Source organism: Mytilus californianus, unplaced genomic scaffold (assembly GCF_021869535.1).
Source record: "Mytilus californianus isolate M0D057914Y unplaced genomic scaffold, xbMytCali1.0.p SCAF_10, whole genome shotgun sequence".
Lineage (NCBI taxonomy): Eukaryota > Metazoa > Mollusca > Bivalvia > Mytilida > Mytilidae > Mytilus > Mytilus californianus.
This window is the reverse complement of record NW_026262582.1, coordinates 58,180,765-58,324,943: the sequence shown is the minus strand read 5'-3', so window position 1 is coordinate 58,324,943 and position 144,179 is coordinate 58,180,765. Positions and strand designations below refer to the sequence as shown.

Genomic DNA, 144,179 nt, shown 5'->3' with positions numbered 1-144,179 from the left:
ATCTGTTTAATCTGTTTTTCAAGAAATGATTTATGTGTTTTGAACTCGCTGTTATAATTGTTTGAGCTGCTAGCTTCTACATATGTTTTAGCAAAATAGTTTGCTTTGTCTATAGTACTTGTTAAAAATAACCCGCAAGCTCTGAGAGCTGGGATTTTGCTGCTAATTTTACCAATAAAATTGAGAATGGAAATGGGGAATATGTCAAAGAGACAACAACCCGACCAAAGAGCAGACAACAACCGAAGGCCACCAATTGGTCTTCAATGCAGCGAGAAAATCCCGCATCCGGAGGTGGTCCTCAGCTGGCCCCTAAATAAAATTGTGTACTAGTTCAGTGAAAATGGACGTCACACTAAACTCCAAAACATATAAATGAACTAATATTAAAAAATATACAAGACTAACAAAGGCCAGAGGCTCCTGACTTGGGACAGGCGCAAACATGCGGCTGGGTTAAACATGTTTTGAGATATCTCAACCCTCCCCCTATACCTCTAGTCAATGTAGAAAAAAGAAACACATAGCAATACGCACAGTAAAACTCAGTTTAAAAGAGGTCCGAGTCCGATGTCAAAATAGGTAACAAAAGAAACTAAGAAAAATGACAATAATACATAAAAAAAAAACAAAGGACTACTAGCAGTTACTGACATGCCAGCTCCAAACCTCAATTAAACTGATTGAAAGATTATGTCTTCATCATATGAAAATCAAGTACAATCCCTCCCGTTAGGGGTTTAGTATCATACCATCATAAAAAATATGAGAAGAACATAACCCGTATCATGCCAACAAATGGTTTTAGAATAAATGTGTTTATTTCCGATGCAAAGACCCTATGAGTGAATCAATACTTATACCAAAATATGCAATCCTTAAAGACTTGACAACAGTATCGTAACTATATCCTTTCCGAATAAGTCTGTTTAAAGGTTTGGTTAGCTTTTGAGGTGAATGCCGACATTTTTGTGCTTTGTAAAGAATATTACCATAAAAGATTGGATGTGAAATACCTGAACGTATAAGATGTCTGCATGTTGATTTATATTTACGAATGATGTCCTTGTACCGATGATAAAATTTAGTAAATGTTTTGACTAGTATGTGATATCGAAAACCCTGGTGTAACAATTTTTCAGTAATACAGAGATTTCTTTCGTTGAAATCAAATACGTTGTTACATACACGAGCGAATCGAACAAGTTGAGATATATAAACACCATAAGATGGCGACAAGGGAACGTCACCATCTGAAAATGGATAATTAACAATATGAAATGAAAAATCATCTCTTTTATCATAAATTTTGGTATTAAGTTTCCCGTTAAAGATAAAGATATCAAGATCCAAGAAAGGCCAGTGTTCATTGTTAGTATTAGCTTTATTTAAAGTCAGTTCGGCAGGATAAATCTCTATAGTGTACATACTGAATTCGTCATTATTGAGAGCCAATATATCATCTAAATATCTAAAAGTGTTATTGAATGTTTGTTACCAACCTTTTTTTTTTATATTGTACCATAAATCTGAAATTCTAGAATTGTCGTTCAAAGTATCACAATAACTTTGCCAATATTTATCTTGTGTTTCCTATAAAGCTTTTGACAAATTTTGTCTTTTCTTTATAAACAATAAAGTCATTTCCCTTACCCGAATGCCTAGCTTTGTTTCTTGCCTTATTTCTTTCATTTTTTGCTTCGATACATTGGCCAGACCACCATGGTGACACAAGGTATAGTTTTATTTCTTAATTCCTTAATTGCAAAAAACTGAGTTCCTTTATCAATGAGCTCAGTAGTAAACAAGTGACCTAAATATCGTCCACCGTCAATTATTAATTGGAATGAGTGTCGTAATATCGTCAACGACTCACTTCGTGCTTACTGTTTGAAATGGATAAAACGGGAAAAAGCTGACAAAAAATCTTTGGACTCTTTTTTTAATTCAGTAATGAAGATAGTTGATATACGTAAACAACATTTTTAAGAACATTTTACTCTTAACAACAACCATAAAAATCCTATTTCTCGTATCAAACATAAACTAAAAGAACTAGCCAAGGAATTTGTTTTTGTCCCGGCTGATAAAGCTGCTAATAATATCATTATAGTTTGACGTAAATTTTACATTGAGGTTCTGCAAAACGAAATCAAGAATTCGCCAACATTCAGGGCTCGACAATAACGCTTGTCCGATTGTCCGGTACCAGAGGAAACAAAGGTCGGACAAGTAAAAGCTATATCAAGCTTGTCCGACGGGACAAGTAAAATTATTCTGCAGAAAATAAATGTAATCCAACTTTGATGAACAAAGTAATTATAAACAAAAAACAAGAAAAGAACATAAAAACAAGTATTAATTTGACATGTTTACTTGCAATCGATAATTTAAAACTGATTCTTTGTCAGGTACTTTTTAACAGGTTCTCGGAAACCAGTCTTACTGATCCAATATGCTGCGCTTTGTAGATAAGGTAACTTTACAAGACAGTTCATCACCAGCTCGGAAGCGATTCGGCTCCAAGTTTAATAGACAGTTTGGCACCGTAGGAGACATATTCAATAAACATAATTAATAGACAGTTTGGTAACGCAGGAGACATTTCAGGACCAAGACAAATCAGTACCTCGTTTTCCTACCTTATTCTGTTGTTTTATAACAAATACCATACTGGTAATTTTTTTAGCAAAATATTTTTAAAATAAAAATGACCATAACATTCACAAAATCATATTTGATCATATGTCATGTATGTAGAAAAAAACAATACTTGCAATACGGTGACCTATAGTTGTTAATTTCTGTGTCATTTGATCACTTGCAGAGAGTTGTCTCATTGGCAATCATACCTCATCTCCTCTTTTTATTGATTGCATTAAATAAACTTTTTCAAATTAAAAAACCAGGATACAAATCCAATGAGTGTACATTGGCAATCCTATCAGACGGTGCCTCATGTGCAGAGTCTGATGAGACTTTGGCATTGATGCAAACTAGAACCTAAGTCCTGTGACATGACTAGATTCAGTTGTTCTCGACTCATATTTTTGTAAAGTATTGCAAAAGATACATGTATGTTAAAATCAAATTATGTTCTATTGTTTTAATTCAATCAACTTAAAATGCAAAAAAGGTTATTATTAAGATTTTTTTTGGACAAGTTACAATTTCATTCGGACAAGTAAGTTTTGGTATGTACTTGTCCTACTGGACAAGTTGAAAAAAAAGTTATTGTAGAGGCCTGGTTCAAAGTTATGATTTTTGTACCCTATATACCACTTTGCCTCATATTCTTATTAAGAAAAAATTCACACACCTAATTAAATGGGCATTTAAAAAGTCTAAATGCGAATACATATGTACAAACTCTTTTAGGTAATTTTTTAGTAACAACAAACAAAAGAACTATGTCAATTGGACATGCTTTGATACTATATCTGCCCTTGAATTTTTACTTGATAACATTTTTGTTCGCTTTGGAGATTCCGTATATCGTCAAGTTATCGGAAATCCAATGGGGACTAACTGTGCACCACTTATTACGGACCTGTTTTTTTATTGCTATGAGTTACAATTTATGACTAAAATCAGCAAAGACCCTTCGAAACAACATCTGATACAAAAATTTAACGATACTTTTAGATATTTGGATGATATATTGGCCCTCAATAATGACGACTTCAGTATGTATACTTTATCCTGTTGAACTTACTTTAAATAAAGCTAATACTAACAATGACCACTGTCCTTTCCTCTATCTTGATATCTATATCATTAACGGGAAGCTTAATACAAAAATTTATGATATAAGAGATGATTTTTCATTTCCTATCGTTAATTATCCATTTTTAGATGTCACCATCTTATGGTGTTTATATATCTCAACTTGTACGATTCGCTCGTGTATGTAACAACGTATTAGATTTTAGCGACAGAAATTTATGTATTACTGAAAAATTGTTACACCAGGGTTTTCGATGTCATAAACTAGTCAAAACACTTACTAAATTTTATCATCGGTACAAGGACATCATTCGTAAATATAACTCAACATGCAGAAATCTTATACGTTCGGGTATTTCACATCCAATCTTTTATGGTAATATTCTTTACAAAGCACAAAAATGTCAGTATTCACCTCAAAAGCTAACAAAACCTTTAAACATACTTATTAGGAAGGGATATAGTTACGATACTGTTGTCAGGTCATTAAAGATTGCATTTTTTGGCTTTAATATTGATTCACTTATAGGGTCTTTGCAACGGAATTAAACACCAGTTGTTGGCATGACACGGGTTATGGTCTTCTCATATTTTTTATGATGGTATAATACTAAACCCCTAATAGGAGGGATTGTGCCTGATATTCATATGATGAAGACATAATCTTTCAATCAGTTTAATTGAGGTCTGGAGCTGGCATGTCAGTAACTGCTAGTAGTCTGTTGTTATTTATGTATTATTGTCATTTTGTTTATTTTCTTTTGTTTCCTATTCTGACATCGGATTCGGACTTCTCTTGAACTGAGTTTTACTGTGCGTACTGCTGTGCGTTTGTTTTTTCTACATTGGCTAGAGGTACAGGGGGAGGGTTGAGATCTCAAAAATCATGTTTAACCCCGCCGCATTTTTGCGCCTGTCCCAAGTCAGGAGCCTCTGGCCTTTGTTAGTCATTTTTAATTTTAGTTTCTTGTGTATAATTTGGAGTTTAGTATGACGTCCATTATCACTGAACTAGTATACATATTTGCTTAGGGGCCAGCTGAAGGACGCCTCCGGGTGTGGGAGTTTCTCACTGCATTGAAGACCCATTGGTGGCCTTCGGCTGTTGTCTGCTCTATGGTCGGGTTGTTGTCTCTTTGACACATTCCCCATTTCCATTCTCAATTTTATTATAGTTTAAGGTTAGTAAGATTCAGGTGAGTTCCTTATTCTTCATTAAGTAAACATTTATTCTTATCGATAATTGAATTTGCCAATTCTCTGCCTTTGAAATCTATTCTTTTACTTCCCCATAAATTGTGTTGAGCATTAAAATCTCCACACCAAATAAAATCTGTATCAAATTGATATATTAGAGTATCGTAATCTTCTGAATTTTATCAAGTTGAGGATTGTATACATTGACGATCACGAACCGTTTTTTTTCATAAAAATACTAAAGGTAGAAATTTCAATTTGGTTAGCTTAACCTGAGTAAAATTGATACAATTATTAAAATAAATAGCCGTCCCCGCTCTTTTTGTACCTCTACTTGAGAAAGCAGATAATGCATATCAGTTTATATGAATAAAATCTAATTCATTTGCACAAAAGGTTTCCTGTAAACAAATCATACCAGGTGTATGATCAATAGTTCTTAAGTCCCATAAAAATTCAGATGCATTGGCTTTAAGTCCCTGAAAATTTCAGTGGACTACTGTTAAATGTGGCGCCATGACTATAAATAGGTTTAAATACAGATAGAAGATAAATAGTCTTTGTTTTTTCTATTATAAGAAATACATGATTGAAAGCATTATGCTGTACATTTTACTCTGTAGAACAATTATAAACTTATGCTAGTTCACTAAACCTCTGTATGAGATTTTGTGGTTGTATGTCAAAACCAAACATTTCCTGACTAAGCCTGTTATATAAGTAAATTGGGCTTTCTCTTTGGTACTCTTTTGAAATGCTAGTGAGGGGAAAATTTGGTTGCTGTACCTTCTCCTAATTCTTTTTTTTAATATTGACCTTCGGTCGTGGCTGTTTAAAACTGCATTTTTCTTCCCAACCTTTGTAATAACTTTTATATTTTCAATTATCTTGGGGCAGTCTATTGTTGAGGCGGGTTGTTCCCCATTACAGTTTATACATTCGTTTATCTTTATAAGTTTTAAAACATAAGTTTACTCTTTCCGGTAGCTGCAAAGTATTAAATAATTATTTTAGAGTAGGGAAACGTACCTTCTTTTTCTTTACTTTATCGTAGAAGAACATTTCCTTCACTCTGAAAACATTATCTGTCTGTAAAGCTTCCTGAACCTGTTCAATAGTTAATTCTGTTGGAGTTCTATGAATACAACTGACAACGAAGGTCGGTTAAAAACAAAACTTTACGACAAAAGAAATGATTTCAGCTTCCCAATTGTGAACTTTCCATTTCTATGTAGCAACATTCCAGCAGCGCCTGCATACGGAGTATATATCTCCCAGTTGATACGATAGTCCTGGGTTTTGTATTTCCTATCATGATTTCCTTGATAGAGGGTTGCTGCTCACAAGGAAGCTATTAAACCAAGAGTTCAAGGTGGTAAAGTTGAAATCATTTCTTCGTAAATTTTACGGACGCCATCACGAGTTGGTTGACCGTTATGGAATGTCCGTTTCACAGATGATAGCGGATATGTTCCTATTGTCGTAACTACAATCCCGTCCCCTTTTCCCCGAATGTGACCAACCGAATTAGACTTATTACCGGGTTTGTACTAACATGAGCAACACGACGGGTGCCACATGTGGAGCAGGATCTGCTTACCCTTCCGGAGCACCTGAGATCATTCCCAGTTTTTGGTGGGGTTCGTGTTGCTCAGTGTTTAGTTTTCTATGTTGTGTTTTGTGTACTATTGTTTGTCTGTTGGTCTTTTTTTCTTTTTTAGACATGTCGTTGTCAGTTTATTTTCGACTTAAAATGTCCCTTTGGTATCTTTCGCCTTTCTTTTACAGATGTTGAAATAGCTTTTGACATGTTGACTCTGATTTCCTACTCACGTAATTTGGTTGTATGTGAAAGTTGAATGCTTAACCCTAGGCAAAAGGAAAATTTGAAGATAATTTCACGTTAAAGTTCGTTGGGTTTGTTGAAATGTTGTTTGTGTAACGTCCAGTGACGAATTTTTCATCCATATCTTAGGCAGAAAGTTGCGGTGCGGTTAGCTGTAGTAAGATTGAAATTGTGGGGTTAATTCTGCTGTTATGTAAAATTAGTGCAGGAGGACATATCATATGATATAAAGTCTTAACAAATTCAAGTATTCATTAACAATTACAATGCTTTTTTTTCACGGGGCAGAAAATGAATTCTTCCTAATGTAAGAAAACCTCTATTTTTATGTATATAAAAAGTGAAACAAAATACAACAGTTATGTATTTTACAATATTTATTTGTTGGTACACATCAATCTTTAATAAGTTTTATTCTGGGACAGAAAATAAATTCTTCCTAGCATGGGTTTTTGTCAATATAATGGACTTCTGTACGACTGTCAAACAAGTGAGAGGTTTAGCTAGCTATAAAACCAGGTTTAATCCACCATTTTATACATATGTCAGGAATATGACAGTTGTTTTCAATTCGATTGAATTGCTTCAGCTATTGATTTTGTCATTTGATAAGGGACTTTCCGTTTTGAATTTTCCTTGGAGTTCGGTACTTTGTTATTTTATTTTCTACCCCTTTTGATATAATAAAAGTAAAAAGTAAAAATGCACAGCACTTAGTATTTTTTACAGTACTGTTACGTATTGTTGGCATTAATTAGACTCTTAGTACTCAGTATACATTAAAAAAAAGGAACAAAATTATATCCTTTTAGTAAATTTTTAAGTGTAAAACGGTAACGTTAAAATTTCTTAGTTTTTCGAATAAAATTTTCCTTTCTGAATTGAACAATTTACACTTTAACATGTAGTGTTCTACATTTCCAATCTGATTGCAGTTTGTGCAAATATTAGTAGTATGTACTCTTATTTTATTAAGATGGCTATTAAGTCCAATTTATTCTATCCTCAGTTTAAAAAAGTGATCTTTCTTTGTCCCTTGATAATTTGGGAACAGTAATTTGAAAATTAATTTTATCATTGATTTTGAATAGTGCTCTATCTATATTAGCTTTCCAATCTTTTTGCCATGATTTTTTTAGAATGTTTTTGCAGACAGTTTCAGTACCCTCTTTAAATAGAGGTATAAAATCTATACAGCTATCAATATATATAGTGACATTTGAGCTTGTAAAGCTGCACTTTCGTTGCCCATTACTCGAACATGACTCGGTATTCACTCATTGAAAAATATAATTTCTGAGTCGCTTTTTTAAGAGAGATCACAATTAACTGAATATCGTATTAGATTCTTCATTTTAAAAATAGATGTTCTGATGGCTTAAACAGTCGACAAAGAATCTTCAAAAATGACCGTTTTGATAGGTGTAAAATCTTCAAGCCATAATAGACTTAAATAAATTGCCATTAGTTCTAACCTAATTATTGAAATATAATTTAGTAATTTAAAACCTTTTTTAATCTTTAATCATGGAACAACATATGGACAGCTTGTGTTACCATGTGGATCTTTAGATATTTGCAAATGTTCTGTTTGTTCTGTATCAATTATTATATCAGCTTCACTTTTAATCAAATGTCTCAAATCCTTTTTACTTATCTTCTCATGAGTTTGTGTTTCAACTTATGATTTTTCGACATGCCATGGAGGACATGGACATTCTGTATATATATAAACTAAATCTGAAGAAACTTTTTGAGCTTTGAAATCTTTTGCTGTTATTGAAAAAGGTCTTTGTTAAACATCTTTTTAATAATAATAAAAAATAAAAGTATTGTTAACCGCAATTTTAGCAGGATGCGCGTTATCAAAATTAGCTATATTAAAAAAAAACTTTTGCTATCAAGCTTTGTCTTCTTATTTTAAATGGTGAATCACCCATTTCAACTTGAAGAGCTTTCAACGAAGCAGATCGCATTGAGCCAGTTCATATACGAAATGCCTGAGTTTGAATGTAACAGGTGTTATCTAGACATTGTGTAGTAGTAAAAGAGGCTGAATTATATATTTCACAACCATAATCAATTTTTGATCTAATCAAAGATGAATAAATAGTTCTTAGTGTATGGCTGGTTTCGCCCATCTTGTACTTGTAAGTAATTTCATACAATTAATAACTTTCATACACTCAGTTTGTAAATTTTAAATATTCTTATACCAAGTTAAGTTCCTGTCAAAATTTAATCCTAAAATCTAATTTGTTAAACAATTTCCAATGCATGATTACCAAATTTTAAAGATATATTTACATTTTTCCTTCTAGTATATATCATTGCTATGGTTTTACTTGGGGAAATTTTAGAGCCTCCATGTGGAGCACCATTTACATATATTATCTAAGTCTAGCTGTAGTTGTTTTCTGTAAAAGCGTAATACATGAACGGGACTTCCATATAGCACCGTCATCTGCAAATTGTAAAATTTCACAATCTTTTAAAAAAGTTGATAAACCATTTACCATAATCATGATCATATTAAATAAAGTGGGACTAATACAACTCCCTTGAGGGATACCATTTTCAACTAAATAAGTTTCTGAAAAAGTATTATTTGTTTTTACTTTGAAGTGTTCTTGCTGTTAGATAGTTATCAACATATACTAATAAGTTTCCTTGCAACCCAATATTAATCATTTCTTTAGTAACCCGTGTTTCCATAGCACTTCAAAAGCATTCTGAAAATCTATAAAAACACCAACAGTAATATGTGACCCGCAAGGACGTTTCCAGACTTATGGAGGTAGTACGTCATTGTTAGAAAAACGCCGTTACCTATATATAAACTTTATGTAAAAGTTCGTATGGGGACATACGCGTTTGTTTCTATACTGAATTGATGTTTTGGGTGCTTTTTGCATTGCATAGGAAACTTATATAATTTAAAGCTTTAAATAAACTCATCATAGATACCAGGATTGAAATTTTATATTTACGCCAGACGCGCGTTTCGTCTACAAAAGACTCATCAGTGACGCTCGAATCAAAAAATGTTAAAAAGGCCAAATAAAGTACGAAGTTGAAGAGCATTGAGGACCAAAAATTCCTAAAAGTTTTGCCAAATACAGCTAAGGTAATCTATTCCTGAGGTAGAAAAGCCTTAGTATTTCAAAAATTCAAAGTTTTGTTAAGAGTTAATTTATAATTAAGCCAAATCGAGCGAACTAATTATAAACGTCAAAGAGAAGATGTGACATTGGGTTTATTCTACCATTCGTAATCTCTGTTCCAAACACGTGATTTAAAAAAAAAAAGAACTTTTTTCTTCCGTATGCTTTGGTGCATTGTACATCACATTTTCCAATAAAATTGAGAATGGAAATGAATATTTTGTATACGCAAACATTCTTATAAGCAATACAACCTCACCATGTATTCAATATAACATGTATGTGTAACATAGGCACAACCAATAATAATAATAATAAAGTTATACACATTCTATACAATAGGTCATATAGTCTTACGGTATTTAAGGGTTGTATTTGAATATAGGATTAATGTACTATTGTTTATCTGTTGGTCTTTTTCTTTATTAGCCATGGCGTTGTCAGTTATTTTCGACTTATGAGTTTGAATGTCCCTTTGATATCTTTCGCCTATCTTTTTTAAACCTTTTTTCGAGTAGTTTATTTCATTATAATGCTTTTTAGCCATCTTTTATACGATATAGTTTTTCATTTGTTTTAATATCTGACTTTTTAATCTGAAGGGTTAAGCCTTTTTTAACTGATTTTTATAGTATGTTCTTATGTTGTAATGTTACACCGCTGTCACATGTTTGGAGAGGGTTTGACACAAGTAAACATGTTTCGCCATGGGCTGTGTTATGCTTTTTGGTCAGGTTGTTATCTCTTTAACACATTCCCCAATTCCATTTTCTATTCTAAGTTTAACCTCGATACATTCTGTGTGTGCCTGTCCCAAGTCAGGAGCCTGTAATTCAGTGATTGTCGTTTGTTGCTGTATATTATATTCGTTTTTCGTTTATTGTTTTGTACATAAATGAGGCCGCTAGTTTTCTCGTTTGAATTGTTTTACATTTGTCATTTCGGGGCCTTTTTTATCTAACTATTTGGTATAGATTTAGCTCATTGTTGAAGGCCGTACGGTGAACTATAGCTGTTACATACCACATCTTCTTATTTTTATAAAATCATAGCTTTATACCCTTTCCATCCTATAGTATTTTCAGTGCGTTTGTCTGCATAAATGTGTCACGAACTGTAAAACATTGTAGGTTCAATAAGAATACAAGCGCCTTAAAAGGATTTAAAGAAAAAATATGCATTTATCTGTACTATAGTCGGTTGGTTTAAAACGATTGACGTGAGTTTATGCGATGTACATGTACAATACTCCATAAAAAAATAAGTAAACAGAAATGACCAGACACAGTTTGCATGGTAGATTAAAGTATATTAAGGTAATTTACTTCCAGTTGCGGATCAAGGATTTTGAAAAGGGTGGGTACCATGTCAACGTTAGGAGTGGCATTTGAAAAAAAATAATGCATTTACCTTTTATGTAGGTGCGGCCCAGCACCCAAAATTAAATAGAAACAAAAATAAATATAAAAATCCGCCTCTGACTTTATATAAGTTGAAGACCGGTAAGAATGGTGTATAAATTGAAAATAAGCCAATCATTTAAAAATTTATAACTATTTTCAGATGGTTCCTTCAATTTCCAAAATTATTATATTTTATATAATACTTCAATTGAATAGTATTTAATTGTCATTTCGAAGTATTTGTGAAGAACATGATTAACACTTTACCTTGGCTTCTTATTTTGCTGGCAACTACGTTATCGTCCGAAGCGAAAAATATTTGAATCTACATATCAAATGGATAAAAAAATCAAAATGTTCTGCTCTATAGATTTTCATGAATGGAATCTAAAATATAACGTGATAAAATCTACTGAATCATAACGAGATTTTATTTTATTAACTACTGCTTATAAACTGTTACGCTTCGCATGCTATGTAGTGTAGAGATATGCATCATAAATCTAAGTTTAAAAACAAATTAAAAAAAAAAAGAATTAAAAGCTTTTTTTTGTGACAAATTTTAAACTAATTTTATTACAACAAGTTTAAACTACATTTTCTGAAAGAGAGCAAAGAACTGTTTGTATTGCAGTTAATTTAATTCATTTTGAAATTTGTATTCCAATACGGTGTTGAAGATTGTGTATTTTATAAATAAGTGCCTTTGATAACGAAAAGTCGTCATCGAATGCAACTTATCATTATGCCGATATTCAAAAAGACTCATTTCATTGTTATTACAACAAATAGGTCATAATAACATGACAGAGTGTTTTGTTTCAGTATGGACTGGATAAATATGCAAAAAGCCGATTTAAGACAATGTCCTCCACCCCCTCCCCCACCCATATGTCTGGAAATCTCGTTGCTAGTCATATATGTTTATGTAAACAACCCATAAATGACAAATATATAACTTTTCAAAATACCATTTAAAACTCATCAACTGATTAGAAATTAGTATAATCCGGTGTAACTCTTGGCTACTCGTTAATACCAGTATTATACGATTCAGTGCTAAGTCATATTGTAGCTCCATTGTTTATTTTAAGTTCAGTTCTCAGATACTCAATGATCTACAATCATATAGCTTGGTGAAAGAATGCATCTAAGAATATAGAAACATTTACAAAACTAAGTTTATCCTGACCTAATTTTTATTCTTGGCACATTTATACAAAATTTAATGAACAAGTTCAGATCTCAGATACTGACTTACAATCATCATATTTTTATGTAGGTTAGCATCTAGGAGGGAATATCAGCAGCCAAGGAAAAGAAGGTTACTCTGACCTACAATTTACGACTGACTGTTATATTTAGTTGTATATCCGATCTCAGATACGAAAGACCTATACAATCATTGAGAATGTGGCGAAAAATCAACATTAAGACTGTTTATTAGTTAAGGTCTATATTAAAATGTAATATTTGCACATTTTAAAATTTCCTACATCATTTTTTACATGTTTTTTTTTTTAATTTTGAAGGTATTTTCGTTGAGCATTTGGCAGGCCTAGCAAAAACATATTGACAAAAATGCCGAACTCCTATAGGTAAATTAAAAAATGGGCAAGTCCATTAAACCTGACAAATTCAAACGTTAGACTATATCAACAACGGAACGAATGGAAAACAACTGACATATTCCTAACTTGGTATAGGCATTTTACGAAGAAAATAATGGTTTCAACCTGGTTTTGTAGCTAGCTAAACCTCCCACTTGTATGACGGTTTTTATAGTTCCGTATAACGTTGTTTGTAAGGACACTGGTGTACTTTTAGGATCCAGTATAGTGAAGAAAAATCCAGTTCTTCATCTTTGGTTGTCATTTCAAAGGAACATAAAACAAACCTGTGATTGTTAAGTATTCTCACTTTATAACGTGTCGAAGGAGTATGTGTTGGGTTTCTAAGCAATTGGGAATGAATACCTACTTGTTTTTATTAAGCAGTGTGTATAAGTGATATACCAACAAAGACGATATTGTTTGGAATTTTGTCTGCGGGGATAACAACCTACATGTCGTAGAGGAAGAACAGGTATTAGCAACATCTGGTTTTTGAAGATAGACGTTACTAGACCCATTAATTTTTTAAGATTTGATTTGTTCCAACGACCTTACATATTTTACCTACTCGGAAAGAGTATTTACGTCTTTTATTTACACGTTTTGTCCATTGAGTGGCATGACCCTCGACTGAATTCATTAGAATTTTAAGGTGACCTACCAAAATAGACTCATCACTGGGATTGTAATAACATGAGCAACACAACGGGTGTCACATGTGAAGGAGGATATGTTTAACCATTTGGATCACCTGAGATCACCCCCGGCTTTTGGTAAGTTCGTGTTGATCAGTCTTTAGTTTTCTATGTTGTGTTTTGTATACTAATCTTTGTCTTTGTTTGCCTTGGCAACCCAGTTCGTTTTCGAATTACTTATGTGATTATCCCTTTGGTATCTTTCGCCTCTCTTTTAAAGTAGTGTTTCCCATTCAGGAATTTTGGCTCACGATTTTTCGGCCTTTGGCTTAGATATTTTGTAACAAAGTTTGATTGACAATTTTATTGTAGACAATTATAATGCTGGGTCATAATTGAATTGGAAACTTGAATACGCGCAATCAGGAGGTTAACACTTAAGGTCGTCAGTGTTAAGATTCTACAAGCCAGGTATGAAGTCGAAATTTTAAATAGGTATAAGAGATAAGATGAAAAGACTGGCCTTAAAATTAGAGAGGATAATTTTTTTTTAATTGACGGTTTTTTATGATGAAGAATATTTAAGACTTTTGTTTGCAATGTTTGGAAAGCAAAAAATATTTAGATACACAGTGATAGATGTCTACGAAACGCATACATACAAGCCAGTACATGTGTGTATAAACAAATGGTGTGGGTTACGTCGATGAGACCAACCCATCGAGAAAAAAACTCAATTGATATCTAGAGGTGAACCTTTGGTCCTCAACAATAAAAAAGTGCCTCTACTATTTGTTAATCTTAGTAGTCCACAAGCATGCAGTAACAAGTTGTGAACAATTTTAATAAGGACTACCGGAGCTATACCATTAATGCTTAATTGTAAACGACAAACAGACCCAAGCTATGAGCCTTATCAGTTGTTGCAGCATGATATACATTGTATTTTAATGTGTTTCGTTAGTTGCATAATTGGGTGTTTATGACATATCTTTGATTGTTTCTGTTAAATTTTATTCTCAATGTTTATAGTCTTGAGACAATCGATAGCTTGAAGTACTGTTTGGACACTTATCTGTTGTTGAAGACTGTAGTTGCCCTTTAGATGTCTTTTGGTTATTTTTATCATTAGGTCGCTGATGTAAATAGCTAATCGGCTGTATGCAGACTTACAACCGATTGCAACAGTCTAAGAAAATTGTAACCTTTCTATTTTCGCTCAAGAAATTCATTTAATTAGAATTTCTAATCGCTTAAAATGCCTAATATATTTATGATGAATATGATACATTGTATAATTCAGAATTGTTCTGTTTAATTCAAAATCGTTCAAAATACAATATTGGGTGATATTTTTACTACTCTAATAATCAATAAACAAATATGTTAACATGTTTTCAAGCAACAGAAAGTATGACAAAAGCTGCAATCAATCTCTGCTGGTGCAAATTAGTTTAGTATGATATCTTATAGAATTGAATGGTTTTTTTTTAAATGAAACCGCATCTTGCTAACAATGTGATGGTCACTTGCTTTCATCTCGTATAAATTTAAAAAAAAAACAGCATTCAATTCTTATATTTACAGATTTTCAAAATTGAAAAAAATATATGCTGTTATCATTCGGAATCTGAAAGTAAAACTTTAGACACAAAACTTCTGCTGAACATTCAATGTGAAATCAGCGTAGCTGAAACTGGCATAATGGAGATGTCGATTTCAAAGTAGATAGCTCGTTAAATATTTATAAAATTTCATTCATTATTATACATTTATATCATACGATAATAATTTATTGTTATATATTGATACCAAGTTTCCATATTTTCAAGATATATTGTTAACTACTTTTTTCAAAAGCACGAATTATACGAAAAATGGGGGAAATAGTGTTGATTAATTAGGTGGGAGGAGGTAATAATTTTATAAGTTTTGGTTTTGCTCATACAATTCTCATGATTTTAAAACGCGATTCTATACGGGATTTTTTTAACTAAATTATTAATTTTACGTAAAAACTCTAATTGCTTTGTATATCGTAATATAAAATTCAAATTTCCTAATGAAGAAATGAAACTTTATTTTACAGCATGATATAGTTGGACATTCAATAACAGGTGCCCCGATTACGTTACGTGACTTTACGTCGACGTTTTCTCATTATGACGTTTATCGCTATTAGCCTGGAAATGTCATGGCGGGTCACATATAACCGTTACAAAACGAATAATTCGTTTCTATAAATATCTAAAGTATAAAAAGAAAGAGAAGTGGTATGATTGCCAGTGAGACAATTATGCACCAGAGTCCAAATGACGTGGATTTAAGCAACCTGTGTATCTAAAACTATACGTTTTCAGTTATGTGTGTATTTGACAGTATCTTGTAAAGAGATGCAACTTTTCAATTGTTTTTCGTGTACAAACGGGTATTTTGAAAGAAAAGATTATCGAATTTCAATGACTAGAAGTTATAAAAAGGGGCATACAAAGGAGACAATCAAAGAACGTAAGTTCAGTGGTTGTCGTTGGTTCATGTCTGTCATAAAATTGAGAATGGAAACGGGGAGTGCGTCAAACAGACAACAACCCGACCAAAGAGCAGACAACAGCCCAAGGCCACCAATGGGTTTGCAACACAGCGAGAAAATCCCGCGACCGGAAGCGGGCTTCAGCTAGTCCCTAATAATATTGACTAGTTCAGCAAAAATGGACGTCACACTAAACTCCGAAATATATAAATGAACCAAAATTAAAAAAAAAACATACAAGACTAACAAAGGCCAGAGGTTCCTGACTTGGGACAGGCGCAAAAATGCGGCGGGGTTAAACACGTTTTATGAGATTTCAACCCTCCCCCTATACATCTAGCCAATGTGGAATAAACAAACATACAGCAATACGCACAGTAAAATTCAGTTTGAAGGAAGTCCGATTCCGATGTTAGAAAAAGGTAACAGAAGAGACTAAGCAAAATGACAATAATCAACATAAATTAACAAAGGAGTACTATCAGTTACTGACATGCCAGCTCCAGACCTCAATTGAACTGATTGAAAGATTACTTCTTCATCAAATGAAAATCAAGCACAGTCTCTCCTGTTAGTATCATACCATCATAAAATATACGATATAACAACATAACCGGTATCATGCCAACAACTGATTTTAGAATAAATGTGTTTATTTCCGAAGACCCTATGAATAAATAAACTCGTTAAAGAGTGAATCATATTTTTTTTTCGTAAATTGTTTTGTTATAAATTAGGGCGTTAGTTTTCTCGCATGAATTGTTTCATATTTTTCATGTCGGGGCCTTTTATAGCCGACTATACGGTATGGGTTTTTCTTATTGAAGGCCGTACGTTTGCCTATAATTGCTTACATCCACTTCATTTGAACTTTGGTGGATAGTTGTCTCATTGGCAATATACCAAATCTCCTTATTTTTATATATATATTTTTGTTCCAAATTATACGGCTCACATGGGGGGTTTCAACTAATATGAATCACAAAGGATATGCAATTATACTTTGCCAAAACCATTCAACTTTCTTCGTTAACATAATTCATTACTTTCCATATCAATATTGACAAGGCAGAAATATACGATGATAATCCAAATTATGTTCCCGAGATTTCATCAGTGACTTTTACTCTTACCAAAAAGTTAAATAAAAAAAATACCGAACTCCAAGGAAAATTCAAAACGTAAAGTCAAATGGCAAAATTAAAAGATCAAACACATCAAAGGAATGGAAAACAACTGCCATATTCCTGACTTGGTACAGGCATTTTTTATGTAGGAAATGGTGGCTTAAACATGGTTGTATAGAAAACTTTGCTAGAAAACCATACCAATGCAAGTCGTTCCAGACCTCTTGACAGATCGTTAGACGTTCCCACAAAAAGATCAAATGTAACAAGCGTTGTTCTAATTAATGTCTTTTTATTGTAGATCCTACTTGACAAAAAAACACATTATGATTATTTACAAAGGAGATGTAACTTTTGTAGACAAAGATCGGAGTCAGATATGACTAAAAATGGAAGAACTATTTTTGTGTATCAATGCACGTTTTATTAGTTTATACATTTATCAGAATCATCTTTAAAGATTGTTTTCATATATATATCCAATTAGAACGTTACATTTTTTTCATCATTCCACCAGTAATTACTTATTGTATATATGCTGTTGCAAAAATTAGCACAGTTTTCATCTGGATATGCGGCATTTGCTTCCCCAGGCAACCAATTATTAAAAGATATTCCTGAATTTTCGGAAACCTGGGGCAACTTCAGTCTGTCGATCATTCGAACCTATCCATGCATCAGTTAGTTTTAGTGATGTAAGGACTTTCTTATAATTTTGGAAATTATAATAGATTGTGTTTTAGACATTAGATGACACAACAGTACAATGAAATGGTAAGAAATGTTTCCTGATTGTGAGTATGAATGTAAATCATATAATATTTTAGCGAGGAATTATCTTTTTGTTTATTTCCAGTTCAAATCAATAAATTCAAAATTTGAGCTACAACTAAATCTTATTTTACAGCCAATATTTTAGTCCAGTCCTTTACATCAAATACTACTTCATTGTGTCAGGTAAATTTTCAGATACAATGCCTTTAAAAGTTTAAATTTATTCAAATGATAAACTAAATTCCCTTTTATTTAGAATTTTATCAGAATATTGGAAATTGTTATTCTCACCAACCGCGGATCCAGTAATCTGAGTTTTTGAAAGAGTATAATACCCCCATTACACAAGGACTACGATCCCTCTACGACCTCAGAAATTATGAAAAATTTGGGAAGTCGTAGTAAGATCGTTGTGGTCGTGGTAAGGACGTGCCACGGTCTTCATGATCATGGAGGTCCACGACCTACTTTGAACATGCTCAAAACATTCGTAGTGAAGTCATGGCCAAAACTAGTCGTAGTAGAAGCGTAGGAAGGTCGTAGTAAGGACGTAGCAAGATCGGGATGGGCGTAGGAGCATCGTATTGGAAACTGTGGTGCAATCGGGAAGCCAATGGAAAAGATTTCGCTGTGATCTAACTACGATTTCACTGCAATTATCCCGATTTCACTACGTCTTTCTTACGCTTCTACTACGACATTGCTACGATTATACTACGATGAGAAAGACAATAGTACACTGCTACTACGCGCTTTCCGTCCTTAGTACGACATTACTACGATACTACTACGTCCTAACCACGAGAATTGCACGACCTTATTCTGTTGATATAGAAAACGGATGCAATAACTTCTACCTGTAGTTCAACCATGGACACACATGAGCAAAACCTACTTCTGCAATCTAATTCAGCTGTACTGTATCGATCGGGCTGATCATACTACACTTTTAGTTGTAAGAAGAAGGAGAAGACATACTAGACAGCATAGGTCATGTTGGGTGCGACCTTGGCTTTCTGTTGAAAGAAGACTCCATTTTGGGCATTACGACCTACCATGAATGAATTAAGGGTGGAGGATCGACAGTTATTCTTTATTTTTTTAAGGATGCCTCCAGAAGTATTTGATGAATTTTTGAACAGAGTAAGTCCTCGAATTCAGAAGATAGAAACCTGGTTAAGAAAGGCACTAGATCTCGGTCTGAAAGTTGCTATTACCTTAAGGCACTTAGCTTCTGGCGATATAGGTATGAAACCCTTCAGTACGATTTCAGAGTCACGCGCAATACTATAAATACTTTTATTCCTGAGGTTTACCAAGTAGTTGTACAGGAATATAAAGATGAAGTCATATCCTGTCCAACAGAACCAAATAAATGACGAGGCTCTATTGCCGAAGAATTTCAGAGAAAATGGAACTTACACGCTTGTGGCGCACTCGGTGGAAAGTATGTTTCTATTAGAAGCCCGCCTAAAAGCGGATCCTTGTTTCATAACTTTAAAGGTTTTTTTTCATTAGTGCTCCTTCCCTTGGTGGTTGCAGACTTCAATTTTTTATGGATAGATGTCGGATGATATGGTTCCATGTCGGACGCCCAGATTTACAACGCGTCAGAATTAAAGGAGTGTTTGAAAGATAAGACTATTAGATTTCCAGAGTCAGATCCCTTACCTAATTACGACCTGTACATGTCATACTTCATCTTGGGTGACGACGCATTTGGGTTGAGAACTTATTTGATGAAGACATATTCTAGAGCGCAGTGACAACGTAATGGAGTCGTGGTTCGATCGTAGTAGACTCGTATTGAGATCGTAATGCGATCGGGAAAGTCTTGGTAGTAGCGTACAGAGATTGTGTAAGTCGTGGTAAGGTCTTATTGGACGTAAGAAGAGTGTGACAAGATCGTAACTAGAACGTGTTACTATCGTAGCGGAATCGTAGCAGTATCTTATCAGGATCATAGCAAGGTCGTGGTATGAACGTGAAAACTATGAAATATTGAATATTCAAGCCGACCATACCACGATTTCACCGCGATCTTATTTTTTTTATAGATCGTTATAGATCTTTAAAGATCAATGTAGCATGTGTATTATAGACCCATTCATTTTTTTCTAATTTTAATTCGTATCAACGACCTCACAGCCTAAACCCATTCGGAAAGAGTATATACGTCCTCTTTTTTCGCGTTTAGCCCATTGCCTGGCATAATCCTTGACTGAATCATCAGTATTTTGAAGTTGTGTTTCCAATTGATGGATCTAGGCACACGATAAGTCGGGCCTTTTGAATACACGTTCTGCAGAAAATGTTATTGACAATGTTCAATTCGCCAGTAATAACGTGGCCAGTCGGATTATATATGAATGGGGAGCTAGCACAGGTGCAGTCAGGAGGTAAAGTTTTATAAAGTTTCTCTGATACTATATGCAATAAATAAGTTGCTCAATACATGGTACATGTCTGTCTGACGGCTTAATCTGACTTTGATCTTGTTAACATTGATTATTTATAAGTTTACATTTCAAAGTTCCTGTGCACCCTATGTGATTTCACTAACCTTACACAGAAATCTAGTTGAGTACTCTCCAATTCAAGGAGAAATTGATGCAAGAGCATAGCGGAAGCGCTTCATATTAAAAATGTGAGCACGATCAACGATTTTACAACCCTATAAAATCATAAAAAGAGGTATTGAGTTCATATAATTACATTTTTATGCTGCAGCCATGAAATTAAGAGTTATAATCAAGCTTTTCGTTTGTTTTTCTATGCATTGTATTAAAATTGTCACGGATAGCACGTGCAGTCATATATATAGCTGTTGTCTTTTATACGGAAAAATAAAAAATTCTACTTGACAGTTCCTCGTGATTGTTGTCAGCCAATCAAAATTGCGGATTTTTATGAAACATACATGTATTTTAATTATTGTGAATTAGAAGAATACACTAGAAAGGTGGTCAAAAAATTACATAAATGTTTAATTTGATATCTGATAATTTATATAAAAATAGTTAGGCAAAATATATTAAATTCGTTTCAGTTGACATCATTTGACTTTTACGATTGTGAAGCACGATCTGTCAATGCTATAAATTGTCATAGAATGTAAAGTTTCGATCCATACGGTGTCATTATGTTGCAGTTCAATGGTAGCAATTCCGGTTGCCGAATTCCAATAGTTATTAGTACCACTAATATATGTGCGGGTGATCAATCTACCATTATGGTATATCCCAAATTCTGCATCAGTTGTTGCTGACATTATCCAAGCTGACACAATGTACAGCCCCTCCATCTCGGCGATAAACTTTCCCTCGGATTTGAATATGTTTAGGTTGTTTATGCCATATTGCAGTTGAATGGTATCAAATTTGACGACTTGGTTACTAGACCAATTAATCGTCCCTTGTGACTTCACACAGGCTGTCATGGAAACTGAAAATAACCAAAATTCAGCAAACAGATACAAAAGCTAACATTTAAATGTATTATTTAAAAAATAGCATAGGAAGAAACGGTATTATGAAATAAACCACGGAATCTAATTCTAAATATAGAAAGTAGGGTCCGTAAAACAATTAGTACAGGACTTAAATATTGATGTTTGGAAAGTAGTTAGTAACAGATATGTAAAATCATAATTATTTAATTCATAGCCTATTGAAACCAATTTCCCCACCTAGATATGTTTTGCTAAAATTCTCATCATGGGAAAAAGCGTCCATGGCAAATAAAAAAATGAAAGCAACACTTGATAAATTTTAAGAGTCTGAAGCGCTGTATTTGCCTTCATCAGGAACGCTCAAAGCCGACTATTTGAATGCCAAGGATTATAAGAACAGTTGACGAGCTATATGATCTAAAAGGACCTAAACATAATAGCCAAATAAGTGACGTCTTGATATATTTTTGCAAATAATTGTAAAAAGAAGTTTTGTTATTCGGAACGTTAAGAGATACCCGCATTTTAAAAAAATGTAAAGACTTCCAGTGGATATAGCGCAGATTCTATATACTTCAGTACAGGCCTAATCGGAGAAAACGAAAGTCTGGAATAAGGGTTACAAATCTAAGTCTGCCAAGACAAGAGCTTTTTTAACGATGAGACGAAATTTTATTTGTTTCTGAGTATCTTGCTCGATGAGAAGAAATAGACATTCGATAGCGAGGCATCGATAGGGCTTTCAATATCTTTTTGTGCGATTTTGTAGTACTCGGGTCTCACTGAAGTGTTGTAGTGAACCACTACATAGATTCATCTTTTATATCATTGGAAAGCTTTACAGTAATAACTATATACTGTACTACTGATAATAATAATAATAATATCAATAATTCTTCAAATGATTAAAAATGCATTTAATCATATTTTATATATTTATTTTTTTTGTCAAGATTTAGACTCGGGGTTTTATGTTTCTTGGGTTAATGAATGAGTATGGATGTTTTTATCTATTGTGCAGTCGGAAAAATATTCGACATTGAGATTATGAATTTATTTACATTTCTACTGAGACAATGGCTATTAAACTTTCAAAGAAGTACGATATATATTAAAACAAGTGCATGTGAACATTCTGGTAGCAACGATAGTCGATGTTTTTTGGGAATTTTCTATCGCTGTTGTGGGACAGTTTTGATCGATTGACTCGGAGTTCTACCATTCCAAGGAAAACGTTTGGGTGCATATGTCGTTTTTATTATTTGTTCGGTTTATAAACACATGTAGAATGTTTTCGTTACCAAATCTTAAAACACAAATTCATATAGTAATATGTGCTTATTAAGAACAGCAATAAAAGTGCTGTTCCTTTGTTTTTGTGTGTTTTTTGCTGTGCATGTACAGATTTTGTGCCATGGATGGACTCCCCATATCCTTTGTTTTTCTATCGTATATCAAACCTTCCATTGAGCAAAATTTTTTTTTCGAATGGTGTAACCCCGTTTGACTGTCTCCCCAATGATAAAAAGATTATAAATCGTACAGTTCCGATCCCACACTGTGTAATTTAATTTCCCTATTGAACAAAAATTAAAAGAACCTTTTCTCCTTCATGGACGGTTTTTTACTGATAGCACCACAGTTGAACTCAAACAGTTTTTATAAAGTTTCTATTTCAAACATCGCATTTCATTTATTCATATTTACAAATGCTGATCTTTTCGAGGCTGAAAGATGAATCATTTGATTCTTTCATATGTATTCAATTTGTATAAAAACAATCCAAGATAATAGCATTAATAGCTCCCACCTAATAAATCAACACTATTATTACAAATTGTTCGAGTATAAACAATTATGTTGAAAAGAATCGCAAATTTTATTAAATTGATATCATATATATTGTAAATATGAATATTTGATAGAAATATGTAACAATAAATTGTTATTCCATGATACACATGCATTATTATTTTTGAAAATTAATATGTATTTTACTAGCTATATGTCTACTTTGAAATAGAAATCTTCATTGCGTAAATTTCAGCTATATGACTTATAATTGATTCTAACTTGAACTGATACTGTTTTCACTTCAGCAGACAGTTTCTACCGAACTTTTGTATTTAAAGTTTTTCTTTCAGAGTAAAAAAGTTAAATACATTTTATTGCGAAGATTCGTAATTGAATGAATGAATCCTGTGTTTTAGAAATTGCAAACGAAATTAAAGCAAGCGAAGAAAGCATTTTTAGTAAAATGGTAAATGGCTTTATGCAAAATGTAATCGATTCTATAATGATATATGTTTTATACATCTAACTTACTATGTCCAAGATCCATCGGACCGATTAGAAAGAAGAAACTCATGCATATGTTTACGAAAATCTGATCAATTGAAAATCTCCCATTTTCTATTATTCTAATGTCCATTTAGATCATCAGTACAAATAATTTTGATAGATTCATTGCTTGGTATTGAAGAATAAATTAATTTTAGTGTAGTCTTCTTTTTGTCAAGAAAGAAATACATATGGTGCATAATTTAAAAGAGCATTTTATATGGATAGATTTAAATTTTTTACTGATTTTGTGGCCATCGTACAAACAAACATTAAAACCCCCTTGTTTTATTAATTTTATATTTACATTGTGTCATAGATCAAATTTATTCGTTCACTGTATGTTCACTTGTTTTTGTTAATATATCTTTTGATTGAGTTATGCAATTTCAATTGATATTGTATAGTGTGTCTTTCTATGTTATGTTACACTATTGTTTCAGGTAGGATGAAGGTTGGCGCCTATTAAAACGTTTAAACCCGCTGCATTTGTTTGCACCTGTCCTAAGTCAGGAACCTGATGTTCAGTGGTTGGCGTTTGTTGATGTGGTTCATAAGTGTTTCTCGTTTCTCGTTTTTTATATAGATTAGACCTTTGGTTTTCCTGTTTGAATGGTTTCATACTAGTCATTTTTGGGGCCCTTTATAGCTTGCTGTTCGGTGTGAGCCATGGCTCCGTGTTGAAGGCCGTACTTTGACCTATAGTGGTTTACTTTTGCAAATTGTGACTTGGATGGAGAGTTGTCTCATTGGCACTCATACCACATCTTCTTATATCTTATTAAGAAATCTTGAAACCCGAAATTTTTCACTGTTACCTTACTTCAGTGGTAGCTACTCCTATCTTATAAAGAAAACTCTCTCATACAAAGTGTATAATGGACAAACGCGTGCACAGTAGATCTCAGATTGTGGGTTTCCAAACATTTAACCCATGAATATCACTACTATCTTTTTCCAAAGCCATCTTCTTAAAAAAATAATGAAAACAGAAATAAATAAAAGTGTGGTATTTTTTTCAGTTAAGAAACGTGGAGAAGAACATGTTAATTGCATTCAATTTGCGAATTTTCACGTCAATTTTTAATGGCTTCTTAAAAAAAATGCAAATAAAAACAAAATTAATAAAATCAGTAAAACCAAAGTCAAGGCTTCCTATCGAACCCCCTTTCATGTATGTATATGTTCATTCTGTCATCAACAAAGGGCTCCTCTTTTTTGCTACAGCAGGAATAAGATTAAACCAAAGACTCTGTAATTTGTCGTATGTTTGGAAGTGAATTTTTCAACTTCCTTACCAAATCACTAACTTGTTAAATCATAAAACTTTATAAACAAACCTCTTTTATTACTACTGGTTATCTGTTGTTGCATGCTAGCCATCGATGAATTTAATATAGACAAAAGTGCGTCGATCCTGTAACTCGTGTTGAGCTCTAATGCATTTATATTGTTTCTCGCGTTGAATGCCATTGCGTTTACGCTGTTATTCGTTTCCGATTCCAGTGCTTTAATACTTGTATCTGTCATATGTTTTAGATTAACAGTAAGATTATACAGCGCACGAAAACGCTGCGACCTAAACGGCAACTTTCACGATAAGTTCCGTGTATTTTCTCTTCAATACATCGAATTCGCGTTGGAGAACGGTATGATTTTGTAAAAGGTCATGGTATTTATTTTCTAAGTCATCACTTCTGCTGTTGTTGTCGGCTATCTCTTGTTTAAAAGAGATAAACATTTGTTGCAATTGTGTTGACAACAACACTAGTTTTTTGTCCGTGTCATGACGCAAATTAACCAATCCGTCCTGCAGATCTGTTTTTGCGTGGAAAAATTCCGAAACCGTAAGATACTGTTGGTTGCCAACGGTTTGACCTCCTGCATTCTGATTATCTAACAGAAATCCATAAGCGAAAGTTGTAAAAGCAAAAAACAGAAAAGCTTTTCGAATCATGATAGTTTCATTCAAAATCTTCTCTTTTCTATGGTATTTTCAATGCAGATCATATGATGTGTTTGATAACTTTTATTATGTAAACCATGTGATGTTTATGATATCTTTTATTTAGATCATATCACGTCACCTACCTATCTTATATTTGTTAATTAAAATAAATTTATACTTTATCCTCTGTATACTTCTTATGCATACAGTTTTGATTCTTTATGTTAAACAAAGTTTGAAAATACCACTGAATATTCATTATCTATTTAGAAATCAGCAGAGTCCGGTGTAACTCTTGGCTACTCGTTTTGACCAGTATTTTACGATTCAGTGCTTGGTCATATTTTAGCTTCATTTTTTACATAAAGTTCAGTTTTCAGATTCTTAATGATCTACAATCATATAACTTAGTGAAACCATGCATTTAAGAGACTATAGAAGCATTTTACAAAAATTAGTTTATCTTGACCCAACTTTAATTTTATTCTTTATATATTTATACAAAGGTTAATGGCCGAGTTCAGATGTTTTGTGCTATGTGACTTACAGTCGTATAACTATGTGTAAAGAAGCATTTAGATTGGTACAGCAGCCTTTTGTTAAAAAAAGGTCACTCTGACAATTTATTTACCTGTCATTGAATAATGTTAATTTTACGTCCAAGTTAAGATCTCAATATACTAAGATACCATCATCATATGTTTTACGCAAGTTAAATTTTTAAAGAGAATAGATGCGTTCCAGGAAAAGTAGGTTACTCTTACCTATAATTTACGACTTATTGTTATATTTAGTTGTATATTCTAGTATATCAGATAAGAAAAAGCTACACAATCATATAACTGAGTTTGAATGTGGCGAAAAAATAAACATTGATGCTGTTTGTTAGTTAAGGTCCGATATTAGAATGTAATATTTGCACGTTTTAAAATTTCCTACTGGAATATCTTTTGAAAGGAGAAGTCTTAAAACATAGTTTTATTATAATAAACAAAAGAAGGAAATCCAATAATAAGCAGAAAGTTCTGATTTCCCTTTCAAAAATTATGTGTACGTTTCTCTATTGGTATTATATCATACAATCTTCCAGCATCTGCTTGGAAGCACAAAATCCTTAATAAAAGGAGAGAAAGAGAAAGAGAATATCAAGGGTACAATAAAAAAAAACAATCAAGTCTAAGAAAAACGGACAACATTATGTAAAAAGAAGAAAAAAAAATTAAATATCTATATATAATTATATATACATATTTTTAAAAATCTCGTCTTGTACCAGTGTAAACAGGTATAAGAGATAAGATGAAAAGACTGACCTTAAAATTAGAGAGATATTCTTTTTATTTGACGGATATATGATGAACAGTTTTTGCTCAATCAATGGCTTTAAGACTTTAGTTTGGAAAGCCAAAAATATTTAGATGCACAGTGATAGATGCCTATGAAACGCACACAGACAAATCAAAATACGTTTAAGTACATGTGTGTATAAACGGTTGATGTGGGTTACGTCAATGAGACCAACCCATCGAAAAAAAAACTCAATTGATATCTAGAGGTGAACATTTGGTATTCAACAATGAAAAAGTGTCTTTACTATTTGTAAACCTCTTACCTCCCACAAGTAGTAACTAATTTTAAGAAGGACTTCCGGAGTTTTACCATTAACGCTTAACTGAAAGGGACAAACAGACCCAAGCTAGGAGCCTTGCCAGTTGTTGTTGCATGACATATTTTAATGTGTTTCGTTAGTTGGACAATTGGGTGGTTATGACATATCTTTGATTATTCTGTTCAATTTATTCTCAATGTTTATAGTCTTGAGACAATCGATAGTTTGAAGTACTGTTTGGACACTTATCTGTTGTTGAAGACTGTAGTTGCCCTTTAGGTGTCTTTTTGTTATTTTTATCATTGTGTCGCTGACGTAAACAGCCTTTAGGTTGAATGCAGACTTACAACCGATTGCAACAGTCTAAAAAATTGTAACCTTTCTATTTTCACGTAAGAAAATTCATTTAATAAGTTTTTTTCTAATCGCTTAAAACGCATAATATTTTTATGATTAATGTGATTCATTGTATAATCCAGCATTGTCCTGTTTAGTTCAAAATATAAGATTGGGTGATATTTTTACTACTGACAAATAACCAATAAACAAATATGTTAATATGTTAACAAGCAACAAAAAAGCATGACGAAAGCTGCAAATAATCTCTGCTGGTGCAAATTAGGTTGGTAGGATATCCTTATAGAATTGAATGATTTTTTTTAAATGAAAGTGCGTCTTGCTAAAAATGTGATCATGGTCACTTGCTTTCATCTCGTTTTTCAAAAAAGACAGTATTCAATTCTTATATTTACAGTTTTTAGAAGTAAAAAAATATCATCTGTTAACATTTGGAATCTGAAAGTAAAACTGAAGACACAAAACTTCTGCAGAACATTCAACGTGAAATCATTTATACGTCATATAGCTGAAATCGGCATAATGAAGATTTCGATTTCAAAGTAGATAGCCCGCTAAATATTTATCAAATTTCATCCTTTATCATTTATATCATAAGATAATAATGTATTGTTAAATATTTGTATTAAGTATCCATATTTACAAGATATATAGTCAACTCCTTTTTTCAAAAGGATAACCGTATACACGAAGTACACGAACAATGGTAAAAAATAGTGTTGATTATTTAGGTGGGCGGAGTTAGTTATTTTATAATTTTGGGTTTTGCTCTTACGGCATTGGTTGTTTTCATACAAAATGAAACACATAACAATAAAATCTAACCAATAAAAGATCAGTATTTGCATGATTTGAACACCTACTGTAAATATAATGATTTGAGATTACATTGTCATTGTAAAGTATATGTTAAATATATAGCTCGAAACATATTATAAAAGGATTATTGCACAAATAATACCGAATAATGTTCCTTTGCAAGTATATCATCCTGCACTCGCAAACTTGTTTCTAAAAGAACGAAAAACTCTTCTCGAGAGAATATTCTTTAGTTTAAGGGCATATCGGTAGTATATCAAATATCAATAACCCTGTTTGAAATAGATATAGCAGACATTATCATAAAGAGATAACAAAGATCACTGCAATTTGTTTTATAAATCTACTTAAGCGTCCAAATGTAGAGAAACGGACGGACATACGCACACACGCACGGAACGACATATGAAAGGTAGATAGTTGTTCAAAATAACCAATTTCAATATTGTCGTGATTAATCATAAAGATCTTCTTTATTCAACATAAAATTGTCCTTGTTTTCTCTTGGTACATTATACCACCTACCACTTACTAGTTGTGAAAAGGGCCTTTACGTCATTGATCAAAGATCTATGAAAGTCGGGATAATCCAGGAAAAATAACAATGTTTTCCGAATTACAGGCACCTTCAATTCTTCATAAAAAGCGAAAGAAAACATCTCAAGTTTTTAGTTGATAATGTAGTTTTTCAAATTTTCATTAATCTTTTGCAAAAAGTCTCGGTAGTCTCGAAGGTATCACAGTCGCATGAAGTCTGTAGGTCGTGACTTCGAATGCAGCATGGTCAAACCATAAACTATAAAATTGGCATTTCATGCATTTCGCCAAGAATGAGGAATTTAAGAATTAGAGCAAAACCCGATTGGCTCCAAGTGAGACCTGATAAGCGGCATCCACATGGATTGTTACCTTGAGATCTAGCACAAACAAACCCCGACTCACATAATTCTAAATACGCATGTGATATAGGCTACTGAAAGTCCAAAAGCTATCAATTACTTGTAATCAATATTTTGAAAACAGAACACAAAAGGAAAAACGACAAAAAGACAAACAAAAGTCCTTTAATTTACTACACAGAAAACAATAGTTTGAGCAACACACACAAATACCTGGGGTGCGTGCTCCAGACATAATTCATTACTTTCCATATCAATATTGACAATGCAAAAATATATGATGATAATCCAAGTTATGTTCCCTGGATTTTGTCAGTGACTTTTTTCTTACAAATGCATATTTAATTCAAACTGATAACAGTTACAGTCGATTGATTTTAGTCAGATTGAGGGCTAAACCAAATTTAAAGAAGTTTTTGTTTTGGTCAAAGCATTAAAATAAAACTACGTGCATCCGTAACACATTTCTGACACATTTTTATCAGCAGCTTCAAGTCATTGCTTCTTGAAATATTGCATCAAGCAATTCTGTGTGACACGTTTTTAGATGTTATACTTCTTGTTAGGTAAAAACTTATATCTTTAACTTGAAAAAAGTATACAGCGTTGAGCGGGGGTATAATTTGCCGTTTCAGATTCTAATATCTTCCGCGTATTTTTTTCAAAAGCGTACATCAAAACATCGGAATTGGTTAAAAACTACCTAAACAATGGGAATTCAACCAATGACGCTACGTTATTATCAATTTGGGGTAGAAAAACTGAACGATTCTAAATACGGCGAATTGCTGAGCACTAAGCTCATACGTTTTTGGTTTTTATTTGTACCAAAAACATCACCAATTTTGACTGGTTGCTTTATATTTCGTCGTGTGAATCTTATATGTCCCCTTTTGATAAAAATGGAGTTAGCTATATATTTGAGATTCACGTGCAACGGTCTATCTCCCTGTAGAACTATAATACGAGATTTATACACTCTACAAGTTTTATTCAGAACTACAATGTTCTATCTCCACACTCTTATTATATTATAATGGTTTATTCATCTAGCTAGTTCAGAGAAAAAAGTAAAATAGTAAAAATTCCGAACGCCAAGGAAAATTCAAAACGGAAAGTCCTTTATCAAATGGCAAAATCAAAAGCTCAAACACATCAAACGAATGGAAAACAACTCTCATATTCCTGACTTGGTACAGACATTTCCTTATGTAGAAAATGGTGGATTGATCCCGGTTTTATAGCTAGCTAAGCCTCTCACTTGACAGTCGCATAGAATTCCATTATATTGATAACAATGTGTGAGCAAACAAACAGACATAATAGATAAAATTGTCCAATAATGAGGTACAGCAGTCAACATTGTGTTATAATCTTAATCACTATAAAAACAAACAAATATGCCAACAAAGATTTACAAAAAGAAATTTATTTTATAGTGTTGTATATATTATATATTTTATAGTATTTTTGCTGTTATAAAATTGTTATCAAAATTATCTTAGTAGAACTATGATTAAATGGTTTGCATGGTTTGAACTCAATCTATGAGCAATTCTTAGAAAATCCAGCAGTACAGAATTGGGGATATTACAAAGTTTTAAAAAAACCATGGTCTATCTCCAAAGTAAATATAAGGATAAATTTCTGAAACTACACTGTTTGTAGTGAAATGTTTCTATCTCCAAAAAAGGGGATGCTATATTTATCTAAGTTTGTTGTCTATTAAAAAAGACTCGAACAAAGAGTTACTCTTCATGTGCGTAAATTTGATTCCTATATAACTTTTTATGTCTCAGTCAAATATTTATGATATTGAGCTTTTAAAGTTTATTTTGAATTTTTACCACTACATGTACTAGTATTACTAAATGGGAAATACATCATTATTTATAGATTCACACAACGATTTATCTCGTTCGGATCTATAGTCCTCAATAGTTTAGCTTTTTTCCCACTTGCAGCGTAGTTGATTCGAAATCTTCTGTATACAGATCGCATTAAGAATACCGCTGTACCGTCCAGTATTACCAGCGTGATGATCAATTGTCTCCGTGAACTCGTGCATGATTTTTCGATCAGCTCGTTACCCGCTCTGATACCCGTTTGAGTGAAATAAACGATTTTCAAATTTTGGTATTTTCTTTTTCGTCGCCAAGCATGCTTCAATGGTAAAGACCAAATGTCAGAATAATGTGTTCGTATAGGATGACATGCCTTACTTCAGACAATATTGATATGATCTAGCATGTTAAAGTATAAAAAAATGACATAGTGTGTCGATGTTATGTTATGCACGTGTAATCGCCATTAAATAACCATGTGTTCTTACGTTTAATCATTCCAGTCTCTGTAAACGATGCTACAAAAAAGAGGGATTTTGAGGACAACCAGAATGGCCAAAAAGACAAACGACAGAAAAACAAAAAGACAAACAAGTCTATAAAACACAACACAGAAAATTAAAGATTAAGAAATACGAACCAAATAAAACAGGGATGAACGTAGGTGAAGTGTAAACCGAATTTCTGCTTCAATAAGGACAGCCGTCGTGTCGCCCATGTAAAATTCCGGTGATAAGTCACATTCGGTGATGCAACAATCGAGGAAAGGAGGACGGGATTGTTGCTACGACAAGTGGAACATATTCTTGGTCATCTGTGATACAGAGATTCCATAACAGTCAACCAAATCACGGTGGTGTCTGTAAAAAATCATACAATAGACCTAACACTTCCCAAGTTCATTACTATTTTACTTCATTCAGAAATAAGGATGCAAATGAAAACTATAAGAAATTTTATCTGCTTCCTTAATCTGAATTTTAAAGAGAGAAAAAAGATTAAACATGCCAAAAAATAAAAGCAGACACCAAGGGGAGAATAAAAAACAATAAGTCAAAGAAAAACAGACAAAACCATGGCCAAAACGAAAAGTGACGAAAAGACAAGCAACAGTCCGAAATAAAACACAATGCAAAAAATTATGATTGGGCAACACGAACCAGATGCCCCTGAAGGGTAAGAAGTATCTGATCCACTAATGACGTCACTAATGACAACCACCGCGTTTTTATAGAAAGTCACAGTTCCATTAGTTATGAGGGTCTGGATGGGGGTCCTTCAATTCTCTATTCTTTATTATTTTAGTTAATTTTTCTCTATTCTTTATATTTTTTGCCCATTATTCTCTATTCTTTATATTTAAGCACCCCATTATTCTCTTTTTTTTTTCTCCTGTTTTTCACTGTTCTTTATATTTTTTACCCTTTATTCTGCACTTTTTACCCATTATTCTCAGTCTATTCTGTAAACCCTAGCCAGACCCTCAGTTCTAGAGTACCTGTAGACACGGGAACATTGAATTAAAGGACTTGAACATCAGCAAACGACTAATGCCTCTACATTATGTAACACTGTCTGAAGATGTCAAATTATCTATCAAGTATCATAGCATAAACAAATTAAATTCATTAACATGTTGACGAAAAGCTTGTCATCTTCCCTTTTAGATTGGCATAATAATTGTGTTTTGAGACTATTGTTTGTCTTTATATCGTTTTTTCGTGTCAGGTATTTTCGACTTGTGGGTTTGAATGTCCCTTTGGTATCTTTCGCCTCTCTTTTACACTAACTAATTGTCTTAAATCTTGTTCCATCAGTACTATAGAGTACCGGTAGAAACGTGAAAAATTTAATATCAGCAAACGACTAATGCCTCTATTTTATGGCACACTGTAGACAATGTCAAATATCTATCTATCAAGTATCATAGCATAAATAAATTTATTTCTTTAACATGTTAACGAAAAGCTTGTCACCTTCCCCTTTTAGATTGTAATAATAATTGTGATAATTACACGAAAAATCATTCATAAAGTATAAATGGCAAGCAACTGGTCGCTATCATTATGTTTGCTTCATGTTCATTGACAATTAATATTCATTTATTTCAATGAACAGATAAGAATCTACAATTATACAATTATATTCCAGTTAAATTCGCCTGTTCTGTGCGGGCCGTTTTGCTTTGATGGATTTTATCCCTGATGAAATCTATTTTAACAATGTGTTATGCAAGGGGAAATCATATCATAAATTTACAAATTGTTCTATTTTTGTCTTGTGTTATCAGTATTTCTTTCTTGAGTACAAAAGCCAAAAACAATGATTTTGATGATTCATATAAAGATAAAATGATACCTGGAGATATCCAAATAACAAAGAAACAGTATCATCATTGCTGTTTATAATTTCGACTGTTCGTTTTAGTTTTGAGAACCTTAAATGCAATTTTATAAAAATAAATAAACAGCGTAAACCCTCATGCATTTTTAATCGCACTTTATTTTCAATACCCATTCCTATGATACCCATTGGTGGCCTTGGGCTGTTTTCTGCTCTTTAGTCGGGTTGTTGTCTCTTTGACACATACCCCATTTCCATTCTCAATTTTATTTTATTTTACTTTAATATTAGAAAAATATGTGCATCTAAAAAGAATGCATCGTTTCTCTGTATCTGTTGTGTATACTGATCGAAATAGAAATGAGAGTTGAGATGTAGTTAAATAATTTGACCCCCCTCACATATTAAAGTGCCTGTTTCAATTGAAGAACATAGTGAATGTCTAGTGTAGTATGTTATAAGCCTTGTATCTTTGTAGTGAATGTCTAGTGTAGTATGTTATAAGCCTTGTATCTTTGTAGTCAATGTCTAGTGTAGTATGTTATAAGCCTTGTATCTTTGTAGTGAATGTCTAGTGTAGTATGTTATAAGCCTTGTATCTTTGTAGTCAATGTCTAGTGTAGTATGTTATAAGCCTTGTATCTTTGTAGTCAATGTCTAGTGTAGTATGTTATAAGCCTTGTATCTTTGTAGTCAATGTCTAGTGTAGTATGTTATAAGCCTTGTATCTTTGTAGTGAATGTCTAGTGTAGTATGTTGTAAGCCTTGTATCTTTGTAGTGAATGTCTAGTGTAGTATGTTATAAGCCTTGTATCTTTGTAGTCAATGTCTAGTGTAGTATGTTATAAGCCTTGTATCTTTGTAGTCAATGTCTAGTGTAGTATGTTATAAGCCTTGTATCTTTGTAGTCAATGTCTAGTGTAGTATGTTATAAGCCTTGTATCTTTGATGAGTTGGTCGATAACATCACAGATGAACGTCTCGGAAGGTATCACGAGACAATTAGTCAACACTTCTGTGCTGAAATGAAGTTTTTTCGGTACATATAGACATAGAAGGCCATAACAGAGAGTCTGGATTTGGGGGGGAGGGGGTCTTCATTTCTGTATTCTTTAATTTTGTATGCCATTTTTCTCTATTCTTTATATTCTTTGTCTATTATTGCCCATTCTTTTTATTTCAGCACCCCATTAATCTCTATTTTTCATCTTTTTGACCGTTTCTCGCTATTTTTTATTTTTTCCCATATTATTCTCTTTTCTCTAAATCCCCATCCAGACCCTCATAACAAGTTGACACAACTTTTTGGAACTTCAGTTTTTCAGTACTCTTCCACTTTGTAATTGATTTGTTCCAACTTCCGGTGTACGTTATCATAGGCGTTGTATCTTTGACGAGGTTTTTTTTTAAGTTTTTTTTTCTCCAGGTATATTCAATACATCTTCCTTTAATACGAAGACTAAGCGATAACGTTGGCAGTCTATTTATTTTATAAGAATAATTGAACAAAAGAAGATGTAGTATGATTGGTAAATGAGACAACTCTCCACCTAATATAAGATCAAATGACGAAAAAGTTAGCAAACATATGTCTTCAACAATGAGCAAAACCCACACCACATAGCAAGCTAGCTTTGAAAGCCCCAAACATGACAAATGTAAAACAATTCAAATGCATATTTTACTCTGTATAATTGACCGTAAGATGACTTCTTTATGACATTAATATGTTTATACTGTTTCGGGATTTCTTCTTTTATGGCTTATATCTTAGCATTTTCACAGCTTCGGTAGTCTCGTGGTAGCGTGCTCGTCTTGAGTATGGGGGGGGGGGGGGGGGGGGGGGTTGAATGGTCGATCCCCGTCCGAGTAAAACCATAAATAGTTAAAAAAAAAAATGTTTTACTCCTTTTCTGTTAAGCGTGTGGCATATTTGGGTAAGAGAAAAGACTGCATGGTCGTCTTGGAGTAAAATTTTGTGTCCTCGTAGGTTGGCATGTCTTTCTGTAGACTGCTACCTAGCATGGTAAATATCTGACTTAAAGTCTCTCTCTGATACAATCATACAAATTAAACATCAAAAACATAGAAGGGAAAATGGTGAGACAATGCAGTATATGAGTTTAAAAGTCAATAATAAAATAAACTAACACAAAACTGAACCCAAAGGTAAATTCAAAATGGGAAAGTTCATAAGCACTGACAAAACTAAACGCTCGGCTATATCACCCAACGGAACGACCGAAAAGAAATGTCATATTCCTGACTTGGAACAGGCATTTTCTGATCATAAATAAGATGTATAAAAGACAAACTCCTTTTAAAAGTTCACTGGCACATAAATATTTTAATGACTTATTTCATTTAAAAAGTAATGTGGAGCAGGAATTGTTTACAATTCCAGACCAGATCAGACCACCTGAGATCTCCTCCAAGCAATTCAAATACCCCAAAAATATGACAAAAACTTCCCGATTCAACGAATAAAAACCGCAAGAATTCTGGAAATTACAATAAACATTAGAAAGCAAAAATGTTTGGAATGATGTAAGCGAATAGTTAAAAATCAGTAACAGCATAATAACACTTTCTTCAAAATCAAGAAAAGTTAAAAAAAAAATGTTGTTGTTAATTAAAATTATTTTCAAACCAAAATTGGTCAAATTTTAAAATATGAAAGATACTAGTTTCTTATAAATCACACATTTTAGCAGGCAAAAACGTGCTGTGAAATTAAAAGTAAAAAAAAAGATAATTTAAAAATGGGAGAGCAAGCGGACCAGATATGATCATTTTGAATTAGGTATTCAAAATGTGTAGCCCAGTAAGTAGCAAATCATTTGCCAATTATTTATTTAATCTTATGTTAAAAACGGAATAATATCCACGTTAATGGACCTCCTCGAATATAACTTTAGTCAGGGAACAAATATACTAGTAATCAAATCAATCTGACTTTAATAAAAAAAAATAAACTTTAAAAGCAAATGAAATAACTCGGATCCCTGTTAAGATTAATAAAAGAACTGCAGATAGCGTATTTCAACTATCCAGCACAGACCAAATGACATAGATGTTCAATATGTCACCGTACCGCCTTCAACAACCAGCAAAAACCATACCACACAGCAGCTAAAAAGATCCCGAATGTTATACAATTCAAGCCAGAAAATCAACGGCCTGATGTATGTACAAAGCAATATTAACAAAACAAAATATGATTTACAGTAAGGGAGCAACCATTTAACTTCAAGGGGGTTATGGTTTTTTGTCTGAGTCAGAACATTTTTTTTTTAGTTTTTCGACGCTATCAATCAAATTATTTTTTTCAAAATTTAACACAATAATTTATGGGGAAAATCTGGATTCAGAATGATTTTTTTATTGTCATCTGCTTGACCACAATATTTGTTTTCTTCATCAAATTGGGGATCAGAATATTTTTTAGGAAAAAAACATACCCCCCCCCCTTTTTTTTGAAGTTAAATTGTCGTTCCCTAACCTATACGACAACAATTGAATGGTTATTTGCTCTGTTTTCTGTATAAAGGTATCCCTAGAAAAGACATAGCATGGAGAGACTGAGATGAAATTGTATTCATTCGCAATTACTTCCCTGTTGCAAGACAGGCAATTTTTTCTGTTTTCTTTAAACATTAGCATAATCGCCCCTTTCAATTGCGAAGGAATGGACACTGACTCGAAATTTACTGAGAACTGGTCTGTAAGATTTTAATTTACAAATATCAATTTAATCAGAGGCATATAATACAATATTGTATTATATGTTTCTAATTTCATATACGGAGGCCTCAGTGTTTCCAAGGATTTGTATAGTAAGTCTTGCTATACAAATCCTTGGTATTTCCAATTTTATCAATATTACGAAAGAAAATTTTGCTTTTTATAAATAGGATTGAACTGTTCGGATTTTTTTAAACTAATTAATGATCCTTGATGTAAAATTTGATATTACTGGGATCCAAATTTAGATGACCCTATATTGTATCCACTCAACTTTTACAATTGTGACCCATTTACTGGTTTCTCTGCATTTTTATATGTTTATAGGCCTATGGCTTGTTCAGTGGTTGTCGTTTGTTGGTGTGGTTCATAAGTGTTTTTCGTTTCTCGTTTTTTATATAGATTAGACCGTTGGTTTTCCTGTTTTCAAGAATGTTTTTACACTAGTCATTTTTGGGGCCCTTTATAGCTGTTCTGTGTGAGCCAATGCTCCGTGTTGAAGGACGTACTTTGACTTATAATGGTTTACTTTTACAAATTGTGACTTGCATTTTTGAATGGAGAGTTGTCTCATTGGCACTCACACCACATCATCTTATATCTATGAATCCAGGGGCGGATCCAGGTTTTTAGGTTAGGGGCGCAAACCTAAATTTTTTGGAGGTAAAATTATCTAAATATTCTTCAGTCTAGAGTGGGTGCAATGTAGATATCTCGCCAAGCGAAAATATTTTGTGGTAAAATTAGCGAGAAATTAAAGTTTCAAGCTAAAACCGCCTAAATCCACCCCTGACAACAATCTACAATCACCATGAATTAATTAACAAGAAATCTGTGAGCTTCTATTCATTGAGACTAACCCCATATACTTACCAGAAAACGGGACGTAAGACAAGTAGAATAGAGACAGACCTCAATCCGGAGTACTGAGCTGACCCTCCATATAAAAAAAAATCCTGGAATGTTATGTCAATGGTTGATGAGAAAACTGGTGTAACATTCATATAAGCCAATTGAATATATTCGGGGGAAATGAAGTAATGATGTAATAGATTTGTATGCGTGCAAATGCAATACCGGACTCCTAGCGGTCCTCCGGACCAAATATCAAGTGACTGACTGACGGATGAACGGACAGAGGTAAAACTATGACGGTCCTTGTTTCCGCGAAGAGCCTCTGAGGTAAGATGGCAAGGTATCCTACAAACTTGGAAAAATCAACAACGATCTCCTAACATCCCTAACTTACGCCCTAAGGGATTCATAATGAGTTTTTACATTTTTTTATTTTCGGAGGTCGTGCCAGACTTTATATATACTGTTTTCGCCGCAAACCACTAAAATCAGAATAAGATGCTTTAATTTACGAAGTTATGTTTATTTTCTTGCGATCCCATGTAATACGGTAGTACGGGTCGGGGGCCTTGATCGTTTATATGCATACTTCGGCAAAATTTTAGGTTGCAAGTGAGAAATATATATAGACACAGAGATATTAAATAATGATACAAATCAATAAACTAACCTTTCCGGCGCTTGAAACAGTATTTCTATCTTTCATTAAGAATGGATCTAACCTGGACTGTTTTCTTGGCTGTGCCATGATGAAATAACCAACCCAACCGCGGGTAGGGCACATTCACCTACTTCGTGGGAAAGTGAGTTAGGGATGTTTTGAAACTTCGATTATCAAAGAAATTGTTTATAAAAACCGTAAATACAATGTAGCAATTGTTTTTACTTTAACTGCTAAAAGCCTCTAATACTTGTTATCAAACGCATCACCGCGTTTGACACATTCCTTTGAAGTATATAATATTTATAGAACTTAAATGGGGGGGTCTTAAATAAACCGTAGTTCAGTTGATGAGTAATCAATTCACGTTGGTTCTGTTAAACTTACTGTTTATAATATAAGTTTATAATATAATTTGAATGTTAAAAAATCTTTGAGAAATTACAACTTTTTCAAACATCTCTCTGATTTATTTTATATCGGTCTAATTTACTTCTAAATCGTGATCTCTGATACTTTGTTTTAACTTTGTTGCATAAAGAAAGCATTGATAACGGAAGATTTAAAATTCCCGCTAAACAATGCATTTCCCATCTGGTGCCCCATATATAAAAATCACGCTCCTGCGATTTAACTATCAATTCATTGAATAATTAGAAAAGGATATCGCTATGTTTTCTTTTTCAAAATAAATATGAAAAATTGTTTTAAGACTATAAAATATTGGACAATAAAAAAATTTTTAAATCCATATTACCTAGCAACGTGAAAGCATAACCGCCATCTTGTCACGCACTGCTCAATTGGTTAAAATCAAAACATTTCTTATTTTCTCTTGATCCAGTGCAATAACTGTTGAGATATACCCATGAAATAGAAATTTGGAATGGCAGATATTCAGGAGGTAATTTTATTAGTAATTTACATGGAAAGCAAGTTTAATAAAGGGGAGTCAGATTGCATTTATATAAGTTTCTGGTCACTGCAGGGTTTATTTTGACAACGTTCCAACTTCAAAAGGTAAACGCAGTTTTGTGTAAGATTTGTTTAAGAATCCTGTACAGGACATGAAGATACCAACTGATGTAAAATTAACATAAAACAATATATCAGGACACTTCTAGATAGATTCATGCAACTTATGAGTAACAATAACAGTTACAGGGACCAGCCTGCCCAGTATGAGGGTAGAAATGCCCTTTACCTTCAGGCGTCAAACAGTCATTTTTTGCTACCGTGAGCGTCAAATTGTGTAAAATTTTATCTTGATTCGTCAAAATATCTATATGGTTATTTGTCAGAGCTGACATGAGTGACATGCAGAGGTCTCGAATAATTATTTGGTACTCTTTTCATTAGATTATCATTAGAAAAAATTTAACTTGATTCATCAAAATTAGTTGATTTTTTTATCGTCTTGAAGAAAATGTACATTTTGTCATGCATAAAAAATTACCGTTAACGTCATTTGGCAAAATCTTTTACCCTTATTCGTAATGAAAGTTACCTCAATTACATGTACTTCTATCCAGTATATATAGTTTAACCCTTTGACCGTGCTTGGGAAATCAAGAGTCTGCATAAGGGATAATTGTCACTTTTGAGACAACTACAAAAGAGTTTTTCATAATTACTTTAGCATAAGAATAATACATACATTTTAGGATCTTTAAATTCAAACAAACAACATTATAACGTTGTAATGACAAATATGACTTCAGAAAATGCAGTGTCAGAACATTTTCTGAAGTTCTTTTGACCCAGTGAAAGAAAAATCATTACCTTGTAAGACATGACTTTCATTCTAAAAATGTCACATCAAAGGGTTATATAATCTATACCTATAGTTTATAACTATCTCGTTGGGCTTAATTTGGACATCGTTGTATATATCCTCAATTTTAGCAGCTTAAAGCTTACATTGTTGCTGTATTTCACAAATTTTTCTGTTTATAGTTGACTCCTGGTCGTAATGGCCGAGGGAGTAAAGGTAAAGGGACAGATGATCCCATCAGATTCCTACCAGTATTGCCATCAAAAAGATCAAAACCAGCATGGCAACAAAACCCACCCACTTTTGAACTTTCTGGTAAAATTGTTGAAGAAGAAACAAATGGAATTGATTTAGTTGGAGAGCTTACAGCAAGTAAGTACTTTAAAGCATGTGGCAGGATACATTTCGACTCCAATCATAATGGACTAGGAATGTCAGGTTTTCCTGCCTAAGGTCAATGGTTCTCTCTGCTTCCTCCACCAATAAACTTGACTACCATGATATAGTGCTGAAAGTGGTGTTGAAACACCTAAAATCAATCAATCATTGAAGCATTGCAAGTCTTCAATATAAAACAAAAGCCTATTAATAGCGAACATTGTAGATCAGAAAACTCTTGTTGTCAGTACATTTTGCAACTTACAGAACCATACATTTATTTTTTTTTATCATACACAATTTCTAAGTGGGTTAAAAGCCATAGGCAAACTTAAAAAAAAATGTTCATGACAAGTTATCATCAAATTTTAGGCTTTATAACATATACATTTCTGTATTGGAACTTGATGAAATTGTAAAATATTGCGAATAACCTTGTAGTTGAATAGTTATAGCTATTATTGATAAAGATGTGAAAAAGTCGTGTGATTTTATTACCAATGGTACTCATTGGGAATAAAATCACCCATCATCCAAAGTTTAGAGATACATTTATAATTTAACCTTTTAAGGTCACTGCTCTTGCAAGTCATAATATTAAATATAAAAGTTCACCAGCTTCCAATTCGGCCATTTAATTTATACATGTATCCATGATAACATTGCAGAACATGCTAGGAATTAACTTGTGACATCTTTAAGTAATATTTCTGATAATTTTGCTTGCTTTCACTTGATATTTTGTCATGTTGCAATGTAGTCAATCAATTTATGAACACATGGTAACGAATCTACAAGCATCTGTATTGTAGCAATCTGCTAAATACGACTTCTGACAATACAAGTCAGAAAACATTGTATAAAGTGTATTAAAAAAGTCACTTGGCAAAACAGATTTTCACTCGTACTTGTAGAGGGACAGTCGACCAGCACTAAACAGTCACACATTGCTGTCAGTAGTGTAGTAGAACATAACTTTGATTCATTTTAGTTACAATTATAATAATTTTTTCTTTTTTGCAAAGGAGATGCTAAGAGACGGAAACCAACCAAATTGAAACCTATTGAAAAACAAAATGGTGCTACAAATGGGGATGTTACACAATTTCAACAGCCCAAAAAAGACAGAGAAAATTTCAGAAAGGCTTTGGTTGATATTATCATGTAAGTTATTAAAATTAATTTAAAACTACAGCCAATTTCAATGAGTGTGTAGCTAAAGGTAATATCTTTGGTTAGCTTGCTTGCTAGCTGAACCGTGAAGTCATTGTTAGGTAAGGTATACTACCCTCCTTTCGAAGTAGTCTAGTCCTACAGACAGATAGGTTGGTTTTCTGTCAGACTAGTCTACTCTTAAAGGAGGGTAGTTTATCTAACCTAACAATGACTTCATGGTTCAGCTAGCAAGCAAGCTAACCAAAGATATTACCTTTGCCTACACACTCATTGAAATCAGCTGTCATACATGTGTATGATACTGCAAACATGTATTAAGTTTATCTGTGAAGTTCTTTATAAATAATATCGTTAAATATTCAACGATACTGTAGTTGATTACTGTATTTCTTAACATTTAGTTTGAATTGCAAAGGGATACTTTATTTTAATTTATTAAGCTATAACTAAACATCACAAACCTTAATTAGTTTCTTTTAGAATGATTTTCATCTAAAGTTTCAAGGACATGCTCCTTTGAAATTGTATTAAAATTTTCTATGATGCAGTATTGTTGCTTACTAGGTACCTGCAAGAAAAAAATGTTTAAGCAAATTCGATTTTATTATGCCCCACCTAGGGGCATTATGTTTTTTCGGTCTGTGGATCCCTTCATCCGTCCGTCTATCCCGCTTCAGGTTAAAGTTTTTGGTCAAGGTAGTTTTTGATGAAGTTGAAGTCCAATCAACTTTAAACTTAGTAGACATGTTCCCTATGATACAATCTTTCTAATTTTAATGCCAAATTTCACGGTCTACTGAACATAGAAAATGATAGTCAAGTGGGGCATCCGTGTTCTATGGACACATTCTTGTTACATTGATTTTTCATGTAAAGATATATGTGATACATATTTTTCATTTCTCCTTTAAAATTTGTTATGAGACTTTTAATGTCAACCTTATGTACTTTTTTAGGCAAGAGGAAGGTGGAGTTCCTCACAGCAGTACAGTGTCTATAAACGGTGGTGAGTTACCTCCACTGTCAAGGACAGGGTCCCCAACATCAGCAGAAAAAGATATTCTGGTAGGTATCAAGTCTTCCTAAACTTTTAACTTGTAGAAGTAAAAATCAGTTTAAATATTTTACTAAATGAAGGGTGTTATAGTGCATGTATATATTATATATACTATCGGAGTCAGTAATGAATAGACTTAAAAGATCACCAGCTGTTTCAGATTGAAAAATTAAACTTTTGAAATTATTTCCATGATATCTGATGACTTTTTCTTTTAATACAATGCTGTCAGAAAAAAACTAACTTCAAAACCTTGGTAAAGAGTATATTTTTTGGGGCCTAGAAAACAAAGAGCAAAAGACACCAGGGAGTACGACTATGAATAAATTATGAAAATTCTGTTTCGTTTTATTTAAGCAATATAACTACTAGATTATATAATATAAATTTTGTAAATTCACAGAACTTGTAAACAATTGTGTTTTCTTTGAGCAATTATTACTGAATTCAACAAAATGGATGTGACACAGAACTTATGATCAATTTTTTTGCTCTTTTACTTTAGAGATATTATTACTATATTCACAATGGAATTGACACAGAACATGTGGCTCCAATGGAAGATTCATGGCTTGAGAATGTCCTTGACCTTGTGTCATATGATCTAAAGGTATGCTTCATTATCCTCAATTATGAATTCATAATTTAACAAAAATGTCTTGATTAATATTATTTTGATATAATTATCAATAAAATAAGATGAGAGCAAGTATAGAAAGTAGTTTCCTCAAAACAAGTAACTTTAAAACTGAAAATAATTTGCAAATATTTGAGTTAATATTTTTTAGATAGAAACACAAATTTATCAAATTGATGTTGTTTCTTTTTGTAGAAAGATCACTTTGAAACCATAGAGAATTTGTCAGATGAAATGAGAGAGGACTATTTGTTAAGTGTCAAAAAAGCAATTGGTAAGTAACTTCTTCAAAGGAAATAAGTTTTAAGTTTTTTTTTGGTATCTTGAGAAATATCAAACTTTTATGCAAACTGAATATTCTTTCAAAAAGTTTTCTAGAAACGAATACATTGACATTTGTGAAGGAAGAATGTAGGAGCCAGTATGATAAAAGTCATCATTTGGTGATACTGCAAATAATTCAAATTCTTCAACCTATACAAAAAGCTGACAGGGAAGTAAAAGTTGACTGCTGTTTGATATCAATGTGTGATATGTTGTAATATGTAACAAATAGAATAGTCCTAGCTATCACCTTCACCAGTAATATGGTGTGGATACCTGTAGTCTGTCCTTTTGTCAATGATGCATCTTTTATTTTTTAGTTGATTTTGTATTGAAAGACCCAAGAGAAAAAGATGATGACAAAAAAGAAAGACTTCCACCTCACAGAGAGGAGATGGATGTTGTACCAAAACCATGGCACAAGTCATTTGTATCAGGCTTAGATCTGATGTCACAGAAACTCCACATCACTACTCCATGCATGTTACAGGTTCTTGACTTCTGGCATGTTTCCTTTGGGTTAGTATGTCGCAGATATTTCTAGACCAAAAGTACACATCTGTTTCTCCTGAGAAACACTTTCAATTGTCAAACATGAGATACATTATGGAGGGATTCTCAAAGTCTAGTTTGTCCTTTAAATGTCATTTTGGTAAGTTTTTAACTTCGTTTGGGAATAATGGGCCTCAATGGCAGAGTGGTCTAAGTAGTCCAACGACTGTATCACTTGTCAGTCAACACTGAGATTGTGAGTTCGAATCCTGAACTTGGCTAAAAGACCCTTAATAATTTCCATCCTCGTAAAACATTCCATAAGTACCATTATTTAATCTACAAAAATTAGATAAATCAAAATTATATCTTGTTCTGGTATATTTTTTGTTGTTGATTTGCTATTTCATTGACATAATATCCTATGCCTCCTTTAATCATAAATTTATAGCAAAACTGAAATCTCAAAGTTATAAAATAAGTGCATAAAATATATGATATTTGTATGAAAAGATCAAGCTTGAACTAATTTCCACCCACAGAAAACTGAGGTTCATCAATACAGAGGAGTTTAATGATAAAGTAGAATCAATGGACTTGACAACTTTCCAGAAGATGTGTATGGCACATGTTGATGCCGCAAAGGAAAAACTTCTCAAAAAGTAAGTTATGTAACAATGTTCTCAGTTTAAGTGTAATAACAAGTTTTATAGATTGTAGGAAGAGATCACTTGTTATGTATATGAAAATGTTGATATCTCATGCATATATGTATGTAAGGGGTATCCATAATTGCCAACCAATTTTAGAATTGTGCGAAGCGCAGGCTATATGAGAGGAGGTAAAATCATCAACCATTTTTGTGCATACTAGTTTAGCATCAGGTTTTTGTTCTTCACTAAGTACAATTTTATTCAATTTATTTGGATGGTGTGGGGTCCTAAAAATGAGACTTCAGTGGCCCTTAGATAACTGTTTTTTAATAGTCCTCAGTCATTGAATTTCACCATACAAGATGATGAAATAAGTTTCTTCATTTTTTAGCTCACTGGGGCCCAAAGGGCCCCATGTGAGCTTATGCCATCACTTGGCGTCCGTCGTCGTCTGTCGTCGTAAACTATTTCAAAAATCTCCTCCTCTGAAACTACTGGGCCAAATACCTTCAAACTTTAACTAAATGTTCCTTAGGGTATCTCGTTTATAAATTGTATCCGAAGTTTTGATCCATCGACAAACATGGCCGCCATGGCTAAAAATAGAACATAGGGGTCAAATGCAGTTTTTGGTTTATATCTCAAAAACTAAAGCTTTTAGAGCAAATCTGACGTGGGGTAAAATTGTTCAATTGGTCAAGATCTATCAGCTCTAAAATTTTCAGACGAATCGAACAACCCATTGTTGGGTTGCTGCCACTGAATTGGTAGTTTTAACAAAATTTTGCAGTTTTTTGTTATTATTTTGAATATTATTATAGATATATATAAACTGTAAGCAGCAATAATGTTCAGCAAAGTAAGATCTACAAAAAAGTTTATAAGACCATAATTGTCAATTGACCCCTTAAGGAGTTATTGCCCTTTAAAGACAATTTTACACAATTTGTTCATCAAGTTTGCTAACATTTAAAAATCTTCTCTGAAATACAGGTGAGCGATTCAGGCTCTTGAGAGCCTCTTGTTTCAGTGGGTTTTGTTGGGATTTGTTGTAATTTTCAGTTGAACATAAATGCAAGGAGTTAAATGTAAATATATACCATCTATCAGGAAATGAAAATAGTATTCTTTGTGCTTTAAGTTGATTTGAATTTTGTGTTAAGAATTAGGACATGTGCATTTTGTTATGAAATATGCTGTGTAAACCAAACAAATAAGTTGGCATGTGTGCAAATCAGCTGGCAACATACAGTTTTTTAAATCCTGATGAATTAAATATTGGCACATTATCAATAAGTCTGAAGATTTAATAAGATTAACTGAAGAATTTTAAAGGAGTTTAAAAACTTTGTTGATGTTATAAAATTAAAATTTTTTACATAATTTAATGTCTTTAATTGTACAATACAGGGAAATTCCCTTTAATTTTGCTAATAAAAATATTCAAGAATTATTGTTTAATGACAATACATTATATTGATAGTTGAAAAAGAAAGTCTTTTTGTATATAACTTATATTTGCTTTTGCAAAAAAAGAAACTTATTAATAAACTATGGTTAAAATAATAAAGTCATAAACTTTTACAATGAATGAATTGTATGAGTTTGTACAAATAATGGGGAAACCCCCCTCCATTTTTATAAGGAGTTTTTAGGTAGAATTATTAATAATAATTTAAATGGTTAAAATAGAAAGATATATTTTTATAGTACATGTACTAATAATTAACTGCAGAAGCAAAGATGAAATAAGTTGATTAATGTATTTATTTGTTGTGCACTGTTTCACTTGACCTTGTATAAAAGCCTAAATCCTTGCATATGATATTAGAAAAAGTAGCTTAGTTGTCTAATCATATAGGATATTTTAATTAGGTATGACAACACATACTTGTACATGGTGATTTAAGCTCTATTTTATCAATATTTTGCAAACACAAAAAAAAAAAACTACAATCTAAAACCTAAACCCCTTGTTAGGATTTATTGAAACTTTGTCAGAATTTTAACCATATATAATGCCATTGTGCACCTACTATTTATTTTTTGTCTGAATTGTTTTGAGGGTTTCCTTAAGCAAATTATAGACTGCCATTTTTTTTATGTACAGACACGGTATCAATTTTGTGATTTTAGCTCCCAGAACCTCTTGTTTTTCTTATAAGTTAATAATCTTATATCAGGCCTTAAGTTTCCTCTGTTGTATTGTATTACATGTTTGTATCCAGGGCCATCTATATGGTAGGGATTTTGCTTATTGTTGAAGGTTGTACTGTTGTTGTTTTACATCCTTTTACTTTGTTTTTTTGTTCTTTAATTGTCTCCATAGCAATCGTACAACATCTTATTTTTATATTGTTCATTTTTTTGGACTGTCAAACCATTTTCCTTAACCCAGATTGAAGGTTTGCTATTTTTAGCACACTTTGCATTTGACACTTCCTATTTAGATTTTGCATTTGACACTTCCTATTTAGATTTTATTTTACTAAAACCACAAAACAATTTTTCTTTAATGTCCTTAAAGATTTATTCATAGAAAGTGTCATTTGTTTCAAACTCATGTCATACCTTTTTTTGGTGTTTTGTAGATGGTGCCCAGAAGTTCAGAGAATGTTTTATGAGGGTAACAAGCGTAAACAGGTTCCAAGTAATGCTGACCCAGAAAAACTGGAATCCTTCTTTAACAGTGCGGCTACATTGATGACAGAAAATCTTCAGCAGTTGTCACTGAACTCACTCGATGATTTTACAGATCTTATCGACCAACCTATTGTGAGTGTTAAGATATGAATCTTTAGATGACGTCAATCAGAAATTAATTTTTTTAAATTTGATTGATTGAAGACATGTGTTTGTTTTTAAGAATAGAAAAATAAAAAAAAAAAAAAATCTTTCTGTGTTTTTGAAAAAAGATGTGATTTACAGAGTTATGGGAATATGATAAAAGTGGTAGAATAAGACAAAACTTGAAAGAAAAACTTCTGGTTACAATTACTATTATATTTTCACAGAAATATTGGAAACCTCAAAACAAAAGTAATGTTGTAGATAAAGGGAAGGCTCTTCACTTTTTGACAAAACTGAGTTATATATGGAAGATTGTCAAACATGATTGGTACTTTTCATGAATAACTTTTAATAAATAAATTTGGTGTATTTACTGTCTTCTGATTGGTTAAAAGTATTACCTTTATTTTCAATGTTGTCAATTTTTATGGCGACACGCTCACTCTGACGTTGTGTATTCATTCGCCAACATGTGTGTACGTTGTTATTGTTAATATAAATAATATAAAAAGCTCTTTGATAGAAATTTATTTATAATGAATGACAATAATTTATTTTGAATTTATTGAACTATAAAATTAATTTTTGACTCTTCACATTTTACATAATCCGCTTCGCTTCGTGGATTATTCAATGTGAAGAGTCAAAAATTAATTTTATGGTTCAATAAATTCAAAATAAATAATAGTCATTCATTAAATGTCATCATTAACAAATTACCTGCAAAATAATATCAATTGCAACTTTGAGAAAAAGGTACATGATTGGCCTGATGAGAAAACTGAATTTTGTTTTTTAGTTTTGTCTCGTCTCCAAGAAGAATGATATTATATATATAATAAAGGAACAACCAAACTAAAATACTTAAATATCATATGAATTTGGACTAACTATTAATACTGTGATATTCTTTTGTTTTAGCATTCCACAAGGGCATATGAACATTCAGGATTCCAACTTAACCTGATTCTTGAGGAAACTAACATTGTTTTTGAGCCAACATTTAAAGACTTTGAAGTTGTTATACTAAATGTTTATGATGTAATGATCAAAGCATCTCAACAAGTACCAAGGGTTGAAACAAAACTGTACTTGGACTGGGTAGGTTGCTCTTTCAGATTTCTCTCTGATTTAAGTTAATACTAATGAAAAATTTTGATTTGAAAACTTTTTACTTTTACTTTTTGGTTTTCTATCTTCATAATTTTAATATCAGTATATCATATTTTGTAAGGATGTTCCATGGGTTATATATTTTTAATTGAAATTTCTAAAGAAAAAATAAATGTGAAATTCATTATAAATTATCAAATTGTGAATAATTGTTTATTTATATTTGAATATTTGTTTTTATATACTATGTATATTGTTTATTTTAACAGAGTTCAAAAACAAAGACCAATTTACAACCAGTTGTTCTACCAGAAATCCTAGAGTCCCACAAACAGAAAGTCAGGGATGTCATCAAGAAAGAAAGTGTTGGCCCTATTGAACACTGCAAAATTTATGATAAATACAATTTCCTTATTTCAAAGCAGGTATGAAGCCTTTTATATTTTAAGTGTGATATATTTTATGGTAGCAAAGATTGTACAGCTTCATATTTCTTATTTTCTCAAATTGAATTATTTTAAGCTTGTGTTATAGGTAAGGTTGGTATTAAAAAAAATCATTTTGTGGCAACATAGGAAATTTGTCCTAAAAATGTATAAACAAAATGTGGATTAATTGTTTGGAAAAACTGTCCTTTTAGTTCTAGGTTCAGCTGGAACCCAATTTTTCAGGTCAGTTTTTGTATTTTTGGGTAAAAAAGATTTGTAACAAACCAATTAGATTTCAGAAGTTTTTTATTTTCTCGACATTAAATGATGTTGCCTCAATAACTGCTGTCTCAAAGTCATTGCAGTCACAATTACATGCTGCATGAACTTGTTATCATAAATTTAAACTGTGTGTTTAGAGTATATATGAAATGTTCTTCTTGTTAGTCACAGCCATACACAGGCAAGATAAAGGTAGACCATGTTTTTTTTTTAGACTGTTATAATTTGTTCTCAGTTTTTTTTTCATTTGGTTGACATGTTAGTCAACTCTTCTTTAAAATTATAGTTCTTTTGCAATTGTTTTTGCAGCCTATTAATTTCAATTTTGTTGATTCGTCTTGATAAAGGCGTTTTGTGATGACACTTTGTTTACAAATAATTAGTCAATTGTTTTGTTGATTTACTATATTTATAAGTCTGAGAGATTCAAAAGATTATTATTTTGTGTCTTAATATATCAGAAGTAAGAGAGGCTGTTGATAAATTAAGACATTTTAGTCATTGAATAATCCCTGTGATCGTGGTCAATAACTGTTTTTTTTTAGATCAAAGACTGATCATTTGGCAATGTAAATAAATATATAAAAAATATTGTAATTATTTTGTAGGCTGAACAAGATGTTGAACAGTTTATGAAAGAAGAACACTCGTTTGAGGACTACTCCAAGGAAGTTATGAAATATACAAACCTGTCACAAGAAATAGCCTATAACTCACAAAAGGTAAGTAGCATAATCTGTGTCATTGGATCTTTAAGAAAAGATTCTTTTTATTTCTTTTAGAATACATTTCACTTAACATTTTTATACGACCGCAAAAATTAAATTTTTTGGTCGTATATTGGTATGACGTTGGCGTCGTCGTCTGGCGTCGTCCGAAGACACATTGGTTTTCGCACTCTAACTTTAGTTTAAGTGAATGGATCTCCATGACATTTTACCATAAGGTTTAATACCACGAAAGGAAGGTTGGGATTGATTTTGGGGGTTATGGTACCAACAGTTAAGGAATTAGGGGCCAAAAAGGGGCCAAAAATAAGCATTTTTGTAACTTCCAGACAATAACTTGTGTGTAAGTGTATGGATCTCTCTGACATTGTACCAAAAGGTTCCATATCACAAAGGGAAGGCTGTAATTGATTTTGGGGGTAATTGCCTCAAAATTTTAGGAATTAGGGGCCAAAAAAGGGGCAAAAAACAAGCATTTTTCTAGTTTCATGACAATAACTTGTGTGTAAGTGTTTGGATATTTCTGAAATAGTACTACAAGGTTCCATATCACAAAGGGAAAGCTGGAATTGAGTTTGGGGGTAATTGCCCGAAACGTTTAGGAATTGGGGGCCAAAAAGGGGCCAAAAATAAGCATTTTTCTAGTTTCCAGACAATAACTTGTGTTCAAGTGTATGGATCTCTCTGAAATTGTACTGCAAGGTACCATTCCACAAAGGGAAGGCTGGGATTGAGTTTGGGGGTGATGAATCATAAGGGGGTTCAAAAAATTTGGGGGGAGGATTTTTTTTTTTCTTTTTTTTTCTTTTTTTCCTTTTTTTTTCTTTTAAAATTTTCCATTTTAAGTTGGTTATTTCTGATTAATATTTAAAAGCAAATAATAATGATATGGTAGGAGATACACACCAAACAGGATGTGTAAATTATTATATAATAAGTATTGTGCAATAGCAAGAAATTTTCAATTGCACAGTATTGCACAATAGCAAGAAATCTTCAATTGCACAGTATTGCGCAATAGCAAGAAATCTTCAATTGCACAGTATTGCGCAATAGCAAGAAATATCCAATAGCACAATATTGCGCAATAGCAAGAAATTGTCAATTGTACAGTATTGCACAATAGCAAGAAATATTCAATTGCACAGTATTGTGCAAAAGAAGATACTTCGTATAAATTGCTTATTTCTTGATCAATTTCAATGGGGTTTTATTCTTGAATTCTTGGGGTTCTTTAATATGCTGAATCTAACCGTGTATTAAGTTTTTGGATTTTGGGCCCCGTTTTTAAATTGGTCCACATTGAGGTCCAAAGGGTCCAAAATTTAACTTTGTTTGATTTCATCAAAAATTGAATTATTGGGGTTCTTTGATATGCCAAATCTAACCGTGTATTTAGATTCTTAATTTTTGGTTCCGTTTCCAAATTGGTCTACATTAAGGTCCAAAGGGTCCAAAATTAAACTTAGTTTGATTTTAACAAAAATTGAATTTTTAGGGTTCTTTGATATGCTGAATCTAAACATGTATTTAGATTTTTGATTATGGGCCCAGTTTTCAAGTTGGTCCAAATCGGGGTCCAAAATTAAACTTTGTTTGATTTCAACAAAAATTGAATATATGGGGTTCTTTGATATGCTGAATCTAACCATGTATTTAGATTTTTGATTTTTGGGCCCCGTTATCAACTTTGTCCACATTGAGGTCAAAAGGGTCCAAAATTAAACTTTGTTTGATTTCATCAAAAATTGAATTCTTGGGGTTCTTTGATATGCTGAATCTAACCATGTATTTAGATTTTGGATATTGGACCATAATAGGTGAATGTCCAATTTAAAATTTTTAAGTTCTTAGACCACATTCATTCTGTGTCAGAAACCTATGCTGTGTCAAATATTTAATCACAATCCAAATTCAGAGCTGTATCAAGCTTGAATGTTGTGTCCATACTTGCCCCAACTGTTCAGGGTTCGACCTCTGCGGTCGTATCAAGCTGCGCCCTGCGGAGCATTTTATTACTCTTTAGAAAAGTCAAAGTAAAACATTAACATGGATTGTTCAGATTAAGTCAAAAAGACAATTAAAAAAATCATGTTTTGTGCACGCATATGACGGTTTTTGATTAGATTTATTCTCAATATATTCAGAAAGATTTTTCTAGAAAATTTATGTGATGTTAATGCCAAAGGCGACACCCAATGAATGAGTCTTGTAGGAATTCAAGGGGGAGTAATCTTTTATTAATTAACTATATATAATTGACATTTTGATTTTGTTAATCTGCTAGATAGAGGATTTGGTATAAATCACTATAGGTGTTTTGTGAAAAGGCTTTGTCTCACCTTTATTGTGCAGTTGTGAATGTACTATAGTCATTGTGGAAGATGATCAACACTACTTTGTTGCATGCCAATTAGATTAAAAATTTTAAGGTTAAACAGAAAAATAGTAATGGTACTTCAGAAGTAATGTCAACTCTAAAAAATGCCAAAGAGAAAGATAATTGATCATGTTAATGTTATTACAAATAATGGAAACCTGTCTAAAAACCGCTTTTGAAAATAAAGGTTTCATTAAAATATGAAAGGTGTTTAGTTTATGCAGGTTAGATAGGTGAAGAATTTTAATTATAAGTCATGACATCAAAGGAATCACTTTGACCTGTTAATGAGGGTTCCTTCTAGACAGTTTACTGAGGGTTCACTTTAGACAGGTTACTGAGATTTCAGTTTTAATAGGTTACTGAGGGTTCAGTAAAGACTGGTCTTACATATTTTTTAGAACAAATTTATTCTGCTTTCTACATTCGATTCTAAGCAGATAATCTGATTAATAAAAAGTATTGTTTATGTAATATTTTTGCATGTTTTTTACTTACTATTAGCTTGCTCACAATAACTAGAAGGACGCATATATATATATATTGTAGTTTAGAATGAGAATATAATTGTATAACATACTTATCAGTGAGGATGTGTTATTAAAATTTTACACTGAAAATATCCTTCTCTTTTTATCAGGTTTTTCTGTTATTTAAATTTTGCTTTAATAGACACAGTAGGAAAATAACGTGTTGATTTGAATTTTAAGAAACTCTATCTTGATATTCAATTGCTAAGGATCTTGTTTTTGTCTCTTATGAAAGTATGTTGAAGCAAAATGTAGATTTTTGAATGTTTGAATGGTCAGCATATATATATTTCACTTATTTTAATGTTAACCTTCACATTCTTTTATCATTACGACACAGACAGGGATGCGAAAGGTATAAAATCTGTGATGACTTTCACAATGAGTTTGACAATAGAAGTCTTTGTAGATATATTTTCTTTTCTCTTCAATTGCAGAAGATCTGTCTCAGATTAGTATTTTCAGGATTTACTTCAGGATTTTATCGTATTTACTTATTACAATTCTTGTATTGAAATTCTTCAGTTTGAAATAAAAAGAAAAGTGAAAATCTGAGACAGTGCTTAGCATATTTTCTCATACTTTGTCACAAATCTTTGTGATTTCTTCAGTTATTAGTAATTATAGGAAAATGTGTTTTCCAATATCGTTTTTAATGCAAAGGATTACCAAACTTTTATATTTAGATGTGCATTTATTGTTTTGTTTTTTCTTATACAAAATTTTGCAGATTTTTAATTTTGTTTGCTGAAAGCTACCATGGAATGCAAAAGGAAAATAATTAGTCAACAAGCTTTAAAAAAAGGATGCATTATAACGATAAAATGTCTGAATTTTATATTCGTATAAAGTTATTCATAGCATATATATATGTGATCATAATTGCTATCATTATTATCATAAATTTGATTGAAACTTTTAATCATAGTAATCACTTGTTCATCACTGCTATGATGGAAACTCTTGATCAGAGCTGTGATTAACACATTGTATGTTTGTTTCAACTTATTCTATGTATTAAATAAAATTTGACAAGAATTAAATGCCAACCTGTAGAATCATTTTGGATGATTTCTCTATATGTTGTAGTATGTATCGGAAATGTGGTGTTGGTTAATTTTCCCTGTTTTGTTTCTGTACTTTATTCTCATCACATTTAACATTGTTACATAAAATATTACTTAATTAACCCTCTAAAAAGTCCTCTAAGCTATTGTTCATTTACTACTCAAAACTTCAAAAAAATGATAACATGCAATTTGTATTCAGAGTCCAGTCATTTTAATGCTTACAACAGGAATATGAACAAGAAACATTTTAGTTTTTAGTGCCCTTTCTCAGCCATTTATATTAAAGATTGGTGCTAGCTATAGTCCTTCCATTTAAAAGAAAATTTTAAAATTATTTCATTGACACTTGATATCTGGTTATGAAATTTAAAGAAAGTAAAATCCAAAAGGAAAGGTCAAGGACAAATTTAAAATTAGAAGACCAACAAATATTTTAACATACATGTAGATGTAAATTACAGAAATGAGCCTTTTCGTTATGAATGTCTTTAAAACTGCCTGTAGTATTTGTTCTTCAACAAAAATAAAAAAAGTTAACTGCTAAGAAATATTATTATTTCATTTTTAATGTTAACCTTCAGTGTTGACCTTGTGATCCTATTGTACAATATATTTACCCTTTTACTTTCTGTTTTTATAAAATTTTTATTTTTGATAAGCATTATATTTAATGTGATATTTTGTTAAACAGATTGTTCGTCTGGGTATGTTTGAAGTTAACTGTGAAGAACTGATTAGAACCTTGACAAAGAGAGCAGAAGCATTGTGTCAGAAACTTCTGTCTAAAATGCTTACAGACCACAAAGAAGCAAATGAAAGGTAAGGATAAAAATTCAGTCATGTTTAAGCATTGAGTAAATACATACCTGTCAACAATTTAAATCAGCTATTTTATAGAACCAAAGAATTATTTTTACATGTTCTAACAATATTGAAATTCCATATTAAAAGCATTAGTTTTTATGCCCCATTTATGGGCATTATGTTTTTTGTTCTGTGCGTCCGTTCGTTCGTTCGTCCGTCCATCTGTTCATCAGTTCGTCTGTCCCGCTTCAGGTTAAAGTTTTTTTTCAAGAGGATTTTTTGATGAAGTTGAAGTCCAATCAACTTGAAACTTAGTACACATGTTCCCTATGATATGATCTTTCTAATTTTAATGCCAAATTAGAGTTTTGACCCCAATTTCACGGTCCACTGAACATAGAAAATTATAGTGCGAGTGGGACATCTGTGTACTATGGACACATTCTTGTATTTTATATTTCTCTTAAATTATTATTTTGATTAATTCCTATTTTTCAGACTGAAGAAAGAATATGAGGAGATTGCTCAGAAAGCCTTAACAACACCAGCTAACACTGAACAGCTGATGGAACTCAAAGTATACATAGAAAAAGTCGAATCAGACATTATCTTCCAATTAGAGAAGAAATTAGTGGAGTCAAAAGACCGTCTAACATTCTTGTTTGATCATACCACATTCCAGTCTGCTGATCTGAAATTGAACGCTGGTGTGTTTATCTGGCACCAGAGAATGCCTGCTGTGTTTAATGAACATAAAGTGATAGTTGCTGAGAAGAGAAATCAATATGAAGATTCCCTGAAGGTGTGTAACTTATCCTTAATGTTCTCCTTAGTAAAGTACAGTGCTGTAACATCAAAATTAAATTTGGTAATTTTATTAATGCAAAAAAACTTGACTGGGTTCAGATCCCATTTTATAAAACATACATTTTTAAGATCATTTTATGCTAACAGAATGCATTATAACATTTGACTTCATTCAACTTTGATGATATGCTTTAACAAATGCAGTATACCTTGATTTCTGAATTTATAGGCAATGATTGCATCATTTATTAGTTTGAGATAATTCACACAAGACATATTTAAATGAAAGAAGATTAGGCCCTGTTTTCATTTAAAGTTTGGTTTACAAAGTATAAGAATGGTACAATACTTCATTGGCATTTTTTTGCGGGGTATTTTTAACATCACTGGAATAGTATACTAATTTGGATTTCCAAGACTTTTTACTTTGTTCCTAAATAGTTAACTTCTTTTTTGCTTCAATATTTTAACTTTTCATGTTCAACCGTCAGTTTGCTTTAGCTATGAAAAACTTCAAAACTTTTAAGTGCATTTTTCATTTATCTTTATCAGGTGAGAAGAGAGAGATTCCAGGAAGAACTGGACAGTTACCTGAAACAGGTGGAAGAATTCTCTACATATGGTGATCTGAATGAGATCAATAAATACTTGAAGAAATCACAGAACTTGGATGCCAAACTTCAAGCTGCTGCAGAAAAGGTAAAAAAAATATCAATTCAAGCTTATTATTGAAACAGGCATTAGCTTGGAAAAAAAAAATACACCTAGACAAAACTTGTTTTACTGGAAGAATGTGCTCCTCTACTAATATATAGAATATAGTTTGCGTTCACAATATTTACCAAAAATACCTCAAAGATATGTTTTACTATTAAATGTTGGACTTGACATGTTTTATAAGTAAAATTTCATCATTTAATTATGACTTTTGGATGTCTGATGATTTTTTTGTTATCTTCAAATAAAACAAAAGATACAAATATTTGTTCCCTTTTATCATAAGGCTTATTGCACATTTTGAGTCATAATTTTGTAGATAATATATATTTTTCAAATTTGATTTTATACAATATTTAGATTGAAGCCTTTAACAATGAAGAAGAAGCTTTTGGTTGGAATACTACACAGTATCCCCAGAGACAGACCATCTTAAATACACTAAAACCATACCTTAATCTGTATGAAATGACTGTAGAGTTCCAGAATAAACACAAGTAAGTAAAAGAATCTTCTGCAGTACCTCAAAACAAAATATCTATATTGAAATAAGGCGATATCGTATGAATGCTGATGAGACAACTATCTTACAGAAACCATTAAAGGTCACGGTACAGCCTTCAACAATTTCCAAAAAGCCAAACCATATAGTAAGCTATAAAAGGCAACTGAATGACAAAATTTGAAACAATGTAAAAGAATGACAGACAATAACTGACTTAGGACAGGCACATTAAGAATTTGACTTGTTTAAATTTTTATCATTTTAAAATCGAGTTCAAATGATCAGTTAGAAAATAAAAAAGATGTATACATATACAGTACACTCCGGCAAATCGGATACCCAAAATGTCAGCTAAAAATATCCGATTACCCGATATATTCAATTAGACGATGAATGTATATTCATTGAATATTCTGCAATAATGAGTAGATATAATCCTGAGATGTTACTAACCCTGACAATTGCTAAATATGTGAAAGGGCTGGAGGATTGATGGAGTGATTTTTATCAGTTACATCACCACAATGTTTGTGTAAAAAATTATCAGCTGATTATGTAATGATTAAATTTGTTTGCAGTTTTTAAATCCTTTATTTATTAAAATAAATCAAATGTCCTGAAATATTTATGTGAATTATTATCTACCATCCATAGTTTGTCTTTATTTGTTTTGTAAGCAAATTAATATCCATTATTTACATTATCACACAGATAAACTAATTTGGCTATAAATAGATCTAAGCATGTCTGTGTAGAATCTCCAAACTAAAATCGTATTTGTTATAATTTTATTTCTTTAAATAATCAAATTTAAATTTATGAAAATAATCATGATTGATAAATTATTATTGCATAAAGTTTACGTTTTCTGAAGACTATTTGAATTTAGGTCATAGTTCTAGAGGCTTCCTCACAAATTTGTAAACATCCAAAATGGCGTCCATGACATGTGGTTACTTTTGCACATGTGAAAAAAATACATCTGACAAAAGTCAGATTTCTCTTGTCAAAAGGGATTTATATTTATATTGCAATAAATTATTCAGAAGGAGGTACATTCAGTTTAGATTATATCTCTGATTCTGTGAACATTTAGAGTTTAATCAAAATTCTCCAAACAGCAACGTCAACTTGTCAACTGAGTCTTGCATATTTTATAAATAAATTCAAACCATTTGAAGTAAAAGGGCATCTAATTCACACAAAGGAAGACAATGATTAAAGACAACAATTTATTAAGAAATAGTTCCTTTTATTTAGTAAAAACAAAATCTTCTTGTCTGCAAGATTGTAAATTCGTAACTTCCGGGTCCATTTCCTGTCAGAAAAACATTGAAAATATCCGATTGTGCATGGTTTTGAACAAAATGACCTGAATATTCTTATCCGATTTGCCGATATATTCTTATATCCGATATTCGATTACACGATAAAATTAACATTAAACATATAGGGAAGGGTTTTGTGTTTTGAAATAATATTACAATAGCCAATATATTCGTTTAGCCGATATCCGATTAGGTGGAGTCTACTGTACTGTATATGTGTTTTTACTTGCTCTTTCATCGAAGTTGACAAAGAAATGCAATTATTTATTCATTTTTTTTGTAATTTTTTTCATTTTATGATACAAATAATAATTTCTTATTTTGATTTTGTTTAGTGACTGGATGAATGGTCCAATGGTCGGAGTTGATCCCGATGATGTTGAGAATGAGGTTGGCAATTACTGGAGATCTCTGTATAAACTAGAAAAACAGTTTGATTCTATCCCACAAGCCAAGAAAATGGCAGGAAAGGTAAGTTTATTATGGACACTTCCCTTTATGCAATTTGTAATGCTGAGTTAAATTCATATATTCACAAATTCCCCAATGATGAAAGATATTCAATATACTATCAGGGAATTTTTTGTAAATGAAATGTTTTGCTCCAGCATATTGAAGAATCCCTCATATCTATTTTACCCATGCAATTCATATTAACTTGTGTAACTTAATTGATAATATGAAACTTTTAACACTTGAAATAAGCAGAAAAATACAATTCCTCTTCAGTTTTTAATAATTTTCACTAAAAGTTCATTATTTGTTGTTGAAATATGATTCAATTTTAATGTACAAAAAACATTTAAAAGTTTGTATTCTCATTAGCATGAATTTTAAGGAATTCAAACCAGTTTCTAATTTTAATATCTCTTCTTTTATAGGTGAAATCTACAGTTGAAGACTTCAGAGAAAACATGCCACTTATCCAGACCTTATTCAACCCTGGTATACGAGATCGTCATTGGGACCAGATCTCTGAGATCTGTAACATAGACCCACCATTACGTCCTGATGAGACCTATAACCTCAAGAAGTTTGTCGAGATGGGTCTGGACCAGTTTATTCCAAAGTTTGAGTCCATTAGTGAGGCAGCAAGTAAGGAATTCTCATTGGAGAAGGCCATGAAAAAGATGAAAGAAGAATGGGCACCTGTAAGTAGTTTTAAGATTGATAACCTTCCTTTTCAATACAAATAACCTCCCCTTTCAACATCAATGATCTCCCTTTACAACATTTTCTTCTCATTTCATAACATTTATGACAATTGACATATCATTAATTCTATGTATGCCCTTCAAAGATGACCATTGTTCAAATCTAGCATTTTGGTATTTTCACTGCATTTTAGTATGTCTAAAGGACAAAAGAACAAAGCATGTTTATTTCACTACTATTTTGAATTTTGATAGGACTATATACTAGTTCATTAATTTTTTTATAATATGGTATCTATTTTCCAAATACGAATAGTTGCATGCAGGAATAAAAATATTGTGTATCCTCTTTTATTATGATTAATCAAATTTGCTTTTATCAATGTTTATTTTATTTTTAATAATTCTTAAGAACCCCTATTTTTGTAGATGGAGCTTATTACTATTCCATACCGTGACACAGGAACCAACATCCTGTCATCTGTAGATGATATTCAGTTGTTGCTTGATGATCACATTGTCAAAACACAGACCATGAGAGGTTCTCCATTTATCAAACCATTTGAAGAGGAAATTAAGTAAGTATTATGTAGATTTTGCCCTGTACTATGCATGAAGGTTTAGATGTGGTTTACAGAATAGAAAATAATGGACCAAAAAAAAAGAAAAAATAGAGAATAATGGGGGAAAAAATGGAGAATAACGGGCAAAAAATATAAGGAACAGAAAAAAATGACCTTAAAATTTAAAGAATACAGAAATGAAGGACTCTACATCCAGACCCTCTTGCATATATGACAGAAATGAAGGACTACATCCAGACCCTCTTGCATATATGACAGAAATAAAAACTTGCTTAACCTGCCCTTTAAGTGTACATGACAAATGTTCCTATAATAAGAATTAGTTAAACTTGAGAACATCATGCATATTTTCTTCTTCTTCAGAGAATGGGAATCCAAGCTGATCCTGTTACAAGATGTTTTGGATGAATGGTTGAAGGTACAAGCTACCTGGTTGTACCTGGAACCTATCTTCAGCTCTCCTGACATCATGGCACAGATGCCAGAGGAAGGAAGGAGATTCACAACTGTCGACAAAAACTGGAGAGAAATAATGAAGAAAGTCAATCTTGATAAACATGTACTAGCAGTCATTGAAATTGATAAATTACTGGATGGGTTGAAGAAATCCAATGAGTTGCTTGAGCTTATTCAAAAGGTAACTGACATATATAATGAACTTACTGCTATGCAATGTGGTGCATTTGTGTCGATTTTGAGAGTTGTTTCCCTTTGATGTTGGATAAATTAATGAGCAGGTGGACAATATTTGAACAGAAGCCATTTAAATGTAAACTAATTTCTTCCAAGTTGTCATTTTATTTAGATTGTTACAAGAGCATTATGAAAAATTGTAAACTGTCCAATTCAAAATTATTCAAATAGGAAAAAAGTTTGATGTAGTGGTCAAATTGGAAAGTTTGATGGGGTAACTTGATCTTAGACTTTATGGATGTCTCATTTAATTTTTAATTCAGCAGCTGAAAGATTTTGAAAAAGTAAATAAAATTGAGAATGGAAGCATATTCAGATTAGAGTGTTTGAATTAAAAGGTAAAAAGATTTTAAAAAATATGAAGAAAGCAGTGTTGGATGTTGGTTGTTATACATGACAATTTTACATAAAGATTTTTCCTTTCATAATTTGTTTTTGTAAGGAAAACTTGAGAAAGAGTCAAGATCTGTAATGTTGACTATATTTCAGGGTTTGAATGACTATTTGGAGAAGAAACGACTGTACTTCCCAAGATTTTTCTTCTTGTCTAATGATGAATTACTGGAAATTCTGTCAGAAACCAAAGATCCCAAGAGGTAAGAATAAAGCTATCAAATAAAGAACATCAAGATTGACGAATCATTTGACAAAACCCCGAAATCAAATATCCATGGAAATAAAATTTTTCCTCAATTCACAAAAATAAATGAACCACAGTATGCACAAAATAATCATCTATTATTACAGTATGCATTCTGGATATAAGTTTTATATATATATGATAAGTATAGGGAAATTTGCAGATATTTGTGACCTTGATCAATATCTCTTAGAAATTTTTGAGCTGTGTAAGATAAAAATGATTGATTTTGTTTCATTAATTTCTTGATCAGCCTTCATCTGGAAAGATGTTGTCTTGTCTTTGCTCACTGTGATTCTGATCATCCTGAAAGATCAAATGTACACAAGAAGCTATTTTTAGCAATTTATCTTATAAATCACAAAATTAGTGAAAAATTAAACCATTGCAAAAGTTTGGCACATTATAGTAAATTGTTTTGCTTTGTTCAATATGCATTTGTTACTCTAGTCAGTCATGTTTGAATTTGACCCCATCTGGCAAAAGGTTGTCTATTCTTTGCCTTTTAAAGGTTTTTGATTTTAAGAGATGCAAAAGGAAATAATGTTTTCTCCTTTAATTTTTAGAGTACAGCCTCATTTGAAGAAATGCTTTGAAGGTATTAATAGCCTGGAGTTTACAGACACTTTAGATATAACCCACATGAAGAGTAGTGAAGGTGAAGTTGTCCTTTTGAGCGATACCATCTCAACATCAAAGGCTAGAGGTCAAGTCGAAAAATGGTTGCTAGAACTGGAGTCGGACATGATCAAATCACTGCAAAAGGTAATATGTTAATGTGTACTTAAATGTTACAGTCAGTTAAAATTGAACATGTAAAATGACGAAAAGCTAATTCCTTCTAACAAAAGATTTTTTTTGTTCGAAGGTTAAAACCATAAATTCTATCTTCAGGAATGTTAAATAATAAAGAAAATTGGCACCAATAAATAAAATTTTTTTTTATATTTGTTTTAAAAATGTTATTTTAGGTAACGGAAGAAGCAGTAGATGCCTATATCAAGGAGGAAAGAGAACAATGGGTCAAGACCTGGCCAGGACAAGCTGTACTCTGTGTGACTGCCAAATACTGGACAGACTACATTCATGCTGCCATGCAAAAGGGTGGTGATGCACTAGCTGGTTATCTGAAAATCAGTAATGAGCAGATCAATAATATTGTAGCAATGGTAAGAGGTCAGTTGTCAAAACAGAACCGTGTCACATTGCAAGCTTTGATTGTATTGGATGTCCATGCCAGAGATGTGTTGGCAATATTGGTTGAACAAAAAATCAGCAGTGATATGGACTTTGCATGGTTAAGTCAGCTGAGATATTATTGGGAAGAAAAGAAAATGGTAACTAGGATGATCAACTCCCAGCTTAACTATGGCTATGAATACCTAGGAAATACTGGACGTCTTGTTATCACTCCATTAACAGATAGATGTTACAGGTATACTATTATACTATTTTAAGTAAAATATCAACCCCAAGTCCTATAATTTTAGGAAAAGTGCAAGGTTACAATAGAATTCTTCTTTTGGTTGCTTTTTTTATTGTGACAAAGCATCAATATTTATGCAATTGATTATGTCATACAGTGGCGATAACCTTATTTAGAAAATTATTTACCTAGAGGCGGCTAAAGAAGTTTTCAACTTAAAGATCGCTGCAGTAATCCAGGTAGATCCAGGTAGTTTGATCATTTTTTCAGTGATGTAGATGATTATTATATATTTTACTTACATAGTATAGTTTTTTTATCATGTATATTTAATTTATCTCTTTAACCTTTTTTCCCCCTTTTAGAACCCTATTTGGAGCTTTACATCTACATTTAGGAGGTGCCCCAGAGGGACCTGCTGGTACTGGTAAAACAGAAACAACAAAAGATCTGGCCAAAGCTGTAGCTAAACAGTGTGTTGTGTTTAACTGTTCTGATGGTCTCGATTTCATTGCTTTGGGAAAATTCTTCAAGGTAGGCTGTGAATGAGATTTTCCCTCATTGTTATTTGTTGCTGAATACTACACTGTAAAAGTTGTGAGACTTCATTTTACTGTTTTTACATTCAGTGAATCTTAGTGGAGGTAAAATTCTAGATAGGAAGTCATCAACTTTTGTAAAAAATATACGCTTTTTGATTAACAGAATGATTTAAAGTGATCATTGGTAAAAAACCTTTGTATTTAAAGTGATAAACATAGAACACCAATTAGAAGTCTGGGATTTAATTGGAATGACCTTGATTTTGCACTGGTTGACCTGATGACATTTGCAAAACAATGACTTTAGATGTCAAATCTTTTCTGGGGTGAGGCTACGAAATTAGGAAAAAAAAAATTATTTCCTTCAATTGCTGACAAAGCTCAAAGCTGGTTTATTTATCTGAAAATTAGTAAATTTTATGTAATCATTGCAGATGTATAGGCACAGAGAAAAATAGTTTCAGAATTATTAAAATCTTACCATTGATTACATGCTTTACAAAAGCTGAGTTATCCTTGCACAGGATACAGGATTCATGTTCAAAATTTATTCTACTAAATACTTTATTGTTTTGTTCTTTAGGGTTTGGCATCCTGTGGTGCTTGGTCATGCTTTGATGAGTTCAACAGAATTGATTTGGAAGTGTTGTCTGTGGTTGCCCAACAGATTTTGACCATCCAGAGAGGTATCGTAGCTGGACAGACCACTCTCCTATTTGAAGGTACAGAAATTAAACTTGATCCAACATGCTCTGTCTTCATTACAATGAACCCAGGTTATGCTGGACGATCTGAACTTCCAGACAATTTGAAAGCTTTATTCAGAACTGTTGCTATGATGGTACCAGATTATGCTCTGATTGCCGAGATTTCCCTGTATTCTTGTGGTTTTGTACAAGCCAGACCTTTGTCTGTAAAGATCGTAGCTGTCTACAGACTTTGTTCAGAACAGTTATCATCCCAGCATCACTACGATTACGGAATGAGAGCTGTCAAATCTGTGCTTACTGCTGCTGCTAATCTGAAGGTGAGTCACTTATTACGATATCTCAAGCTGTCTACCTAATCTTAATATTAAATAATAATAATTGTCTGTCATTTATATTGCAGGTTTTGATTCTTGCAGGTTGTGTGGAATACTTAATTCATGTTTCCCACTAGAAATAAAATAGTTACATGGGTTTTGACCAATTGCCATAAAAAAATTCAAATATATGATTGTTTTATTATAATATTCATAATTGTTTTGCTATAATAATATTCATAATAAACTACAAAATATCATTTACAAATTTGCATACTTTTTTTTATTTCAGCTGAAATATCCTGATGAAGATGAGAACATACTGTTGTTGAGATCCATCATTGATGTCAACTTACCCAAATTCTTGAATCATGACTTACCCCTTTTCCATGGTATTACATCTGACTTGTTCCCTGGTGTCAAACTACCAGAACCAGATTACAAGATATTGAACGAGCATATCAGGAACAACTGTGATAAGAAAAATCTACAATGTGTACCATTCTTCTTGGAGAAGATCCAACAGGTTGGTTAATTGACAATATTCAAAGCACATATGAAATCAAAATTTTTGCTTTTATATTTAATTTATTTCAATTGCACATTGTAATATTTCCACAGAATGTGACAGAAAGTTAGTGCGCAATGTTCAATGATATTGAACTAGTGCAAATATTGCTTCAAATTATCAGTGATAAAGATGTGCTTGACACATTTTTTTTCAAGCTTTGCTATACAATAAAGGGTTATTGCATGAATATTGATGAAAATTTTTCTCGTCAAATATATATTGCACTGATCATGACCAACTCATGCAATATAAAAATCTTCTCAAGACAATATTCACCAATATTCATGCAATAACTGTATAATTCTGTTAGTAATATTACTCAATTTTCTTTTGAATATACTTATGTAGTAAGCATAACTAACATTTGGGTTTTAAGTGTTCTCAATTTTCTTGGATATTAAACATTTTGCTTTCAAGAATTCATATTTTTGATTTTATAGAGATATATTTAATGAATTTTTTACCAGCTAGTTGAGAAAGATATAATTAAACTAGTGAAGGAAAGGAAAATCTATTTGCCTATCTCTTAATTTTTTTTAATTATATTTTGATTGTACTTATTGTATTTATAGGTTTACGAGATGATGATTGTCCGTCACGGTTTCATGATTGTTGGTGAACCCTTTGGTGGCAAAAGTGCAGCATACAAAACTTTGGCACTAGCTTTAGGAGACATCCATGAAGCAGTAAGTAGCCTTGAAACCTTATCAAACTTTTCTTTAAAAAAAAATATATTCCAATTGTAATTAAAGCTTTTTAAAAAAATGGATTGTTTGTTGAAAGCAAAGATGCTCATACAAAAAACTGAGTCTCAGGTTGCTTCTAGCAATTGTGATTTCAGTAACTCTCAAATCTTTTAAGTTGCTCTCACTTAAATCAAAAAGATTTGACCATTTGCAGAAAATATGTATATTGTTGTAAATATGGAGGGAACTTTTATCTTTTACCCAGATAACATTAGAACATCCATTTGAATCGCGACATTCATAACTTATGGAAATTTAAAATAAAAAAAAAATACTGGAAAATAATTCCAGTATATAGAAAGAATCTAACATAAGTAGAAAAAGACAAAAGAAAAGCCAAAAATAAAAACAAATATTCCACTTAAGCTACTATGTTGCTATCCAAATTTGCAACTCATGATATTCAATAACATCCTTAGTAATTATTTTAGCAGCTTTCATTATTTTAATTCTACAGCAATATTCTGAATAGGTTGCAGGAAAATACGGTAAAGTTTTTTAGTTATTGCTCTAATATTTAAATTCATGTTATCATTTTACTGAATGTTTCAGGGTTTGATGGAAGAAAACAAAGTGCAGATCACAGTCATTAATCCCAAGGCTATCTCCATGGGTCAGTTATATGGTGCCTTTGATCCAGTTTCCCATGAGTGGTCAGATGGTGTCCTGGCTGTATCCTACAGAGCTTTTGCTTCATCAACAGTAAGTTGGTCATATTATTTTTAGTAGAATCTTTGAATTTCACCTAATGCAGAAATTATCAAATTTTATTACATACCTGTACTTGCAAAAGTTCAACCTCCATTTTGATCTTTCAAAAACACACCTACACAGATGTTTACAAGATAAGGACTATAAAAGTACTAACATTTTGCAAAAACATTAAAAAAATTATTTCTGAATTTTGAGTAACATTTAGAAAATTACATCAAAATACACAAATTTAATCTTGAGTTAGCATACATTATGTAACATTGCTCATTACTAATTGTATATTGGAAAATTTATCTTTATCTAGTAAAAACAGATTGATAGAATTTATGTTGTAATAACCCTAATATATTTTTATAATATTTATAACAGACACCAGATCGTAAATGGTTGATCTTTGATGGCCCAGTTGATGCTATCTGGATTGAAAACATGAACACTGTGTTAGATGATAATAAAAAACTGTGTTTGATGAGCGGTGAAATTATCCAGCTCGCACCAACAACTAATTTGATGTTTGAACCAATGGACTTAGAGGTGGCCTCACCAGCCACTGTGTCTAGGTGTGGTATGATTTACATGGAACCTCAGACTTTGGGGTGGCGTCCAATTGTAAAATCATGGCTCAATGATTTGCCAAAATCCTTGTCAGAAATGCACAGATCAACTGTCAATGACATGTTTGAAAGATTTGTTGATGCTGGACTCCAACTTGTCAGAAAAGGTGGTATTAAGGTAAGCTGGATTCTTAACTAGTATACGCTGTATTTTAAATAAGCCTGAATTTTTTACTTTGAATAACTAGGTCACATTGCTCTGGATGAATGATCACCTAAAATTTCCCTGAGCATTTAATAGGTAAAATGAAATTTGTTGACATGCAATTAGGAAGGGAATAGAATGTTCATACTAAAACAAATGTGTTTAACAATAATAAGGAATCATGATGCATTTTTAAAGGGAAATTGGGAATCTTCTAGAAATTTCTCTCATTTTACCTGGGGTATTGATTCATAATGCTTATCCTAACATATAATCAACAGTTGGTAGCTTCTTTGTGTTTAACAAAGTCAACATTAAGGGAATGAAAATTAAATTGAATTTTAATGTAAATACTTTTAAATCTCTTTGTTGAAAATTTAAAAAAAAATATATATATATATATATCATGTCTTTTTCAAATAGTCAAAACAAATCTATTTCAGGTATATTTTATATTGTATCAATTGACCTTAAGCAAATACAATATTTCAATAAAATACCATACGTCTCTTGAGTTTGGTCTTTTTTTCAACTCCATCCTATAATGATAGTATATTGGTATTCTATTATCTAGTTGAAACAAATACAAAATTACATGTTTAGAATTGTATGATTTCTTGCAGGAATTATCACCAACGACAGACACATCTATGGTAAAAGGGTTGATGAATCTGATGGATTGTTTAATGGATGAATTCCAAGATGAGACAAAGATTGCTCAGATGGAGGAGAGAGAGATTATGTCATGGCTAGAGGTTTGTAAAATAGTTTGAGCTTAAATAAGTAATGTCAATTCAGTCAGTCGAGGATAAAGCTGAAGGTTAAATTACCTGTCAATTTGTTAAGAAGCAGTTCTAAAAATAGCCTTAGATACATTTTGGTGACCTAAATTTGGGAACATAGAATATAAAAACACTAAATGGCAAAAAAGGTCTAGCGTTAATTCAGATTATGAACCTCTTGTGTATTTTTCAAAGAATAGGAAAGAAATATTTTAGAGTAAAGCTGGATTTTTTTATTTGTTTAATATATATTGAATTTTTTTCTTTGCATGAAACTTACCTTATTGTTGTTTTTTTTTATTTCAGAGCATTTTCTTCTTTGGTTTCACATGGTCAATTGGTGCCAGTTGTTCTGATGATGGAAGAGTCAGGTTTGACAAACTCCTCAGAGAATTGATCTCTGTAAGTATAGTAGAAAATGACTTATAAAGCCATACATAATATTTTTCTGCAAATTATAGTATATTTCAATATTTTTGTTTTCACCAATAACTGAAAGTTATTCTTGTAAAAGAAAACATTATTTTTATACTAGAAAAAGTAAAAACAAAATGATAAATTTATTTGCCTTCCACCATTTAAATAATAGTAGATAGATTCTTTATCTTGGTTTAAAGACCAGCATCATGTATTTAAATAGGATTTTTATTCTTGAGAAATTTTATAGAAAAAGGTAATATTGATTTAAAGCTAGCTCAATAATCAGTATCTGCTATTGTCACAATTGAATTAAATGTTTAATAACAAAGATATTTAATTGCTTTTAAATCTTATTTTTAAAGCATTTTGATTTAATTTAATTTTCAGGGAGGTATGTCAGAAGACACCAGATTAAAACTGAGTTTAGCTGAACTAGTAGAACCTCCGATGAAACCATATTTGAATCCATTCCCACCTAAAGGCAAAATATATGATTACAGATTTGTAAAAGATGTAAGTATTATTATATAGTTGTAAAGTGGGGCTATACCAGGCTTCCAAGATAAATAAAGAGACATTTTTATTTTCTTGTCTTTGACGAAAATTGTAGCAGGGAGGCATAGCAATCCTACATTCCATTGTCCGCTTCGTCAACATTTATTTTCTGATAAATGGAATTAGGTTTTTTGCATTAAGATATTATAATCAGGTTGAAGATTTTTTAGACATCAGTTACAGTTATTTTGTCAAATTTTCACCGAATTTTATGAAACTTGGAATAAAAGCTTTTTTACGATTAAGGGATAATATTGGAATCAAAATTTTGAAAACACATTTTTGTCATTATTCTGTATCTTGCTGATAGATTGATTAAAGTAATGTCCTAAAAGGAAGATCTTGAAACAGTCCCTGTTAGGAATTTTAGCCTTGCATGCGGCAGATGACAGTTTCACTATTGTAGTGTAAATATAAAGAAAATTTAAAGCACAACTTTAGTTTTATTGAAAACATTAAAAGTTGTGACAAATTGCATACACTTGCAAAATGAAAACTATAGTCTTGAAAATTGTTTGAATTAACAAATACATGAAAATTATGTTTTACATTTTACAGGGAGCTGGAAAATGGGTGGCATGGAGTGAAACAATTAAGGACAGTCCACCAATTCCCAAGGACATCACCTTCAATGAGATTATTGTACCAACAGTTGACACAGTACGATATGAAGTACTTATGAGTATGTTGGTGCACCATCAGAAACCATGTCTGTTTGTTGGTCCAACTGGTACTGGCAAGAGTGTTTACATCACTGTAAGTAATGCAGATTATTTTACACAAGACTGGTTCCCTGGTTTGTCCCCATTTATTTAGGTTAGGTTTGGAGTTATGTTAAGGACCAAGCTTATGGTAAAGTTGGGACAGGGATGTTAACTCTTTATATCTATTAGGCTAGCAGGGTCCTCTATCGTAAAAGAAGGGGGAAATTTAACATATATTGTTTTTTAATTATTTTGAATTTATTGTTTTTAAACAAATGAGAATTAACTATTAGCTTAATTTATAAGATATGTTGAAATTAGTATTTGGTAAAGTTTTTCATTATATTTCTAATTGACATTGTAGGATTTCTTGCTGAATAAACTTGACAAAGAAAGATACAAGCCCAATGTTGTCAACTTCTCAGCTCAGACATCAGCCAACCAGACACAGAATATTATCATGTCCAAACTAGACAAGAGAAGAAAAGGTGTCTATGGACCTCCTATGGGAAAGAAATCTGTAAGTACAACATGTAAATGATGATTACAGCAGATGTACTGGAGTGTGTAAAATGAACAATGAACTGCTGGGTGAACCAGAAAGTCAAAATTATCTTTGTTTACAACTTAATAGTCATTAGTATCCAATCAAATTATTTTACTGGTAACATTAGAAGATGACATTAAAACCTGATTGATCAGTATGTATATTTTTCAATATATGAACACTATATTAATTATTACCAGGGCTATTCCATTAAAATGTATATGGGAGGTGCAAATAGCTCTCAAAGAATTCATGGATTCAGTTAACAAACAAACGAAGATTACTCCTATGCTCGAAGTACACATGCACAATTATACATCTGGCATGACCTATATATATGTAAACTTGCAGAATATTGAGAAAGAACATATGTTATTTAACTAAATAAATCAAACTAAAACTATTATGAATTTTGTTGCAGATTGTGTTTGTTGATGATCTTAACATGCCAATGAGAGAAACCTATGGAGCACAGCCTCCAGTTGAATTACTGAGACAGTGGTTGGATCATTGGACCTGGTATGACCTAAAAGAGGTCACACCCATTAAACTGATTGACATCCAACTTATGGCTGCTATGGGACCACCTGGTGGTGGGAGAAATCCAGTAACACCTCGCTTCCTTGGACATTTCAATACTATAACTATTAATGAATTTGATGATGACAGTATGATAACAATTTTCAGAAAGATTTTGGATTGGCATATTTCTGCAAGGTTTGTAAAGCCAATTGTACTGTAAGAATGGATGTGCAGTAATGTCTTTAACTCAGTCTGAATGTCAATAGTTCCCCACTGGCATGTGATAAGACACTCATGGAAAACTTTATATTCTATGTTTATGTTATAATCAGGGGAGACTTCTCAATAGAATTTTTCCTTTACGTCATAGTAAACTCAAGTATTAGTAGCCTACAATTACACATTTGGACTTTTCCATAAAAGTAAATGTTAGAGGAGAGGAACGGACTTCTAAAATCCACTTTCTTTAGTAATTTGGCCACATCAAATATACAAACAACAATGAATAACTGATGACTCTTGTCAAAAAAAAAACTTCCTTTCTGCACTCCAACATTCATGTCGATGGAATAGCCTTAAGAAAAATAAAAAGAAAAAAAAATTGTTTTCAATAATATATTTATACATGGAATTGAATGTTTTTAGATTTATTACTAATCCTGGAGGGTATGAAATTGTTCCTAGATTGATTACAGTTATACAATAAAACACTTGTTTCTCATGCACAAACAATCAATAGTGGTCCTTGTAGCCACATCAAATATTGTTATGGACATTTTGTCTTTTACATTTTATTCCTTTAAAAAACATTAGATTTAAGTGTTTCATTTAATAAGCAAATCATTTACAACTTGACCAAAATTAGTATTAAAAGATACAACAATTTATATCAGTATATCAGTGTTTGTTTTGGCTGCGGGACTGGTGTCCTTTGTGAACTCTCGTATATATTCATTGAATGATTATCTTATCAAAGATTGTATTTACCTACTTTGGATTTATTACTATTTATGGAATACCAATTTTTGTGGATAAATGTTAAAAAAGAACACATTCTATATGCTTGATCGGGAACTTTGGAAAAAGCACGAAATCAAATATCCAAGAAAATCCTAATTTTCCTTAATCCACAAAAATTGGTACCCCATCCTCAGTATTTAGGGGAATGAGAAATATGATGTTTATTTTTGATGTTCTTGTTATTTGATTGAACTGTTTTAGTTGATATTGAATAATTTACAATATTAATGCTACTCAGATTCAGGATATGTTATTATGAGAAAAATTATTCATGCATTACACAAGCTATTAAGTAAATGAAGCAAATGTACCTCATTCAACATAGAAATTTGAATAAAATGACCAACTGGCAATTCTTCTTGCTGTGAAGTAAATCATTTCTCCAAGGTTTATATGGGATTTACATCATTTAAAAGTTATATTAATGTGAATAATACATGAAAGAAGAAATATACGTTTCAAGGTGTGTGTGCATTAAACTTGGTATGGGTTTAACATGATAATTGTTATCTGACATTATTTTTATATATTTTTACAGAGGATTCAGTAATGAATTCAAACCATGTGTTGACCAGCTAGTACAGGGTACATTAACTATTTATAAAGAAGCTATGAAGAATTTACTACCAACACCAGCTAAATCACATTATCTATTTAACTTGAGAGACTTTAGCAGAGTTATACAGGGTGTCTTACTATCTACACCAGAAACTATGGAAGAACCAGCCTCAATGAAACGTCTCTGGGTTCATGAGGTCAGTTTTAGTTTTTTCCCTTTTTGATGTCTTATTATATCCTCATGATTAAAGTATATTCTTCTATAAAGCTCCAAATCTATGTTTTAAAAAAATGAAAATTAACCTTCTTTTAAGTGGTTATTTTTAAGTCTTATTAATTGTTAATACTGTAAATTCAGAAATTATTGCGTGCATTTATTATTGCAATTTTTTAAGAAAGGACAATAGTGTGAGTTTAATTATTGCGATTTCCAGAAAATCTACATACAGATATGAGTATCAGGTATCAGAATGCGAGTTCTTATTATTGCGATGCTCATCCAGTAGCATTATTCGCAATAATTTCTGAATTTACAGTATTTGAATTTTTGTAAAATTGTATTCTTTGAATGTTTATAAAAGTGTATTCTTTGAATGTTTATAAAAGTGTACTCTCTCTAACTTAGGTATTCAGAGTGTACTATGATCGTCTCGTTGATGATTCTGATCGTAACTGGCTATTCAATTATGCAAGAGACGTATGCAAAAATCAATTGCGTGAAGACTTTGATCAGTTATTTATTCATTTGGATTTTGATAACGACGGCAAAGTTACAGAGGATGATCTCCGTAGTTTGGTGTACTGTGATTTCGCAGATCCTAAGTCAGATTCTAAACATTATGTTGAAGTAAGAGACTTGGAACAGTTACGTCATGTTGTAGAGGGGTATCTGGAGGAGTTCAATAATATGAGCAAAAAACCAATGAACCTTGTATTATTCAGGTAATTTTATATTCTTTGCAAGTCTTTTTTAGCTGAATTAATGTAACTTAATCTATAGTATTAAAAGCACAAATTTATTGTTTATGCAAAAATAAAGATTTTACCTGCAATACTATGGATCAAATAACATTTAAATTGAAAAAAATGAATCACAAAGAAAAGTTTCATCCAAGAAGTATACTTCTTTATATGAAAAAAATAAGAATATGAATAAAGATTATTGATATGATGTTTGAAGAAAGAAAATAGTTACATAATTGGGTCAGTGGAACTTTTTATACTTTTATACTAGTAGTTGTTAAGCAATAATTTTGCTCTTCTATTTTATACATGTAGGAGAGTTTTTAAAAAGATGTATAATGACATGTGGTTTATATTTTCCATTATAGATTTGCTATTGAACATGTATCTAGAATTTCTCGTATTATCAAACAACCAAGAAGTCATGCCTTGTTAGTAGGAGTTGGAGGTTCAGGTCGTCAGTCATTGACACGCTTAGCTGCACACATGTCAGATTATGACCTTTTCCAGGTAAAATATAGATTATATTACCCTTTTGAAGCTGGTCAGTGAAATAGATATGAGACAATATAAAATATATAAGAATTAAGGAAACTGATTAGAGAAAAACCATATGATTAAGCAAGTTCAAGATGCCTCCTATCATAAACCAATACAACAATTGAAGAAAACATAACTGATGGCAACATATTTGTACACACACAAAATGAATCATACTGCTAAAACGTTCTCAGACATTTCAAATTAAACATTGTTTGCATTACCTTTAGTTATTCAAAATGTTACATTTTATTGTCATCTACAGTTTTATTTTCACTTTTTGACAGGTTGAGATTTCTAAGAGTTACACTAGTGTTGAATGGAGAGAAGATATTAAAAGAATATTACGTAAATCAACAGAAACCGATAATCATGCTGTTTTCCTATTCTCTGATACACAGGTAGGTTATAACTACTTCGTATTCTCTGATACACAGGTGGTTAAAATAAATTTCATTTCTTTTATACACAGATGGGACAAAATAACTTCCTACTCATTAATGCACGCCAAAAAATCCTTAAAATAAACTCTTTGATACTTTTGAACAGTGTATTTCATTTATTTACATATCAAAATGTATACCTAGAAAGAAGTATTCAGGTCCAATAGCTATAGATCATACAACTGAATCTTCATAAATCTTGCTGAAACACTCAGTGAAGATTTTTCATAGATTTTTTAAGGTATATTTGTTTCTATAACCACTATTTTCAAATTAACTTTATAGATCAAACAAGAATCCTTCTTGGAAGATATCAATAATTTGTTAAATGCTGGTGAAGTTCCTAATTTGTTCCCATTGGATGAAAAACAAGAAATCTGTGAAAAAATGAGACAGCTAGACAGGTGAGTCAATAAGTTACAAACACACAACCATCTTAATTCTAAAACTGGTACCAATTGTATCACAAGTAGCATTGTTCACTGTTACCATAAACAATTTAGTCAAATTAGGAGCATAAGCAGTATATTTGAACTTTTGTTTCTTTCATTGGCTTAGTTGGTCTATAGTTTTGATATCAAATATTACTTTGAAAAATTGTGAAAAAAAGACATACTTCTAAATTATTTTAAAGGAGAATTTCTTGCATGTAAAAAGAAAAAAAATTAAAATGCAAAAATGCTGACCTCGAGTGTGGGAGTTCATGGGTTCCATCTAAGTTTGGTTTGACAAAAACTTAAAGATTGGTATTTGTTGCTTCTCTTCCCAACATACATCATTTTGGAGTAAGACTAGTTTGCTCAGAATCTGGGTAGGGTAACAAATCTTCCTGCAGACAGTTATATGTGACCTAGTACATAAAAAAATCAGATTTGTTGTGTTGGTATTGTACATAGCAAGATATTTACTTATGACATCAACATGTTATTGCCTTGAATATTCACATTTTATTTTATGTTAAACAGTATCAATCTATATATTTATTGTAAAGCAAATTATCTTACTGACAATTAGAATAAATGCATACATTGATCTTTACAGGCAAAGAGACAAAGCCAAACAAACAGATGGTACCCCAGTATCCCTGTTTAATTTCTTCATTCAACGTTGTCGTGATCAGCTCCATATTGTATTAGCTATGAGTCCAATTGGTGATGCTTTCCGTGACAGACTAAGAAAGTTCCCCTCACTTGTCAACTGCTGTACAATCGATTGGTTCCAGGTAAGTACAGATAGAATCAGTAACAAATGCTTCTTTATATTGATTTTTGATAAGCTCATATCTTACAATTGGTAAAGTAAAGTTTCGTTATACAAGTAAATTCTTTTATTATCATACACTGCACATTGTTGTAGTTATAATAAGTCCTCTTAAAGCTTTGTCTCTAGTATTCCATCATCAATCCCCTTATTGAAATGCAACATTAAATTGACCAATGGTTGTGTGTTGACTTTCAAACAGTTTATATGAATTTGACTGTTAATTGACCTATTTACCCAAATGAACCAATCAGTATCAACCTAATCATAGTGCTGAGAAAACACAATTCTTCTAATGCACGTAAAATCTTATGACAATATATTTTTTCTAATATTTCAGACATGGCCAGAAGATGCTTTGGAAGCTGTAGCAACCAGATTCTTAGAGGAAGTAGAATTAGAGGAGGATGAAAGAAAAGGTTGCATTGACGTTTGTAAGACATTCCATACATCAACAAGAGATCTGTCACAACGCTTCTTCTTAGAACTGGAGAGACATAATTATGTAACACCAACATCCTACCTAGAATTGATTAACACCTTTAAATCACTACTGGATAAAAAGAGAGAGTAAGTTTTTTTCTACAGCAAATTCAATACACCTTTTTCAACCATTGAACTGTAAATTTTTGTGTCAGAATATAAAACATTTGATGGCACATACCAAAATGGTTGTTTGCAAGCATCCTAAGGTCACCCTTCACAAAACTGAGGTCATTCTTTGGAAAAATAATTGTATTTCTTTGTCTGTAATGATTTATGATCAATTCATGAAACTTGGTACATGAGTCCATTGTGATGTGAACTCACAAAGATAAATGCCAAATTAGGGTTTTGACCCCAAGATTCATAGTTCACTTAACAAAAAAATGTTAGTGTGAAATCAATACTCTTTCAAGTTAAAGTTTTGGTTTAAGGTAGTTACTCATGAAGTCAAAGTGAAATTTCTAAAATATGTATTGACCCAGAGCAGGTGATCAACACATATTCTTGTCGACTCACACCTTTAAAAAATTTAGAATATTTCATTGATTGACTATGATTCTTATTTATCAAGTAATTCCTAATTACAGGGAAGTAATGAAACAGAAAAAGAGATATGAAGTAGGTTTAGAGAAACTAAGATCAGCTGCCTCACAGGTTGGAGACATGCAGAAGGAGTTGACTGACCTAAAACCTCAGTTGGTTGTTGCCAGCAAAGAGGTTGATGAGATAATGGTTATCATAGAGAAAGATTCCATTGAAGTAGCCAAAGTTGAGAAGGTAATAAATAGACACTTAATACTAAATTTGATGTACAAATATAATCAGTTGATATAAATATCACAGACAGAATCCCTGACAGTTATGCTGATTTTTTCTGTACCTGAAATTTTCATGTTCAGAAGCTTGGATATTTATTAAGAAATTCTTCAAAAACTCACTATGGAATTTTCTTTTTATAAAAGGAATATATATAGAGGATAGATATAAACTGGACAATATCATAGATTTATATTAGTAAAAAACAAATTAACCCTTCAGTGAAGACTATAATCGTATCATACAGAGAAGGCATAACAAAGTTGTGTGCAAAACATTATTAGGTATACTGTTTTACCTCTGTCTGTCCATCTGTCCCATGAATATTTTTCGTCGCATTTTTCTCATGAACTACATCATAAGGATTTCTGAAATTTGGTTTCAGGGTTTATATAAGTCAGCTATACCGTGTGATGCGTTTTCAGATTCATCATTCAACAACTTCCTGTTTACCATCAAGTATTTGGGCCGGGGTATCATCAGTGAGCAGTAGCTCGCAGTATCACTTGTATATTAATGATAATAATGAACTATTTAACAACAGGTTGTTAAAGCTGATGAGGCAGTTGCCAATGAACAAGCCAAAGCTGCCAAGGCTATTAAAGATGAATGTGATGCTGACCTGGCTGAGGCTATTCCTGCACTGAATGCCTCTCTAGCTGCTTTGGATACTCTGACCCAACAGGATATCACCTTTGTCAAGACAATGAAACAACCACCTGCACCTGTCAAACTGGTAATGGAAGCTGTTTGTGTAATCAGAGGAATCAAACCAGATCGTGTCCCTGATCCATCAGGTAGTGGCAAGAAAATAGAGGATTTCTGGGGCCCTGCCAAGAAAATGTTAGGAGATATGAAGTTCCTTGATCAACTGAGAACTTTTGATAAGGTATGTTTACACATGACAGTAAATATAAGTATGAGCCTCCTTATGGAGTTTTTGATAATGTCTGAATAAAAGGAGATGTGGGGTAAACATCAATGAGACATCAAGCCTATTACACAAACAATTTAAAGATATTTTCATGTCAGCATTCAGTCTTTAACATAAAACAGGTGCATATGCCTAATTGATAACCAGGGGCTCTTTTCACAAAAAATCTTACAATCAAAATTCATAAGTTATACTAAATTGTTCACAGTGTGGAATTTATGTATGTACCGGCATAATTGCTGCTAAATAACTCAGGAAAAAAATTCTTATTCATGTTAAGAAATATCCCGACATGAGCTTTGTGTAATTAAATGAATATTTTCTTTTATTTAGGACAACATTCCAGGGCCAAACATTGCACAGATTCGTAAGAAATATATGTCCAATCCAGAATTTGATCCAGACAAGATTCGTAATGCCTCAGGTGCTTGTGAGGGTCTGTGTAAATGGGTCAGAGCCATGGATGTCTATGACAGGTAATGTTCTATATATACAGTATCACCTCATGTATTAAAAGAGAGGTGTAAATATTTGTTTGCAGTTACTAATTACTCATTTAGGTGTTATCCAGTTTTCCTGCAAGTAAATTCTATTTTCATTTTATGAAGAGCTTTTTTTAATATCTGGTTTTGAAACACATAGAACTGTTATTCCTTAATAATCCTTCATCAGAAATGCTTCATCTCAACTTTAAAAAGCAATTATATGTTTAAATACATTTTGGGTAATGTATTCCAAAGGGCTCAAAAGGAGTTCTTTGTGAAATGGTCTAAATACTATTTTGTTTAATGATTTATATATTATGATCTGTTAGTTCAGAGATTTTATTGTTGAATCAAAACAGTTGGAAGGCCAAATCAGTTTTTGAAGAGCATTAGAAACAAAAATTCTTAAAGAAAAGCCAAATCAAGCTTAGGCCATCTATGCAAGTAAATCAGTGATAATTTCTTTCTTGACCAATTCAAATGTCATGAATATAAAGGAAGTAATTTGCATACAATTTGTTTCCTTTCAGAATTAACATACCAAGCTATGCCATTTAAATTTCAAAATTTGTCTGTTTCTAGGGTGGCGAAAGTTGTAGCTCCTAAGAAGGAGTTATTGAAGAAGGCAGAGGGAGAATTATCAGTTGCCATGGGATTCTTAGAGAAGAAACGTGCCTCACTCAGAGAGGTTCAAGAGAAATTATCTAAGTTGCAAGATACTTTGGCACATAACAAGAAAAAGAAAGCTGACCTTGAGAATCAAGTTGACCTTTGTACAAAGAAATTAGAAAGAGCTGAGCAACTGATCAGTGGTCTAGGTGGTGAAAAAGACAGGTGAATATATAGTTTCTTACCTTTTCTTTTTATTTCCTTTCACAATTTATACTTGTGATTGTCCAGATTCAAATACTAGACTCTATATATGTTAACAATGCAAACAGGGGGGGAGCAAAAATACCTTTTTATTTAGAATTTTAAAAATTCTGCACTTTTAATGAAGGTCAGATAAAGATTTATCATTGAAACGAATAAAAAATGTAATAGATTTAGATGAGTTTTTTTCTACTTTTGTAAGGATTTGAGTGATATATTGATGTTTTTATTGGATTGATATTTTGATTATTTTTGTAAGAATTTGAGTGATTATTTTGATATATTTTAGATGGGGAGCTGCTGCTAGCATGTTGGCTACGAAGTATACTAACTTAACTGGAGATATCTTAGTATCTAGTGGAACTGTTGCCTACCTTGGAGCTTTCACATCTGCTTACAGACAGGTAAAACACTCAGCTGACTTCAATATTATTACAGAAAGCTCATCTGCAAAAATATGTTATTTTTAAATACACAAATCAAGCTAATTTCCTACATCTCCTTTTTATCATAAATAAATTGTACACTAATTTGAAAAATGCAAAAAGTTACTTAACAATTAGATTATCAAAACATCATGATTTAAATGTTTTGTAAAGTTGCAGCTATATTGAACCTAAGTGTTGAAGTATCAGAAATGACAATCTCACACTATGTTTTTGAATTATGATACAGTGTATGGTTCTTTCCTTCAGGGGACAGGCTTTATGTATTGATTGTTCTGTTATAAATGAAAAAATATTTTTTATGGGGGACAACATTAAATTTTATGGTATAATATAATACTGTGGATTCATTATGGATACGAATATTTGTGGATTTCCTTGGTAGAGGAACACCACAAATTTAGATGTTCAACGAAGTACGAATTTTTTATATGCTTGTATGGAAACTTTGGAAAATCCATGATATCAAGGAAAATAAGACTTTTCTTTAATCCACGAAAATAAGTAAATTTGCAGTGGTAACTAAAGATAAATTAAGCGGAGATTAATAAAGGTTCAGTGAAATAATAAATTTCCAATATTTAGATACATATGAAATATAAGTGTTAGATTATTTATTCTACTAAACATTGTGTGTTTTTACAGGATCAAGTACAGACTTGGTTGAATGATGTGAGGAAACAAGGAATTCCATGTTCTGATGAATTCTCACTAGTGTCCAGTTTAGGAGAACCTGTTAAAATTAGAGCTTGGAATATTTGTGGCTTACCAACTGACAACTTCTCTGTAGAAAATGGAATCATTCTCTCGTAAGCAAAATAAATTCATTTTAGAATAAATACCATTGTGTGAAATGGAAAATGTCAAGTAAAAACTATCGCCAAAACTTCAAATATTTTTCTGAATTATATGAATGTGTCATGACCGGAAAATACAACTTTTTGTACTAAAGCCATGACTTTGACGTTTTTTTACCACAATGGAAATTCTTAGAAATAGGTTTACGAAAAACGATTTAAATTCAATTGAATTGGATGGTATATAGTATGAAAGCCTGGACAGATATTAACTCTCATACATGTTTTTTATAACAGGAATGCTAGGAGATGGCCTTTGATGATAGATCCCCAGGGTCAGGCCAATAAATGGATAAAGAACATGGAAAAAGCTAACAATCTGCATGTTGTCAAATTGTCTGATTCTGATTTTGTTAGAACGTTAGAGAATTGTATACAGTTTGGAACTCCAGTAAGTAATTTCTTGTTTTACACATTTAATTCTTAGAGAAGATTAAGGAAAGACTATTTTTTATAGATGAACTGTTGATATAAAAAAGACAACACAAAAATATTAGAAGCTATCTTATTAAAGAAGCAAACATTTTGTTTACTGTAATAATTTCATTTGTCATTCACACGTTTGCAATTGAAGAGTTAAAATTATTTATATATTCTATCGTAGGTTTTAATGGAGAATTTAGGTGAAGAATTGGATCCATTGTTGGAACCTTTGTTGCTGAAACAGACATTTAAACAGGGTGGAAGTATGTGTATTAGGCTTGGTGACAGCACCATTGAGTACTCACAAGACTTCAAGTTCTACATGACAACTAAACTCAGGAATCCACACTACTTACCAGAAACTTCAGTTAAGGTAAGAAGAATTTGATGGAAGAATGCGGTTATTTCAAGTTTGTCTGCCATTTAAGGAAATAAATGTTTTCTCTTAATTTTTTTAGCATCACAACATTATTATTGATGTGTTAGACCAAAATACCAAGTCATCTGATGTAAAATTGAAATCAGTTGAAGTGTCTTTAAACTCAAAATTGGTGTTCAGGAAGTAACAAATGAACTGAACTCTTGAGTTTGTATCAAGAAAGGAAAGTAAAAAAAAAAATTAGTGTCTAAAACTGAAATATTCCATACTTAGCAATTTTTGTCTATCCTCGACAAAGTCAAAAAAGCGAGACATAGGCATGCTGTTTCTAGCGGCGGTGTCGCCATCAACAATGTATAAGTTTGTGATATGGGGAACCACTAGGGTAGGTCAATGATATTTGGTATGCAGATGAATAAGCATTGGCACATCTCATTTCCATGGAGATCATTTGGGTCTGCCCCCTCAGTCATGGTGTATGGACTTTGAATGTTTCGCAAAGTCTGCATGTTTAAATATTGCTATTTTAATTTCAACATTTAAATTATACGCTCAAAATTACAAAAAGGTGAGACATATCTCTGTGTCAACAGTTTATAATTGTATTAAACATCATGATGTAACCCATTCTAAATGTCAGAATAAATCTTGATGAAATGCAATGATATATATATATATATATAAACAAGTCTAAATTGAAAACAACGTTCAAACCTATGATTGCGTTGGATAAAAACCGCAATTTTTATACGTGTGCATGCAAAACAAATTTCTTGTTAGAGGGGTCTAAATACAGCACAAACAACATTTTTCCAAAAGACCAAAAAAGTGAAAAAGTATATTTTAACAAAACGCATTTGACTAGCAGGTCGAACAACTGATGTTCTTAAACCCTGCTGACTGCCATTGGCGATTGACAAATAAACGGATCACCAGATGTAAAAAATGGATCTTATTATTAATTTATTACCAAACAGAAAACAATAAACTTGCGGAAAAGATGGTATATCGCAAACATGAGGTGCAAAAATTTGTACACCATATCCGGATTTCGACAACTAATGTCTCTTCAGTGATGTTAGAAATCGAAACGGTATTTGGAAGGCCATATAATTTACCTCAATTTAGGATAGACTCTTGAATTTTGAAAGAGTCGAAATAGGATGAACGGATCATATAAACCCGAAGGCAAATATAATACAAGCCCAAACGAAAAAATATAAACAAGTCTAAATTGAAAACAACGTTCAAACCTATGATTGCGTTGGATAAAAACCGCAATTTTTATACGTGTGCATGCAAAACAAATTTCTTGTTAGAGGGGTCTAAATACAGCACAAACAACATTTTTCCAAAAGACCAAAAAAGTGAAAAAGTATATTTTAACAAAACGCATTTGATATATATATATAGACTTACTGCTAACAGTTGAGGATTTCATCATTGATTATTATTTCAGGTGACACTGCTGAACTTCATGATTACACCTGAAGGATTACAGGATCAGTTACTGGGTATCGTTGTAGCCAGAGAACGCCCAGAACTGGAGGAAGAGAAAAATGCACTCATTCTGCAGGGTGCTGAAAATAAACGGTAAGAGTCAAAAAGAGGTTCTCTATAATTAAATGGTTTCAAAATGTAAATCAAACGTGGTAACCAAAGTTGATATGGTACAATGATAATTGTGTCAACTCCAAATTTGGCCACTGAATTTTAATGGGAATTGGAGAATCTTAAATGATTTTTTGGGTTCACATAGCAAAACATGGCCATTGCCATATCTGTGCGATTGTAGGGGAGCAGGAGTTTGAATTTATAAACTCTGCTCACAGTTTTTGTCTCCCCTACAATGAAAGCCACAGAAAGCAAGACATAGGCATGCTGTGTATGGCATCGGCATTGACATTGACAGCGTCAGCAATTGTTAAAATTTGTGATTAGTGCACACAGACATATTCTGGTTATTTGAACTACTATAAGAAAAACCTAGATGATCTTTCAGTCTTTTGATCCGTGGCATGCCAGTGTCACCATTGTGATTATTAATAATGTAATCATTCAACTTAACTGTATTATTCCTCATTACAGACAACTGAAGGAGATAGAAGATAAAATTCTTGAAGTATTATCATCGTCAGAAGGAAACATTTTAGAAGATGAGACAGCCATTAAAGTACTGTCCTCCTCCAAGGTTCTGTCCAATGAAATTTCAGAGAAACAGGTATTTACCTAACAGTTGACTCGTTATTTCAAAATTCCAAAAAGCACATCTGGATCCTGCTAAACTTTAAAAATTTTTAAAACCATTGTTTTCATTCTTCCAAAACATTGAAATTGAAATGAAAAAAAAATTTATTTAAAGACAAGTTGAATGTGTTTTAAGTTAATGAACCAGAAGTTTCAAAATCAAATGCTTATTCCTGAAGTGGACAAAGTAATTCTACCTGAGCTGTATTGCACATAAAGCATTAGCTTTTGACATTCATTAGGAACCAATAGGGTTCACAATTACATTAAATATGAGAGAATTGTAATATATACATATGCTGTAGGCTGCTTTTAGAACTTGTTTGATACTGTCAATTCTCCAATTGACTCTGGGAACTTTTCACATCTAAAGCATATTACCATGAAATCTTGATGAGGAAGAAAGGCAGAAAATTTCAGCTAAAGGTTTCAATAATCAGAAAAATTGTTGTTATTTTATGTATCTTTTATTTTGTAGGCGATTGCAGAAGACACTGAACAGAAAATTGACCAGGCCCGTATGGGTTACACACCGATTGCAGTGCACTCTACGATTCTGTTCTTCTCCATCGCAGACTTGGCCAATATAGAACCTATGTACCAATATTCTTTAACATGGTTTATAAATCTCTTTGTGCTGTCAATTGACAATGCTGAAAAGTCAGACAATTTGGAAGTTCGTCTGAAACATCTTTACGACCATTTTACATATTCGTTGTACTGTAACATCTGTAGATCTCTGTTTGAGAAAGATAAGGTTTGTAAATTTTGTGATTTTGAATGCTGTTGTATTGTCTGAAAGTTTAGAAATGCATAAAAAAAAATATCCGACTTTGAGATCCCTTAATATATTTTTTAATGTGAAAAGATTAGGTTTGTAAATTTATGATTTCATTTGCTATTCCGTTGTGTGATAGTTAATCAAAAGAAAAACAGACATATTTTGAGATCACTGAACATATTTTTGAATGTGGCCAAACAACTTTTGTCTTATTTTTTAGTTACTGTTTTCCTTCATCCTCTGTGTAAACATCCTGAAACATCAGAAGGAGGTAAATGAAGAGGAATGGAGATTTTTGTTGACTGGAGGTATCGGTTTAGACAACCCACATCCAAGTCCTGCAACATGGCTTCCATCAAAATCCTGGGATGAAATCTGCCGTCTTGATGATTTGACAGTCTATAAAGGATTGCGTCAGAAATTCCTGACACAAAAGAATGAATGGCGTGAATTATATGATGACCCTGTAAGTATAAGTTTAATCTAGGCGCATTTTTATTTCTGATACCTTTAACACTGTGTAGAAGAAGACTTTTTAGTGACTTGCTGATTTACTTAATAATCAGGAGTACCAAAACAATGACTAAGTCAAGTCACTTTCTGTGTAAACACAATATGTGGTTTTTACATATTATTATATGAAATATTCTGAATTGTCAAATAAGATATTTTTAAGAAATGCTTATAATGTAAATTTGAATACATTACTGAATATATTGTATATTTTTGCATTACAGGAACCTCATCATAGTAAATATGCAGGTGAATGGCATGAAAAATTATCAATGTTCCAGAAAATGTTAGTTTTACGTTGTCTTCGTCCCGACAAAGTGGTTCCTGCAGTATTTGACTTTGTGACAGAGAAACTTGGCAAGAAGTTTGTTGAACCACCACCATTTGATCTTCCCAAAGCCTTTGCCGATAGTAATTGTACTTCACCGTTATTATTTGTGTTGTCACCAGGTTCTGACCCTATGTCAGCTTTACTCAGATTTGCTGAAGATATGGTATGTATTTTTACTTAATAAATTTTACCTAATCCATTATTTTATGGTCAAATATCTACATTTTTAAGACAAGATTTAAAATAGAAGATTTGACAAGTGTAAAAATGATCTTATTACTAAATAAATTGAACCTGGTTGGGATTGGCTGAAATATTTACATAATCAAGACAATTTACAAAAAAGTAGTTTTTATATGGAAAAAAAACGATTGCTAATATACTATGAAAGTTTACTTGTGGGGTAAATTGATTTTGTTAACATCCTAAAAAATGAAGGCGATGTGGGGTGTACCTGAATTAGACAGCAACCTAATGTCACAAAAAACCAAAAGATATCTAGATTTAAATCATTGTAAAATAGTGCCACCCAACCACCCCCACACATATAACTCTGGAACAGCTCTTAAATAACTTGAAAAACTTTTGACAAAATTTCAATCTTAGAAACTTAAGATTGGGGCTACAGTTTTAAAAGAATGATTATTGTAGTATCTTATAAGGTTTTGTATAAATGATTTTATTGGATGAATGATTGTAGGGATTTGGTGGTGCCAAGTTCGATTCATTGTCTTTGGGTCAAGGTCAAGGTCCGATTGCCATGAAGATGATTGAGAAAGGTTTAAAGGAAGGAACATGGGTGATGTTACAGAATTGTCATTTAGCTCCTTCATGGATGCCTACGCTGGAGAAGGTTTGTGAGGTAAGTTTTCAATGCCTACGCTTGAGAAGGTTTGTGAGGTAAGTTTTCAATAATGCACTTGAGAATGTTTCTGAGGCAAGTTTTCAATGCCCACACTTGAGAATGTTTGCGAGGTAAGTTTTCAATGCCTTTGCTTTAGAAGGTTTGTGAGATAATTTTTCAATGCCTGTGCTTGAGAAGGTTTGTGAAGTAAGTTTTATAATGCCTATGCTTGAGAAGGTTCATGAAGTTAGTTTTTAAAACCTATGCCTGACAAGGTTTGTGAAGTAAGTTTTCAATGCCTACGCTTGAGAAGGTTTGTGAGGTAAGTTTTCAATGCCTTTGCTTTAGAAGGTTTGTGAGGCAAGTTTCCAATATTGCTTATTTCAGATTAAAATGTAGGTTTTTATCAAGAAAAGTTATAGAAGTTGGAATACACAAGATAATTATAATGTATGGGTGGTTTGGGTTACTAATTTTTTAATTTACAGGGGTAGTAGTCAGTTGAAAAAAGTGATTTCAAGCTTGTTTTATCTGAAGGATTGTGAAAATGAAATTCTGAAATAAGTAGAAATGGCTAAACAGATTCACACATGAAATATTCAATTAGTTAGTTGAATTGTAAACAAAGCAGATAACTTACTTCTGTTTTGCTTCTTGTAACTGTAATTACACAAAAACTCATTTTGAAAGGTAACAGTATAATCCTTTCCTGTCATATATCATGATGCTCCAGTAGGCCTTCGACTATCTCATAAACCTTGTTTATATTCTACTTTCAGGAATTTAACCCAGAACAGACACATCCAGACTTCCGTATGTGGTTAACAAGTTACCCAACCAGCTTTTTCCCTGTATCTATCCTGCAGAATGGTGTCAAGATGACAAATGAGGCACCAAAAGGATTACGCTTCAATTTGCTTAAGTCTTACATGACTGATCCAATATCTGATATAGAACTGTTTAATTCAGTCAAAAATGCAGTAAGTGGTCAGTTTTAAGTTCTTGTTTCATGAAATTTCAACAAATTTCAAAATTGGAGTGATCTTTTTATGTTTTTTTATTTTATTTTTATTTTGAGCTTTTAAACGATTGATTCTATATGTGTGTTTTAACTTGTCTTCATTTGTTTTGATTTCCTAATTATTTTACACCTGGTCCTAATTATAAACTTAAAGTAGCAAGTTGTGAAAAATTGATCGTAAGGGTTAGGCAGGAAAAGGGTTATTAGGTGAATACAAAGAAAACTAAATGACAAAAATTTTAAAATAAAATAACAGATAGCACTCATAAAATGATTTTAGAAAATCAAAAGAAAAAATACAATCACCATACTTTTTTTCTTGATGTAATACTGAATAGAAATATTTATGGTTAATTCCTTTATAAAATTTAATTATCTTAGTTATCACCCCTTATAAGGCTTAGTTTTAAAAAAATATTCAAATCAATCTTAAACAAATTTCTATATTTGCATATTTAACATAGTTTTCTTCCTTTGAATAAAGATTCTTACAAATGAATTACATTCCTGCCTCAAAATTTGCATATTTCATTAAAGTTCTAGACTGTTTTCTGCTAATTTACAATCCAAGATGGATTAAGATCCTGGGCCTATACTTCCTTTACAGGCATCATTACTTCATTTATGCTTTTTTTTTTTTTAACTTTTCAATATTCTTTGATATTTAACTTTGTATGGTTAGATGTTTAGAAATTTTAGTAATGATTTTGCTCTGTTCAACAGAAAACAGGAAGCCAGGTAATTTGCATGTATATCATGCTGTGTGGTGAAAGATTACTTCACTGCAGATAATATATAGCTCTGTAGACAATGATATATGCATGGCTAATTTTTTTTAGTGTATAATGCACATACTTTGTTTCAGAATTTTTTTCAGAAGCAGATGAATATTTTATGTTACTTCGGATAGGACAAGGTTGCAATACATGAGCGATTTACAACCATTTTTCCACTTTACTTCACACAAGAGAATATTAAGGTCTTCAATCCACTCATTTCATTTCTATTGTCCAGCCAATCAATCAAGATGGCTACCAGAGCCTTCAATTTGATTTAATATTTTTGAAATCTAATTTGTAGTCTGTAAAAATTTAAACATGGAAAGGTCTTTTTGCTGAATGATCCAAATTGTGTTTGGTAGTTTCATTCATCTTCTAAAATGGCTGCTTGAGGTTAAATGTTCATCTAATTAATCCACGTTGAGGCTTAGTAAAGAAAATCAATTGTGACACATAATACTAAATCTTTCAATTGAAAACAGATTATATGCAAATTTTTTAAACCTCATGCCAAATTTATTTATCCCATCATGCATCCTTATCCTTATCCTAAAGAGTTTTTGTTGAGCCTTCGACATTCCGTCGGCGTCGTCGGCAGCGTCCACAAATATTCACTCTGTGGTTAAAGTTTTTGAAATTTTAATAACTTTCTTAAACTATCCTGGATTTCTACCAAACTTGGACAGAAGCTTGTTTATGATCATAAGATAATATTCAAAAGTAAATTTTGTAAAAAAAAAATTCCATTTTTTCTGTATTTTACTTATAAATGGACTTAGTTTTTCTGCCAAGAAACATTACATTCACTCTGTGGTTAAAGTTTTTGAAATTTTAATAACTTTCTTAAACTATCCTGGATTTCTACCAAACTTGGAAAGAAGCTTGTTTATGATTAAAAGATAGTATCCAAAAGTAAATTTTGTAAAAAAAAAATTCCATTTTTTCCGTATTTTACTTATAAATGGACTTAGTTTTTCTGCCAGTTAACATTACATTCACTCTGTGGTTAAAGTTTTTAAAATTTTAGCAACTTTCTTAAACTATCCTGGATTTGTACCAAACTTGGACAGACAGAAGCTTGTTTATGATTAAAAGCTAGTATCTAGAAGGAAATTTTGTTAAAATTTTGTTCAATTTTTTCTGTATTTTACTTATAAATGGACTTAGTTTTTCTTCCAGTTAACATTACATACAGTCTGCAGTTTAAGTTTTTAAAACATTTATTAGATTCATAAACTATCATGGATTTGTACCAAACTTGGACAGAAGCTACTTACAATCAAAAGATGGTATAGAAAGGAATATTTTTATTAATTTTTTTCCTCATTTTTGTTGAGCCTGCGATTAACAGCAAAAGTAGGCGAGACACTGGGTTCCGCGGAACCCTTACAAATTTTTTACAAAGACACTTTTAGATACGAAGAAATATATATTTTTTTTCAATCTCACTATGAAATGGAGGCTTCTGTCAAATGACTACATAGTGACACATGATATTCACAATAAATTAAAACATTTATTTACTTCAATTCTTCTATGCTGTTCTTTACTTTAATATCATAATATTGTATTAGCACATGGTGATGGGATTAGTATCACATTCACTTTATTCTAGTTTACATTAAAGATTAAGTTATGTTCCTAACCGAAAAAAAGGTTGTTATCTGCTTTGATTTTAAAACAAAATCGCACAAAGTGTCATTCAAACCATATCATTTTTCTGGAGTAAAAAAATTGGTTACCATGAAATGATATAGATTTGACTTTCTAATAACATACATGATACTGTAAATTTAGGAATTAATGTGATGCTTTTACTAATAAAAAAAATGTGACAGAATGACAATAATTAAAACTCCCATTTACTTTTCCTGGTAATGTTCTCCTCCAAAATGTGACAGAATGACAATAATTAAAACTCCCATTTACTTTTCCTGGTAATGTTCTCCTCCAAAATGTGACAGAATGACAATCAGTGATATTGCTTTATTGTAGGTTCTCATCAATTCTCACTTAAATTACGAGTTTACAGTAATTTATAAGAATTATAATCTTTACTCATGTATATGCTTAATAATATCAAAATTCACGTTGGTTGCAAGGTAATGGTTCTATTGTATAATACTCAAATATGTAGAGAATATATTATGCTAGTATAAACTATAAGTACTTTTTCCCTTATAAATATAGTATCTAATGACATTGTGCACCTCTGATTTATTTTTTTATCTGGACAATTTTGGTTTCCAATAGAAAAACATGTACTTTGCCATAAGTTTACAAGTGGGGGATCTGAAGCAAAAATAGGTCAACTCTGCTCACATGTTTTCCTTTAGCAAAACATGGACTTAACCATACCTGCAAACATGCTATATAGGAGGAGACATTTTGTATTCACATATGCTGTAATAGTAAATTGATTTTTCAGGCATGAGGAGTAGGGGTAGGAATCACAGTGTTTGTGTATGGCCTGCATTGTTATATTTAAATTCTGAATAATTGATTCAATCAGTTACAACAAATTGTAAAAAAAAATCAATTCATAACTTTCAACTACATGTGACAGAGGGTTACTTTGTCATTTTCATTTTCTGTATACCATTGTATTCACAAAAAAGGTTATTGGAATAAACTTACTTACTTAAGCTAAAAAGAACTGCTTTGCGAGGTAGCAATTAGACATCAACACAAGTATATAATAAAAAGAGAAAATACATCCAGACATAAGAGTCTGTACCATTTGTAAAGCTAAAGGACATTTTAGGGTATTTGTCAATGAGGCAGTAACCAAACAACCAAATAAAAGACATCTAGAGATCAACAGACTTTCTTCAAAATAAGTTTATAGGGGTTATTCGAATGAGCATTGATTACAAATGTTGTCATTATGTGCAGAGACTGCAATGAAAAGCAGAAATCAAATAGTTTCAGTAACTTGTTATCTGAATGTGAATTTGAAATTGATTGAATAGTAAAGAAGAATGTTCAGTGTAGTCTGAATATGAAAATGAATGCATCCTAAAGAAGACTTTCAGTGTATGTGTTTTTTCAACATTTTTTTTTGTCTAATTGTAGCATTGTTGGAAGAAGATGTTGTTTGGTTTGTGTTTCTTCCATGCCATTGTTCAGGAGAGAAGGAAATTTGGAGCTCTTGGATGGAATATCCCATATGAGTTTAATGAGACAGATTTACGTATTTCTGTCAGACAGTTGGCCATGTTCATGAATGAATATGATGTAAGTCCTCCCTTATCTGGTTTAAACATATACTATGATGCAAGTCAAATGCTCCCTTATCTGGTTTAAACATATAATATGATGCAAGTCCTCCCTTATCTGGTTTAAACATATACTATGATGCAAGTCAAATGCTCCCTTATCTGGTTTAAACATATAATATGATGTAAGTCAAATGCTCCCTTATCAGGTTTAAACATATAATATGATGCAAGTCAATTGCTCCATTATCTGGTTTAAACATATAATATGATGCAAGTCAAATGCTCCCTTATCTGCTTTAAACATATATTTAGTACTAAAATTTGTTGTGTTTAATTTGTTATTACTATAACTTATTACTTATAGAATAAGAGTTTATTTCCATTTATGAAAAGAGAGTATGATGCTTTAGGTGTAATACCACCAAATCATAGTATGTCACATCTGGTTGCATATGAAAATAGGTTGAAAAAAAATATTCCCTTGAATTTCACAGTTGTAGGTAATTGATCCTACATTTCATCGCAGTAAAACATTTCTGGGTCATAAACATATATCTTGGGTATTTCAAAGCACCATTATTTTTTATTTGGGGTTTCTATAGAATATTTTGGAAACTTGAGGTTACATGGTTACTAAAGCTTGTACACAGGTTAAAAAAGGGAGAAAATTTGATTGGTTAACTTCCAGTGATGGTTATTTTCTTATATGCAATGAAATGTGATGTAAAATTTTTTCTATAGTACTGGACAGGATAAAACTTTACTCATGCCAAGTATTTCTTTATTTGAAACAAAGATAAATTCTGCAAATTTAACAAAGACTAATAGGGGAAAATCAATGGTGGTATTACACCTTTAAATTGTGATTTTATCTTAATTATAAAATAATTTTTGAAAAAAAAGAGCATAGGTTTGCCAATAACTGTAAAGGTTAAGCCGGTTTTCTGCTTTCAAGGAAGTAAGAAAAATATGAAATAACAGCTTACAATTCAGTTGTCATAATCCACATTTACTAGCACTAAATATTAAAGTAAATATTTTTGTAGACTGTACAATATGATGCATTGAGATACCTGACAGGAGAGTGTAACTATGGTGGTCGTGTAACAGATGATTGGGATAGACGTACTCTACACAGTATCCTGGACAAGTTTTATAGTCCAAAAATTAATGAGGATGAAAATTATTACTTTGACGACACCCATCTCTACTATGCACCAAAGGAAGGAGAGGTAATGCTCATTACTATTAACAGACAGACACACCAACATATACTACTAAGACAGTCACTGACAAGTTATAAACATTGGGCGATTTAAACCCGTTTTTTTTTTTTTAAAGATGCATTCCACACAAAAAAATGAAAAAGCCTTTTTTTGTAATTTTGAGAATTTAATGTTGAGGGTTGATCTTTGATAGTCTTTTTTAGACTCCGTAGATCTTTGTGTTATACAATCTGTGCTGCCATAAACTTTCATATCATATAAATATAGATTCATGGACGTTTTTATAGGGTTATCCAAGGAAAGCAAGAAAATTTTACATCAAAGTTGAATTTTGACCAATGAAGAACTGAGATCAACTGAACCACATGTTGATAATAAACTAAATGATCCACTATCTATACACTGTAAACTAAATGTGAATCAGTCATAGTTAAATCAATACTATTGATTATTTATTGCTTTTATTTTATAAATATTATATTCAATAAATGCTATGTTTATTTATACTGTAGATATAAGAATTGAATGCATAGTAATGTGACACATTTTTAAGCATGACTAACTCGTTTGCACATAGCTAAAACTTTTTACAGAATATGCACTCATTTTTATACGACCGCCAAAAAATTTTGCGGTCGTATATTGGTATGACGTTGTCGTCGATCGTCATCGTCCGAAGACATATTGGTTTTCGCACTCTAACTTTAGTTTAAGTGAATGGATCTTTATGAAATTTTACCATAAGGTTCAATACCACAAAAGGAAGGTGCGGATTGATTTTTGGGGTTATGGTACCAACTGTTAAGGAATTAGGGGCCAAAAAGGGGCCAAAAATAAGCATTTTTGTAACTTCCAGACATAACTTGTGTGTTAGTGTATGGATCTCTCTGACATTGTACCACAAGGTTCCATATCACAAAGGGAATGCTGGGATTGATTTTGGGGGTAATTGCCTCCAAATTTTAGGAATTAGGGGCAAAAAACAAGCAATTTTTTCTAGTTTCATGACAATAACTTGAGTGTAAGTGTATGGATCTCTCTAACATTGTACCACAAGGTTCCATATCACAAAGGGAATGCTGGGATTGATTTTGGGGGTAATTGCCTCCAAATTTTAGGAATAAGGGGCCAAAAAGGGGCAAAAAACTAGCAGTTTTCTAGTTTCATGACAATAACTTGTGTGTAAGTGTATGGATATTTTTGAAATTGTACTACAAATTGTACTATAATAGTTTGATTGTCCCTCTGGTATCTTTCGTCCCTCTTTTTCTTCCATATCACAAAGGGAAAGCTGGAATTGAGTTTGGGGGTAATTGCCCGAAACATTTAGGAATAAGGGGCCAAAAAGGGGCCAAAAATAAGCATTTTTCTAGTTTCCAGACAATAACTTGTGTTCAAGTGTATGGATCTCTCTGAAATTGTACTGCAAGGTACCATACCAAAAAGGGAAGGCTGGGATTGATTATGGGGGTAATTACCTCAAAAAGAACTAGGGGCCATAAAGGGGCAAAAAAACAAGCATTTTTCTAGTTTCAGGACAATAACTTGTGTGTAAGTGTATTGATCTTGATGAAATTGTACTACAAGGTTCCATATCACAAAGGGAAAGCTGGGTTTGAGTTTGGGGGTAATTGCCCTAAACGTTTAGGAATTTGGGGCCAAAAAAACAAGCATTTTTCTAGTTTCCAGACAAAAACTTGTGTTCAAGTGTATGGATCTCTCTGAAATTGTACTGCAAGGTACCATACCACAAAAGGAAGGCTGGGATTGAGTTTGGGGGTTCAAAAAATTGGGGGGGGGGTTCCTTTTTTTTCTTTAAAATTTTCCATTTTAAATTGGTTATTTCTGATTTATATATAAAAGCAAATATTAATGATATGGTTTGAATAGGTTAATTAAAATTTTTTAAGTTCTTAGACCACATTCATTCTGTGTCAGAAACCTATGCTGTGTCAAATATTTAATTACAATCCAAATTCAGTGCTGTATCAAGCTTGAATGTTGTGTCCATACTTGCCCCAACTGTTCACGGTTCGACCTCTGCAGTCATATCAAGCTGCGCCCCAGCGGAGCATTTTATTTAATGTATCAAGTGTTACTGATGATTAATTGTGAATCTGTATTGGTATATTTTGGTATGATTACCAATGAGACAACTCTCCACCAAATACAAAAGGACAAATATGTAAACAACTACCAATTGGCCTTCAACAATGAGTATAGCCTATACCTCATAGTTAAAGCTTTAAAATGAGTATAGCCTATACCTCATAGTTAAAGCTATAAAATGAGTATATTTTATACCTCATAGTTAAAGCTATAAAATGAGTATAGCCTATACCTCGTAGTTAAAGCTATAAAATGAGTATAGCCTATACCTCGTAGTTAAAGCTTTAAAATGAGTATAGCCTATACCTCGTAGTTAAAGCTATAAAATGAGTATAGCCTATACCTCGTAGTTAAAGCTATAAAATGAGTATAGTCTATACCTCGTAGTTAAAGCTATAAAATGAGTATAGTCTATACCTCGTAGTTAAAGCTATAAAATGAGTATAGTCTATACCTCGTAGTTAAAGCTGTAAAATGAGTATAGCCTATACCTTGTAGTTAAAGCTCATATCCTATACCTCATAGTTAAAGCTATAAAATGAGTATAGCCTATACCTCATAGTTAAAGCTATAAAAGGCTCAGGGAAAACAAAATGTGGAACAATTCAAAAGAGAAAACTAACAGTCTGATTTCAGCTAATAATGTTCAATGAAAAACAACTATGACAGACAATAACCACTGGACTACAGGCTCCTGGTATATAGGTCATATACAAACAAAATCTCATTGAATGTTCTGTTTAAATGAATTTACATTTGTTGTTTCTATCTTTGTAGTTTGAGTCTTATTTAGAATATATAAACAGTTTGCCACTTGTCCCCAAGCCAGGAATCTTCGGAATGCACGATAATGCTGATATCACAAAAGATCAGGGTGAAACCAAACTGCTGTTTGACAACATTCTCCTTACACAGGTTAGTATTTCAGGATAAGATTCCATCTAAAAAAAACGTTAAATTCCCTTTTTTACAATTTATCCGTCAATATATTCGAATAAAAATTCTATATGTAGTAAAAATTTGTAACTTCCTGACGAACAGAATTTGAACAAACTGCAAGTACTGTGGTGATAAATCACAATTTGAGTGTCTGTGTGTTAAAATGACATCTTGCTCTTGCTATGAACCTTTTAATTTCATCCAAATTTATTAAAATATGCCACAATTAAGAAAAAGCTAGGCAAATTATCAAGAATACAACATTAATGGCAAACCCTGATTTCTGTTCATGAGAAAATTTTGTTAACCAATTGTCTCCCTTTGTCAAAAATATGGTGAAAGAGTTGATATATTTGATGAGGTGTTGGTGATCAATCAGTGTGTTAATTTATGCTTTGGTTCCTCCTGTAGGTTGTCTTGCGTATTTGGTTTAAATAGATGTGATAAAAGCTTTTATTTTGTATTTTATATAACTTTTTGTTTTTTTGCTTTGAAAATAAAAATTTGAAAAAAGAATGGACATCATTTGTCAGTTGTCTCAGAGAAAGTGAGACAAAGGGCTTCATAACCTTAAAAAATTGGTTATAGCCCATTCTTACTTATTTCTGAAAATTGGACTCACTGGTGTTTTCCAGTGCAATTTTTATGAAGTTATATGCCAGTTTTATTTTCTTACCTTTTTTAAATGGTTATTTGTTATATTTGTTATTATTTTATTTGATATTAACCTTTTTTGTTTATATTTTTTTATAATTTGCTTGTGCTTCAACTTGGTTATTCAACTGACTGTTGCTATGGTAACAGAAACGGGTAAGAGTAGGGTACCATATATCCACTAGCTTATGTATCATGTCTGGCTTATTTTCACCTCTTTATATACATTTAAGAATCAAAATGTTGGAGTTACTTCCCCTTGGTATAGAAGTTAAAATTCTAAGTCATATTAATTATTAGCCTGCAGTTCATCACTTGAAAGATTTGAAATATTGCCTGCATGCATTGCTCATTAAGGAACTGTCAAAATGTTGCCTACCTGCAATGATCATGAGATACCATGGTTGCTGCCTAAAGGGAGCAGTTACCAACCAAAAATAGCACAAAACATACAACAATATTTTGTATTTCTTATCAAGGATGTCTTCAAACTTCTTGACAGGGAAGTAACTCTAGCAGTGGGCAAATAACTCTGTAGATAGACAATATCATATATATTTATTAGTCGTATAATGTAGGCTCTTTACTTTCAGGTAATAGTGTATAACATTGCACATTAGTATAGGGTCAAGGTGCATGAATACAAGTTCTTCTTAATAATATTTCCCTTCATTATGTTTTTTAAGATTTAGCCATGTTTGTAAGGGCAAAACAGACAAGCAAAGGTTTAAGGGACGATAAAAAACAACGAAGTGATAGTAAATGTAGATAATTTCAATAGAAATGAAGAAATTATGATTTTGAAGTTTTTATGGTACAGGATGATAGAAAGTTAAAACAGAGGGGATAGAAGAGATTATATCTCTACACATGAATGAGTTATGTTTTCCTTTTCAATGTCTGTTAATGAAATTAACATATTTCCATTAATTTATAACTCTGTTCTTACTTGGTAGTCTATAAAATATGAGGGATAACAAATATAAATTTGTGCCCTCAGTTACTTAACATGTTTTATGATTTATTTTTTTTTACCTTTATTTGATTATTTTTCATTTTATCATATATACAGTTTTTTTTCTTCATATAAAAAAAATTAATAAATCTATTAGCATTTCTTTGCTTTGGTAAGTAGAAGGAGATCAAAATTACAGACGATGTTTTAGTATGTCCACAATTCACATTGTCTGGTATGGCTGATGTTGTGCATTAAAAACACAAAAACAAGAAACAGTCATTGAATGTCTTTTGGATATTTGTGTTCTTTTGTTCAAATTTACAAAGACTTGAATTGGCTCTATAAAAAATGCAAATATAAGGTGTGATTTTTTATTTATTTATCCACAAACTGCATCATATGCCTATAATTTCTTCCGTTGTTTTCTGATGAGTCCTGTAGGAGTTAAACCAGGAAAATACTTCTATATGAAAAAAGGTAAAATTGGGTGAATATGCAAGAACCCTTTACATTATAAATCTTTTACCTTAAAAAAAAAGAGTTTTTATTGAATTCTTTGAGGTAAGCCATTGTATAAGCCTTATACTTGGTAAAGGTTTTTCTGTTTATAAGAGTCAGCTGTTTCATTCTAAGATTGATTTATCCCAGTATTCCAAATTATCATTTATTTTGAAAGTTTATTTCAATATCAGACAGTTGAAGTGAATCCCACCTTTATATGATGACAAAATTACTACATTAATTACATAGCTGTCTGATATATATGCAGAGGCTTTATTGAGTTTCCAAGAATGTTTCGGCTACTATAGATAAAGATTTAGATAATTAAGTGAATTGAAAAAAAATAGTTGTTACATCCTGTGTTCAATGTAAGATATATTTCAAGGTATTTTTGAACTGCATTTGTTATAATTGAAATATAGGATTTCCTAATAATTTGATTCAAAGATTTAAGTAACCTTTTATGTCAGTTATTTCCCCTTTCCAGCAGTAATTTCTTGTCTTTATGGAATTAAAACTAAAATATCACTTAAAGCTTTATATTTCTTTAATAATTCTTATCTTCTGTATTTTTGTAATATCAAAATACTTACAATTTCAAAACATGTCAAAATGTATTCTGACGGGGAAGTCTTTTTTATGTAAAGAACACATTTGCAAGATAAAAATTCCCTATTTTCCAGATTAATTTTAAGCAAATATATGTATATATCCAAGATGTATATGTTTAGTTAATGCCAGAAAATGCATGTTACTTAACAAAACAAGTCCCCAGAGCTTTACCTTATGTATTAATCATAATATTTCCATTTAACCAAGCAGGGGGATAAGTGTGATTATTAAGTCCTTCCTGATTTATGGGAATTTTCTCTGAAGAACAGTCTTCTGACAGAATAGTAAAATCTCCCACTTTGGAGGGGAAATATGTAAACTTCTTGCTCTTTTACTTATATTTCTTAATAAGCTAATGTTTGTCATGTAAAAATATATAATTGAACTGAGTTATAGGGTAAACAGTTCTTTCACAGATCTTCAATCTTTTCATCAAAGGGGGAGCTTCAACTTCAAAAGTTTGAAAGTTGCTAACTTTGTTTATCATTTTATGTAGTTGCTTCATATATCTCTGCATGCAAATTATATATTATTGTTAGTGTATATTAGCACTAGAAAAATATATTGTAAACATGTCGATTTAATGTTTCCTTCCATTGTTTTATGTTTCAGCCTTCAGCGGTAATTTTTTCAACTTCCATATTTGTGCATTTCATCTTTTGCATGACTTTAAATTTAAATTTTTAAATCAGCTTTTTTATTTTTTGCATGAAGTTATTTTTTATTGTAAATTTTGGTCTCATCTTCAATTATTTGGATTTTTTTTTCACATGACAGCATGAAAATGGACCCACTCAGAAATTTGAAGAAAAAAATGGATTATGTTTTAGCTGCATTTCCATCACATATTGTTTTAATTGTTGAGAATCTCTACTTTCCGATTTGTAACTTTTTTTATGGAAAAAGTCTGACACAGATTTAAAAAAAATATATCAGGACGCTTTAGTTGCTGTAAATTTTCAATTGTAATTGAATATGTTTAAAAAAAATCAGAAAATGTAAGGAAGTAGGGCCTGCGAAAAGATAGTGCATTTTGTGTTGTCAAGTGTATATATTCCCAAATGTCATACCTTTTTCATTTTAAGAATTGATATAGTTTTATCATTATTTATATTTGTTCATCAAATTTCATTTATAAACCAACATATACATATATTTTATTCATTTATTTATTGAAGTCTTGTTATCTTTGTGTATTTCTTTAATTTTGTTCTCATTATTTGTAATTAGTATTCTATAGTCTTTGAAAAAAACATATTTATTACTAAAAAAAATATTGATTACTTCCCTTTAGGCTAGAGCATCGTCAGGTGGAGGAAAATCAACAGATGAGGTCGTGGATGAAGTTGCTGCTGATATTTTATCTAAAATACCTAATATTTTTGACACTGATTCTGCATTGCGTAAATATCCTACATCCTACAAACAGAGTATGAACACTGTTCTTGTCCAAGAAATGACCCGATTCAATAGACTTCTGGCAACAGTCAAATCCAGCTTGGCCAACATCAGAAAGGCCATGAAGGTAGGTTTATTGTTAGTATGGATTCAATAAATTGTAGGTTACAAATTATTGTAGATTTTGTGGATATAGGTGTAAAACAAAATACACATTTCCTACAAAATTTATTTAAAATCACCATTGTTTGTTTTTTCGTACAAAAAATACTCTTGAATATTGGTACCACACAGAGATATGAATTCTTAGTAAAGTATCAAGTATAAATGCTTTAAAGATATTTACTTTTACAACTTGGTACTAATATTTTATAATTCCTTGGACATTTTTTTTTTGCAATTCTTTAACAAAAAAAATAGCAAAGCAACCTGATATTTCTCATTACTATTTTAAAAAAGGTACATTATTGAGACATATGTTGGAAAGAAGTTTATAATTCTTTTTATTCCTTTACTTTTCTTACATTTATACATCACACTTCCTATTAAAGGGACTTGTTGTGATGTCATCTGACCTAGAAGAAGTTGTACTTAGTATCCTGAAAGGAAAGATCCCAGGCATGTGGATGAAGAAGTCCTATCCATCATTGAAGCCACTTGGAAGCTATGTCAATGATTTTATTGCTAGACTGAAATTCTTACAGGTAATTTTTTAGCATTCATGATGAAAGTAAATCTAGGGAAGCACTTCACACTCATTAGATTCATAAAGTGTTGTTTGCATTTTTTGGTAAGATTGGAAAAAAAACAATTTTATTTCCATTTGTGAACATCAGAAAATCTAAAAAAGTTTACTAAAGTCACACTTCTAAGAGACACCATTTCTTAATACTCAAAATGTACATAATATTCCCTTTTTAATTTATATTTGTAACAGTGGAGTAATTAAACCTATTGTTAGATGACTTCCAGAACGTGTGCTAAAATACTGAAAATTCTGAATTTTTATGCCCCCGCCGTTCACCCTTGTCCATCTGTACGTCCTTCCGTACGAATGAACATCCCGAAATTGAAATTGGTTTCCGTTCCCCAACTTTAGTTTGCCTCAACCAAATGTTATACACAATGCTTATTACCACAAAACTCAGATCAAGTACGAATTTGGTTAGCGTCACTTTTACCATTCTTGAGTTATGTCCCTTTATAACGTTATATGCAACCCATGGACACATACCCATTTATTTGCTATGTTTTTATTATTTCGAAAATTGCGATGGAATGGGATATTTTATTTTTTTTTAGATAAAACTCTATTTTAGATTTACTACAGTAGACTCCGGCAAATCGGATACCCAAAATGTCAGCTAAAAATATCCGATTACCCGATATATTCAATAAGACGATGAATGTATATTCATTGAATATTCTGCAATAATGAGTAGATATAATCCTGAGATGTTACTAACCCTGACAATTGCTAAATATGTGAAAGGGCTGGAGGATTGATGGAGTGATTTTTATCTATCAGTTACATCACCACGATGTTTGTGTAAAAAATTATCAGCTGATTATGTAATGATTAAATTTGTTTGCAGTTTTTAAAGCCTTTATTTATTAAAATAAATCAAATGTCCTGAAATATTTATGTGAATTATTATCTACCATCCATAGTTTGTCTTTATTTGTTTTGTAAGTAAATTAATATCCATTATTTACATTATCACACAGGTAAACTAATTTGGCTATAAATAGATCTGAGCATGTCTGTGTAGAATCTCCAAACTAAAATCGTATTTGTTATAATTTTATTTCTTTAAATAATCAAATTTAAATTTATGAAAATAATCATGATTGATAAAATATTATTGCATACAGTTTACGTTTTCTGAAGACTATTTATATTTAGGTCATAGTTCTAGAGGCTTCCTCACAAATTTGTAAACATCCAAAATGGCGTCCATGACATGTGGTTACTTTTGCACATGTGAAAAAAATATATATTTGACAAAAGTCAGATTTCTCTTGTCAAAAGGGATTTATATTTATATTGCAATAAATTATTCAGAAGGAGGTACATTCAGTTTAGATTATATTTCTGATTCTGTGAACATTTAGAGTTTAATCAAAATTCTCCAAACAGCAACGTCAACTTGTCAACTGAATCTTGCATACTTTATAAATAAATTCAAACCATTTGAAGTAAAAGGGCATCTAATTCACATGACAAAGGAAGACAATGATTAAAGACAACAATTTATTAAGAAATAGTTCCTTTTATTTAGTAAAAACAAAATCTTCTTGTCTGCAAGATTGTACATTCGTAACTTCCGGGTCCATTTCCTGTCAGAAAAACATTGAAAATATCCGATTGTGCATGGTTTTGAACAAAATGACCTGAATATTCTTATCCGATTTGCCGATATATTCTTATATCCGATATTCGATTACACGATAAAATTAACATTAAACATATAGGGAATGGTTTGGTGTTTTGAAATAATATTACAATAGCCGATATATTCGTTTAGCCGATATCCGATTAGGTGGAGTCTACTGTATAGCTTTATTTGTATGCACTATTTCCTAAAATCACAATAATAAATCTCATATATCTGACCATTGTTCAACAATCTCAATAATAAATCTCATATTTCTGACCATTGTTCAATAATCTCAATAATAAATCTCATATTTCTGACCATTGTTCAACAATCTCAATAATTAATGCATGCAAAATTATTGAATTTACAGTTAAACATTTCCGCAAAAAGAGGACAGAACTGTTTTTATTTTATTTCACATCTTTTATTTCTTTCTTTGTTAACAAGGCTTTTTAAGTTATTCAGACTATTTGTCTAGTTTCTGTCTTCTATCACCTACATGTAACAAATAGGTTGTATGCTTTGGCTTTTTAATCTTTTATCTCAATTGGTTATATCAGCTACTTAACTCTATGTATGTATTTTCTTCCTATGAATTTGTTAGTAAACCTGATTTTGTTACTGTTTTAACAGGATTGGTATGACAATGGTCCACCACCAGTCTTCTGGATCTCTGGATTCTACTTTACTCAGGCTTTCTTGACTGGAGCTCAGCAGAATTTTGCCAGGAAGTATACCATTCCCATTGATTTGTTGTCATTTGATTATAAGGTTATGGAAGATAAGGACTATGACACACCTCCAGAAGATGGTATGTAAATATACAATATTAGGTCAAGGTTGGAAAAATATACAATACTAGGTCAATGTCAGAAAAAAATATACAATACTAGGTCAAGGTCTGAAAAATATACAATACTAGGTCAATGTCTGAAAAAAAAACAATACTAGGTCAATATCTGAAAAAATACACTTTTTGTATGAGGATTACAAATTGTGGAAGTGTCTGAGGTTTGTGAAACCCTTAAATAGTTTCATGCTGATTACAAAATTGATATTTTCCGACATTGATCTTTATGTTATTATACCTCAGTCATAAATTGCTTTAATAAATATCCATTGAAGTGTTAACACAAAATTTAAACTTACTTTCAGTCCCTGAAAATGTGAAGGAAATAACATTGTTTAAAATATCATTTTGTTACTATATTTAGATTTATTTTTGGATATACCTGTAGGAATTCCTATTCTTATAAAAAGTTGGAGTTAACATTTTAAGGAAAAGTCTTGGTCATATTACAGATTGTAACAGCATAGATATACATTTGAACATATTTTATTATACGACGGTTTACTGGACGTATTAAGGTATACCTTTGTCTGTCTGTCTGTCCATCCGTCGTCAACATGTTGGACAATAACTCAAAAATGCTTTAACCAATTTTCATGAAACTTTGCTGAATTGTTTATATCTATTGACGTAAGCTGCCTTACGATTTATATAAATTTTAGATGTTACGTTTCCAAGTTATGGGATTTTCCCATTTTTTGGACTATAACTCAAAAATGCTTTGAGCAGTTTTCATGAAACTTTGGTGACTGGTTTATATCTATTAGAATAAGCTTTTGTTTTTTTTATAATTTTGATATGACATTGAGGAGTAATGGAACTTTATGCGCTGAAAAAGTGATGGGTGTATCATGCGCTCATAGCACAGCTCTTTATTTTAGATGAATTATACAATTAGTCTTTACTACAAAAATTTAACTGTTTTGGTTGAATAGGAAATGTTGATATTGTTAAGTTACAAAGGTACAAAGGCATTTTGACTAAATCTTTGACTTGTGACAAAAATAGAGAAATAAATGTGAAAAAAACCCAGAAAACTCTTTAAAGAAAGAAGTCGAGGCTATTTAAAATATTTTTTGTTTCAGGAAAACATATTTTAACTTTTTTTTCTCACAATTTTGCAGGTGTTTATGTACAGGGATTATATGTAGAAGGTGCATGCTGGGATAGAAAAACAAATGTTTTTGCAGAATCTGTGCCTAAAGTATTATTTGATCCTATGCCTACAGTAAGTAATTATATGTCTGTGACCATGGTTTCATGGTTGATCGACTTCAGATAAACTAAAATGATTATATAGAAAATGAATAGCCAAAATCATCCGAGGTCAGACTGGTCGAGTTTAAACCATTGTCTTTGAACCATTGTCTCAATCCATAAAGGATATAAGGACTGGCTGAAGTTCAATAGATAATCAGGAGCAGTATAAAGCCACTGTTGTAATGTTCTGCTTTACAACCAGAGATAAAACAGACTTTGGGTTTTCAATTCTGCTATGTTATTTAAATCTAATTGGCAGTAGGAAAAGTTATATTTTATATTTTCTGGTTGGCTGTTTGGTCTAAGGTCATAATGCTGGAGGTGTTGCCATTGATGTCTCAACAGCAAAAAATCAAATGTAGCAGAGGAAACCATTTAATTTTCAAGTGTAAAAATTGATGGCTGAATTCAAGATGAAAAAATTTTTAATCAACATGCCTGTAACATATTCTTTAATACAGGTACAAACTATTTTATTTAAGATATCATTAATGTATTTCATACTTGTATTGTTTTTGGTTTAATTGTATTTGTGATTAAAATATTTGGAATGTTTTTTTAATGTAAGTTTTTATATAGCAACAGTTACCATGATTTTTATATAGCAACATGTTCACGATTTTCCTTATATTTCCAGATCCACATGGTTCCGATCAAGAAATCAGACATTCCTAAAAAGCCAGTGTATAGCATTCCTGTGTACAAGACCAGTGAACGTCGTGGTGTTCTATCAACTACTGGACATTCTACAAACTTTGTTATTGGCATGTCTCTACCCTCAGACAAACCTCAAGACCACTGGGTCCAAAGAGGCGTTGCCCTGATCTGTCAGCTTAATGACTAGAGACAGGGTGCTTCAGTCCCCATAACATAGACTTTCACAATTTCAAAATGCCATATAATAATCTATAATCTGTGTGTTACATCTGCTGCTAATTATAAATGTTAATTATGAACTAAGGTTTTATCTGCTTTTAATACGATATGGTCTACTATAGACTGGAAAATAAAAACCTGCTGAATATCAGTTGATTTTTTTAACATACTTATATTGTATATTGCTAGTTTCTCTAATACATCTTAAGGCTACAAACTTGTCTTTGTCAATGTTTGATGAAAAATGAAATGCCTGTGAATAATCTCATGCTGATGACCAATTTATTTGGAATATTTATGACATTTGAAATGTAAAGCAGGAATTATTTTCATATCTTAATTTCCTCTTCCTTTGCTTTAGATATATGTAAATACTAAACCATTGATTTCATTCAGCTGGTAGACAATATTGTCACTACGTGTTATATGGACTAGTCAGTTGATTTCTGACAAATTATAAACCATTTCTGTTTTAGTAGTGCTATATCTGTGTTTTGCTAGAATTATGTGATTTGCCTGGATTGCAGTGAAAAAAGATTTAAAAAATAATTTTCTTTCAACTCATTCAAGATAACTGCTTTTCTGTTCATAGTTTGAAAACATTTAAGTTTGCAAAATATTTGATGCAAATTTTTACAGCAGCAAGTTTTAAGTAAAAGACCAAAATATATGACTCTGTAAGTACTGTGCTTGTGTGTGCAAATAATGGAATGGCTTATTTGTTTACAGGGCTAGTGTTTAGTTAACAGAAATTATTTTATGTGTGTACAACAAAGTTAACAAGTATGGCTAGTGCTTAACAGAGCTGTATTAACTGAGAAGAAATTGAACTCTGTTAAGTCAGTGTTATGGGGTCCTCAGTAGTATGTTGAGCTTTGCCTGGATTTGTTTTATCAGCCAATGAAATAATGTTGCATTTTATGAAGTATTCAAATAGAGACATTTATATGTTCTGTGAATTTATTTTAACAATTCCCGTTATTACTTACTTTTTTTATTATCTTTTTTGTCCAGTGGAATAACTTAACCTGATAATTAGATATTAATTCAAACAGGAATGAGAAGAAAACATCTTTTGAACAAGAAAAAAATGTTGTTGCAGATATTATTGTTATAAAAGGAATATATCTGCACATTGAGTCTTTTTTTAAATCTAGTTAGAAGTAACACAACTTTGTGATGAAAGAAAATCAAAAGAACTAAAAGTAAACTTTTTGGGTTCACTAGATACTGAATACCGTCCACATTAATATTATCTCATGTGATTATTGTTTTTAATGTGAATTTATTTACACGATTGTACATACTTTTTTCAATCATACTGCACATCTGTCTTGTGCTAACCAACTGTGATATCTTATTTATTTAACGTCATAATTTATTCTTTAATGTATGGATAGATTTTTGTTTTTGTTGACTTGTTTTTTTTTTTTCTTAATTTTTATTTTGATATTTTCACATATAAATTATAGTTGTTTTTCATGAATGAGAAGGACAAAACAGTGTTTAATATTTTGTTTTTTAATTAATGAAATTGAATTTGAGATTTACAAATTATTTAAATTAGTTGAGAAAGACCAATAGATGCATTTACAGTCAGTTTGAATTTTATTTTATAGAAATGGAGTATCATCTGTCAGCCTTAGTTCTCTAAGTAATTTGTAAATCTTTAATTTAATACATAAACTGCTGATTTTTAGATAAAGCATTCCAAATATAGTAGTATATATATAAATATATTTTTAACAAGACCACTAAACTCGATATACTTATCTGCTGATATAAAGTGGTACAGAAAGTAACTTTGAAGCATTCCGTCCTAAGTATATTTATATTTAGAAAATTCTTAAATATTTATTCTGTTAGTTTTGTACAGAGAAAGAACATCCAATAATAAAACTTGAAGTGTTTGATTTGTTTGTTTTTATATACCATTAACAACTAGATAACTCTTGACCATTTTTTTGGCAGATATTATTTGTGCATTTTTCAAGATAATTATACCCCTACTCCAAAGGACTTTTGTCGCAGAAAGCTCGACATAGGGATAGTGATCCGGCGGAGGCGTAGTTAGCTAACTTCTTAAAAGCTTTATATTTTCCAAGGTGGAAGACCTGGATGCTTCATAATTTGTATATAGATGCCTTATGTTATGAAGTTTCCATCTGTCATATGTCCATTGTCCTTGGCCTCATTTTCATGGTTCAGTGACTACTTGAAAAAAAAGATTTTTTGTAATGTAAATTTCTCTCTTATTATGAGTAATATATTTAATATATGCGTACCTTGCAAGGTCCTCATGCCCGTCAGACAGTTTTCATCTGACCTCGACCTCATTTCATGGATCAGTGAACAAGGTTAAGTTTTCGTGGTCAAGTCCATATATCAGATACTATAAGCAATAGGTCTTCTATATTTGGTGTATGGAATGATTGTAAGGTGTACATTTCAAACTGGCAGGTGTCATCTGACCTTGACTTCATTTTCATGGTTCAGTGGTTAAAGTTAAGTTTTTGTGTTTCGGTCTGTTTTTTGTCGAGCCTGCGACTTTTGTCGCAGAAAGCTCGACATAGGGATAGTGATCTGGCGGCGACGGCGTTAGCTAACTTCTTAAAAGCTTTATATTTTAGAAGGTGGAAGACATGGATGCCTCATGTTACGAAGTTTCCGTCAGTCACATGTCCAATGTCCTTGACCTCATTTTCATGGTTCAGTGACTACTTGAAAAAAAAGTTAACATTTTTTGTAATGTTAAATTCTCTCTTATTATAAGTAGTAGGATAACTATATTTGGTATGTGCTTACCTTGCAAGGTCCTCATGCCCGTCAGACAGAATTCACTTGACCTCGACCTCATTTCATGGATCAGTGAACAAGGTTAAGTTTTGGTGGTCAAGTCCATATCTCAGATACTATAAGCAATAGGTCTAGTATATTCGGTGTATGGAAGGACTGTAAGGTGTACATGTCCAACTGGCAGGTGTCATCTGACCTTGACCTCATTTTCATGGTTCAGTGGTTATAGTTAAGTTTTTGTGTTTTGATCTGTTTTTCTTATACTGTATGCAATAGGTCTACTATATTTGGTGTATGGAATGATTGTAAGGTGTACATGTCTAGCTGGCAGGTGTCATCTGACCTTGACCTCATTTTCATGGTTCAGTGGTCAAAGTTAAGTTTTTGAGTTTTGGTCTTTTTTTCTAATACTATATGCCATAGGTCAACTATATTTGGTGTATGGAAATATTTTATGATCTATATGTCAGTCACGCAGGTTTTATATAACCTTGACCTCATTTTCACGGTTCATTGCTCAGTGTTAAGTTTTTGTGTTTTGGTCTGTTTTTCTTAAACTATAAGCAATAGGTCAACTATATTTGTTTTATGGAAGAATTGTTAACTGTACATGTCTGCCTGGCACGGTTCATCTGACCTTGACCTCATTTTCATGGTTCATTGGTCAATGTTTAGTTTTCTTGGTTAATGTTGAGTTTATGTGACAGTTTTAATAAAGCTTTATATTTAGGACTATCAACATAATATCAATGATTAGTAAAGAAGGCGAGACATTTCAGCGTGTGCACTCTTGTCTTAAACTATTACTAATAAGTCAACTATTTTTGTTGTATGGAATGATTGTAAGGTGTATATGTCTGTCTGGCAGGTATCATCTTACCTTGACCTCATTTTCATGGTTCATTAGTCAATGTTAAGTTTTCATGGTTAAGTTTGTTTCTTAGATACTATAAGCAATAGGTCAACTATATTTGGTGTATTGAATGATTGTAAGGTGTACATGTATTTCTGGTTTGGTTCATCTGACCTTGACCTTATTTTCATGGTTCATTGGTCAATGTTTAGTTTTCCTGTTTAAGTCTGTTTCTTAGATACTATAAGCAATAGGTCAACTATATTTGGTGTATTGAATGATTGTAAGGTGTACATGTATTTCTGGTTTGGTTTATCTGACCTTGACCTCATTTTCTTGGATCATGTTAAGTTTATGTGATACTTTTAGTAAAGCTATATATTTAGGACTATCAACATAAAATCAATGGTCAATAAAGAAGGCGAGACATTTCAGCGTGTGCACTCTTGTTACTTCTGTCTATCAATCCTTCCGTCCCATGAAGTTTCTATGCATTTTTCTCTGAAAGAACAAATCAGATTCCTGAGTTTTTTTTATCAGGCTTCACATAAACATGCTTTACCGTGTGATGCATTTTGTTGATTGAGTATCTGATCGGATCTTTTAAAAATACTCATACAGTAATTTTTCAGTGTTTGATATCTTCTATCTGGGACATGTCCCCAATTCTATGTCTTATTCTAGACAATAGAATCTTTCCAACATCATAAAGCAACCAATGAGAACTGATATCATGAAACTTTAATAAAAATGAATTATTTCCAAAGAATTGTTATACAAATTTAGAGCATACTTATGTACAGATACTCAATTTTAGAGCATACAATACAGTTTCAGGGGAGGTTGTGACATTGCTAACGTAAAACATTATCTATTGGGAAGTCAAACTGTGCCAAATCGAGAAAAGATGCATTTTTTGACTGATTTTAATAAGCTTGAAAACTAGTACATTAACCCCTATATTTTCAAATGACATTTGGTTTAGTTATGTATGAAGATTATTTGTACCAATTTTTATGAAAAAATCACAAATGAATTTTTAACCAGATTTCTGAAGGAAAAATTGGTTATTGATTTGAGGATGTACGACGGGCGGCTGCTGAACAGTGTCCGTGAATTTACTCGTGATCGTTCAGCCAAAGCTTATCAAATTTTGATATGTTGTTACTGATGACAAAATGGAGGTCAAGATCAATATTAACAATTTTCACTTTCACTGTTCAGGAGTTATGGTTCTTGAAAGATTGAAAAATGGTGTTTCCAGTCGTGTCAGTGCTTTAACTCATGAACCGTTCAACCAAAGCTTTTCAAATTTTAATCTGTTGTTACTGATGACAAAATGGAGGTCAAGTTCGATATTGCCGATTTTTACTTTCACCGTTCAGGAGTTATGGTTCTTGAAAGATTGAAAAATGGTGTTTCCAGTCGTGTCAGTGCTTTAACTCATGAACCGTTCAACCAAAGCTTTTCAAATTTTAATCTGTTGTTACTGATGACAAAATGGAGGTCAAGTTCGATATTGCCGATTTTCACTTTCAACGTTCAGGAGTTATGGTGCTTGAAAAATTGAAAAATGGTGTTTCCAGTCGTGTCGGTGCTTTAACTCATGAACCATTCAACCAAAGCTTTTCAAATTTTAATATGTTGTTACTGATGACAAAATGGAGGTCAAGTTCAATATTGATAATTGTCACTTTTACTGTTCAGCAGTTATGGTCCTTGTGCTATTGAAAAATGCCAGGACAAAAATAAATGTTAAAAAATCCAGTTTGCTGTCACTCTGACAGCCTCTTGTTTAAAAATTAGATAATTGTATAGCAAAAAATGCCAGTTTTTGTCTCGCCTTGACTGAGTCAAGAAGCGAGACATAGGTATGCTGTTTCCGGCAGCGGAGGCGTCGACAATGTATTAGTTTGTGATTTGGTCTAGTTTATGGTGAACCACTAGTGGTAGGTCAATAATATTTGGTATGCAGTTGTATTAGCATTGGCACATCTTGTAACCATGGAAAATTTTTGGCCCTGTCAATCAGTCATGATCTATTGACTTTGAAACTGCTTAGTTTACATGTATTAGTTTGTGATTTGGTCAGTTTATGGGAAACCACTAGTGGTAAGTCAATGATATTTAGTATGCAGTTGTATAAGCATTGGCATATCTCATTCCCATGGAGATTATTTGGCCCGCCCCCCCCCCCCCCCCCCCCCCCCCAGTCATGGTCTATTGACTTTGAAACTTTTGAGTAATTTTCATGTATTGGGTCAGTTTAAGGGGACCCGTTAGTGGTAGGTCAATGATAATTGGTATGCAGTTGTATAAGCATTAGCACATCTCATTTCCATTATGTAAAGAAGATGTTCCAACTGTTTTTACAAAAATCCGCTTGTGTTTGTCTTTTAAAACAAAAAGTTAGGTATGTCTGTCCAAAGGATAGAAATGTCCAAGAAACCGAAATTTTTAGTAAATGTCTATAATTTCAATCCCGTTTTCTTTAAAATTAGCACATAAATGTATATTTTTTATTACATATTTAGATTGGCTGGGTGAAAAATAGCTTGTATGCAAGTTTTCATAAAAAATTCATGTAGGATCAAAACTTTATCGTATTCCCTTAAGTTAAGTAGGGCTTTGCATTGTAGCTTTGTTTCTGATAAATGCATTCGATATAGACACATATTGTCGAACTATAGTAGGGGGCCTCGATGACCAAGTGGTCTAATTAGTTCAACTGCTGTATCACTAGCCTTTCAACACTGAGGTTGTGAATTCGAACCCGGCACGTGACAGGTGCGCTTGACTCTAATCTTACTTGCAGAAGGTCGGTGGTTCCCTCCAGGCTCTGCAGCTTCCTCCATCAATAACAACTGATCGCCACGAAATAGCAAATAATGCTAAAAGTGGCGTTAAACACCAATCAATCGGAACTATTGTGCGACTTAATTCTATGATTCCTCTAGCTAATTATTTATGTAATGGAGTATGGATAATAAAAACCCAGATAATTTAAATTTTTTCGGTAGTATGACAAATTGAAAATGTTATCTCTTCCATCGTTTATGCTAAAGCACAGATAGCAATGATAAAATTAGATGTTACTTTCTCTGCATATAATTGTTGTATTTCAATATAACCTTATAATGAACAAGCAAAGTTTCTGATGGAAGATACATTACTAAAGCTAATAAAAAAATGTATAATAAAACAACATTGGAAATTTGTAAACCTTTTCATAGAGCGTTGCCAAAATTAAAGGAAAAAAGCCCAGAAAGAATTGGAATAAACTGAGCATATCCCCATCGACCACTTTATTACAAATTGAAAACTTTAGATGAGGTCAACAAGACTCATAACTAAATTTGTATTCTTTTCGAATGGTTTTTCTGGGATGTATATATATACACCTCCATGTTTATTTTCTATTTAGAAATTGTTTTATCTATACATAACATCATACATATTTATTATAAGGTTAAATCCTAACTATCCTACTGCCTGTCGTTACTTTTATTTTGGCATTGAACAAGCCATGTCTTCTTTGACTGTCCATGGCGTTTAAACACTAAATCCCTGCCTGGGATGTATTTTAATTGATTTTAGTCTCTGATGCATGATTTTTTATTATTAATTGTTTTTGGCTTTTAACTAGCTTTCAGTAACTGCGAGTACTCTCAAATCATACTTTCGTGTTAATTTGACCTGTTTACACAATTTGTAATGCATTTCTGTTATTCAATGTTTACTTATTTTGTGTTACATCTCGTCTTACTATTTTGAATATGTACCACCTTTGATGTTTAGTATGACGAAACAAAATTTCACTTCTGTACTCGTACTTTGAATAACAAATTTGTTTTGTAAAAAATGTTTCTGTACTCCGCAGGGCCGTAACTACCGATGAGACAGACGAAGCAATTGTCTGATTTTCTGGCAAAAAAATATAAGAAGAAGAAAAAAAGAAAATGGAGAAAGCTAGGCATCAGGGGTAGAAAACATCCTTGCATTTTCATATCAAGAATTAAGTAATGCATACATCGAATAGTAATTAATGTTGACGTGCAGCTTCTGTACTTTTATTTTAACTACGTTAGGTATCGAACTCTCTGCCTGATGACCTTCAATTATTTATTTCCCGCGAAAAAGTCTCTTGAACAAGTTCGACCGTCAGAGATTTTGGTTATAGGAGAAGCTACTATTCCTCATGTGAGAGATCTTTGTCTGCACTTCGACGTTTAAAGACATGGTGGAGGTCAACAATGACCGAGGACAAATTATGTGGTTTAGCCATGCTTCACGTCCATCGTACGGACAATGTCGGGCAAGCGACCGCAGAAGCTGTTCTCAAACGATATGATCTTAGTGGTACAAGAAAGGTCGAACTAGCATTCACATACAGTGACTATCATGACTATAGGTTCCACTGTTTGGGCTTTATTAAAGTGTTATTAAAATGTGTGCTATTTTTAATGAAGCGTGGACCACACATACTTCTCCGCTTTTTGTCGAGCCTTCGACTTTAGTCGAAAAAGCGAGACATAGCGATCCTACATTCCGTCGTCGTCGGCGGCGGCGGCGGCGTCCACAAATATTCACTCTGTGGTTAAAGTTTTTGAAATTCTAATAACTTTCTTAAACTTTCCTGGATTTCTACCAATCTTGGACAGAAGCTTGTTTATGATCATATGATAGTATCCAGAAGTAAATTTTGTAAAATATAAAATTCCTGTTTTTCCGTATTTTACTTGTAAATGGACTTAGTTTTTCTGCCGGGAAACATTACATTTACTCTGTGGTTAAATTTTTAAAAATTTTAATAAATTCCTTAAACTATCCTGGATTTGTACCAAACTTGGACAGAAGCTTGTTTATGATCATAAGATAGTATCTAGAAGTAAATTTGTTAAAAATTTTTTTTTTAATTTTTTCCGTATTTTACTTATAAATGGACTTAGTTTTTCTGCCAGGAAACAATACATTCACTCTGTGGTTAAAGTTTTTAAAATTTTAATAACTTTCTTAAACTATCCTGGATTTGTACCAAACTTGGACAGAAGCTTGTTTATGATCAAAAGCTAGTATCTAGAAGCAAATTTTGTTAAAATTTTGTACCTGTTTATCCGTATTTTACTTATAAATGGACTTAGTTTTTCTTCCAGTTAACATTAAATACAGTCTGCAGTTAAAGTTTTTAAAACATTTATTAGATTCATAAACTATCCTGGATTTATACCAAACTTTGACAGAAGCTTCTAACAATCAAAAGATCTAAAGGAATATTTTTATTGATTTTTTTCCTCATTTTTGTTGAGCCTGCGATTAACAGCAAAAGTAGGCGAGAAACTGTGTTCCTCGGAACCCTTACGAATTTTTCTACTATCAAACACGTATCCTACTGTAAATGGATACATAATTGTTGGTACAAAATTCGAGGCAAGTATCTGTCAGCCGGCTCTGATAGCCTAATGCAGTTACGGTAAATATGAAACAAAAACGGATGTAACAAGTTTTATTTCGGACCCTAATATTACAATTTTTGGTCTCAGTCGGCGGCCCCCAAACCCTGCCTCGTCTGTTTCCGATCCCTAGTTGCGGCCCTGACTCATAACAACAAAATTATTATATTTAAATTTACCTGTGTAAATTACTTTATTTAACGCAATTTTGTTTTAGGTTAGAGTTGTCTTTTTGACATTGAAAAATCTTTTTTTTTTATTTATATTGTGTCATAGATCAAGCATTCGTTCAGTGTATATTTACTTGTTTTTGTGTACTGTCTTTTTGATCGAGTTAAGCCATTTCAATTGATATTTTATTGTGTGTCTTTTTATGTTGTAATGTTATACCACTATTTCAGGATAGGGTGAAGGTTGGCGCCTGTTAAAACGTTTAAACCTGCTGCATTTTTATGCAACTGTCCTAAGTCAGGAGCCTGTTGTTCAGTGGTTGTCGTTTGCTGATGTGGTTCATAAGAGTTTCTCGTTTTTTTATATAGATTAGACCGTTGGTTTTCCTGTTTGAATTGTTTTACACTAGTCTTTTTGGGGCCCTTTATAGCTTGCTGTTCGGTGTGAGCAAAGCCTTCGTGTTGAAGGCCGTACTTTGACTTATAATTGTTTACTTTTTTCATATTGTGACTTGGATGGATAGTTGTCTCATTGGCACTCATACCACATCTTCCTATTTATATCAACATGCAGTCAGAAAATGATCGGACAAACTATTTATTTTGCTATATTAATTTCATTATTGGGATTTTTGGTTATAATGCTTTAGAAAGAAAACAAGTTAAAATATGTTGGTTAGCAAAAATGGTTGTAGAGCGACCCCTGAATTTGGAATGCTGTCTGACGTTAAAGCCAATGGTGAAAGTCACATCTCTAGAAAAGTGAACTCTGCGACATTCATTGTTGGATGCACGGAAACCTGAAGTTGGAGAAACAGTAACAAACTTGGTTAAGCCCATTTTCCCATGTTGGACAAATAAAACTACCGGTAGTAGAAGATTAAGTAATCTCCATGATTCCGGATAGTTCACAAACTTATATAAATCTTTTAAGAATAACCTCTTAAATATTTCTTTATATTGAATTGAAAGTCTAACATAATGGCATATATATCTATATTGCACTTGTCGTCCAGCTGATTCGTGATATTTTTAGAAGAATTGTGGGTTTGATGATAAAAGCATGAAACTTTGCATAATTGTAGATATATATTTGCTTGTCAATTTAAGCTATGGACCCAATCTGAAAAATCCAATATGGCGGCCATTTTCAAGATGTCTGCCAATCAGGGCAAATTTCACAACCATGTATAAATTAAAGCAAATAATATTCAAACTAAATCTTTTAAAAACATATAGAATGTAACCCAACATGTCTAGTAAGTCATGACGTTATATTAGACATTTATTTTTTTTTCAAAACGGCTGAAAATTTCAAAATGGCCGCCAAAAAGTGAAAATGAACAAAACTAAGACAAGGCTTTGCTGATATTTATTTATTTCTATCGAATTGCACTTTGCAGTTCATACAATATTCTAGGTATTGGGTTTCATGATACACGGATGCTGCTTGCAGTACAATTTAATCAAAGATCCCATAAATGAAAACATTTGAACGTTTTCAGGACGCCATCAGAATTTGTTTGACCGTTAAGTACCATCTGAATCACAAATGAAAATGGATATGTTCCACTTCTCCTTGCCACAATCCTTTTTTTACCTCGATTGTGGTAACACCAAGTTGATCAATAAATACGAATAATCACCGAATTTCTACTTGCAATGAGTAACATCACGAGTGCTACCTGTAGGCCAGAAATTACACACCATTCCGAAACACCTGCGTTGACCCCTAGTTTTGATGAAAAGAGACTCGTGTTGTTTATGCTTTCAATGTTATTTGCGCTTTTTTCAATGTCTGTGTTGTCAACCAGTGAAAGTCTAGTTTATCCATCGTACAGGCATGGAAAACCTTATTTCATTTCAAATGTTCACATTCGGTCAAGTTTTAGATAATTTACATGGCTTTTACATGACTTTTTTTTGTTTTAAATTTTGTGATTATAAGGGTTAGAAAAGAGCCATTTATAAATCCACTATTATATGATATATGCCTTATTACTGTATATGACTCATCAATCTATTCAAACAAGAGCACATAGATAATAGGAATGGTGTTGCTCAATTTTTAGATTTTTGTGTAGATGTTTGTGTAGTGATTTCTTGACTGCTGTTAGTCCTTTTTTGCGTTTTTTATCCATAAAATTGAGAATGGAAATGGGGAATGTTCTTATCTGGTTTAGTTTTACTAATTATTTTTGAGTGCCTAAGTATCTTTTCAATCTTTTTTATTATCTAAACAGCAACACATTTTCACAGCAGTTTTCAAAACGTTTCTTCAGGACAGCACATTTAGTCTTTGCCTCACTCCCCACCACATTTTAAACAGGACCGTACATAACATCATTGTCTTCGCGCATTTTTATCTAACATGACATCCGTTTTATATCTTTCAACCACATTTTATTAGCTCAGTACAAAATGCTGATACCTTTGTGATAAATGTCAAATAGGGTGGGCTGTCGTAAATTAATGGGAGGTGTCCGTTGTTATTCTGCCGTTTACATGTTGTAATATACTGTTATATTATTTATTTATGTATTTCTCTGTGTTGAGTGTTTTGTTTGTACTGTAGTACGTAGTGTTGTCATTGTAGCGGTATTTTCAACATTGCCATATAAGCGGGAGGTCTGGATAGTCATAAAACCAGGTTCAATCCACCATTTTTTCTTAAAATGTCCTGTACCAAGTCAGGAATATGGCAGTTGTTATCTACAGTCCGTTTCTATTTATGTTAGCGTTTGCTTTAGATCAGGGTTTCTGTTGTTCCGTTGTTTTCCTCTTATGGTTGATGTGTTTTCCTCGGTTTTAGTTTGTTACCCGAGTTTGTTTTTGCTTAATCGAAGTATGACTATTGAACAGCGGTATACTACAGATACCTTTGTTTCTCATTAAAGATTAAGTCAGGATTTTTGTATAAGAATGAGATGTACACCTTATGAAATCTCATGGAAATGCATGAGAGCCTCCAAAAATAATCTGCTGTTCATTAAGTACTATGTTTCCTTAATTGAACACTTGTTCAACGACTGTTTTCTTACCAATCACATAATGTTCTCAACGATGCCATTTCTATACTAAGACCTAAAACAAAACTTTTCTTTGTTCTGCTAGAAATATGTTTGCCCAGTTCCACTCTTCCGACTTTGCAAAAGCAAAAACGATTGATCACTATTGATAATTGATACGTGTCTCCGAAAAGCACTAACACATTGCTAGATTGTATTCATGGAATGTCGAATCGTTGTGACAGATTTGATCTCTTCCTGAGATATTGGTCAATATGGACTGATATATAAAGGCGGATGAAAATTTGTCTTGGCTCTACATGCGTGGAATACTGTCCAGACATATCTAATGTTTTCATTATCATCTGCTTCAAGCCATCTGTGTTATCATTTTGTTAACTTATTGACACAATGTAAAGATGCACAATTGACTAATCAAACCAGGTTGGCATACATGTATTTCTGGTTAGAAAATTGGCAGAGTGCATGTCCATAAAATGGTTATTATTAGATGTAAGTATGAAACGCATGGTTATATTTGGTTAGTATTAAGGATATATCTTATTCTATGGTAAAATATATACTAAGTTATAGCAATAATACGAACAGTTATGCTGGCGCATAATATATATTGGTTAAAGTAACACGGATTATAAGGGAAATGTGTATATATATCAAAGCGAAAGCTTATAACGCATTTGCCAAGTTAGACTAAGAAATACTGAAATATTGATATTGTGGTACTATGTAACGATTCTTTATCCATAGTTGAACTCTTACTGTCAATATTGTCCACGCTGCTGTTGTAAAACCACAAGGTTTTGCGGGAAGAACCACATATTCAATGTTGAATGTTTCATAAATGGAATCTTCCAGCTATATAGCACTGGATCATTTATAAACGACAAACGTAAACTGTACATTTTATCATTTAGTACCTTCTTTAATTTCCTAGTTCTAGCATACAGTAGAAGGCCTATATACATTAAGAGATGATTTTAGTTTAGTTGAATTTATTGTTAAAGAAGAATAGAGAAATAAATCAGAAGTTCCATTGAAATGGATGGCGTCATATTTGCCTCAATGTAATAACTCGACTGCATCTGAATATTTTGCTAAACGATTATCAACTAATGTTTTAATGACTGTTGAAAAGACTTTTGCATACATCATGTCTTTTTGAACTACCTGCATGTGCAGCTTTTTCAAGTATCGTTGTCATAAAAACCGACTGTTACTGTTGCTTGTTTAATTGCAACACCAAACTAATCAGAAGAAGCAATCACCTGCCTCAGGTGCGGATCCAGGATTTCGAAAAAGGGGAGTGGAGGGGGCTAATAAGCCAAAGTTTGGACTGATGCCTGTAAAAAGTATATGCATTTATCATATATATAGCTCCATAAGGGAGGTCCGCCCCTGTGCCTTGTTAATGGCCTGGCAAGCCTGAGATTACTGCAGTTTTTAGATCATTACTATGTTCTCTTCCAGTTGATCACAGAGAAAACTGTTCGAGTCGAGAAGTATATATTCTAGTTAAGTCTAGCTTGAATATTGGAATAACACCAGTGTATATACGTGATCCCTCGTTATGTACTAATGCTCTGCAAGAATGTTACCGTACTTACGATTTTCTATACTTTCATCACAAATCTTTTGATGTTTGATAAATGTGGCGTACACTTGGTATAATACATGTTATAGTGCTCTTAGTTTTACTTAAGGTTCGTCAAAACAAAACACTTTGTAACCTTTTATAAGGGAATTATGTTGATTTTGATATCTTATGGCGGACATCTTGGAAAAATCCGCCATATTGAAATTTCAAGTTGGGTCCATAGTTTAAATGGTCGAAGCACCTATCACTACTTACATGACATATTTAAACTAATATAAGAGATATTTGTTAACTTTGATATTTTGTGGTGGCCATCTTGGAAAAAGCCGCCATATTAAATTTTCAAGGTGGATTTATAGCTAATATTTTTCGAAACACCAGGCACTACTACCATGCCAAATTTGACCTTAAATTTGACCTTATATAAGTGGTATATGATGATTTTGGCCATCTCGGAAAAAGCCGCCATTTTAAAATTTCAAGGTGGGTCCATAGCTTATATTGTTAGAAACACCAAGAACTACTACCATGCTAAATTTGGTGCTTTTATCACCTAACCCACAATTTTGTCACCGATCTGCAGGACTGATATATATATATGTTACGAACCAAGATGCCAGATTACCATTACCAAGCCTTGATGATAAACAAACCAATTGTCCTTTATAAATATTATTTAAGAAGCCAAGAACGTAATGAAGATGTATCCCTTTGTATCTGGATCCTTAATTGACATTCGATAATAAACTTATATAGATCATCAGTAACTCACCATGTGACTGTATTACTGAACCATAATGATAAACATTATCATTTATGGACCACACTGTACGATCACTAGACAGTTTCAAGTAACTATTAATCAAGAAGCATTTTATGTTTCTCCAGAGTATTCTTCAGCTTGCACTTGTATGCACATACACATTAACGCCTCGTATTATTTTCCTGTAATTGTTTAAGAAAAATATATGATCCAACCATTACGTTTGGAATGTTTAAACAGAAACCTTAGGAGCTATATGATCAAAAGGGACCTAAACAGAATAGTCAAATTAATGTAAGATCAACTTTGCTGAGGGAGTAGGAACCTTAGCTGCTTAATGATTTCTTAATTTATCAACGGGAAATTTTTAAACAGTATGATATAAATCATGTCAGTACCGAAGCACTGACTACTGAGCTGATGATTCCCTTGATGGCTTACAATCAAATAGTAGTCGATGGACAACTTCGATAAAAAAAGTTATTTTATATGCTTTTAAGAAAAAGAGTTGTCTTTCATCAAAACAATAATTCAGATATCATGGTACAAGTTTCCAATTAACAATTTTGCAAATATTGCATATAGGACATTCGAAACAAAATTCAAGATTTATATATAACAACGATACAAGAGGACTTTATTATTCCAGAATACAGGGTATCGTATTTTTATATATCGGTATTTGTAAAACCTATGGTACACAATTTTCTTTCAGAAATATCGTTGGAAATAAACTCGTCGTAGATGATCATTGGACGTAAGATTGTTTGAAATGTGCTAAATTAATGTCATTTATAAAAGCGAACACCGGACCTGGCTAGTGTTTATGTGTTTGAATAAAGAAGTTCGTATACAATTTAGTTCCTCATGGGCAATACTATAAGCCTTTTCTTTTTCAAGATGCAGACTTTAGAAAGTTGATTTTTGGAACGAAACCTTGATAGAATTAAGTATGTGGATGTATATCCAGGGAAGCAAAATTTTACCAAAGATGGCAGACTTACAATTTGTTACGCCAGACGCAGGTTTTGTCTACACAAGACTCATAATTGGTGCTAGAATCAAATCATTTGAAGGTTTAATAACCATGGTCCCTAAAATGGCAAACACTCATCAAAAATAGGATGACCAAATCAATAACGAGGTGGAAGAGCATTGAAAACTGACCAAAATTTTCCGAAAAGTTTTGCTAAATACGGCTAGGCCATTAATGCCTGGGTCTTGTGTTTTGGAAAATTTTGTAGACCAAAAAATTACAGAAAATGACCTTTTATTGATTTTTCATGTCAATACAGAACTGCTGACTACTGGGCAGGTTATACCCTCCGGGACTAAACCTTCACATTACAGTCCGTCATCAAATGTAGGTTATCCTGATGTACATGTTATGCTTAAATACAATATAATCTGTATTCATATAATGAGGTATTCGGATAGATCTAATGGTTGATATAAGCCTTAATATATAATCTTTGTGTGTTAAGTTATTTGTTTAATTGTTGTATTTGTTGTATATATGTATTTTGTTTGTTATTGCTTGACCCTTATGGTTGTAATTTTGCAATCAAGATTTGATTGTATGTTATAATCTTTGAAAATCTATCGAATGTTTGTTGATTACGTTAGATTTTGTCAGTTTAAATAGACATCCCCTTTTTGAATGTACCTTGGAGTTTGATGTTTTTGTTATACGTTTTTAGAATCGCCATCTCATTTACACTACTCCAGAGTTGATAGTTGTACAGTTAATAATACTGTATTATGACGCCCTTCTATTCATTTTGCTATGATATAAATTAAGAGGTTTTGCAGGTAGTCAAGAGAATTTCAGGAAAACAATATCAACAAAATCGATTAATATGCAGCAATGGTTTCAATTAAAGTCAATAGGCAAATTCAAACAAATCTTATTCCGATATCAACATTTAATACGAATGCATCGAGAAGTCCGCGTATGTATGTACAAAAAGAAGATGACCAGAATCTTTGACAAACGAGACGATTTTCAATTTTGAAAATATCAATTTCCCCCACCTTAGTAGCAATATACCAACTTCACCTGCATATGGGATATACATTTCCAAACGCATTCAGTATTCCAAAGCTTGCAGCTGCTACTTAGAATTTATAAAACATCACCAGTGTCTGAGCAGAAAGTTGATAAACCAGGGTTATGTCAAAGAATGTCTCGTCTTTTTTCTAAAAAAAAGTTCATCGGAAGATACCAAGACCTTTTTGATAAATATTCCGTATCAACTTCACAAATAATATATGATGATCTTGAAGTATAGATTCTAGGCACTGACATTGTTTATTATATTAATTACGTGTTGTAGACTTGTAGTGTTCTTTTATTTGTCTTAAGTTTGTAAATTATTAACCTTTACTGTTTAGTCCATTTTTGGTTATATCCTTTCGGCGTGGCTCGGTTCTTATACATCCCGCCATTGTGTTATTGTGCTATGGTCATTTTTTGAATTCTTGTCTTTCTTTTTTTGCTTACTAAATAGTATGTGCTTTGTCTATATGCCATTTTGTTTTTCTTTGTTGACATAATTGTTTGTTTTTATAGATTAAGATTATAACAAAATGTCGACTGCTTTACCCCTATTTTTGACATTTTTACCTATTATGTCTGTTTGTTTTGTTCAGACATTGTTGTCAATATAATGGATTTTAGGCGACTGTCATACGAGTGAGAGGTTTAGCTAGCTATAAAACTAAGTTTAATCCACCATTTTCTACATAAGGAAATTTCTGTACTAAGTCAGGAATATGACAGTTGTTTTCCATTCGTTTGATGTGTTTGAGCTTTTGATTTTGCCATTTGATAAGGGACTTTCCGTTTTGAATTTTACTTGGAGTTCGGTATTTTTGTTATTTTACTTTTTATGACCTTTTCTTGAAATAAAATTGATAATCTCTGAACGGATAATTCTTTTTGTAAAAAAAAAATCATATAATTTTTTACTTTGATAGATATTACTCTTTGATCGTTATAGTTACACAAAACATGATAGATACTACTCTTTAATCATTATATTCATACACAAAAAACAGTTTTTATATTAAAAGTTCCCGTAGCAATGAACAGAACGGGTTGCTTGAAATCTTAGTTGTGGAAAATAGGTAAAGTTCGGGGATTTATATCATGATAAAGAATTTGTGGAACCGTTAAAATTGATGGATGGTTTTGGTCCAGGCCACCATGCCCCCTTGTATCCGTCCCTTCTACAGGGTCAATAACATCATGTCAGGGAAATCAAACAGTTTTTATTTTTGCAACATAGTCCAGACACATTCTGTTAAACAGTTTAGAACGTATATATTGTAATATTTTACTGTGTTGTGTATACATGACCTCTGGTTAAGTTACTTATAACTTTTTGTATTGTGTTAAGAGGAAATTAATGACGCAAGATTAATTCGATATATTATAATGGATTTGAATTTATTTTTTTTACTATATATGAAGTTAAAAAAACTCATCAAATATATGAGGAATAGAATGTAGTACGCCAGACGCTTGTTTTGTCTCAACAAGATTCATCGGTGGCGCTTTGGAAGGCCGAAGTTAAATAACATGTAAAACTAATAATTCCGAAAAGTTGTGCAAAATCTGGATAAGGCCATCATTGCCTGAGTGTAGAAAAACTTGGTATTTGAATGGTTTTAGTGTTTTTTAAAGGGTCAGTTTACAAAAAATAGCTTTTTAATGATATCTCATTTCAGTACTGGAGTGATAACTAGTGCATGCAGTGGGATAGCGAAACGTCCATCAGCAGTTCCATCAAGCCAGTGGCTGTAAACTGTCAGATGTGATGATAATAAATGTCGATATAGGGAACTAGGGTAACAAAATCTAGTTAAATTTACTTGTTTTGTCTGGAGTCAAAATCATTTGCTTTTTTGATAAAGGTTAGTCGGTCAAAATAAACTGGGAGATTGTGTATCAGCTTTGATACCTTAATGATGTGATTTTCCTTTTTTAAGGGTAGAACCAATTTATCTTTAAATTGATCACTAATCCACATTTGTGATAGACTTGATAACTTTATAGCTTTAAAATACACCTGTGACGTAAATCTTTTGTTCAAACTCTCCTACGGGCCTCCGCTCCATTATTTCACAGGAATGGACAGTTATTTGGCCTTTCTCTATAACGGAATTTATATTTTGTCTATTTTTTCTCACGGTTCATTTCCAACTTTTATCAAGTTTCAATCTCAGGCAACAAATGAACAAAAGGACAAAAGCTTTGAATTGTTTATAATACCTAAATATCTTCTTTCTCTAAATGTAAATGCAACACAGAAAACTAAATATTCAGCAGTACAAACTCTTACTCTCATGGAATGAACTGTGAAAAATTTAGCGACTTTTTTTTATCAATAGAGACTTTAGTTGTATCCCAAAAAAGAAATGCATACGATTTTTTCGAAAGAAAAATACTTTGTAATACAAAAAAAAACCAAACATGTGAAATATTTATTTCACTTTCATCGCAATATCTAATGTATATGTCAAACTTCAGGCACATTGTTTTTTTTTCAATGTAGAACAGGAGGAAATCTATTAACAGTCACAAACAAATACATAATTATGTTAATGCAAAAGTTTTCGAGCAAAACGTAACTCTAGGTTGGAGACTTTTGTATATATGTTTGAAATATTTCAAAAATAAAATAGCTGGTGACCCATGCATAGCAGAGAATTCATACTCCGTCGACGCATCTGGTTGTACTCTCGTTGGAGTTTATTCGTGTCCATTAGTTTTTTTTACTCTTAGTGAGTATACTTCAAATATAAATGCCAGCTTAAAACATAGGTAAAATACATGCCTCTTTTTTAACGATTCTTTTTTCAACTGATATTTTTAATTGAAAGAGTTGTTGGATCAGTTACATTTTTTAGTCAGGTAGCTACATATATTGATATGTAATTGAAAAAAATACCAATATATTTTCCAAATATTGAGATTTTGTCATAGATATTTAGATATGAGCCACGCTCTTACCGAAAGAGATATTTTGGTACAAGATTTTCTATACATATATGTTAATACTGATCAAATATCTTTTCGTGGAATTCACATATTTAAAAGTAAACGACCGTTTTACGCATAGTTTTGAAAAAAATAGGCTTATATCTTAATTTTCCAAATCTATGTGTAAAATATTTTGTTTAGGTCATTTTCGAATAGTTTATGACATCAAAGTGACTTCGCAACTGCCATCACTGCACATAAAATCTCCTTATTATATCACAATATACATTTGTCAATAAAATTAACATTTTACTATTTTGAAAGGATTGAAGAATTTAACAATTCCATCCTAAGGCCATCTATGCCTAAGACTGATTTGGCACAACGTTAATAGTAGGGTGCCCAGTCTACGAATTTAATCGATTTGGGTTAACGGAATAACACAGGGCTGTATTTTATATCATTGGAAAGAGGGGAACAAGCCTCATCGAAATATTGATGTCGTCGTTGTCTACGGTGGTCACGATTTTCTAAAATTTGGATCAAAGGTCAAAGCTAAAATTTCAGCGAAAACGCAGGTCACATTCTAAATTTTGATTTTGGCTTATTTTCACTTACTTTTAAAAACCGTACAAGATATCGACAAAATATTTTTACTAAATTGTAAGTTGCGACATGTCGTAACACATGAATTTTGGTTGAAAGGGTACGTTGACCGTAAAAGAGAGTTTTCTTCCTTTTTATATTTAAAATTACATGTATGGTGGTATAACTCATTTACCAAGTATAATAAAGACCTAGGGTAATCTGATTAAAGGTCCTTGGTGTATGACCTTGAAATTGAGCTCAAGGTCAAAGTTAAATTTGATGTTCTAGATTTTGACCTTTGCTTTAACTTCATATTTAAACACGATAAAGCCATGGGACTTTTTTTTATTAGGTTGCAATTTACATGACCTTAAAAAAGCCAACCGGAAGTGACCTTGTGTAAACCGGAAATAGCTTTGTTTTGTACTTATTTGATGTAAAGTGTATTGAACAATATATTTTTGGAATCAGTATCAAGTAAACTATCAAATAAAAGCAGAAATGACATATTTCAAACCGGAAGTAACAATTTATCTCCTTTATTTAGAAAAAAATGTATAGAAACCATATATTTTTAGAATCAGTTTACAATAAGCTATCATTTGACGCTGGATATGATATTTCAAACTGAATTTTCATAGTTCTATTTCAAAATTGATCTGTATGGGTGGAAAGACCTTCAATTGTTCTCTGAACAATTGATTTTTAATTATTATTTTTATTATTAGGTCTTTCCACTTTTCGGTGGAAAGACCTATTGTATTTGTTCTGATTATTAGGTCTTTCCACTTTTCTGTGGAAAGACCTTTTGTATTTGTTCTGATTATTATTATTTTCTTCCGCCAAATTTTGTTCTCGCGTAAAATTTTTGTTTCGCAAGATGTCGCTTAGATATTTCTTATATAGTATTATACAGTTTATGCGCTTTTTATTTTCACCCATTCTAAGCCGAACAATTTTCTTTGTAGGAGTTATCTCACCGAACACTGTTTTCCTTGTGACTGCTTCTCCTCCGTAACCGTAAAAGAAAGCGACAAATTTATAACATAAAATTGCTCGTTATATCCTTTGTATGATTTGTCCTATTTTGACCGAAGCGATATGAATATTCCATATGAAAGTTATTTCCCCTTATGCATTTGAAATAAGTGATATGCATTTGTAACTGGTAAACCATAAATGATAGAGACCTAGGGTCTGTTGATTTGAGGTCCTTGGTCCTTAAGAATAGAAATCGACAAAACAATTTAACCAAAAAGTTTGTCGCGACACGTGTTTATTAGAAATTTTTTGTCGAATTGGTACGCATTCATTTTATTGCAGGGTCAATGTCCTTGTTATGGTCGAATCAACAAATTACTTATCAAAACTTCAAATTTTGCAGCTATCATGTTGTAAATGTTTCTTATCTCAATTATCAACCACAGTCTACCACTACACTCCCCCCCCTTTTTTCAACTGATTTTTTTTTAAGTTAGCCCATTTTTATGAAAAGAAAATCGCTTTTAGTCCCGTACATTATACAGTAAAATGCTAATCCTTTTTATGTACAAATTTCTTTCTGAAATAGAAATCCATCCCTGCAAAAATCTGCTCCAATTCATGTATTTCCTGAAATTAATCGATTAGACACGTGCGGTCTGCTTGATTGCAAAATTAAAATCAATGTCGTAGAAATTGCTCAAAAGTTCGTAAATATTACTGAAATCCTACAATCAAATTTCTAAACATGAATTAAAATACAAATCTGTGCTCCCGTAAACATGTGTACGTAATATGTATGCATGATCCGACATCAATGACCTGTACAAAATAAAAACAATAGTTATCGTGTTTCTCTGATCAATGCACATGTGCTCTGTTCAACGGTCTCCCCTGAAAAGAAATTAATAACTCCAGACATATATATTCGAGGGTCACGTGACTTTCCAACACTATTTCGCGCGCAGACCTAAATTTAGAATAAAACATTCCATATCCAAATAAGGAAAATAAAACTTCCAAGATAAAATTTACTCCGTTTTCCTACAAATTCAATCAAAATGCATACACAACAAATAGATGAAAAATGGAAGTCCGAGGTAACATAGAAACTAGAGAAAATTTATAAACGAATGATGCTAGGATCACTTTTTATGAGGACATCTCAGGCGTCCGTTTGGATGTGCGGGACGTTCGGTCAGAATATAGGCGTTATTTAAGTTAGCTGCGTCGCACCGAGAAAGTGCCATGCAATCAATCTATCAATCAATCAATCAATCAATCGACCAACCAACCAACCAACCAACCAAAAAACCAATTAATCATGTTTCGGAGGGGAAAGACCGTTTAACAATTGTTTTTAAAACAATTGATTTATATTTATTATTAGGTCTTTCCACTTTTCTGTGGAAAGACCTATTGGTTTTCTTCTGATTATTAGGTCTTTCCACTTTTCTGTGGAAAGACCTATTGGTTTTCTTCTGATTATTTTTTTTTTTTTTTCCGCCAAATTTTGTTCTTGCGATAAATTTTTGTTTCGCAAGATGTCACTTAGATGTTTCGTATATGATATCGAACAGTTTATGCGCCTTTGAAATTGACCCTGCTTAACCGAATACTTTTCTTTGTAGGAGTTATCTCCCCGAACACTGTTTTCCTTGTGCGTGCATCTCCTTCGTAACCGTAAAAGAAAGCGACAAATTTATTTTACCAAATTGCTCGTTATATCCTCAGGATGTTTTGTCCAATTTTGACCGAAGCGATACGTAAACTCCATATGATAGTTATTTCCCCTTCTGTATTTGACATAAGGGATATATAAATGTATAGCATGAATGGTAAGTGATAGAGACCTAAGGTAAATTGATTTGAGTTCCTTGGTTCATTTAAATGAAATTGAGGCCAAGGTCAAAGGTCAAGGTCATATTCTATATTTTGACTTTTCCTTGTTATTTGATCTCCTCTGTCACTTTTAAAATTACAAATTAAAGAACTAGTGCAAAATTATTGCTTAATTGTGATTAAGATATGATACATTTGGTCTGAAACAATCCAATGATATCTTATAGGAGTTATTGTCCCTGAAATGATTCAATTTAAGGTTAATTGATTATTACTCCAACTTGGTACATGATAAAGCCATAGGGTCTTTTGCAAACTGTTGGTTGACATATGACCTTGAAAAAAGTAAACCGGAAATGACCTTGAGTGAACTGGAAGTAGTATTTTTTTGCACTTATTTTATGGAAAAGTACATCGAAACCATATATTTTTTGAATGATCATAGGTTAACCTATCATTTGAGACCGGAAGTGACATTTTATAAACCAGAAGTAGCATATTATCTTCCTTATTACAGGCATAAGTATATACAAACTATATATTTTTGGAATCAGTGTGAAAAAAGCTATCATATGAGACCGGAAGTGACATTTTCTAAACCGGAAGTTGGCAATTATCTCCCTTATTTCAGGCAAAAGTATATAGAAACCATTTATTTATTGAATCAGTATGAAGAAATCTATACTTTGACGCCGTTAATAACTTTGAGCAAACCAAAAGTAGCTTCCTATCAATTATTTAGAAAATTGATGTGGAAAGACCTTCAAATGTTCTTTGAACAATTGGTTTTTAATTATTTTTTTTTTTCTTCTTCCGCCACTTTTATTTCTTGCGTATAAATTTTGTTTCGCAAGATGTCGCTTAGATGTTTGGTATATGATATCAAACAGCTTATGTGCCTTTGAAATTCACCCTGCGTAACCAAATACTTTTCTTTGTAGGAGTTATCTCCCCGAACACTGTTTTCCTTGTTACTGCATCTCCTCCGTAACCGTATAAGAAAGCGACAAATTTATTTTATAAAATTGCTCGTTATATCCTTCGCATGATTTGTTCAATTTTGACCGAAGCCATACGAACACTCCATATGAGAGTTATTTCCCCTTATGCATTTGATATAAGTGATATGCATTTCTATCTTGTAAAGTGATAGAGACCTAGGATCTTTTGATTTGACGTCCTCGGTCCAAAAAAAAAAGAAAATAAGGTCAAGGTCAGAGGTCAAGGTCATATTTTAAATTTCGATTTTGGCTTATTTTCAATTCTTTTCAAAAACCGTATAAGATATCGACAACATATTTTTACTAAATTGTAAGTTGCGACATGTCGTAACACATAAATTTTGGTTGAAAAGGTACACTAACATTAAATTGGAGTTTTCTCCCCTCTTATATTAAAAATTAGGCATATAGTGATATAACTCATTAACCATATATAGTTGAGACCTATGGTCTTTTGATTTGAAGCCCTTGGTTTATGACCTTGAAATTGAGCTCGAGGTCATAGGTAAATTTGACGTTCTAGATATTGAACTTTGATTTTACCTCATATGTATACATGATAAAGCCATGGGACTTTTTGCATTACGTTGCAAGACACTTGACCATGGAAAAGCCAACCGGAAGTGACCATGTGTAAACCGGAAGTAGCTATTTTTTTGTACTTATTTAATGTAAAAGTATATTTAACCATATATTTTTGGAATCAGTATCAAGTAAACTATAAAGAAAAACCCGGAAGTGACATTTTTCAAACCGGAAGTAACAATTTATCTCCCTTATTTGTAAAAAATGTATAGAAACCATATATTTTTAGAATCAGTGTACAATAAGCTATCATTTGATGCTGGATATGATATTTTAAACCGAATTTTAATAGTTCTATATCAAAATAGATCTTTATGGGTGGAAAGACCTTCAATTGTTCTCTGAACAATTGGTTTTTTATTTTTTTTTTTTTCCTTCCGCCAAATTTTGTTCTTGCGATAAATATTTGTTTTGCAATATGTCGCTTAGATATTTCTCATATTGTATCGTATAGTTTATGCGTTTTTAAATTTCACCCTGCTAAGCCGAACAATTATCTTTGTAAGAGTTATCTCCCTATTCACTGTTTATCAAGTGTGTGCATCTCCTTAGTAACAAAAAAAGATATCGACAAAATTCGTTTTGTAAATTGTTCGTTACATCCTCAGGAATTTTTTGCTATTTTGGATCTAAGCGATTCGATGAAATTTTATAGGAGTTATCTACCTTTAATGAATAAATTTGTCGTTATGTTTTTGTTACTGATAAACTGTAAGCCGTATAAACCTATAGTCTTTTTATTTGAGGTCCTTGGATCCTAACTTCGAAAATGAGGTCAAGGTCAAAGGTCAAGGTCATGTTCTGAATTTTGTCTTTTGCTTGTTTTTGCATTTTCTCCGATATTTTAAATGTTATATATTAAAGAACAAGAGCAAAATGTTTGTTTTATTGTGATGAAGATATGATACATTTGGTCTGAGACAATCCAACGACATCTTATTGGAGTTATTGCCCCTGAAATGTTTTATTTTAAGGTAAATTGATTATTACTTCATATTGGTACATGATAAAGCCATAAGATCTTTTGCAAAATGTTAAGTGACATATGACCTTGAAAAATGTCAACCGGAAGTGACCTTGAGTGAACCGGAAGTAGTCATTTTTGCACTTATTTCATGTAGAAGTACATAGAAATCATATATTTTTAGAATGGTCATACATTAATCTATCATTTGAGACCGGAAATGATATTTTATAAACCGGAAGTAACATATTATCTCCCTTATTACAGGCATAAGTATATATAAACCATATATTTTTGGAATCAGTGTAAATAAAGCTATCATATGAGACGGAAAGTGACATTTTCTAAACCGGAAGTAGCCAATTATCTCCTTTTTTACAGGCAAAAGTATATATAAACCATATATTTTTGGAATCAGTGTAAATAAATCTATCATATGAGACCGGAAGTGACATTTTCAAAACCGGAAGTAGCCAATTATCTCTCTTTTTACAGGCAATCGTATATATAAACGATATATTTTTGGAATCAGTGTAAATAAAGCTATCATATGAGACCAGAAGTGATATTTTCTAAACCGGAAGTTGACAATTATCTCCCTTATTTCAGGCAAAAGTCTATAGAAACCATATGTTTATTGAATCAGTATGAAGAAACCTATGATTGGACGCCAATAGTAGCTTTGAGTAAACCAGAATTAGCTTCTTATCAATTATTTAGAAAATTGATGTGGAAAGACCTTCAATTGTTCTTTGAACAATTGGTTTTTAATTATATTTTTTTTTCTTCTTTCATCAAACCCTTTTGTTGCGGTATAAAGTTGTTTCGCAAGATGTTGCTTAGAAATTTTGGAAATTGTATAGAACAGTTATTGCGCTTTTAAAACTCATCTTGTTTACCCTTAGACTTTTTTATTGTAAGAGTTATCTCCCCAAACACTGTTTTTCTTATTAGTGTATCTCCTCCGTAACCAAAATAGATAACGACAAATTTCTTTTTCATATTTGTTCGCTACCTCCTCAGAAATTTATTGTTGATTTGGATCGAAGCGATCCGGTAAAATTTTATAGGAGTTATCTGCCTTTATCAAATAAATTCGTCGTTTTGTTTTTGTAACTCGTAAACCGAAAGTCGTATAATCCTATAGTCTTTTTATTTAACGCCCTTGGGTCCTTACTTAGAAAATGACGTCAAGGTCAAAGGTCAAGCTCATGTTCTGAATTTTGTTTTTTGCTGGTTTTTGCATTTTCTCTGAAACCTTTAAAGTTATATAAGAAAGAACTAGTGCAAAATGTTTGCTTTATTGTGATGACGATATAATACATTTGGTCTGAAAGAATCTAATGACATTTTATAGGCATTATTGCCCCTGAAATGTTTTATTTTAAGTTAAATTGATTATTTCTTCAGATTGGTACATGATAAAGCCATAAGATCTTTTACAAAATGTTGAGTGACATGTGACCTTGAACAATATCAACCGGAACTGACCTTGAGTAAACCGGAAGTAGTCATCTTTGCACTTATATCATGGAAAAGTACCTGGATACCATATATTTTTTGAATGGACATACATTAACCCATCATTTGAGACCGGAGTGACATTTTATAAACCGGAAGTAGCATATTATCTCCCTTATAACAGGCAAAAGTATATACAAACTATATATTTTGAAACAGTGTGAATAAAGCTGTCATATGAGACCTGAAGTGACATTTTCTAAACCGGAAGTAGCCATTTATCTCCCTTTTAACAGAGAAAAGTATATATAAACCATATATTTTTGGAATCAGTGTCAATACAACTATCATATGAGACCAGAAGTGAAATTTTCTAAACCGGAAGTTGACTATTATCTCCCTTATTTCAGGCAAAAGTATATAGAAACCATATATTTATTGAATCAGTATGAAGAATCCTATTATTGGACGCCAATAGTAACTTTGAGTAAACTAAAAGAAGCTTCTTATCAATTATTTAGAAAATTGATGTGGAAAGACCTTCAATTGTTCTTTGAACAATTGGTTTTTATTTTTTTTTTCTTCCGCCACATTTTTTTTGGGGTGTTTTGTGGTTTCGCAAGATGTAGCTTAGAATTTTTTCATATGATATCGAACAGTTATTGCGCTTTTGAAACTGACCTTGTTTAACCGAACACTTTTTATTGTAAGAGTTATCTCCCCAAACACTGTTTTTCATGCCTGCGCATCTCCTTCGCAACCGTAAAAGATTACGACAAAATTATTTCACCAATTTGCTTGTAATATCCTCAGGATCTGAAGAATCCATTTTCCAATTTGATCGATGCCATCCGGAGACTCCATATGAGAGTTATTTCCCCTTATGCATTTGATATAAGTGATATGCATTTGCAACTGGTAAACCATGAGTGATAGAGACCTAGGTTCTGTTGATTTGAGGTCCTTGGTCCAAATTAAAGAAAATTAGGTCAAGGTCAAAGGTCAAGGTCATGTTGTGATTTTTTACATTCAGTTCATATCGCTTCTTCCCAGAAAGAGTTATAGATATCTACAAAACAATTTAACCAAAAAGTTTGTCGCTACATTTCCTTACTGGAAATTTTTTGTCAAAATGGTACACGTCATATATTTAAGGGTCTATGCCCCTGTTATGGTCAAATCAACAAATTACTTATCATAACTTCAAACTTTGCAGCTTTCATGTTGTAAATGTTTCTTATCTCAATTATCAACCACAGTCTACCACTACACTAACCCCCCCCCCCCCCTTTTCAACTGATTTTTTTTTTAGTTATCCCATTTCTATGAGAGAAAAAAAATCGCTTTTAGTCCCATACATTTTACTGTAAAATGCTAATCCTTCTGAAATAGAAATCCATCCCTGCAAAAATCTGCTCCAATTCATGTATTTTCTGAAATTAATTGATAAGGCCACGCCAAATTAATACCTCGTTCGTCGGATTCCCCGCGTGTTGTGAAAGGTCGACCAGAAAAAAGTACTTTGTTTAAAATCCCGCGTCCAGTACGGAGCCCCGCGCGTCCGTCTCTAAATTTATAAAACAAAAATTTTAATCAGTTGTGCGTTTGAAAGTAACGTCAGACACGGAAATTGACATCAAAAACGATCTAGATCTAACATTCACAACGTTGTTGTTACAATATTATTGCCAAATTTAGTATGATAAGCATTTTTAACGTAAGACATGAGTGGACTATTTGTAGTTTCAGTGGAAACGCAGGCAAACACATCAGTAGAATATGATTTGGGCAATTCTTTTATCGATTTGTCGGAAGTGCTCCGTGCAAGATCACAAACGTTCATAACATCAAACTACAATTAATTGAATTACGACCCAGGCAATATGACAGCAATTTTTAGACTAGTTGCAACTACCATCCCTAAAAGATCGTCGAACCAAAAACAGATAATATCCTCTTCTTCAATGGCATACACGGTGAAGCCAATTTACCATCTGATTAACTGAAAAAAAAACAATCTAGGACAACCAAGAATATGAATTATGTTAAACTTTTCCTGAGACTGCAAACAAAACCAGACAAATCAAAATCCTGCTTCATACCAAACACAATTAAAGATTGGAACCTACTACCACCGGATATTTTCACCAAGATTCAAACAGCAGAAGAACCAGATAAAACTTTCAGTGATATTGTAAGGGGAGTCTAACTTGAGTTACATGACTCACACGCAGTGTAATAATATCCTTGAATCATACACGGTATACCTATCAAGATCAAATGACAAAGCATCGATGCCACTGAATTGAAAGATTTAAATTATGACAATATAACATGCATAAGAATCAAAGATAATCCCAAAGCTGATGGTCAATGATGGTACATGAATTGAAATGGCACTGCAAATGAAACTTTTTTTTTAAATCTGTTTTAGAATAAAGGTTTTTCCTTGATCTTTTATTTATATTTGCTAGTATCATTACAAAGTTATATTAAAAAAAATTAAGAATGGAGATGGGGAATGTGTCAAACAGACAGCAATCCAACCATATAGCAGAAAACAGCCTAATGCCACCAATTGGTCTTCAACACAGCAAGAAAATCCCACACCCAGACTGGCTTCGGCTATCAATTATGTATACTAGTTAAAAGCATGGAATTCGACAAGAATGTTTATGTGGTAATTGAATTTCACACATTAATCCATCTTCACAATTTAGAAAATCTTCTAAAAATAAGAATTTGTATGATTGTCTATGAGACAACCTTCCACATGAGATCAAATTTGTTGAGGTTTGCAACTAGTATGACTCTCAGCAAAGAGCAATATCCACATGCATAGATATATAAATTTGATTGTCATTAAATTCTACAGGAAAGCAATGACTATAGTGGAATGCATTGGAATGTTCCTTTTGTTAAGTTAGTATATAAGATCTGACTGGTTCATTTGAATGGTATAAATTGTTGTGGTTTTTAAAGGACGATCCTTTATTAATTGTCAGCTTGTTGTATGAACAAATATTTATGGTTGTATATACAAACTTTATACATCCAATTATGTTTTGCATACGTTCATTTAAAACAACATACAATGCATCAATTATAACTTACTGTGGATTCATTTATTTTCGTGGATACCAATTTTCGTGGATATCTAATTTCGTTGTTTTGGCAAAGTCTGCATACATTCCTTTAGAAAATGTGTAATTCGTTGAACATTTAAATTCGTGGTTGCCCTGTACCCACGAAATCCACGAAAATTGATATCCAACGAATATTAATGAAACCACAGTACATTAAACATGGTTGCAATGCATGCCTGTTCAAAGCTGTAGCACTTTTTCATGTTCAGCAGGTTCATAGTTATTTGATCAGACTACACAAAGTTGTAGGTTTGCTACAAGTTATTAACCATTTTATACTTGAAAATGTTGTGAAAAGATTAAACTGGGTGTAAGAGAACAAATTGAAAAGCACAGTAGGTTAATACAAGAACTAGGATATGAGATATATTAAATATCAAGCACAAAAACTATATAAATTTCTAATCGCTCGCTTGCTTAAAATTATTTTCATAGATTTCTTTTTAAGAATATTTCAAAAATAATATCGCTCGCTAGAAAAAAATTCTTTCGACTGCCAAAAAACAAATTTCGGGAAAAAAAAATGAAAAAATTTCGCTCTCTCTCGCTACCCTTTTTCAAAGGAAAGAGTCCGAAGAACTAGAAATTTATTTGGTGTGGCCTAAACGTTTTGTTAAAATACTATAACAAGAGTATTTTTTTTGTGTGCATGTAATGAATGATGACTCGTGATCAGCGATTAGACAATAGTTTACCTGTAAAATGAATCAAGAAAATATATTCCCGTTAGACACGTGCGGTCCGCTTGATTGAGAAAATAAAATCAATGACGTAGAAATCGCTCCCAAGTTCGTAAATATTACTGAAATCCTATAATCAAATTTCTAAACATGCATTAAAATACAAATCTTTGCTCCCGTAAACATGTGTACGTAAAATGCATGCATGATCCGACATCAATGACCTGTAAAATATAAAACAAATAGTTGTCGTGTTTCTCCGATCAATACACATGTGCTCTGTTCAACGGTCTCCAGACATATATCTTTGAGAGTCACTTGACTTCACAACACCATCGCGCGTGCGGACCTAAAATTAGAATATAACATTCCGTATCCAAATATAGAAAGCGAAACTTCCAAGACAAAATGTTACTCAGTTTTTTCCTACAAGTTCAAACAAAATGCACACACAACAAAAAAACAAAACATGAAGTCCAAGTTCCCGTAGAAAATACTAGTAGAGAAAATTAATAAAAAAAAGATATTAGGATTTTTATTCATTAGGAAATCTAAGCCGTCCGTTTGGCCGTTTTGGATAAACAAGTTCGCAGACACGTTTTGTCAGAATACGGAAGTTAAGTCTGATGCCTCGCATTGAAAAAGAGTGCCATGAAACTTTCAATCAACCAATCAATCAATCAATCAATCAATCAATCAATCAATCAACCAATCAATCAACCAACTAACCAATCAATCAATCTGTTTAATACGGGGTCCAAGATCTCATTTGTTTCTTTTTCGCTTGTTCCAAGAGCCCCTTTCCTATGTGTATAATTAAAATTTCAACCAACCAACCAACCAATCAATCAATCTGTTTAATACGGGGTCCAAGATCTCATTTGGTTTTTTTTTTGCTTGTTCCAAGAGACCCTATCCCATGTGTCTTATGAGTATATCAACCAACCAACCAACCAAACAATCAACCAATCAATCAATCAATCAATCAATCAATCAATCAATCAATCAAAAAAAATTAATCATGTTTCGGAGGGGAAAGTCCGTTAACAATTGCTTTTAAAACAATTGATTTATATTTATTATAAGGTCTTTCCAATTTACCGTGGAAAGACCTTTAGCTTTTGTTCTGATTATTTTTTTTTTATTATTTCTTCCGCCTAATTTTTTTCCACCGCTGTATTGTTGTTTCCAAATATGTCGCTTAGATTTTTGGTATATGATATCATACAGTTAATACACTTTTGAAACTGACACCACGAAACAAAAAACTTTACTTTGTAAGAGTTATCTTCCCGAACACTGTTTTTCTTGTGTATACTACTCCTTCGCAACCGTAAAAGATTACATATTTATTTTACCAAATTGCTCGTTAAATCCTCAGGATGTTTTGTTTAATTTTTTTGTTTGACCGAAGCCGTAATGAGATTCCATATGAGAGTTATTACCCCTTATGCAATTGATATAAGTGATATGCATGTGAAACTGGCAAACCATACGTGATAGAGACCTAGGGTCATTTGATTTGAGGTCCTTGGTCCAAAGAAAAGAAAATTAGGTCAAGGTCAAAGGTCAAGGTCATATTCTGAATTTTGATTTTGGCTTATTTTCACCTCTTTTCAAAAACCGTATAAGATATCGACAACATATTTTTAATCAATTGTTAGTTGCGACATGTCGGAATACATACATTTTGGTTGAAAGGTAACGCTTACATTAAATTGAAGTTTCCTCCAACTTTATATTTAAAATAACGCCTATGGTGATATAACTCATTAACCATATATGATTAAGACTTAGGTCTTTTGATTTGAGGTCCTTGGTTTATGACCTTAAAATTGAGGTCAATGTCATTGGTAGATTTGACGTTCTAGATTTTGACCTTTGCTTTTACGTGATATGTATACATGATGAAGTCATGGGACTTTTTGTATCATCATTTGAAGTTGGAAAGTCAACCGGAAGTGACCTGGTATAAACCGGAAGTAGGTTTTTTTTGTACATATTTGATGTAAAAGTATATAGAACCATATATTTTTGGAATCGGTTTAAAGTAAACTATCAAATAATACGGGAAGTGTCAGTTTTCAAACCGGAAGTCGCAAATTATCTCCCTTATTAAAAAAAATTGAATACAAAACATAGATTTTTGGAATAAGCATACAATAAGCCATCATTTGACGCTGGAAATGACATTTTAAACCGAATTTAAATATTTTCATATCAAAATAGATTTTTACTGGTGGAAAGACCTTTATTGTTCTCTGAACAAGTGGTTTTTAATTAGGTCTTTCCACTTATCTGTGGAAAGACCTATTGTATTTGTTCTGATTATTATTTTTAGGTCTTTCCACTTTTGTGTGGAAAGACCTATTGTATTTGTTCTGATTATTATTAGGTTTTTCCAATTTTCGGTGGAAAGACCTATTGTATTTGTTCTGATTATTGGGTCTTTCCACTTTTCCGTGGAAAGACCTATTGATTTAGTTCTGATTATTTTTTTTTCTTCCGCCTAATTTTTTTTTCTTTCGCTGTTTGGTTACTTTGCAAGATGTCGATTTGATATTTGGTATAAAGAATAAAGAATAAAGAATATTTATTGAATCCAATTAAAGGGCCCGCTTCCGAGCATATACATATATATATAGTAATAATTATACAGTAATTTTTTAGATATATTACATTAAAAATAAATGATTAAATAACTATACTCCATACCAGATGGGGTTGGAAAATAAATAAAATAGAATACTAACCCTCTCTAATACATAAAAATAAATAAACTACTGTAACAGCACTACAACATGTATATTTAGTTAGTTACCGGAATGCAAATTTTCTCTTATTTCAAAACAAGTACTTATAAATCTTGACACTGTCATATTAACATTTTCAGACTCACATGACATTAACCAAATAAATTGTTCATACTTTGAAATAAAAGGGAAGTTTTTACATTGAATGCATGCTTCATTAAGAATACAATTCCGTTGCTTTTCATAAGCAGTGCATTCCATTAAAAAATGAAACTCGTCTTCAACCTGCATATTTTTACACTGCCCACAAAATCTTTTATCTTTATCGATTTTTTTATATCTACCTTTCTCAATAGCTAACTGATGAGCACTGCTTCGGTGAAAACCAAACTCAGCATCCTGAAGATGTAGCGAGCAATTTGGTAAAATAAATTTGTCGTAATCTTTTACGGTATATGATATTGAACATTTTATGCGCTTTCAAATCTGACCCTGCTTAACCGAATACTTTTCTTTGTAAGAGTTATCTCCCCGAACACTGTTTTTCTTGTCTTTGCTACTTCTTCGCAACCGTAAAAGATTACGACAAATTTATTTTACCAAATTGCTCGCTACATCTTCAGGATGCTGAGTTTGGTTTTCACCGAAGCAGTCCGGAGACTCCATATGAGAGTTATTTCCCCTTATGCATTTGATATAAGTGATATGCATTTCTAACTGGTAAACCATCAGTAATAGAGACCTAGGGTCTTTTGATTTGAGGTCCTCGGTCCAAAAAAAAGAAAATTATGTCAAGGTCAAAGCTCAAGGTCATATACTAAAATTTGACTTTGGCTTATTTTTACCTTTTTTCAAAAATTGTATTAGAAATCGACAAATTATTTTTACTAAATTGTTAGTTACGACATGTCGTAACACATACATTTTGGTTGAAAGGGTACGCTAACATTAAATAGGAGTTTTCTCCCCCCTTATATTTAAAATAACGCATATGGTGATATAACTCATTAACCATATATAATTAAGACGAAGGGTCTTTTGATTTGTGGTCCTTGGTTTATGACCTTGAAATTGAGCTCAAGGTCATTAATAAAATTGACGTTCTAGATTTTGACCTTTGCTTTAACCTCATAAGTAAACCTGATAAAGTCATGGGACTTTTTGCATTATCATTTGACGTTGGAAAGCCAACCGGAAATGACCTAGTGTAAACCGGAAGTAGCTATTTTTTGTACATATTTAATGTAAAAGTATATCGAACGATATATTTTTGGAATCAGTGTTAATTGAACTATCAAATTATACCGGATGTATAATTTTTCAAACCGGAAGTCTCAAATAATCTTCCTTATTTAATTTTTTTTTTATAGAAACAATATTTTTTTGTAATTAGCGTACAATAAGCCATCATTTGACGCTTGAAATGACATTTTAAACCGAGTTTTAATATTTTTATTTCAAAATAGATCTTTACGGGTGGAAAGACCTTGAATTGTTCCCTGAACAATTGTTTTTTAATTATTATTATTTTTTTTTATTATTATTTTCTTGCGCCAAATTTAATTCTTGCGATAAATATTTGTTTTGCAATATGTCGCTTAGATATTTCTTACATTGTATCGTAGTGTATGCGCTTTTAAATTTCACCCTGCTAAGCCGAACAATTATCTTTGTAAGAGTTATCTCCCTATTCACTGTTTATCAAGTGTGTGCATCTCCTTCGTAACAAAAAAAGATATCGACAAAATTCTTTTTCTAAATTGTTCGTTACATCCTCAGGAAAATTTGGCTAATTTGGATTGAAGCGATCCGGTGACTATTTATCATATCGGTATGCGAGTGTTACTCATTAACCGTAAGCCGTAAAGACCAAAGGACTTTTGATTTGAGATCCTTGAGTCATAACTTGGAAAATTAGGTCAAGGTCAAAGGTCAAGGTCAAGTTCTAAATTTTGCCCTTTGATATCTCCTCTCAAACTATGAAAGCTAGATACAAAAGAAGTGATGCAAAATGTTTGGGTTGTTGAGAGAAAACAATTGTATATTTGGTCGAAAGCTTTCTGGTGATATATTATAGGAGTTATTGCCCTATTGGCCTAATTCATAACAAAACAATTAACCTTAAATAATATAACAAACATGAACCATCGACAACCACTCAAATACGGGCTCGATCCTGACTTGGGACAGGCATATAAAGAATGTATAATCCTTTTCTCTAAGACTTTCGACATAATTCAGTCAATTAGTAAAGCATGCTGTACCAGTAGAATCCTAGTTTTTACGGTAATTATGTTCATTATCATACTTTTCTCAGACTATTGGTGACGTCCTTTGATTAGCTTACAGTAAGGAGACGACCATTTGATTTCAAAAGGGGCGATGGGAGGAGGATTTTGAAAATGAATAACTTGGACTGATATGTACTGAACATAAATGACTTTGCACACGACAGGATAAAAATGAATACTCTGCAACATGAAATGCAGGATAGTTGAGGATAGAAATGTGTACAAAAGTGAAAATAAATTTTCGGTACTTTGTGTATTTTTTTTTTCATGTTAGTTGTTTTTGTGCTTCATGCCGATTTGGTAAGTCAAGCCATTTCCAACTGGTTTTTTTTTGGCAGACTGTTCTTATGTTGTGTTGTTATACCAAAGTCCAGGTAAAGGGAGGGTCGAAGGATCACCATCATGTTTAACCCTGTCACATTCTGTATGTGTCTGTTCAAAATCAGGAGCCTGTAATTCAGTAGTTGTCGTTGGTCGCTGTCTGTTGTATCTGTTTTTTGTTGTTGTCATAAATGAGACCGTTAGTTTTTTCGTTTGGATTGTTTCACAATTTGTCTTGTCGGAACCTTTTATAGCTGATCATATAATTTTAAACTACCGATCTTTTTTTAATTGTATTATTTACACACAAAAAAACCCCAATCATTTCAATTTGAAACATAGTAGATAGATTGAACATGCATGCTTGGCACATTTAGGTCACTGGCTTTAGTGGTTTGCTCGGACAAACCTATTGCCAAATCAAATTTGAAAATACTGCAGTTGTGTCTGCTGGTGTATAATGTATAGCACGAACGCTGGTACATTTTTGTTATCGTTCCTGCGAGGGGGATTTAGGTCGAAAACATCCTGCAAGACCATAACATAGACTTGATGTTCCATATTCCGGGTGTGAAACGAAACCGACCGATTTGATTCTTATACTACAATTATAACAAAAATATATATTCAATAAAAAGTTTTTAAAGTTTAAAAAACAGACACAAAACATATTCCTCCGAAGAAAATAACAATCTACAAAGTTAGCTGGCTATTCAAAACAAAAAAATCAACCACAAAACAAGCAAAAATGAGATATGTATTAAGTGACCACTGTCCTTGTTAATGACCTAATAGTGTAAGCAACCAAATGATTAATTGCACGAGATAATCCGTGTTTAATCATTGCCAAAATGTTGGACTTAATTTGTGTTTTTAATTGCTAATTTCTTCAAAACTACTTTTATTTCACACATGAAATTTGGCACACACATGCCTTGTGTCTTATTGCTTTAATCAGGGTAAAAGATATCGTGATGATACACGTAATGATTTTGCTTTCAATGAAAATGTGGTAATTTTCGGGTAAATTTTAGTCCTTCTAAAATGCTGAAATACTTATACTAAAATCACTTAGATACTTTCCGCTTTTGTTATATGATACATCTAATATATAAACTATAGTATAAGTACTATTTTAACCACCAACAAAGAGCGCAATAATTTTATTTTTCATGTTAAAGGTTCACCGTACAATACGGTATCTGGGGGAACCCTGTAAAACACGAAATTTAGAAAATCGTGACCACGGGAACTTACGACGACAATTATTTGTAAAATATAATGATTTCCCTCTAATTTGCCAAAAAAAATAGCCGTGGTATTCCGTTAACTTAAACTTGTAAACTAGAGAACTTTTTGGACACAAGTCACCCTACTATAAGGAATTTTTGAGTTCATGCTCTTCATCTCCGTATACTAATTTGCTTCCAATGGATTTTAACGCCACTGCTGAGTCTGAACTAGTGAAATGCGCGTTCGGCGTACTAAATTATACGCCTAATGTCTATGATGGTTTTTCAAAAGCACTTGGTCAATTCCACTATCTATCGACGTGTCGTCCCTGATGTTATCACCAGCCTAGTAGCAAGGTCTTCTGTAATGAAATAGAATATCCTTGATACTGTAATTTTTCTGTAAATCAAGTGTCGATAAAATGTTTAACTCTTTCGAAACACTAGGGTTTTTCTACCTCCAAGCATAGGTAAGCTAGATTTAGCACTTTTTTATTTTTAGTATTGGTCTTCCAACTGTTTATTCGAGTGTCACTATACAAGTCTTGCGAAACAAATTGTTTTTTTTTCAGGGACCGGACTTAAGCTTTTATCATATTTGTCTTCTTTCCAAATCACCATTCAAAAAAAAAAGGATTATATCCGTGTTTATGCCTCCGCCAGCCACTATTTTACCTTAGAAAAATAGTGTTACACATATCAGTCCTTCCATCACTCTGAAACCAAGCAGCTTTGCGGACTTTTTCGTCATGCCAGCAGGTATTAATCTAATTTTTAGAAACACTTAGCATGGCAGTTCGAGTTTGAATTTTGTTTCTATTAACCGATTTTTAACGGAAACATGGTCAATGCACTTCAAGAAAATTGTACTTGTCCGGGCTTTATTTTCTAAGCGTTAGTGATCAATGATGATTTACAGATTGAGTTTTAATTTCGTCCCAGTTGATCATTTTTTTTTTTATATACTAGCTGCCTTACTATTCATGGAAGTTGTACTTGATCAGACTTTTTTGTAACGATTGCAGATTCAGAGCTGATTTAAACGATGGAAACGAACCAACAATAAATTCTTCAAATTGTCTTACATAGTTCCAAATGTATTTAATATCTTTGATAGCAAACTTTTTGAACAACGAATTTCTCATTGAAAGCTCTTTTTACATAGCAAATTCTTGAAATACTTTACGTTGATTTGCAACACCAAAAATTTAAGAATTTGTAAAAAAAAGTAATGATTGAATATTCAATTTTACACACTTGTAGATATGTTAGAAATAAAGTGTATGAGGCAAAAGATGAGATACATATACTTTCATTCCTTTAGGTCAAGGATTTTTTAAATGAAGAAGAGTGTAAACTTGATTGTTTTTACTGCACATGAAATTAAATGTTAAGGAATTGTACAATGACTGTTCATGTGATGTATATGACAACAAGACATAACTAAAAAATGTAAATGAAGACTTT

General features: G+C 32.1%; 1 protein-coding gene across 4 annotated transcripts; it reads left to right on the top strand.

The window, feature by feature from the left end:
- Positions 1–39,656: 39,656 nt before the first annotated feature.
- Positions 39,657–107,135, top strand: LOC127718863 (dynein axonemal heavy chain 7-like). Of its 4 annotated transcripts, XM_052224909.1 has the most exons (67): positions 39,657–39,789; positions 40,842–41,031; positions 42,063–42,201; positions 43,170–43,278; positions 43,776–43,880; positions 44,103–44,181; positions 44,552–44,750; positions 45,266–45,385; positions 47,968–48,151; positions 49,088–49,267; positions 49,549–49,704; positions 50,598–50,711; positions 53,968–53,982; positions 55,389–55,516; positions 56,000–56,303; positions 56,861–57,007; positions 57,386–57,522; positions 59,194–59,329; positions 59,740–60,009; positions 60,442–60,590; positions 60,960–61,233; positions 61,779–61,885; positions 62,496–62,694; positions 62,901–63,364; positions 63,721–63,889; positions 64,481–64,924; positions 65,214–65,447; positions 66,065–66,178; positions 66,791–66,940; positions 67,322–67,684; positions 68,335–68,466; positions 68,800–68,895; positions 69,301–69,426; positions 70,027–70,224; positions 70,537–70,692; positions 71,141–71,436; positions 72,800–73,016; positions 73,445–73,761; positions 74,151–74,292; positions 74,610–74,723; positions 75,051–75,169; positions 75,807–75,987; positions 76,366–76,595; positions 77,099–77,288; positions 77,872–78,216; positions 78,595–78,737; positions 79,329–79,580; positions 79,909–80,023; positions 80,711–80,874; positions 81,160–81,313; positions 81,527–81,718; positions 83,184–83,317; positions 83,813–83,945; positions 84,450–84,728; positions 84,973–85,218; positions 85,490–85,759; positions 86,297–86,458; positions 87,220–87,420; positions 88,185–88,199; positions 91,316–91,477; positions 92,508–92,693; positions 95,574–95,711; positions 99,755–99,985; positions 100,410–100,562; positions 102,873–103,050; positions 104,214–104,317; positions 104,987–107,135. In XM_052224909.1, the coding sequence occupies exons 1-67, from the start codon at positions 39,772–39,774 to the stop codon at positions 105,191–105,193; spliced, it is 12,075 nt and encodes a 4,024-aa protein (XP_052080869.1). In that variant the 5' UTR covers positions 39,657–39,771; the 3' UTR covers positions 105,194–107,135. The 4 variants fall into 4 exon arrangements, with proteins under 4 accessions (XP_052080869.1, XP_052080871.1, XP_052080870.1 ...); XM_052224911.1 differs by lacking the exon at positions 53,968–53,982; XM_052224910.1 differs by lacking the exon at positions 88,185–88,199.
- The last annotated feature ends 37,044 nt before the right edge of the window (positions 107,136–144,179 follow it).

Excerpts from the sequence above, each read along its gene's own strand:
- LOC127718863 (XM_052224909.1), top strand. Across the intron at positions 70,693-71,140 it reads CTCCTATGGGAAAGAAATCT|ATTGTGTTTGTTGATGATCT; the intron begins GTAAGTACAACA and ends ATTTTGTTGCAG. Across the intron at positions 77,289-77,871 it reads AAGTAGCCAAAGTTGAGAAG|GTTGTTAAAGCTGATGAGGC; the intron begins GTAATAAATAGA and ends ATTTAACAACAG.